The sequence below is a fragment of the Eretmochelys imbricata genome, chromosome 10 (genome assembly GCF_965152235.1).
Source record: "Eretmochelys imbricata isolate rEreImb1 chromosome 10, rEreImb1.hap1, whole genome shotgun sequence".
Classification (NCBI taxonomy): domain Eukaryota; kingdom Metazoa; phylum Chordata; order Testudines; family Cheloniidae; genus Eretmochelys; species Eretmochelys imbricata.
In genome coordinates this window covers 30176728-30318561 of record NC_135581.1, presented here as the reverse complement: position 1 = coordinate 30318561, position 141834 = coordinate 30176728, and the positions used below count along the sequence as shown (strand labels likewise).

Here is a 141834-nt window from a genome sequence, read left to right as displayed (position 1 = left end):
TTCTGTTACTCTCCTATAGCCATCTGGCCCGACCCTGTCACAGCACTTGCATCTCTCTCTTTGTAGTTAATAAACATGTTTTACTGTTTTATCTAATCCAGTTTGTTTAAACTGAAGTGTCTGAGCAACTCCATTTGGAATGGCAAGTTATGTGCATATTATTTCTATTCAAGCTACAATGGACTTTACGTAAGCTTGTATTGTCCAGGAGAGGGCTGAGCAGTACAGGACAAACATTTCTGGGGGAAGATCCGAGATGAGGGGGTGTGTTGGGGTCACCCTGCAGTATAATCAAGGAGTGGCTGGCTGGGTGCAGCACACACAGGTATAGCTGGGGGTGACTTGCATGCTGGAGGCAGTTTGTGAGCAGTCCTGGCTGGAAGCTACAGCAGCAAGGCAGTGTAAAAGGCACCTCTGCTACTGGGCAGAGGTGACACAGATGCTTATTAGATCATACCCAGTATGTCACAACCTGTGTTCCCTGTAAGCTGCGCGCTTGGGCAGCTGCCCAGGAGAGATTCAAGTGCTTCCCAGCTCATTAGCAGAGTGCGCACAGCCGGCAGCCTGTGTTCAGGTCCCTCGCCCCAGCTGCTTTGCAGCCACCTTGCACTGTCCTGCAGCTGCTCCTGGGACCCTCCCGCTGGCTGTGCAGAGCCGGGGGAGGGAGGATGCTGATGTCAGGGTGTCCCCCTCCCCTGTACACCAGCTCTGAAGAGCAGGGGAGAGGGGACATGGCCCAGCTCAGGAGGACTTGGAGCTGCTGCGGTCTGAGGTCTGAACCGTGAATGACTGAGTGTCTTTCTTAAAGAGACGCACACTGTTTCTGAAATTTCCACAACAGCCAGCTCACACAGTCTCTGTCACACTCACACACACACCCTCTCCCCATGCCTATGTACCCCATCTCTGCACAGCGGGGAAGGAGAGACAACAGGGCTCAGGACCGAGCAGGAGAGCTTTCACTGTGTACATTAGCTTTTTCCACATCCTCTGTCACTAGGTTGCCGACCTCATTCAGTAAGGGGCCCACACTTTCCTTGGCTTTCTTCTTGTTGCCAACATACCTGAAGAAACCCTTCTTGTTACTCTTAACATCTCTTGCTAGCTGCAACTCCAGGATTGATTTGGCCCTCCTGATTTCATTCCTACATGCCCGAGCAATATTTTTATACTCTTCCCTGGTCATCTGTCCAATCTTCCACTTCTTGTAAGCTTCTCTTTTATGTTTAAGATCCGCAAGGATTTCACCGTTAAGCCAAGCTGGTCTCCTGCCATATTTACTATTCTTTTGACACATCGGGATGGTTTGTCCCTGTAACCTCGATAGGGATTCCTTGAAATACAGCCAGCTCTCCTGGACTCCTTTCCCCCTCATGTACTTCTCGGTACTTCCTGCAATGCACGTATATTCTCTGTAATTCTATTCTTTCAAGGTGAGTTATTTTAGTGTTTTGACTGGTTGATGCTGTAAGGGACTGCGGAAAACTCTGTGACGGCCTAGCTAGGGAAGAACGCTTTCTTGCGCCGACGGTCATTGTAGGACACAAAGAACCGGCTGTAACCAGCCTGAGGCCAGTTTCAACCGCCGCACATGGCCCTTTGCCAGTTAAAGGAAACCCCCTTAGGAAAGCACCTAATTATATATTTATCATATGTTAATGTGTAGTGTTTTATATTGCTTGTTGTCCACCCCTTCGTCAGACTCCGTCCCAGGCATTGTTCCTGTGCGCTGGGCTCTCTGCCTCCATGACAGCAACGCTTGGAGTCCCCGTTGCGGGTGTGTCACTTACCTTTAATAAAGCCAATAACTCACTACTTTGCTGCGTGTAGGCCTGGTTCTTCCAGAGCATTCCTGCTAGGCCTTGAGTGCCCAAAACAGATGCATTTCATAATTTTTATTTCTCTTACACTTAAATTTAATTCTGAGTGGTGAGTTCTAAAATGCCTAACCTGTCCTGGCTGGAGTAATTATCCCTGTGGTAACTTTTTAAAAATATATATTATATCTAGGTTTGTTGTTTCTACTGGTGGCGCACATCTGCACATACCTCGTTGTACATAAAATTTATTCCGCACATGGATGGAAAAAATTAGAGGGAACATTGGTCACAATGATTACACACACAAACATGCACATTAGAGCTAGGAGGGAAATGGTTTCCTTATCTGATGAGTTTTTGAGATTTCAGACTCTTTTCCTGTCCCAAATCAGGTCAAAAAGTCAAAATTTCAGAAATTTGTACAAACCAAAAATTTGAACATCTTCAGTTCAGGTCATTCGACAAGTTTCATTTTGATTTTAATTTTTTTTTTTAAATGTTGTCCTATAATTACATTTCAAAAAGAAAAGTCATTTCAAGCCAGAACACTGATTATTTTTGTTTGCTTGTTTTGAAAATGTAAAAACAGGGCACTTTGAAACTTTTTTTCTCAAAATTTTTTCAAGTTGAGAAATTCATCGCAAGCAACCCTGTGACGAGTTTTGGTTTCAACAAGCTGGAATTTTTGACAAGAAAATTAGTTAAAAGCTTCGCAGCTAGCTCTGCTATTCATTCATGCAACAGGATCCATCCATCAGCCTACCCACATGCTTCCTGTGCACGAGTAGCACAGTTCTAAATGCAGTTCACATTGTGGAGACACAGGTTGCAACTCCGTAATTAAGGTCAGGGCCAGCCTTAGGGGTGGGCTACCTGGGCGACCGCTCAGGGGCGCCACGGTCAAGGGGGCGCCGGTGTAGTGTCAGAAACTGCTCCCAGCTGGCAGGGGAGCGCTGTGTTGGGGGGTGGGGGGTGAACGGTGACACACAGATACTCCTCCTCCACCAAGATTCCTCTGTGCCCCCGCTAGGGGGCTCTGGGGGGTGGGGGGAATCGAGGAGCAACACCAAGCACTCCGTGCATCCAGGTCACTTTCCCCACCTGGGCTGTGCTGGGAGGTGAACGTCAGGAGCTGCTGCTCTCCTGCCCACCCCTTACACAGCCCAGGTGGGGAAAGAGACCTGTGTAAAGGGAGCCCTGCTGCTGCTCCTCACTCCCCTCCTCACAGCCCCCTCAGGGTGCAGGGAGGAGCAGGGTTTCAGGGGGGGAGTGAGCAGCAGCGCCAGCTGCACTGTGCATCCAGGTCAGTTTCCTCACGTGGGTGCAGGAGGAGGGTAGAGAGGTTAGGGGTGAAGGTGGGGAGTGCAGGGGTAAAGGGAGTAGGAGGGGGTACCTGCAATAGAGAAGCAGGGGTTAAGGGGACACAGGGTAGAGGTTAGGATGCAGGGGTTGGGGTGAAGAGGGGAGTGTAGAGATTAGGGGCAAAGGGGTCACAGGGTTGGGGTTAGAGGTGCAGAAGGATGGAGAGCCTGGGGAGCCCCATGGGGGTGAGGGGGGGCCAAAATACAAGTTTGCCTAGGGCGCCAATTTCCCTAAGGCCGGCCCGGAATACAGTTGAACTGAATTTTGCACTTAAAGTATGTTTGTATTATAGTTTGATCCGAGAGGATAGGTGTTTGTGCTGCCTTGTGAGTGACAGGTACTTGGCAGAAGCCTGGGTCAGATTGGCTGCTGTGATTGACAGGTGGCTCTGGACAGGTAGCCCGGTTGGGTAGGATTGCATCGGGAGCATCAGAGTGATCAGAATGATCATCCCTAGTAATCTAAGAACTTTTCATTTGCATCTCCTTCTCCGTCACAGGGAAGGAGGGGGAGACATGTCTTTAGGGGCTGGGCTTTCTATTTTGCACTCTGGCTGTGGCGGGAGGGAAGAACATTGGTGCCATTTCCCAGCGTTATCTGGAGGCCAGTCCTACTGTTACATTTGCTAGAGGATTGTGGGTTCTTGGTTGGTTCATAGGAGGAGTGAGTTGAACACCTGATCACTTGGAGGGTTAGCTGATCACTCCTTTCACTCACTGAGGCCAATTGAAGCAAATTCTCTAGAATCCTCACAGCATTCAGATTGTGCATCTCCCCGTCCACCGCTTGGCAGAGACCAGTAAATAGTTGAGCCCCAATGCAAGGCTGGAGCAAGCTACCTACTCCACATGCACAAGGCCTCGGTAGTCAGCTCAAGATGATTGGGGAAGAGTTTTCCTTAAGTCCATAGAAGCTGGTGGGGCCAACCCATCAATTCTCCTTTGCCATGAGGCCTACAAAAAACTTGGCAATGGCTCATCTGCTGGTGGGTTGAGACCACGGCCTGTCATGCTGACCAAGATGGTCTCTTTGTACTCCCCTATCTGTATCCACCTATCACCACCTGTCTTATTTAGACTGTAAGCTCTTCGGGGGCAGGGACCACCTTTTGGTTCTGTGTTTGTACAGCACCTAGCACAATGGGGGCCTGCTCCATGACTAGGGGTCCTAGGTGCCAGCACAATACAAATAATAATCCAGTGCAGCAAATAAAGCTCCCACCAGCAGCACAATGTCAGCCCCTATCTTCAGGGGTGGCTTTATTTCTCAAAATAAAAGCAGTCTGATTGAAATCCAAAGACCCTGCTGCCGATCCTGCTCCCAGCTCCTTTTGCTTGACCCAGGGTCACCTGCAGGAGTGAGCCAGCCAGCCCTGCCCCCCATGGAATGTTTCTTGGCCTTTTATTTAAGCCTGCAGATCATCTGGTCCTATCACCTGGCAGGCAGCTAATTCAGCACAGGGGGGCTAACCCCACTTCTCAAAGGCCCTTGAGCCCCCACTGGGACTGTTGTCCTGCTTTTTAGCCGACCCTGACCCTCCTCCTACTTCTCCACTCATTTCTGCAGAGTCCTGGCACATCGTGGGCGCTGCTGGAATGCAGCTAATAACAATGCTAAAAGCTTTGCATGACCGTCATTGTGCGGTACCTGTGCATGAACAGTAACTACTGGAGATGATGCAGGCAGCAGCAGGCCAATTTGGTCCCATGCTGTCCATTCCTGCCATGAACTGCCCAGCTATTGAAACAGAGCATTCAGAGCTCTTGCCTCAGTACAAGGCACTTTGCATCCAACTGTCACTCAGCCGGCCGTACGAGGAGTTTGGTGGATTACCGCAGCCAGAGGGAATCCATGGACAGCTGTGTGCAGTGGTGCTTGGAGAGTCTGGCTGAGGAGATTGAGGGCCAAGACTCCTCTACTCAAGGGGGTAAGTGAACAAAGCACAGCAGCAATGCGGAATGTGGCAATTGGAAACAGTGGTGGGACAAATACAGGGGCCAGAGAAAAGAGCTCCATTCCTTTATGGATGGAAGTGGGTGGAGCTCACCCATGCACTGGCAGACCCCCCGACCCCGCAACCACCTCCCATGCAGGGCTGAATTTTGCTCTCATGACACAGGGTTCCTCCCCATTTGGGGAGGCACACTGACCTGAATCTCACAGGCTTCAAGCGTCTGTGTACCAGACATGCCTCAGGCTTTGATGGCTAGAGCCAGCAGTGACCTTGCATTACGCTAACGGCCATGTCTGTGTTGCCCATTTACTCCTGGTCTGCTGGATTATTTATAGACACTTATTTTTGCTCCATTAAATAAAAATGACATTTGCAAATGTAAATGCTGCATAGTAACACCTCTGGGGCCAAAATGGCTGTTTGCTCAGACACTCAACCCACGTAATCCCTCTCCCGCCCATTCATATTGATGGCACATTATAGCCCATCCTCAGAGCAGGGCCGGATTAACCTTTTGTGGGCCTGGTGCCAAACATATCTGTGGGCCCCATGGAGGCGATGGAGCATGGCGCGGGGAGCGAGGGGCCAGCCAGGGGCAATGGGACATGGAGGGGCGGCCTCGCTCTGCGCAACGTGAGGGCACTATTTACAAACTGGCAGTTGCCAGACGCACAGTGGCCCACCTGGCCCTGTGCTGCCAGCATGCCTCTTCCCCTCATGGGTGGGCCTATGCCACGCCACACAGCACCCCACGCCCAACACCCCCCAACTCCCTATTGCCAGAGCCCCTCCAAACCCACTATGCCCAGTGCCCTCCCAGACCCACTCACAAATGCACAGCGCCCTGCACAACACCACTCCTGCCCATAGCCCCACCACAACTGCCCAGCACCCCCAACAGAACCCCCACTTCCTAATGCCCCAACACACACACATCCTCCCCACCATGTCACAGCCCAGCACCCACCCCCAGACTCCCCACAGACCTACTCCCCCAAGCCCTGCCTCCCAGCCGCACTCACCGGCCCTGCTGGGAGGGGACTGTGTCTGCCGGGCTGAGTCAGCCGCGCAGCCAGGGCTGGTCCCAGGGCCAGGAATCGCTCCATCCCCTTGGGAGTGGTGCGATCAGCCAGGCCAGGGCCTGTTCCAGTCAGGGTCCCTCAAGACGCACTTGCCTGGAGGGGCCCAGCCAAGCCCCCCACACTGGTCTCCCACACACACACCTGGCTGAGGCTGGCCGACTTCTGCACCAGTGCCAGGCAGCTCAGCTCCGAGAAGACAGGCGGGGCCCCACAGGCGGTGGGAAGCAGAGACTGCCCAGAGCCAGAGGTGCCTGGGGTCTGGCCAGGGTGCAGAGAGGAGCAGAGGGTGGGCGGGGGGAGCCAGCAGGGTCTCAGGGCACAGTGCAAGCAGAGCAGGCCGGGGCCCCTTTTGAGCATGGGCCCGGCTCCATGGAGCCACTGGAGCCATTGTAAACCCAGTACTGCCTCCAACCAGATTCAGCCCAGCCCTGGCAAGGAGGCAGAACAAGAGAAAAAATTGAAATTAGCATCTCGTAGGTGGAGTGCTTTGATCACCGGGCTACAGACCATTCTCAGTCTCTCTTTGGTCCAATTAATATTTAAGTATCTATACAAAGCAGAACAGCATCCACAGGAGAGACTGAGCAGAATAACCTAGAGCCAGGTGGGGAGGGTGCTCACCTGGGAGGTGGATGTCTGAGTTCAAGCCTAGAGTACAGATTTAAACGTGGGCGTCCCACAGCCCACCCAAGTGCCCTGCCCACTGTGCTAAAGGTTATAGGGGGGATGTTCGTTTTCATTCTCTCCCTCTCTCCCCCTGGGGAAAAGGTCCCAAACAGTTGTGGTTGACCAAAACGGCAGTTCTTTGGCAAATAACACTCTGTGTGGGAGTAAGGAGGACAAGATCAGGCCCTGAGCGCCCTACAGGGGAAGGCTGGGGGAGGTGGGGGAAACAGCTGACATCACCTGCAGCGCAATCACAAATTGCCTGCATTAACATATTGAAAAACCCACGCCTGCCTCCAGCACGTGCAATAGAGCAAACCCGCTCTGTCCTTCCTTCCTCCCGCCATACAAAAGCGGAGAGACGCTTGCTCCGGCAGGGTCCGAAGTTGCCCGTGTGGAACGGGGGCGTGCAGCGCTGCAGCAGGATGAATTTCTGAGCGTTTGAGGCTGCAGCAAGCACGCTCGTCATGCAGAAGAGGCCAGTTGTTGCCTCCTCTTGCCCAGGGAGCATAAGTTTACAGGAGAGAGTGACACCAGAGTGCACGTGAGGGCCTGTGCCGAGCAGCCCCATGCAGGAGCCAGGATGAAGGATGGAGGGGAATCACAAAGTACAATTAACTGTTCAGTCAACTCTTGCTCCAGCGTTTCCTGGTGGAAAGGCTCCAAGTGCTCTCTGTTGAAAGGTCTTAATTGATCTCCACTGTGCTGCAGGCTTCAGACTAATCAAAACACAGCTGCTATCGACAGCCTCGGAGCAAAGCACAGCAACCTCATTAGCAGCACTCCCAGTTAGCAGCATCTAAGGGCCTGGGAGCCCACAGAGCAATAAATCGGTGCTTCGGGATGGGATGCTGACTCAGCCTCCCTCAATGCAGTAGGGCCCACACGAAGTGCACTAGTGCCAGGAGTAGGGGGACCAGATGTCCCGATATTATTGGTACTGTCCTGATATTAGGGGCTTTGTCTTGATTTTCACATTTGCTCACTGGTCACCCTAGCCAGTAGTTGCAGACCCAAGCTGCTGAGGTCACAGGGGTTGCTATCGCTAGGGTCAGGATTTACATTCCCTGCCCCCGAGTTACGGCTGAAGCCACACCAGTGCCAGAAGCCCCCCACCCTGGATCTGTGTGTATGTGCAGACCTGCCTAGGGGTTGAGGGGCAAAATTAAACTCAAGTGCCAGTTGCATTCATTTGGCTGCCCAATCTCCCTGCTCACAAACCTCCCAAGGCGCAGATAGCCTGAAGCAGTGAGAGGCACAGGGATCGGCATAGGATGGGCATTGCTGAAGAACTGCTGATGGCTTGGTTTCCCCCTCCCAGCAGCCTCATCTTTTGGCCCCATTTCTCCATTTCCTGTGCAGTAGTGATAACTTGTGACAGGTTGTACGACTGTCAGCAAGCAGACAGTTAACAGGCCATTACCAGCATGGGCAGCTCACTGGACACAGGTGGGATCTAGACCCAAAGGTCTGAGCCTTTCTGACAGCACCTCTCTCCCCCTCCAAGGACACATCACTTTGCCTCAGTTTCCCCATCCATCAAATAGGGACAATAACATCCTACCTACCTCACAGAAGGATTCATAAATATTTGTAAAGCGTTTTGGAAATGGAAAGTGCCACTTATTCTCCTCCGAGCTCTGGCTTGTTCCTGAAACTGGCGTGCTTTATTTAATAGGAAAGAAGATGCCCATTTGGAAGCCATCATGCCAAAGCATTAATTTTGGGGCAATCCTACTTGTTTATGATAACATCATGCTGAAATTGCGGAGGAGCTTTCCTCCCACAATGTGATATACTGTACTTTTAGAGTCCAATCCCACATTCATTACTCAGCCCCGAACTCCTACTGACTCCAAGTACAAGATCAAGTCTTTAAGCAACTAACTTTAGAATGTCGCATCAGCTGACAGTTATTTGGGCAACACAGCACCAACTTCTGGAGTCACGTGGAGGCCTGCGTCCATTCCCTCAAGGGCAGGGGTGGAATCCCAGGGCTGTCACTCTTGCCCTAGGTCTCCAGGCAGAACAGGATGCACAGCTACTAACCCAGCTGCATCCAGTGCAAGGGAATCCTCCTGCAAAGCTCACACCCTTGTTTGAATTCCGGACTCCGGTGTCCCTCGCCGATTGGCCAGTCATGCCATGATGCCACCACCCAGCTGAGCAATCTGAAAGCAGTGTTGCAGCAGGGAAAAAAAAGAGAAAAAAAATCGGAGGACTGGAGTGCTTCCTGGAATATTACAGCAAAACTTTCGTGTGACCAGGTGATGAGACCCAGGCTACGAGGCCAGGAGGGCTGGCAGGAATGTAAGACCATGTGAAGAAAACAAATGGGCAAGTGGCCATTCTGTTCTGCCGAGGGCTTTACTTCATTCTAGCCGCTGTCCCAGCCATACTGCAGTGTGACTAGGTGCCTGGTACGCAGCAGTGATATGGTAGGGGCAGGGCTATGTTCTGGGGGCTGGCTGCAGACTTGAACGTGGGCAATGGGCTGGGCTGCACATTTCAAGCAGAAGCCAACAAAGCCTTTATCCACGTGTTTCTTTCTCATCCAGGGAGCTCCATCGTGCTGGTGCCAAGCATCATTTAGATACAGGACCCTAGGAAGGAGTCGCTCCCCATGGGACGTTGTTTGTGCATGGAATTTGAGATTGCCCTGCCACATTTGGACACAGTTTGTAGGCTTACATGAATGGAGGAAGCTGGAGTGACATCAAGCTAGCTCAGCACAATCCTGTGTTGTAGTAGCCTCAAAGAGACAGCCCCACCCTGCTGCGCACTAGCCCTGGCTTTTCACCCTCCCCCTTTCCCATGGCTCCTGCCTGTGCCAACAGGACACTCTCAGCCTTGTAGAGGGAAGGGAAGAGAAAGCAGCATAGTGGGGACATTCCAGCCTCGCCCACTTTGAGATGCAAGAATGCAAGGCCTTGAGAAAGTCCCCTTCTAACCAGAGGCCTCTCTTCAGGTCACTGTGTAAATGCTCTGCCATCTGGGGCATTGCCTCCCTCCTGCTGATCAGCTTTGGGAGATGGGATCAGACAGGTGTGAAACGCCACTCAGATGAGACAATAAACAGCCTGTCAGAGCCTCTTAGCTGCTGTCAGATCAGATAATCCCGGCACTGGCAGCTCTGAGATACATGCAAACAGAAAGCTCATCTCCAAGATCACATCCTTAGAGGGAAAAGCCCTTTGGTCTGGTCCCAACACCAGCCCATCAGGACACACTACATCTTTGGAGAGAAAAGGAGTACTTGTGGCACCTTAGAGACTAACCAATTTATTTGAGCATGAGCTTTCGTGAGCTACAGCTCACTTCATCAGATGAAGTGAGCTGTAGCTCACGAAAGCTCATGCTCAAATAAATTGGTTAGTCTCTAAGGTGCCACAAGTACTCCTTTTCTTTTTGCGAATACAGACTAACACGGCTGTTACTCTGAAACCTGTCATCTTTAGAGAGGTGGCCCGTGTGTAATGACTGCTTATGTTCTGATCTGCAGCACACAGAAAGAGGCGCTAAGGTGAGTCTCTTCTAAGGAACAGATTTAATTCGAGAAACCTCGCATCAGACAGCATTCAGTGCAGGGCACAGAGAGTCAGAGCCCACTCTCAGCGACAGCGCTGCAAGCCCATTGACACGAATGGAACTTTCTGATCCTGAACGAACGCGGAATTTAGCCCGAAGCGTTCCCTGTGTGCCCGATCCAAAGCCCAGTGATATCGAGGGCTTTGGATCAGATCTAAAGACTCCAGCACTATTACTCCAGTCACCACCCTGTATTACTTGGTCAAGAACGCCTGGGCTATGAAGATGGAGTAGCTGTCTCATCGGTGCCAGTGATCATTTGCCTATTTGGGGTCACACACTTGGGTCACAAGATTTCCGTACTATTGAATCAGAACCCAAACCCTAACCCGAATGAAGCCTCGAATCTTGAGCTAGGCCCACTCAAACTAGCGCTGAAATGCCACGCTGTGTCCCATCTCTGCATTAGCTACGTTCCGTATGGTACACAGAAGTGAAACCATGCTATATTCTCCTTCCAGCAGCTGGGGTGCTTTAGAAACAGTTCTTACTGTGGTTATCTTTTTTTGCCCCACCCCCACCCCTGCTGTGCAATAATAAAAATTGCCACTCGGTATTTTGTTTCTCTGTTTATGTAGTGGAGTCCCCTTGGGAACACAGCTTTTCAGAGTGACACACACCTGAAAAGACAAGGAGAGATTCTTTACGTGGGTGTGAGATTCAATTACCAGGGCCTGAATTTTCAACTTGCTTTTACAGCTTTAAATCTAAAGCGACGTGGAAGGCAGAAGCCATTGTCAAGAGTGGGAGGACAAAAAAATAGAACAGCACTTGCAGCTTCGAGCCCTCTAAATGCAGGCCAGGCCTTGACCATAGGTCTCCGTACAGAACGTACAAACAGGCTGCGTGAGAGGGGGTAGTCTAAAGCCAGCCACAGGTACAAAAGACCAGGCTATCTATGGGTAGCTCGTTTAATGAAAGTTTCTGCATTGGAAAGCTGGAGACCTGGGCCCAGAGAAGAATCACTTCATTTGTAGCACCCCTCGCACCCCAAAGCGCTTTAGAGACATAGAGGAATTGCTTTAACCACCACAGGGGTGAAACACCCAGCAACACAACACAACCACTTGGGCTGGAAGAGAAACAGTCCTGCATCTGTGTGAGGGGGTTGTAGGCAGGTAGGTGACATGACCCATATGGAAGCTGTCCAGCACTTAAGGCCTCCCACTGCTGCTCCTGCCAACAAGTCTCAAGAGTTTTAGTGACCTTAAAGACGGAGGAGTTTCCATTTAGTCCCACTGGAGCCATGATACCTCCAGCAGCACAGACACATATTTAGCATTAACTCAGAGGGAAGAGAAGTGCCACCTCTTAGAGGGCTCCGGTACAAGCTCTGACCTAGCCCAGCCCTGTTTAGGGCACCTGAACTAGTGAGAATTACAGCCCCCAGTGCAAATGCTACAGGGCAGCCACCCTTCCTTACCACTGGCCAGGAAATCCACACAAAGAGACGTTTCTTTGAAGCATGGTTCTGCCCTGAATTGTGACTCCAGAACAAAGCCATGATGGGGCCCTATGGCTATTGCCCTTCAGTGATTTCACATCAAATGGGATCCGTTTATAGACGAAAAAATATCTCCCTTTTAACTACAAACCAAGCCCAGGATGTGGGAGACATACTGAGCCCTACAGATCTCATGCAGCATCACCAATAAGAAAGACACTGCAGGCCAATTCCTGTCCTCAGAACACCTGCGCAGCCTGATCAGCCCTGGGGGGTGGGTTTGCACAGTTGTAACCGATTGGAGTTTAATAAACCATTCTGATTCAGGATACTACCCAGCTGACCCCCTTAGCAGGGTCACCAGGAAAGAAAAAGGATGCACTTAGTTTTGTCCCCGCAGCCTTCACTCTGACACACCCAGGGAGCAGAGCTGCCAAGTGAGAAGGTGCCATTATTACAAAGCTACTTCCCAGAGCAGAGCCAGGTTCTTCTGCTGCTGCTGTCTCTGTGAACTCATCTGCATTCAGCATGCATCTCCAATGCCCGCCATTGCTCTCCAAGCAGACCTTCTCTTCCTGCTCCTGGGCCAGATCCACAGCTGGCAAAGCACCACTGGCTTCAATGGAGCTAACTGATTTACATCAGCTGAGGATCTGGCCTGTTGTTCGTAGGGCTTGTCTTCACTGCAGTGTTAGCTTGACCTATAATGTGAGTGCTGCCCTCAATGCAACTTTCATCCACACACACGAGTCTCTAGCTTAAGTGAAGTGGTGCCGTAAACTCCAGCTAGCTGGCCTGGCAGGGGTGTGTGTTGATGATGACTGAGAACCGCCGACACTGGGGTGGGAAAGTCCCAGAGATGAGCTCTAGCCCAAGCTCAGAAGTCTACCCAGCAGTGAAACAGCCCCGCAAGCCCAAGTCAGCTGGCATGGGCCCGTGTGGGTTTTTCTTTGCTGTGCAGACAAACCCACTGTGCTCCTAATCCATTCATCCAGTGTTGTTTGGCAGTGACCGCTCTCACTTGAACTGGGATTGCTCAAAAGGAGAGAACTTGACCTAACACTGCAGTGAAGACTGTGGCTCAGCGGCCTGAGAATTGGCTTCTTGGAAGGGCTGTTTTCCAGCCAGCAGCTTGTCTGTTGTGTCACACGCGGCAATAAAAGACCCATGGGGCTGAGTCTCAGAGCCTGGGTCACTTGACTTGGGCTCACGGGGCTGCAAAGAGCAATGTAGACATTTGGTCTTGGGATGAAGCCCAGGCTCTGCACCCCGACAAGGGGGGACAGCCTCAGAGCCTGGGCTCCAGGCCAAGCAGGATCATCTACACTGCTATTTTCAGCCCAGCAGCCCGACCCATGTGAGCCCAAGTCAATTGACGGGGGCTCTGAGACTCAGTGCTGTGGTAGACGTCCCCATACTCCTCTTGACTGGAGACCTGACGGAGAAGGAACTGGTTGCTGGGGCTTGAATTGCTTTCTCAGAGCCGTGAAGAGGCAGCACAGACTTCACAGCTGCACACAGCCCTCTTCCCCACTCACCTTCCTCAGCAGAGACCAGCGTGACTTAGTTTCCCTTTTGATGCTGCTAATTGCAACACGCTCTCACTACTTCCCAGTGCATCGCTCCAGTCCCCCCTGCTTCACCATCTGTGGCTGCTGAGACACAGTGACAGTGAATCACTCTCCCGCCGTACACGAGCTATAAAGAAAGTGCCTTGTCCTTCCCACCTTTCTCTGGAGACAGGGAATCAGCCTGCCTCAGGCTGCTGTAATAAAGCTGTTTAAATACGTCAGGATGTTTCACTCAACACACAAAGTCTGAGGTTTCCAGTAGGGCCGGTGTATACGGAGCCCAACAGGGGTTTACATTAAGGCCTCTCGCTGTAAGTATTGTAGATGGAACATCTCCAACCAACAATGGCTTTTTGAACAACCCTTTAAATCTAAGAGATGAAACCGTGCAATGGATAGATTTCAAGCTGACACCTCCCAGGCAGAGCAAACGCGGGTTGCTACCCATTTCCCTGGCCTCACACTGATTGAGGGCGGTGCAGCAAACTATTATAATCTTGCACAGGCCACCTGAGGATCCAAATGATCTTTCCTCTAAAGACTTTATTAGGAACTGTTTTCTTTGTTCTGTCTAGCAGCCAAAGGAGGAAATGGCTCAGGTGACTTTTCAGGAAAGCAGGATGTCTTAAAGCAGGGGACTTGCAGTCAGGAGACCTGGGGTTTTATTCCCGGCTCGGTTGCTAACTCACTCTGTGACTTTAGGCAAGGTACTGTCTGTGCTTTGGTGTCCACATCTGTCAAATGGGAGAAACGTTACCTGCCTCCCAGGGTGTGGTGAGGCTGAATTCTCTAATGTCTGCGCAGCGCTTTGAGATCCTTACACAGAAGGCACTGGAGGGGCGCTATCTAGTTCCTGAGGGACTAGGAAGAGGGAGAGATTCAGTGAGATGAAGGAGCAGAGTCAGAGAGTGAGTGGCCAGCAGCAGCCTCCAGAGAAGATCAGCTGCAGCCAGCACATCCATTCGTGGTTTACTCTAGCTGGGGGACTTGGAGTCACACAAATGAATCAGCCATTCACTGTATTCAGATAGCAGCATTGTACCGGGGGACAAGCTGCAATGCCCAATGGGAAATGCTGGGCAAAAGCATGGCCGGCCCCCCCAAAGACCCAGACTCTCTCTGCTGGTTTCAAGAAGGAGGCTACAGCAGTGAGACGCGGACAAACTATCTGCAGAGGTAGGAGCCCCTTCGACTTTCTATGCCTTGTGTCTGTAAGCCGTCTGGTCCAGCAGGCCAGAGGAGGAACACACCCACTTCTGCATCATTGTTCTCTCCTGGGAATTTAAAGCACTGATCCATTGACCAGCTCTGGATGTCCCAGCATCAGCCCCAATCTCTACTTTTCATGTTCCCCACATTGAATGGACCCAGGTGACATGGGCTTGGAAATCTGTGGGATGGCAGGTTTTTCTGAATCATTTCTGTGATTAGTGTGTCCAAGGCTGCTTTCTCTGCAGACATGGTCACCGGGACAGAAGCATCTCCAAATACCAGGATGAACCATACAGCAGAAAGAATTCGCTGGGGAGAGGACGAGAGAACACACAACATGGGACAGATGTGTAGGCATGTTATTTAATGCACTACTGGAAGACGTTCAGATTCTACTGTGATGAGCACAGTATAAGGCCCTATATAGCAGGGATGGGCAACTGGCGGCCTGGGGGCCACATCCAGGCTGCCAGGTTATTTTATTTGACCTGCCCCAGACCAGCTCAGAGCTGGCGATCCAGCAGTGCCTCCTGCCCACCGGAGGGCAGAACCTGACACTCTCCCCTCCCCCGTCACACCCCTACATCACACCTCCTGGCCCACCAGCGGGTTTTAATGAACTTGTGGCCCTCTGCTACCTTAAAGGTGCCCATCCCTGTTATATAGACTAGACTTCGTGTCTCCCCACCTCCTGTGCGGTCTAATCAGGCTTGTATCAGTGCATTGTGGGGAAATCTGAGCAGCTCTCCCATAGTGCCCCAACATGAGATAGAGTCCAGAAGCACCGCTAGCAGCAGTGCATTGTGGGATGCCCTACTGCGCCATGAACTGAGCTGGAGCACGACCAGCTGAACTGGTTACGCCAAGCAGATTAGAATGGAATTAGAGTGGCCAGAGTGGAAATCAACGTGTTAAACTGGTTACAGGGATACGGCCTGGCGCCAGGCTAGCCCTCTGTTCGGAGGTAAAGACCGTCAGCTGCTTTGGTTGCTAACCGCATTCGAACCCTGCTGCTGATGCTCCACACAGTCAATTCGAGTCCCCCCAGCTGGGTTGTGCCCCGACACTCACAGTCCCAAGTATCAGACTCACACACAGGCCCTGCTCCAGGTAGACTTTGTTAAATCACAGCGACACCTAGCAGGCCTCAATCAAGAGCAGGGCCCCTACGTGCTGGGGCTGAACACACACATAGCAAGAGCCAGTCCCTGCCCTGGAGAGCTTCCCCCTTTTGTCTGTTTAGCGAGCGAAGGGAAAACAGGGACCCAGTGGGGAAGGCACTTGCCTGAGGGTGCAGCAGAGCCAGGAGCCAAGTTTCCTGAGGCCCAGCTGAGGGCTGTGTCCCCTGGGACACACTGACTCTCCAAACGTACCATGGGACTCAGCATGCTTCACAGGTGCTAGATCCACGTGTCCCACGGGCCTGCCCTAGCCCCAGCTGGCCACAAGCTTCGCCATCCCACACAGGCTCAGCGCGCCACAGCCAAGATGAACACAGCAAGAAGGGGACATGGTTCCGGCTCGGAAGAAGGGCAAGGAGGGAGGAATTAGGGTCTGCCAACAGGGGCGAGGTGAGATGAGAGGGGGAAGGTGGCAGGGCAACACTGACGGGGCGCCTTCCAAAGCGCGATGGCAAAGCCATTTAGCCAGAGCAGAGCACGCATACAGTGCTGTGCACGCTGCCCAGCTTGCCAGGGTTGGTAAGTGTGGTGCAATGGGGCCATCTGCTGGAGACCAAGCTCTGGGATCCCACTTGTTATGGAGAACGTCAGACAGCTCTGCACAGCTGCAGGGTTACATCTCTCCCCTTTACTACTGCGCCGGAGGGAGCCAGGCCACCAGGACACCTTAGTGCAGTTACAAGGTGAGCAATTAGAACAGGGTTTCTTTGAGCTGGGTGCCAAGGCAGATCACTTACCTACCAGTCCCTGAGACATCACGGACACATCCCAACAGTTTAGCTAAGCTGAGGATACCTGGGTGTGCTTGCACCGGCAGCACACAAAGCATTCTCATGGTCAGCATGAATGTTCAGGAGCTAGCATCCCATCTGGTCTGCACTGGGAGGGCGCTACTGTGGGGATGCTCACCCTGCTGGCGTCCCAGCTGGCAGATGGGGTGCTGTCATGAGGAGGCTGCTAAGCAGTGCTTCTAATAAACCTCTGTGTATAAAGCGCGGCCCGCAAGAGGGCGGAGCCCCAATCTCTGTAGTTCAGGAGCTAATTTCTGTGTACGCATTAGGAAGGGCATGGGTCTATGTGTGGTTAATTAGCAGCTGGACGCAAGGACATACCATCTGTACTGCCTGTTTGTTATGAGAACACAGGACCTGCCAGATGGGAGTAGACCTGGGGGGAGGGATAGCTCAGTGGTTTGAGCATTGGCCTGCTAAACCCAGGGTTGTGAGTTCAATCCTTGAGGGGGCCATTTAGGGATCTGGGGAAAAAATTGGTGATTGGCCCTGCTTTGAGCAGGGGGTTGGACTAGATGACCTCCTGAGGTCCCTTCCAACCCGGATATTCTATGGTTCTATCTAGCCCAGTATCCTGGCTCTGCTGTGGCCATCACCAGATGATTCAGGGGAACGTGCAATAAACCCTGCAGTAGCAGCTAATCCCTAATTTCTAGAGTGTGGCTCATGCCCTGAAACTGGAGGGTTTGTATCCTGTCCAGAACTCCTTTGTGTTCAGTTTACTCTGGATATCCACAGAAACATCCAATCCTTTTCTGAATCCTGCTAATCTCTTGGTCTCACTGAGATCCTGTGACAGTGAGTTCCACAGGCTAACTGTACCTTTGTTACACATCAGAATTCACTTTGCTCTTTGCATTCAAAAATCCTTATAAAAATCCCTGGCCATGCTGTCCTCGTCATCAAGGCTTTGCCTCTCTCCTCCCACTCCAGGCCATTTCCTTTCCATCTGTTGCTTCTCTCATTCATTTTCTCTCGCACCGGGAAGCCTATGATACAGTAATAATCTCATTTAGCTTTTTCCAGCCAGCGTGACATCCATACAGCTGCTTAGCTGATCTCCCCAGCAGCCAGTGTACCTGAGAAATGACTTCCCGAGGCTGCCTGCCCCACTGCAGCCAATTCCATTTCCTCACGGCCTGCCTTCTGGCCTCATGTCTGCAGGGTCATCTGAGCTCCCTTGAGCTGTCTGGGGCAGGAGTAGGGCTGAGCCATGTGCCCATCAGCCCTGTGAAAATGGGTCGTCACACTGGACTTCACTGCCGTGTGCACCTGCTTTCCAATTTGGCAGGATTAATCCTCAGATCCGTGCAGCAATGACTGGGCAATTGAGAACGGAGAAGAATTTCCTGTTGCCAGCAAAGTTAATGTAATCTCCCCTGCAGGCTGGCCTTAGGTGCCCACGGGGACTGCACCATCAGTCACCTCCCCACAGTCCGCCTGTTGCCAAATGTGCTTCCTTTACAACAGCTTTCAAATCCTCTCCAGCCACTGGCATTGCACCTCCTTAGCTGCCTGGCTTCAGTTCCCAGCTCCACCTCAGCTAGCTCCCTTACCTGCGCTGTGCCTCAGTTTTTGCAAAAGAGGGAGGGGTTAATAGGAAGCTCCCTCACAAGGATTTGAGAATCAACTCATTAACATATGTGAGGGGCTCTGCTTCTTGTACGGATCTGGCCATCACCATAGCATCAGTCATGATTTTTAATGTATTTATCCTCACACCACCACTGTGAGGTAGGACACTGCTGTTATCCCCATTGTACAGAGGGGGAAACTGAGGCACAGAGCAACCGAGGGACTTGGCCAAGGTCACCCTGTTTCAGAGTCTGTGGCAAAGCAGGAACTGACCATTGGTTTCCTATGACCTAACCACTGGCCCACCCAGCACCCTACTTTAGGTGACAAATAGAGCAACATATTTCTGGGATGATTTTTTTTTCCTGGAAGAATTTTAAAACGCAGTGAAATGTAGGCAATTCAGAAACATTTTCTCAACTGCCTCGTGGCCACCTGGCCACCCACAAATAACACGCCCCTGCAAGCAGCAGCACGGAGAAACCAACTGTTTAGTTGCATCTCTGGGTTAATCTGTGTTTTCGTTATTCAGCTGAGTCCGCTGGAGACTCAGGACAACCCCTTCTGGCTGGAAGTTATGCTGCTAAACCCATAAACCCTGAAGAAGCAGCCTGGTTGCCTGGAGTGATGGACGCCCTGCGCTTCCATGTGCCTCGTTTGATTAGCTCTCTGCCGCATCCCCAAAGCTCAGCCCACACCCATCAGCTGCCTTGGCCTGCCCAGCATCTATTTGACTGTGGGCCAGGTCCACTCGGCTCTAGCGCCTCTCCAGTCTCATCAGCTGTTCTCTTGGGGAACCACGACCTGTGCAGGCCTCCAGGGAGCCTGCGAGTCAGGGCATCAGGAGCACCCAGGGGGAGGGGCAGAGAGATGCTCAGTGGGGCAGTTTGTGTTAAGGGGGGCAAGGGATGTGTAAGAGCCAGTCATTGCTCCATCCTGGCTTTGCATCACTGCTTCCTTCCTCCTGTGCCCAGGATGACGAGGGGGGTCAGCTCTGTGGCTCCCTTTCCTTCCTGTCTAGTAAGAGGAGAGCCAAGGTGCAGCTCCCACGCAAGCTGTTTTCCTTCCCTTTAATGGGCTTCTTAAGTGATGTTGATGCTGGTGATACGTCCCTCTGGGACCCTCCAGTCTGGCTTCCGCTCTCTCCACCCCACTCAGACTGCTCCCCAAGTCCACAGCGACCTCTTCAGGGTGGGGCCTGGGGCCCAGACTCTGTCCACATCTCCCTCGCTCGCTCTGCAGCCTGTTGATTGTTCCCTCCCTTTAGTTTGGTTGCCTCTCCCTCCCTGGCTTCTCTTCTAGCCTCTCCTTTTGTCTCTTCTCCTCTCCCAGGTTTCTCTCTGTTGGTGTCTCTCAGGGCTCTCTGTCGCTGGCCTCTCACCTTCACCCCTGTGGTGGGCTTGGTGCCTACACCACGCTCTGCGAGCAGCATTTCAGATGTCCCGGGCTGGGTGCTGTGCTCCAGGGCAAGGGAAGAGAGTGACTGAGAAATAAGTGGCGTTATGAGTTTTCTGTGAGCCAGCCTAGCTGTGGGAGGCCTCCATCCTGCAGCCTCGTTAACCCTGGGCCACAACGTCCCACTTCTGCAACGCTGCTTCAGCAGTGGAACAATCTCAGGAAATCTTCCCCCCTTTGCCTGGCTGGGGCCATGGGACACTAATGCGAGAAGCCATTGATTGGAGCTCTGTGAGCCTGCAGTGCCCATACATCATCTTTTGTCCTCAGACACCAGCTGTCACATGCACCCTACAAGCATCGGCTGTAACGGTTGGTCACACGAGGACTTTAGCTCAGCTGAACCAGGGCAATCTACAACGGATGGGAAGCTACACGTCCGGTACTGCCCCAGTCTGACAGAACAGAGCCTGGTGTTTTCAAACAACCCACAAGCCACTGCTCCCAGCACCATGGCATAAGGGTTTCTGAAGCCCCGGGCCAACGGGATCTCCATGAGAGCTCTGCCAACAGCAGCCCTCAGCAGGTGGATGCTGCCAGGACAAAGCAAAACAAGCAGCCTACGCTATCCCCTCCCCCGCAAGCCTTTCCTTCCCCAAACGGGGAGGACACTGGAGGTGTGTCTGCCGCTCCTTGGACTCAGGTGGATGCCAATCAACATCCTTGTGCAGCAGGCACCAGAAGGAACCAGGAAGTGGAGGCCAGGGAGCGCAGCCTACTGCAGAGGGGAGATCGGCTGGAAGAAGCACTCGGAAAGGGTCCCAAGGTAAACACTCCTTTCAGGAAGCTGCCCCTTCTGGGGGGTGGGGAGGTATTTGCCCCGGGGGGTCATGCTGCTCAGCTAGGGCTACAGTTCTGGGTCTGTCTCAGAGGCGAGTTTGGGGAACTGAAGTTAATTCCTCATTCTGGGAGCTCTCTGCTCACCAGGAGCCAGCTGCTGCAGCCAGCTCTGGGGTTACAGATCCTCAGGAATTAAGGGCCAGGGCCAGCCAAGAGGCCGCGGAGGTGAGCCCAGGGATAGGGTGAAGACTGGTCTGAGGGCGGCCGCTGAGAGGGCTGGGGCTGCTAAAGGGAAATCCTGACGCTGCAAAGAAAAGGAAATGAGGGAACCTCTTCAAGGGTGGGAGCCACTGCAGGGCCCAGTGGGGAGGAAGTGCCAGGGGGATTGCAGTAGCCAGGGCCTCAGAGCGTGGTGGGATTGCGGGGTGCTCCATAGCTGTACGGTGCTCTGTCCCTGGGGAATTAGGAACCCCGGGCAGGATCTCACTGTTCCAAGGAGCTTCTGCTGCCACAGGCCTTTGGGTCAGGAGTAGCGTTACCATATTTGAACATTCAAAAAAGAGGACACTCCAAGGGGGGGGGGGTATTTGCTTGCGCACCCCTCCACCCCAACTCCACCCCTTCCCTGCCCCTATTCCAATCCCTTCCCCAAAGTCCCCACCCCAACTCCACCCCCTCCCTGCCCCATTGGACCCCTTCCCCAAATCCCGGCCCCAGCCCCGCTTCCTCCCCTGAGTGTGCTGCATTCCCTCTCCTCCCCCCTCCCTCCCAGCCGCACGAAACAGCTGTCTCATGGTGCAAGCGCTGGGAGGAAAACTGCTGGAAATGCTGCTAAGCAGGGCTAGCCGGGGGTCTTTGGCTGGGCCTGAGAACCAACTACCCCCTGCCTGCAAACCTGATTGCTGCCCTCCACCCCCTGCTGCAGACAGGGCTGGGCTGAGGGGAGGGCCGGTGAAATGGTTCGGGGCGGGGACCACCCCAAACTGTGTGCGTATATGGGGGATCTTTAGATTCCCCCACTCCTCTCTGCTCAGCTGCTGGCTGCGGAAGCAGAACCCAGCGACTGTTTCCTTTCTGCCATCACAGTCAGCCACGTTTTCAAGGATCTTTCCAAGGAAAAAGGGCTAGAGACTGAATTATTTGTACCTGCAAGCTGAGATTATCTTTCATGGAACCAAAGGCTGGGCTTCCTAACAGAGGGCTCGTGCAGCTCCCCCAGGCTCATCAGCATACAGAAAGAGCATTCACTTCCCCTGTGCTGAAATGCAGCCTCCTCTGGAGTGGAGCTCTGGCTCTCTCTCACGGCAGCACCATGCAACCATGCTAGAAGGGGAAGCAAGTGCTACCCTGCAAGCTTTCAGCAGGGAGGATAGAACCACACTCTGCTTGTACTTTGAGCCTCACAGCAGCTGGGCAATGCCAGAAGCAGTTTCACTTGGCACAGACGTATGTATTTGTCACCAACATGTAGGGCCTCTGGCTTTCAGCAGCTGCACGTGATCTGGAATGCACTTTGTGCTAGGTTTATTTCTGGTGCCTCTTAGCACTCATTACCATCTGAAAGTGACTAGGGCAGTGACTTCAAACACACAGGCCAGAGCTGGCCTCTCCGACATGTTCATGGGGCAGCAGGGCATAGTCCAGATTCAGCGCCCATTTATAGATGTATAAAAAATATTCTAGCCCCCCTGGTTGTAACATTCACCGTGCAGACAATGAGGCAGCGGTGAACTGATGCAGTGCTGTCTTCCTGAGTCTGCAAGCAGCCTGAAGCAATGTCTCAGTTTCACCTACAGCAGGAGTGTGTTTTTGCCATCAGCATGTATGGCGTTCGCTCTAGAGCGTAATGACGACACTTTACATGTCAACATTTGCTAATTCACTGCTGATCATTGTAGCAGCTGGAAAAGGGGAAGGAGTGGGAGGGGAGCTCAGGGGGAATTGGATGTTGTGGCTAGAAGAGGAGTGCAGAGGGGGACAGACACAAAGACAGGGCAGGGGGAGAGGGAGAGAAAGGGGAAAGGAAGAGATACAAAGGGCAGAAATAACAGTGATCCTGATGGCGGCCATATTCCCCCACTGAGTGATGCTGACTATCCTGGGAAGTCTTTGTGGCACCCTCCCTCCGTTATAGGTGGTGCTCTGCTGTGGATTGAGGCACGCTATGGAATCCTAGATTAGTACCTCTGCCCTCTCCAATTAATCAACATGACAAGCCTGGACGAGGGGTGCCAAAACCTGTGAGCCTGTTTTCAATCGAGACTAGCTTTGCAAGAGAAAGGGCTAGGCGTGGAGAGCCCCTGGCCAGCAGCTCCCAGGAGCTGTGGGAAATTGGCCACTGCTGCTGGTGTGGAGGAAAGTCCGCAGTCAGGTCCTGTCCCTACATTCAGCAGGGGGTTCAGTCTGAATTGGAAGCAGAGAGCCAGGCTGCACGGGCTTTGCTGCCATAGGCAAACTAGGAACTAACCCTCCTACTCCCGTCACTGACATTCTGCTACCTTAAGGCATTGCCCTGGGATGGGAGAGCTGCCATTTTCCTCAGCCACGTCCATGCACTTAAAGCGCATGGCTTTAACACAGTGTCTGACAAACCAACGTAAGAGAGGAAACATTCACAGTAACTACATATTTGCACGTATCTATATACACATCCACATCACCCTAGTATCTGAACACCTCGAATCATCCGTGGGCGATAGGTCAGCATTGACCTCTTTTTACAAGTGGGAAAACTAAGGCACAGACCGATCTAGGACTTGCCCAAGGTCACACAGGGAGGCTGTGGCAGAGCCTCAGTTCAGTGTTTAATCACTAGCCCAGCGCTGTTCTTCTGCTCTCCAGACTTCCCCTCTACTATCGATAGTTTCCAGCGGGCACCATACCCCTTTAAGCTTTGTTATCTCTGGATTCCCCCTCTGGCTCAGGACAGATCCCTGATAAAGGACAGAGCAGCAGACTTTCACGAGTTGGAATCGGTGTGAAAATGGTTTCTTTCCCCGCAGTACATTGTAGGTCAGTAACTAAACGGAACAGGGACTGGCCTGGCCCACAAAGGGTGGTTTGCTATTTGGTTTGAGTGTTTCTAGCAGGTCATGCCTCCCACTAGAGAGAATGCAGATCTGGTGTCAGGCTGCAGCCTTGGGAACTACAAGGGCTTGTTTGAGACTCGCTGGGCATATCCCTAAGAAATCCGGGCAGGTTTCCCAAACTGCACCACATGGCTTTCCCTGCATGACATTGGCAGAGCAGAGAAGGATTCCTTGTTTCTATCCCTCACACTTCCACACCCCCTTAGAGTGAGAACACAGGTACTGCAGAGGATCAGCCCAGCGCTGTGGAATCAATAGTATTTCCGTTTAGCAATGGGGCAGCTTCCAGGATGCAAAATAGCCAGCTTTTTGGTTCAGATTGGGAAATATGAATGACTGCATCTTTGTTTCTCATGCTGCAGGCTGCCTGGGTCTCTAGCACACTGCTCCCATGCTGCTGCAAACATAACGGAGTGTGTGTGAGAAATTCCTTCCAGGCTCCTTAGCCTACGCACCGCCAAAGGAGCCACTATCCTGTGAGCTCCGGCTGGGCTCAGCTTTACTCAGGCCTTGCGAAGTTAGAAGAGTTTGTTTGCTTTCACAGAGCTGCTCCTGCATCTTTAACTGGCCTGACTGGCATTGTTTGAAATGTTGTGTTGTGCTCCCAGCTCTGGCTGGCTGGAGGGAACCAGCAGGCATTTGGTAAACAGTGCTGAGGTTTCTACAGGCTGGTCTGTGCAGGTTCTTAGAACATGTCTGTCACTGCGGCATCTGAGTGTCTTTCAGAGCAAGCTGGTTTACAGACGGGGAAACCGAGGCACAAAAAGACAAGTGACTTGTGTAAGGTCACACAGTAAGTTCATAGCAGAGCTGGGACTAGAACCCAGCTCTCCTGACTCCTCCTGGGACATTCTAACCCACATATGATAAAGGGATGGCTAGATATTGTTAAACTGCAACAGGAGTGTCTTCTGTGGGGAGGGGTGTCACACCAGCATGACAGTCTGCTTCTAGGCAGGTTATGGTGCAACTTCCTTGTGTGGCCAAGGCCTCAGACATTCCGCAGCTTCTGCTGTGATCTGTTACTTGTTAACCCTCTGTGCCCACCCAGCACCACTTCACCCTGGTTAGTCCCCCCTCCCCACTCCAGGGGCTGGAACTCCACAAGCAGAACACACAAGCCCCTTCCCGCCCTGGAGCAGTAGGATCAGTGGCCTGTGGGATGGGGAAGCAAACCCGAACTGCGGCAGTCATCTTGTATGCAGCACCTATGGCCCCCTGTATCAAAGGGAACCAGCAGCCAATATGGGTAAAGCCCAGTGCAGCCAGAGCTAGGGACAAGGTGATCGTGTCTCTCAATGATATTCCAGCATCTGGGGACGGGGAGGCCATACAGTTGGGGTGAAAAGGTTATTAGTGGCACCAATCCACCCTCTCTCCCTTTGTCGATCAGACCACAGGGGAAACTCTGAAAGAAACCAAAAATGGGATCTGAAAGGCAAAACTTGGGAGAGGAGTTCAGCAACCAGATCAATGACGTCCTGAGCAGACTCGCAACCAAACAGATGTTCCAGTCAGACTGGGACATTGCTGCCTTCGCCATCTTCTTCATCTTCATTGGTAAGTGTGGGGCCAAGCAACGGGCATAGGATTAGCAGCCCTCGGCCTGGGGCTGCTCTCTATTCCCAGACAGGGCAGATGAGAAACATGTGGGTGTGCTGCAAACCCGGCCACACCATCCAATGCTTATCTGTGCAGGGTCTGTAGGGCTGTTCTAAACTCGTCTGGAGACGCTGGGCACAAGCATCTGGAACTACTGCAGTGGGCGCCTCCAGCAAATTCCAAAGTCTTTGGGGGCAAAGATGGTCTGTAATGTGTGCAGCTTCTAGCCCAACTGGACTAGGGGCCCGTAGGTGCTACCACTGTACAAACAGTAAGACAATCCATCCACTTGAAGGTCAGAGGGAACCATCAGATCATCCAATTTGATCTCCTGTAGATCACAGCCAGAGACCTCTACTTCTGTTTGAGCTAGGGAGATCTGTTAGAAAGACCTGCACTGTTCATTTAAAGACTTACATGATGGAGAATCCACCACATCCCTAGGTAAGTTGGCCCACTGGCTCATCACCCTTACGGTTAAAAATCTGCACCTTATTTCTAGTCTGAATTTGTCTCACTTTAGCTTCCAGCCATTGGGTCGTCATCTGCCTATGACATTAAAAAGTTCCTACCTCCACCAAAGGAAGCGCTGTGTCTGGAGATCCGGCCACCAGACTGATTTAAAACATGGTCTGTGCTGGGGAGTAGATAGAAGGGAACCAGTTTTTAAAACACTGGCCAAACTGTGCTGCTGTAACCCCCGGTGAGTGTTTGTCACAGGTCCCCAGTCAGCAGAGGAAGTGAGTCTGTTACAGCACAGTTAGGAACCTTTAACTCAAGGTGCAGCAGCTTGTACGTTTAGTGCTGCAGGTCTCCAGTTCAGTCCCTGGTATGTTGGCCAAGATAGCAGCCAGCAGACTACAGTTCAGGCAAGTCCATCTGCGTAGCATCATTGAGGAACGCAGTTAGAACAAGTGTTGATCCCAAGTCCAAGCTGTATTTTAGCCCCGAGAGGACCAACATGATGCCAAAGCCTCAGCACGTGTGTGACCGTATAGCAATGCGTACAAGTACGTACCCTCTGCTGACACCTGCGTTACTCCTAGGTGCTGATGAACCATTCAGGGCTAGAAAGGGGAGGAGTGACAGGAGGGAGATGCTCCAGCTCATCACTTGGCTGGCCACAGCTGTGTTTAAACTTACTCCTCCTAGTTTTTTCTCTGTCCAGTGTAGACAGAAATTCCCCCTCCCCCACCTCATAGCGCCATGGTGTGAAGCTATCACAGGGATGGTTTATTGCATGATTCTCAGCAAAACTAAAAGGCCTGTGAGTATGGCCAGAGAAACCGTGCTAGGGATTATCCTGCTTATGGCTGTTGCTAGCATGGTAACACAGAGGACAAGGCTGTGGGGCAGGGCTCACAGAGGGACAGTGCTGTTATTAAGAATGAGTTAAATCTCCAGGCATCATTTCCTTATGCTGTTCCCCTCTGAGGAATAATGCTTGGAAATATGGCCCATGAGATTCACCTGAAAGCCATGACAGATGTCATTAGCAGAGCCGGGGAACCCAGTGCATGCCGTGCACCCACACCTTCAATCATGCAGGCTGTGCATTGTGCAGATGGACAGATGAATGAGTCTGAAGGACGTGGAACCCAGGCAAACACAATCAAGACCTGGGGTCTCAGTGATCAAAACCCTGAAACAGGTCGACACAAACCTGGGGGAGAGGTGAGAGAGAGGTATGCAGGGAGCTGCATTCAGCCAGCACCAGAGCAGATCATGGGTTTGCAAAGGGCTCCCCAAAGGGAGGAATGGGTGGGAATTATGGCCTGAGGGCCTAACCTCACAGCACTTGTTTATATCATCAGTTTCAACTTTTAGGTGCCAGTTTAAACTGGTTTAATTAAAGAGGTGTAAAAGGCCGGATGGACACTCTGAATCTGGTTTAAACCGGGCTTAGTTCACGTTAGTTTACATCAGTTAGGAACTGGTTTAAGGTAAACCGAAACAAGCCATCTCTTGAACCCCAATAAGAGTGTCCACACAGGAGCTTAACTAAACTGGTGTAGCTGTGTGTGTAGGCCAGGCTGTACCTGGCTCCCGGAGATGTTGGATTCACGCCTGGCCCTCTCTGCCAATGGCTGTTTTCCTGGTCCTCCATCACTTACTGCGGGGGGTTGAGGAACCCTGGAGATGACGACTGCCTTGGTTAGTGATCTAGAGTCCAAGGATTCCACATCTCCTGTCTCTAGCAATGCGCAGTGGCTTTAACTATGCTTAGGGCTCACAATTCAGCAGCTGCTGTGCACAGGGCATGCTGCCAGCTGGGTGACTCAGCAGCACTAGGGAGCATGCAAGGGTCAGTGAGGTGACACGGTAAGGAGGAGGCATTCGTGCTGCTGCTCAGAGTATTGCACCAGTCCCAGAAAGGCACCTGAAATGGACACGTAGATTTGATCCTGCCAGAGGCTTGGAGAGAGGCTATGAGACACAGGTCCGATTGACTCTCTAGAAGGTGCAGTCACTGCTGGTGCCCTGACAGATGTGCTAACAGCATGGGAAGGGACCTTAAGTGGACATGATTGCTTGATTCTCCCCCAGGTACTGTGCTGTTGATGGTTCTCCTGGCTCTGATCCATTGCTGCTGCTGCTGCGACTGTGACTCCCGGGGATCACACAAGAAGGTAAAAAAAAAAAAAAAAAAGTTTGTCTCTCGCGGAGTCCGCTCCTGTGCCTGGCGTTCTGGCACTGGACTCAGACAGACAGCTGTCCCACTGCTTATGGCAGAGAGGCAGGGCTCGGCTCTCCTGGATTGGAAATGTTGCATATTCAATTAGCCTTCCCCCCAGCAAACCCCAGCCAGGCTGGGGAGGAGCAGGCCCCCCCAAGGTTAAAGCACAGCTCAGTCTTGAGGCACAAACAGGACTGAGTCACGCTACAGCCTCGGCATGTCACCTGGCCCTGTCCCATCTGTGCTACGTGGTGGACTTGGGTGGTAAAGGGGCACCTGGGGGTTCTTCACCTTTTGGCTGGGGGAAAGCTGTCTAACCACGGCAGTTGCTGGGGTGGTTCCTGCAGCTTTCTCTGACTGGGGTGGGAAGGAATTTCTTTCCGTGACCTGCGCTTTTCACAGTGCTGTGTGGACAGAAGGGTGGGTGGCCTTATGTTTAAGGGGTTGATCTGGGATGCAAGTTCCATTCCTGGACAAGTCGCTTAGTTGCTGTGTGCCTCAGTTCCCCACCTGCAAAATGGAGACACTTCCCAACCCTGCAGGGGAGCTGTAATGCATTAAGGACTAGGAAATGTGCAGACGCAATATGGTGATGGGGGGCCATAAAGGACTGAACAGACACCACTTCCCATCAAATGGTTCTCAGACAAGAAACCCCTGTCCCTGATCATAGTTTCTAGGCCCAACCAAGCTAAACTGGATTCAAACTGTAGCGTGGGCAGAGGCTGGGAGATGAACCCTGCTCCCGTCATGTGTTAACTAGAACGTAGACATGTTCTTCCTTTTCACTTTTTTTTTTTTAAACCACAATTAGGTCCCCAGAAAGAAAGTGGGCATTGATAACAAGGCCATGGAGCCATAGCCCCGCCTCCTCCCTTGGACAGACAGATTCTGGCGCCAATGGGAAAAAGACTCTTCTTTGCTTGCTTCTTTCCGCTACACAGCAATCAACTGCAGATCGGACTGTTTGTGTTAATATTGAGTGCTGGCCTGGTGGGGCCCTGGCCTCACAGCACTGCACTGCACTGGCTCCAGCACTTGTTCTTCCTTCTCTGTGCACAAAGGATAAAGATTAAAAGGAACTCCTACGATGATGAATAAGGATAGCATCTACAGCAATCTCACATTGTACAATTAGAGCCACTGGTCCTCAAACTACAGGGCAGAAGTTGCTCATCAGCCTAGGGTCAGCGGAGGAAGTCTACCTCCTTGTGGTAGAGTACTGTACATAACAGGGAGTTTATACCTTCCAAGGTCACTACTGGCATCAGAGATTGCAACTAGATAGGCCATTGGGCCGGTCCTGAAAGGCAGCTCCTGTGTGTGTAGTCACTAATTAAAACAGTGCCTCCAGGGACTCTTCCAGGTGCCTGAAAACATCCCTTGCTGGCACCCATCATCTGACACTTCCAGAGTCTGGAAAGGAACATGCCCCAGACCAGAACTGACCATATGGGAAGGAACAGCTCCCCAGAAAGCCCATCCTGGCTTAGCTGAACACAGAGGAGGCGAATGTCTTAGCAGCACTTTCCTATAGAGCCCCCGTTCACACAGGCTCTTGGGTCCTTTTGGCAGCAGCCAAGGAGTTAAATTGCTACCTGCACAGTCCCTGATGGGCAAGAGAACCGTCCACAGAACCAGCTGAAGGAGAACAGGCTCGGGGAGGAAGCACGTCTTGTGCACTGACACGCTGCTGTCTCCATTGATTCAGGAGAAGGAAGACAGAGCTCTGCAGAACCACTGAACTAGGGTAGTGCTGGTGCAGGCCTGATGCTCGGAGAGCCCGGTGTCTGTGTCTGTAACGGACAGGCCAGGCCCCAGCCAGGGGCACTGGGCTCTAGATCAGGGGGCTCAAGAAAGCCCAAAGAGTCATTTCTTTCCTGCGTAGCTGGTTTTATACAGAACTCAGTGGATGTAATGCACGGTCAGTAGCCTTCTGCTGAGTCCTACGGAGCCAGCAAGCACAACCCATTAGCCAATGACCCTGTCCAGCTCCCTGAGACACCACTTTGTTCAGCAGCTAGGGGAAGGGTTAGAACTCATCACCGTCTCCCTCTGGGAAGAGTACCTCAGGGCTGGGTTAAGTCAGCCTCTCTGCTGTCTGAGACACTGACTCCCCGCAGCAGGCCAAGGCAAATAAGAGAGTAACGCGGGCAGTGGCTTGGAAGCCATGGAAAGTGAGGGGGCCTGAGCACTCCAGCTCTGAACAAAGTGCCTGTCAGGGCCTGGCCTCTGCCACTCCCACCCCTCTCTGGTGCTCAGGAACATCCTGAGCATGGCATTCAGAAACAGGCCTCACTTACCCATTGGACTAAGTTTAGACAGGAGCTTGCCTGGCACTGCAAAGGGAAGCCAGAGTCACAGACAGCCTTGCTCTTCTGACTCCTCCATGAAGCCCTCTAAATAAGAAGTGTTCAGAGAGCACATGGGACTTCAAAGGGACCTGTGCTTCTATTCAGTCCGGACATGTTCTCCTTCATCACAGTACAGTCTGTATGTACGCACGCATTGGCCTCTGCACACCCCTGCAGAGCCTTATTCCATATGGCATAATCTCTGCATTGCAGTAGTATTACACTCTGCCTAGGGAGTGCGTCTAAAAGTGAAGGCCCACAAGGTACATGGCTTCATCTTCCCCAGCCCCTTTCATACTCACTTTGGCTCAGAGGTGAGCGACACACACAGAAGAAAGGCCTCTTCTCTTTGTGGGCTCGATCCTGTGGTCAGTGAGACCACTGACTTCAGTGGCAGCTGGAGCAGACCCCCCTTCTGCCCAGCAGGTTTGCTCTCAGACCCATCTAGCAGCAGGGCACGCTGGAAATACAGGCGTCCCTTTGGTTGGAACATTTATCCATTTCAGCAGCTCTTCTGGCTGAGTGGCTCCACTCCCTGGCCACTGACTGGTACATTATAACCCTGTGCTTTGTGCGCTAATTAGAGTCAAGCAGAGGGAGTGTCACACCCTTCCTGCTGGTCAGCTGTTCCAGGGCTTGTGACTGTCTTCTCCCACCCAGCTCTCCGTTTATTCTATGCTCATAGGGTTCACAGGGCTAGTGGATCAGGGAACCTGAAGGGAGAGTGTTGGGGTCAGTTCAATTAACATTCCAAACAACGTCCTTTGGGGTTTCCCACTGACTTGTATGTTCATAAAACTTTCTAATTTCATCTCTGAATCCAGGAAGAAAGACTCATGATTATAAATAAAAAGCACATGATGGAGATCAGCTAGCCAGGCGTTTTTGTACATTAAACCTTTTGGATACTGTATGTGAGCAGGTACATATGTATACACATAGCATGGGCCCTGGGGTATTCATTTGGCTGGCAGTCTGTCCCTGTTCTATGGGTAATGCTTGACTAACTGCTGACTCTGAGATGCACACAACATGCATCAAATAAACACCTGTCACTGCTTTACATTCCTCTGCTTGGTGATCGTCATTCTAAGACCAATTCATAGCGCTGCTCTAGGCCCTCCTGCTAGCCCAACTGTGTCACTGGTGCATGATTCTAGTGCCAGCTAGAATGCCACTGCTGAGAACTTCCTCCTTAACTTTCCCCACCAGCTAAGGCTGCTGACTTCCCCCACCAGCAGTCTTCCCAAGGTCAATTAGAAAGGTAGCAGGCTGGGTTCTAGTGCTCAGTGCCCATGGAGACTGTAACCTTGCCAGTTTCCATGCAGCAAGGACCCAGCTGCTAGGACTACATTGTGAACTATCTAGGAGCAGTGAAGCAGAACTGCAGCCCACCGTGGTTCAGAGACCCCTCCCTGCACACACAATGAGGAAGAACTGGAGGTGCCCTACTAAGGGAAAGAATGAGCTTGCTGGGTGGGAGCACTGATGGAAGATGTTTTACATGTGACACAGACAACCTCCTGCAGGGCCTGGTAATCAAAAGGAGCAAACACAGATAGGAGAGGGCAACTTACATTTAATGCTAATCACGTAACTGGGTTCTTTAATCACATGCTCTGCCTGAAAGGAAATTCAAAAGTAAGACAGTCAAAGTTCCGTAGCACTAGGCATTCATCCAGTCAGAACACCTGTTCTCCTTGCACTTGGGGCAGCAAAGAAGGGGATGCTTTCCTACAGCCCGGCAGAGATCTAGCAGCCAGAAAGGTTCCAGCATTTCCCACTGCTGAGGGTTTATACATATCAGTGCATGTGTACAAGTGAACGGCTTTGAGCAGGCACGCAGAATGCTTTTATCTGCACTTCCAGCTTAAACTGAAGATGAGGAGCTAGGAGATTGGGTCTATTTATCCTCACTGTGGACAGCTGGTGAGACATTTATCGTCTCTCTCTCAAACCAAAGAATTTTGGAGGCCATCAAGGGCTTAGTAGGAAGTGTCTCACGTTATGCAGTACTCTCCATTTAGACCAGGGGTGGACAAACATTTTGGCCTGAGGGCCACATCAGGGTTGTAAAACTGTATGGAGGGCCGGGTAGGGAAGGCTGTTCTGCCCCAAACAGCCTGGCCCCTGCCCCCTATCCGCCCCCTCCCACTTCCCACCCCCGACTGCCCCACCCATCCAACCCCCCCACCCTCCGTCCCCTGACCGCCCTCCCGGGACCCCACTCCCTATCCAATCCCCCATGCTCCCTGTCCCAATCCCTATCCACACCCCTGCCCCCTGACAGGCCCCCCGGGACTCCCACACCTATCCAGACCCCCTCCCCCGAACTGCTCCCTGTCCCGACTGCCCCCTGGGACCTCCTGCCCCTTATCCAACCCCCGCCCCCAGCCCGCCTACTATGCCGCTTAGAGCAGCATGTCTGGCAGCTGCACTGCCCAGAGCGCTGCCCGGATGGTGGCATGACTGCAGGGGAGGGTCTGGGGGCTAGCCTCCCTGGCTGGGAGCTCAAGGGCTGGGCAGGACTGTCCCGCAGGCTGGATGTGGCCAGCAGGCCACAGTTTGCCCACCTCTGATTTAGACAGTGCTACAGATCCAGCCACATTACAGACCACCCTAGTCCAGGAGCCAGCCTACAGCTCCTGTTACCGCTCTCCATAAAGGTCTTCCTAACATACGTGTCTGGTCAGTAGGGAATGGCAGGATGGCTATTTCCCTTAGCCCATGTCTCTAGAACTAAAGGAGGCTATTTCCACCCACAGGAAATAACACATCCTTGGTTGCATGCTACAGGCAAAACTTCCCTGACAAGCTGGCAGCCCACAGCTGGGTTTGACAGCGCTTGGCAATCGCTCTTAGATTATACGCATTAGCTTGACTCTAAAGGGGAGTCACTCACCCACACAGCGTTAAAGATCAGGGATCATCCAAAGATGGAGAAGAAACTTCATTAACTATACACATCCTTTACTGTCCTTGGAGACGTGAGAACTGATGCATATGCATAGTCTAATTCTCAGCAGGCTGGTAACAGACGCGTGGAGCAGGGCTCTGGTATCGCATACCCAGAGTCAAGAGCACTGCTGGCCATAAAGTTTATTGATGGGAGCAGGTAATGCGTTTGCTATTGTATTGTCACTTCTATGGCGGTGTGGATGCTTAGCAAATCTTTGCTGAACCATTCCCCCTCCACCCACACACAGTCTAAAGCATGAAGGCCTCCAGCTTTCACCACCCACTAATAAACCAGTATTTATTTACCCAACACGACAGTATTTATTTATCCAACCTCCTGGGGGGAGGGATAGCTCAGTGGTTTGAGCATTGGCCTGCTAAACCCAGAGTTGTGAGTTCAATCTTTGAGGGGGCCATTTAGGGATCTGGGGCAAAAACTGGGGATTGGTCCTGCTTTGAGCAGGGGGTTGGACTAGATGACCTCCTGAGGTCCCTTCCAACCCTGATATTCTATGACACCCATTGCACGCAAAGGCGAAACCAACTGTCTATCCCTCACCACTCCTGAGGCATATATGCATTAGATGTGGAGGAAGCACAGAGCTAGCCTTTGATTCCTCAAACAAGGAGGCTGGGCAATTATGGGGCTGCTGCTGTTACTATCCCCCTTTCGGTTTTGGGGAGCCTCACGAGAGGATGGCATGGAAGGCCTCTGCATCCCATTGAGATATCTGCAGAGCTCCCAGTCCAGTGCAGGCAGAGCAGCAGTGGCTGAGAGCAGCAGACACTTCAGCTTCTCCCTCCCAAGAACAGAAGACCCTAGATGCCAGTTTTCAGTTTCCCTGAGAAGAATCACTGCTAAGAGTCCCCACCGTATGTGGATTGTGTCAGGGGATTTCAGGCTGGCAACAATTCCAGAGACCTTTAACCCTGGAGCGTGTGATGTTGCGGGAGAAAGGAAGCACAGAGGCTACATAGCCATTCTTAGCACATAAGATGAAGGAAAACTCCTGCATCCTGACTCTGACTTAAGGCTGGACCACCTGGGAGGAATCCTCAGTGAGTGCATATGGAGAGGGAGTGCCGCTTTAACTTGGGGAAGGGGCCTACCGAAGCTGAGCACTGGGAAAAGGAGAAGCCATTCTCACCACCACAACCTCGCACCCAGCACCAACCCCTTAGCCCCAGTATAATCCACTCACAGCATCCAAAACTAGCTCTGCATTTTTGCCCTGGCCCCAACTCTTTATGATGGTCCAAGGCGGTTAGGTTACGGAGTGGCACTGGGTAGCTTTTGGGTCCTGGGGGGAAAGAGGTTGAGTGCCCCTGCCCTACAGCACTTGACTTACAACTATTTCCAGACTCTTGCCATGGTCTAGGGTTACCTTCCTCATCATGATCTTCTAGCACCTGCCTGAGTCTATCCCCACCTCAATTTCTGCTTATTTCATACTGCACTGTACCCCATATATCCCGCTCTGCTCTGCCCAAGCCTCCCTTTAGCTGTTATTTTGCAGCCATCCTCCCTCCACCCTACCCTGCTGAGCAGTAAGCCAGGCTATTCTAGCTGAGTCACACTAAGCACCTCCAGGAGATATCCTGGCTTACAGAGGTAGTAAATCACTTGTGACCACTAATAATTCTCAGCATGTCCTAGCATTGAACAATGCCTGTAACAGCCACGCAGCACAGCGCTTGGTCTGAGGAACTTTATTTCACAAATATTGACTGGTTATGGGGGTGATTCATATACTGTAGCATCAATAGGTTAGGCAGCTAACAACCACCATCCTTCCACAGGAACAACATAGTCTTGTCTGCAGATCTGTGTTTAGTGTCACCCTGTGGTAGATCATAGAGACTGTACAACAGAAGGCCTGGCACAGATGGCGGACAGAGGCTCCGCTCATTCCTGTGCTAGGGAGAGAGAGGTTTATGTGCAAATGGCAAACAGAAGCTACATTCTAACAGACAGAAATGACTGGCTCACCTGGGGCTCAGAAACAAGGAGTAACACACAGTCACATTGGTGCCAGGGAGAAGGAAGTAACAGCTGCAAATAAGAACATCTCAAAATGAATGACAAGAAACATTTGGACAGATGCTGGGGAGGGTTTGGGACAGGAAGGAATGAGTCTTGGGGCCATTCAAAAACCCTGATGGACCATCCTAGGTCACTGCATGAAACAGCATCCTCTTGATCCATGATGTGCTGCACATTAACAAGCACTCAGCCTGCCCCAGGTAGTGTTTGTCTGTCTCGGTCTCTCCCCAGCTCTGTTCGTGGTCCAGCAATCCCGATGGTATGTGCAAATTAGATTAGCTTTACTGGCTCATGGTCTTCCCCTCACCCCAACCCCTCGGACATGGTCCACATAACTCATTATGGGCTTGCAAGGTGCAAATAAGTAACACTCCACATGTGACTACGCAGACATGAGCAAGCTCACGGTCCACATCACAGCACTGCGAGGGGCCCTGCTCAGTGCTGCCATGTGTTGAACCCTGAGGTCTGAAGCACAAGCAGCTCCTACAGGTAATGTCTCTGGAAAGCACTGACCCTGGCGTATGGCAGGACACAGGCCAGTGCGACATGGCACTCCTCTCAGGTTGGTACACAGGGGTTTCCTCCTAAGAGGGGCAGGGCAGTAGTGGTCGGGGTCGTGTAGGGTCAAACTCTTGTGGAAGGATTAGTATGGCCTGTAGTTCCAGTAGCTGGAAAACACAGAGATCTGGAAAACAAGGGATAAAACAGGTAGGCCCTTGGGTTCCCTAGATCCTTGTTAAATAACAGTCTCACGTTAAAGCTGCTTCTTTCTGTTAAAGGGACAGCTTCCTCCCCAACCCCACCTCACAGGCCAGAACTGGAAGCAGCTCTAGGGATGAGAGAAGCTGGAAGGAGTCCATGATTGTCTTAGATCTGGGCCCTCACTTGGAGTCAGTAATTCTCCGATCTCTCTCTGGCCAGACCCCTTCCAAATCCCAGGAGCCCTCTCTATTTTCTTTCACATCCCTCCCTTTAACTCAGAACAATGGCTGCTCCCAGCTCAAGGGGGCTGGGCAGAGCTCCTTTCAGCCAGTGGGATTTCTGGAGAGTGACATTCCCTTCATACCTCCCCCAGAGCGTACACAGCCCAAGCCAGGAGCAACGGGCCACGCTTGAATCCTAGGGACCACAGGCGTATGCCTCAGCAGTGATCCAGAACCAGTGCTACCAACAGTCTACTGGTTCTTGACAGGTTTACACGGATCCTGCCAGAGTGTTCTAGCCCTGGTTATATAAGGAGTGGTTCCTGGTTCCAAGTTCAAGAGCCGTTACAATGGGCCAATTATTATTTGTTCCATTTGTCTATGGAGCCATAGTTGTGCATAGTGTTTTACACAGAGAGTGTCACTGCCACAGGCTTCATCTAATGTACAGCAGATACACACCAGACCACCGAGCTCTTACATGGCACTTCTCAACCAAGGAGCTCAACGCACCCTGCAAAGGAGGGAAAATATTATCCCCATCGCCTAAGGTCACGCACCAGATAAGTGGAAGAGCTAGGAACAGGTCTCAGATCCTCCCGAGTCCTTGTCTGACCACACTGCCTCTCCAGCAGCTCTGAACCTCTGGCCCCTCATCTCAGTTTCTCAATGTATGGCCACGGTCCTTAGCCCAGGAATACGTATTTCTGAAACAGCATGACTAGTCCCTCATATGACCTTGTGAACGAGTTCCCCCTTCTGCTCCTGGAAACCCTGACTGTTAAGCCCTCCTGATGAGCTACACAGCACATACAGTCCACACCGGGGTACCTTCGCCAAGTGTCTTTATTATTGTTTTTTCCCTTGTGCTCCAAGTACAACATAAACATAGCAGCAGTTAAAGGGAGCCCCCATCCCCAGCCCAGCATTTCGTACCGTTTGCCTTCTCCCTGGCATTCAGCTGGTGAGCTAATTACCTCATCCGGTTCTCTACAGGTGCAAGTGACACTTCTAACCTTGCAAACCACCTCCAAAGTGACCAGGCTGCTGGATTCTAAGGGGCTCTCTCTGCAGCTGCTAACAACACCCTGTTACTAAATCTCACCCAGTTATTCGGAATTTTAACTAGCCTCCTGCTGCGTAGCACCTACCATTCGTCAGCTCCATAGCAACAATTTTTCATTATTTCCCTGAACATCCTGTGCCATCAATACACAGAACAAATTATCTCGTACTGCATACTGATCTCTGTGCCAAGCGCTCATGGTCAAAACCATTCCAGCTCACGAGAGCACCTAGGTAACTAATTTGAACAGATTTGAAACCCTTTAAAAGCAAAGGGAGCCCGCTACTAACAGAACTCCTGCCCACATCCCTACCTTGTCCTTCAGCTGCTGGCAGAGCTGCAGAGAGACCGTGAAGAAGACAAGGGCGTCATTTAGCCAAGGTACCACACACTCCACTTTATGGACGTGGCTGACTTCATATCTTTGGCTGCCACACTCACTGCAAAGAGAACACACCACAGCTGCTCACAGACAGGGCTCCATGGACTCTGATAAATCCAGGGGCCACACTAGCTAAGTCAGGGTTGGACTGTAAATTATAGGTGCATGTAGTGCTCATGAGAGTGAGGCTTAGTGTGCTAGTTAGCAGACAAATGCTACACAGCTTCCCCTCCACTGTTCTGCCAAAGCACCTTCCCCCAACAGTCCAGTCCTAGATTAAGCAATAGAGATGACAGACTGGGAAACCTATCCACTGTAGGCAGCCACATCCAGTAGACATTTAACTCCGTTTTACCTGTAGTCAAATTAAGTGGAACCCAGGTTTGTAAATGGAGAGGCTGATGCATCTAGCTCACTGCACCACCACTTAGTTTCAGTTACACCGCTGCCCCCCCCAGGTGCAGAGAATCAGTATGAATCACTTAGAACTCTTCCCCTCCCTCCCCCCCTTATGAAAGAAACCACAAGGATTTCTGTCAGAAGCACATGGCTACACGAGACACCTGCCAGACATGCTGAATATGAAACTGCTTCGGCCCCGCTTAAATAAGGTGCAGGGTCAAGCCTTGGCTAACCAGGGAACATGCAGGGGCAGCAGCACAGGGAATGAAACACTGACTGTAGTGGTGGGAGGTTAATGTTCTCTTTTGTGCAGGGCCTGAGCTCCCTGCCAGCCCCTTCCTCTCTCAGTGAGGACTGTATTTTGAACAGCCATGTTTGTCTGGGCCAGGGAAGGAGTCATTGAAGGGATCTTGCTATTGCACCAGTACTCAGCAGGTACAGCCCCAGCTCTGGCTCACTGGAGCTGCCCTACCTAAGGGCTTGTCTACACTTACAGCGCTGCCTTAGATCATGTCTGCACTTACACGTTTACAGCAGCCCAGCTGTGCCGCTAGAAGAGTGCTCGTGTAGCCAAGTTAGGCCGAAGGGTGAGAGCTCTCCTGTCGACATAATAAAACCAACTCAACGAGCGGCAGTAGCTATGTCGGCAAGAGAGCATCTTTTGCCGACATAGCCCTATGCACACGAGCACTTATGCTGGTAAAATTTATGTCGCTCAGGGGGATGTTTTTTCATTCCCCTTAGCAACAAACATTTTGCTGACGTAAGTGCTAGTGTAGACATGGCCTTAGTGAAAATATTACCTATACCAACAGGAGAGCTTCTCCCATTGGCGAAGCTACTCCACCTCCCCGAGAGGCTGGCTACCCCCTGAGTGACCTTGTTATACCAACGTAAGACGGTAGTGTAGACCTGGCCTAACAGATGCTCTCCTTGGCCAAAAGTTCAAAGCTATTCATAAACAGGGCTAATGCCAATGACTATGTTCTTGTCATGAGTCAGTGTCGGACATCACCCTCTCCTACACACGCTATACAACCCTTCAGAAGACAGTACTTACAACATGGCTCCAGGGTTATGCAGAATGGACCCTCCAGTAGGTCTGAAGTTCTACACAACGGATGCAAGAGAGAAATTAAGTCACTTAAAATCTGACATAAGGAAAAAAAATACAATCAAAGATTTGTCAGGATGTTCTGACAAACTGCAGCTGAGACTCATGTTTACTGCAGTATACAGGGAGACAGTGGTTTGATATCAAGAAACATGGGCAGGTGCATGCATAGAAGTTAAGAGTAAACAAAAGGCAGAGCCAAAAGAGCCTCTAGCATCCGGTCTCTCCCTGCCCCTTACGAGGACATGAATTCTCTAAGTTTGTTGGGTCCAGTCTGGCCCAGTTTCAGTTTACCTAAATCAGCTCACACAGAAGATCCAGAGTAATAGTCCCAGAAAAGAATCCATTGCTATGCAGGGTTTGCATCCAAAAACACAGCACCAGGGAGAACCTCAGAGTGAAACTCACTAGAAACTACTTATAAACCAAATGAAACTGACTAGCCTTATTTCCACTGTCCAAGCTGAGAAATCCAAGTGACCAAGCAACTTCATGAAAATGAAATTAACTCTTTACAATTCCTTTGGTTTAAATAATCTAAGATGTATTTGTAACACAGATAAGGGATTTTTATTAGAAAAATATTCATTAACTTGACTGTGTCCCTTTAACACTATAAAGGAATTGACCCAAATATATTTTTTAAAATAAAATATCATGCGGGTAAATTTAGTGATGACTCCCTCTGGGGCTCACTCAAATAGCTCCATCTTTGCTAAATCATTATTCCCAAACCTAGGTTTGCATTTCCAGGAAGACCAGGTGTTCTGGTTGCATCCTGACCTAATTCCAGGTACCTAACACTAAACACACTCATCCCATGCTCTGGAAATCTCACCACATCACGTCATGAGGTGTCAGCATCATCCAAGGAACTGAGAACTCGTCTTTTTAGCCCATATCTCCCCTGACTGGGAAAGGTGAATAAAGGAGACTACCTTGGTGGAATTGGGCTGCAGTGCATGGAGCTGGTAGACAGTCAAACACAGCTTATTTAGGTTGATGTAGAAATTCACAAGGATGTCCGAGGGCAGAGCGGGGGTGAACATTTTCTGTGAGAAAATGGAAATGATTTCTGCATCAGTGACAGGACCCTCTGTTTCTATAGCTAGGGGAATACTACCGTAGAGTCTCTCTCTTTTTTTTTTTTAAATGGAAGAGAGAGACAGAGAGACGTTAAGAGTTTTAGGTAAAGGAGAAAAGCTATGTTTTACAGGGAGACTGGAATAGGGACGTGACCATACATGATGGCTATTTCTCTTGTTGCACCTGACCTCTAGACAGCTCTTGCACCAACACTGTGTAAGGGAACAGAAGAGACAAGGGTTAGACTCCATAGTTAGTCCCTCTTTAGAGTTTTGCTCTGGAGAAGCCCAGTTGACAAAGCCAAAACTCTTTCTCCTGGCTGAGGGCTCTTTAAGCCCAGGTCTGCTGCTCCCTGCAGCAGAGAAAGGTAGACCAACCACCAATACTGAGCACAGGGTCTACATCTGCTTCCAGACAATGGAAGTTATACAAGACTAAAAAGGAGATTCTCTTATACTGTGTCTGACAAGGATAGATTAGAAACAGCAAACCATGTCCCCATCATGGAGGGGCATGATAGCCCTCACTAGTGGGTAGAGAGAGGGAGCGGGCAGTATAGGCCAAGACTGATATAAGGTTACCGTAAGGCCACTGGAGGCAATTTCTGGTAGGGTCAAGGAGGCTGGAGTAGTGAGCCGGTTCCGAGCTCGTGTCAGCTGTAACATCACCGCATCCATCAGCTAGGAAAGAAAACACATATTCCTGTCTGAAGGCCATGATGCAGCTTTGGAGGGCGAGCTGAAGAGCCTGCGTAACACGCATGAGTTGTTACAGGGGAAACTGCATCAAGACATGGTGTCAACTCTACACACATGCTCCCACCCGAGGCTCAAACAGAAGCAAGCAGCTCTCGCTCAGACCCCTAGAGAGCAAAGCCCTCTTCACGTTACTCATGGGCAGGCATGTTCTGTCAACTGCATATCCCTGCTGATGTTCCCAACAAAACCACAACAGCCTAATTGGCATCACTCTAATGCTCTGTCAATGACTTACTGTCACTGGAAGAAGGTTCCAGATCAGAAAGTGCTGATGTTTCATATAAGAGCATCTGCTTTTCTACAGGATCTGCCATTGGAAGAGCTTGGAGCTCCTGGATATTCTGTTACTCTGAATTCTAACCAAGTAGCTTGCTTTAAAGAAAGTCACTCATGCTACAGACCTCTCCTGGCATCTTTACAATGAGACCAAGCATGATTTGCTCTGCAAATTCTTCTAAACAGCAGAAGGTATTTGCATCCGAGTCACCTCCCTCCCAGGTTGTCTCCCTCCCCACCCCCCCGACCTACATGATCCCACTGTGAAATCTTCACTCTAAATTTACACCCTACTTGGCAACAGGGTTAGAAACAAAATGAACCTGCTCAAGCTGGGCAGGGAGAGAGACTGTATTGCTATAAGAAAAGAGGAGCAGGAATTCAGAGACTTAAACTGGGAAAGAAAATTGCTGTTTATAAGTGTAATTTGGCTGGCGAAAATGTACCACTGTCATGCAGCCTTACATAAAAAGCACAAGAATGTTTTCAGAAGTGTCAGCCCACATTCCTTCACCCCACTTTACCCCTCTTCAGGGTAAGTCACCTCCAACTCCAGCTAAAAAAACAAAAAAAAAAAAGCCCATTGTGCCTTATGTAAGAAACAGCAGAGAAAACAATTTAAAGATTTTAAGTGCTGACAGTCATAGAGGGATCTAAAGACACTGAAAGCTCTTCTAGAAGCTTTACATACAAAAGAAGATAAAAATGTTGCCTAATTGCTCTGATGGGCTCCAATCTTGCATGTGCAGAACTTTAGTCATGTGAGTCATCGCATGAATGTCAATGAAACTACTCACGTGAATGAAGTTATGCACACTCTTGAGTATTTGTGGACTGGGGCCGTAAATGAGCAAGCTCTTTCCTATAAGTCTGTGACAGTAGTGGCTTTTTCACCTGGCAGGAATACTGCATCTTGAAGGAGAATTTCCTCAGATATAGTCCCTATTTTGGGAAGAATGCCCAACCCAGAATTCTGGGGGAGCTGTGTTCATCTGCTACAGAGCTCATGTTTCAGAGTAGCAGCCGTGTTAGTCTGTATTCGCAAAAAGAAAAGGAGTACTTGTGGCACCTTAGAGACTAACCAATTTATTTGAGCATAAGCTTTCGGAGTGAGCCGTAGCTCACGAAAGCTTATGCTCAAATAAATTGGTTAGTCTCTAAGGTGCCACAAGTACTCCTTTTCTTTTTACAGAGCTCATGACTACTAGAACGTTAAGGCACTCTGAACTATGACTCATCTTCTTCCCAGGGTGAAGAAAAAGGGGGGTGGTCTTATTTGCTGATCTTTTCCTGTTTGATTGCCTTTGCCCAAGTAAAAACGGAACAGGCTTTTCTTTCTCACACTTGATGTGGTGAGAAGTTACAGTCAACTTGTCCAGTGGCTCGGACGGTAGCCAGGGACCTGGGTTTGAGTCCCTGCACTACCAAAGACTCCTTGTGTGACCAGTCTCTGCAGAGATTTCAACTCAGTACAAAAAAACCCAACACCGAGCAGCTGCATTAAAAAGAGGGGAGAAATGTGGAATTGGAGTCTATCCTCTTACCCCACCTCCCAGAGAGCGTTCTGCTCACCTTGAGGACCTCAGAGCCTGTTTTGAACTGGTAGTTTACATCTCGGTTTGTGAGCAGGTAAATTGCTTGGTTAACGTGGTTTCTAGCATCCTGGATCTGCAAAGGTACAAAATACAGCCCTGTCAAATCAGCTCCTCCTGAACTAATGCTAAAAAGTAGACTATCCCACTGTTGTCTCCCAGGATCCATCCCTTACCACTGCACAGACAGGAAAGAAAATGTTGATCATCCCATAACACTAAAGGCATTTTCTTCTGGGCACTCGGCACTCACCACTAAAGCAAGCTGTTACCTCTGCCATTAAGATCATAAAATGATTGATCTACCAGACCAGGCATTTTAAGAAACAATGATCTGAAGTCTGGGGCCTGCTATTTTATGTCCTGGACCATCAAACTAGCACTGATGGTTTGAAGGAGCAGTGATGTCAGGTAGTAAGATCTCGTGAGCAATCAGGGCCAGAAACAAAAGTGATACATTGCTATCCAGCTAGGCATTCCCACTGTCCAGGATATAGGGCATTCAGAGCACATTCTGGTTACTGTCTTTGTCCAGTCTCCCCATCTTCAGCTGTGATCTGATTACAGTGGCTGCTCTTAAGAATCATTGCCATAGAGCTAAAATCAATACAACATCTGAATACTTTAAAAGAACATGAAGCACTGATTTCTAACTTTAAGGTTCATTGGAACAGTGGATTACCAACACTCTAGAGTAGCTGCTGCAGCATTTGGGTGCAGGGGAACATATCACTGGGGCTGGCCTCTTGAGCAACCTTTCATAGAATAGACCTGAGGCACATCTAGCATGAACCCCTGTGAACCAAGAGAGACTGCAGCATATGGTCCGTTAACAGAGCAATCCTGCCAGAGCTGCCCATAATAGGAGTGAGGAAAAACTCCAAAGGCAAAGAAAGGGTTCACTGGCAGAGGGAGAAGAGCAGAGGAGCATCTCCAAGTGGGGGTGAGACTCAGACACTCAGCACCAGAGGCTGGTGTGGGAGCTGGAACAGAGGAAGGCATTAATGAACGCGGAGGATGAACACAGAAAAGGCAGGCACAACTTAGGGTAAGAGGCAGTCGGTGTGCACAAAAAAGCACTTGAACGAGTTTAGAGCAGGATGCTGTGAAGGGCATGTTTCGCTAGGGTTTTCAAACAAGTTCTAGGTGCCAGTTGCAAATGTAACAGTGAAACAGATAGACACAGCTTTGGACACTTTGTTCATGGGAAGCTTGTAGTCTGACGCTTCCTTTCTCCCCCATATCTCGGCACAAGTCTCCCGAGTGCTGAACTGAACCTTACCTAGTGCGGGCCCTGGATAGATATATGAGAAAAGCTCCTGTATGACTTGCACTTGCTTCCCCAGAGCACGCAGCTCAGAAGTCTCAGTAGGAGTCTTGTGACTCAGAGGAGGGTGTCTTTAGATGGAGGAAACCTGTCCAGTGCAAAACCACCATTATGCTGCAAGCAGCTGGCAGCTCAGATACCGCTGGCACTCGTGACATGGCATCACAGGACACTCCCCTGCAGATCCCCCACCTCCAGGAACATTCCAGAACAACAGACTTGGGAGCAGCTTATGCCACTAGCCGCTGCAGTGACACGCACCATCCACCTGGTCAATACAAGGACTCCGCTCATCCCTGCCTCCTCTGTCAGACCTGTTTTCCTTCTCTATTCCACTTCCCCGAAGGCTTCCCAGCCCTTTCCCTGTTCAAGTAACAACTACCTTCCCCTCCACAACCAGCTCCCGCTTCTGGTTCCTTTCCACGCAGACTCACAGCACTTCCTCTGATTGGCAAGACCCACTCCCTCATGGAAGAGACTCATGATATTTCACTATGGGAGGCTTATTCTGAGAGAAACAGGACAAGGGTGTCCTCATAATCTCATGAAATACTATTATTCTGCCTCCTTTAGGCTCTCGCATTCCTCATCTAAATAACATTAAGAGACCAAGTCCTTCCAAAGTAAATGAAGGCAGGAGCTGTGCTTAAGAGACGGTGGAAGAATATCAATAGAGCAGCAATACAAAAAAGAGTCACTATATGTCGGAAACACTGCTGAGCGCATCACAAAAGCTCACTTGTCTGCAAAGCACAAACTCCTCAACATAGCCATAAGTTTCAGTGACTCAAAGCCCAAATCAACAGAGGGTTTGATTCACCTACCACAGAGTCTAAACATGGCAATTGGCTAACATGTTTAAAATGCCAGTAAATCAGAGCTCTCAATCTGTTGTAGACCGATGTGTCCAACAAACTACCAAAATCCAAATATGCTTATAAAAAAAAAAATCCAAGACAATGTATAAGGATCTACATAGCATAGAACCCCAGAGTCAGTTTTTAAACTTCAATGGTGGAAAACTTTACTTCTATGAGACTGAACACTAGATTTCCAGAAGCCAGATCTCCGACTGAAGAATTCAGATATAGCTAGAGTCTGAGGCACTGGCATATGCTGTTAGTGAGGAGAAGGGAGAAGACATGATTTCATACAGGGAATAAGAGCAGACTTGTGAGCCAGCTCAGGGCCAGATGAACTGTTCTCTGTTCAGCCAGCCAAGATTCAACAGGCATTGAGAGAGAGAGCTACAGCCCAGGTGCTCTGAGCACTCCTTTCACAGGCTCAGCACTCCAACCCAGAGAGCTTTTAGCTCACTGATGTCTCAGGAACTAGAAGCACCCACCCTTTTTCTTCTAACGCCCTAATCCCAACTAGTTCACACCTCTGCCCCCTCCTCTATCACACTCCAACTGATAAGGAAAGGAAGGTGGGTACTGGGGTCTGGAGAACCCCAATGAAGACCAGTCCTTTTCTCTTTTAAAGAGAGGGCCTTTGCAGGCTGCTCAGACTCGGACCAGCTCAACACAGGGAAGACTCCTGATAACCATACCTGCTGCAATTTCCACTGCTTGTCTTCGCGGAATGTGAAGTGCAGGAGCTGGTTATTTCTGGGCATTTTCAAATTAATATCCTTTAAGAGAGAGAGAGAGAGAGACAGAGAGAGAAATAAGAGGAACTCCCCCACAAAACGCAGAGCAGGGCACCCCCTGAACAAAAGGTGCTGTGCATACCCCTTCAAACCCATCCATCCCATCTCCGACAGATCCATCCACACTGACTGCTGAGTGGGGGCATTTTGAGCAGTACTGGTTCAACCAGTTTTTCACCTTCATCTTATTTCTACAGGAGGGAGACGCAAGGCATAAATGACAACGCCGTTACTGAACTGGGCCCAGAGAGGAGACTGCCAGTTCATCTGAGGAGGTGGTGAGGGAACTCTGATAGTACAGATAAGGGGCAACGTAGGTGAGACGCCCGTCAGCTAAGATGGGTCTATCGCAGTACACGTGATAGTTAAGCCCTCTACCTACCTACCATCAGGTTACAATATTGCAAACACGAATGATATTTCACTCAGTCATCATAAATAATGAACTGTCCCAGGTGAGTAAGTGACAGTTTTGGAAGGCTGAGTTAAAACAGATCTAAGACTATACACCATGCATATTAAGACTGGACTGCAGCTAACCAAGGTGCCACTCCCTAACTGGGAGAGAAAACACACCCCAGCAGGATAGCACACGCATGTACGGACAGAATCTTCCTCCTCCTCATCCCTGCACTCAGATTTTTTTAGATACAGATTTCAACCCTTGGTATCATGTCCCAGCAGCATGTCAGCTATGCAAGAAGTGCCTTGTACAGCCACAGACTTGGCTGCATCCTCATTCAGTTGCATGGCAGTGTTCGGCTGGCCCCAGAGCCTATTGTAAAACCAACCAAAGCAATGGCGAGATGCAATCACTGTGGTACCGAGGTGCCATCACTAGACAGCAACCAGCCAATCACCACCACAGAGGGCAGCTCCATTCCCAATGGGCTTGACACACCTCCCCGCTTGTTGACATCTGAAGGGACAAGGTCTAGCAGGGAAAGAAAGGCAAGGAGTACGCTTCAGTGCTAGCACAAAGTGATTGGTGTGGATTGGTACTCACAGCTTGGCATAGAGCATCTCCCTGCAGCATCAATACTCCTTTCACCTGGTCTGCGCTGGAATGACAAAACAGTTCCAACCAGTGAGAGTCACAGGAGACAGCCTACCAAGACCGGTACAGAAGCAGCCAGCCTCTCACCCCCAGCAAGAACAGGGGACCAGCCTCCACCCTTACCAACCAAAATGCAACACAGCAGAGGGCAGAAAGGACCTTCCCCACTCCCAGGTGGGTACACAGGAGCTCCCCAGTGCTGGTCCTAGTATGTCCTGTGGACAGCTCAGCTAGGGAGATGCATTCTCACCACCTACTCTTAGGTCAAGCCTCCTGCCAGCAACTGTAATATTGCTTGAGAGATGCTCCCTTGTGTAACTGACTTGTTAGAGCACTAAGGTCCCATCCTAAACTATTTTCCTCCCTGTATTAACAATCCACACACTGTTCACCATTTAAACATTAGAGTTCTGGCACTAACAGCATGGATGCAAATCACAAACTAGGTTATAATCTGACATTGTGTACGCTTTCTGCTTATGCCATAGAGGAAGTTGAAGAGTGGTGCTGGGCAACTGGTCACCTTCAGCAAAGGTCCCACCTTTTCAACAATCCTGTTACATGTTTATATGAAACAATGACTGGAAACTAAAGTATCTGGGCTTTGAGGACTCCAGTTTATGAGCCCATCTCATTTAACACAGACACCATGATCTCACTGACCTCCCACCATCTGACAAAGACAAACCTGTTGCAGTTCAACTCAAAGTAGATTGAAGTGATAGAAGAGAGAAACATCAGGAGGAATGGACAGAGACAATCTCTGCACACACAGATTTTCCCCCTTGGATACCAGAATCCCTTGCTCCACAGCTGCTCAGAACTTTTGTGGAAGCATGTTTCACTGTCTACTGTGTAACTCTACAGAAGTAGAGCTGGACTGGAGGCTCAGAAACAGTGACTATTTCAGATGCAGTTTAGTAGTAACCGCATTTATATAGCGCCTTTCATCCAGATCTCACACTGCTTTGTGAGGTGGGTAAACGTTATTCCTATTTTACATTTTGGGAGACTAACACACAGAGGTTAAGGAACTTGCCCAAGGCCACACACAGAGTCAGCAGCAGAGCCAAGAACAGACTTCAGATTCCTTGAGCCCAGGTCTCCAGCTGTAAGCACTAGACAGAGACTCCTCATTATTCACACATTGAGCATGGTCAGAACTGATCTAACTATTCAGCAGTGATGTAATGAATCAGAATATGACCAGGAAAACCACCTGGTGATTCCACTAAAGAATCAAACAGGAAATTCGTAAAGTCTAAAATGTGATCCATTTAAAAAGTACTTTCATCTGATGGGAAGCATCTAATTTTACTTAAGCCTACCACAGGAGTGATTTTTTTGAGAGCACTATTCTTATGGGATCAAAGAAATGAACTTCCCATCCTGTATGTACATTACCAAAGATGCTAATGCATATAGAGTAAACAAGGACAGGTATGTGTATTTTAACAGGCAAATACAATTAATGTTTGATAAAATGGCAAGAAAGCAGAACAGATGGGAAAGTCGAGTGTTCTTTCTTTAGAAGGTTATTAAACAATGATTAAATGAGCATTGGCTAACTGCCTTTTACAACACAAACAGCAAAATATCAGGCTTTCCTCAGAGCGACAGTCTCTTTTTTAAAGGGCTGGAAATTTACAGCAGTAAAGGTTCAAATAATGAAATTATGGCTGAACATTTCAACATCTATTTAGAAGCAGATATTCAGCTATCGACCCAACCACTCAACTGTGGGAGTAACACAGTACAACAGTTAAATTGGGATTTACAGAGCAGAGAGTGGGTAGCTCCCAGCTACAGCTGTCCGATAGGGGCTCTTATCTTAGCCTTGAACTGCTGCTTTTCTAAATACCACTGCATTCAGATCTCCACGTTTGTTATCTAACAAAGCAGATGAAATGGGGGAGGGAGGAAGATGTGACATGCAAACGATTAAAGTAAGCTAGGAGAGCAGCAAGCGAGAAGAGACAAATAATGCCAAACTGTCACAGACGTTGTAGGAAACGAGTTAAAATTGTGCACCAAAGTAAATCAGCTTCTGCGCTCTGCAAGCCAGGCACCTGGGCCACTACAAGGTGGATGTGCTCAACTATGGCAGTGTTCTAGTGTCTCCAGATGTTAAATGGGTGATAGCAACAACAGGAGAATCTGTGTAAAATGGGAGCGAATTGCCTCAGTCCTCCACATCCTTCCCCCTCCTTTCCTACGCAAGGAGGATCCCAAGACCAAACGTGCACAGGGAGAACACACACTTACCTTGAAGTGCCCAGCATGAAGTTCTCCTGTTTGACTGGTCCTTCTGTGCTACCAACAGGCAAAGCAAACCTGTGAGAAGCCTCCTGCACAAGAGCAAAGGGAACTGACACTGTGACAGAGTGACATAATTCTGCAATATCCTGGACAAACCTTATGGGATTAAGATTAACTTTATTGAATTAGGTTTAAACCTTTAAGGTCCCTTGTATTAAAAATGCAATTGTGTAGGTGTTATTGTGGCATTGTATGCAACTCCTCTAGGAGGAGAGGGATGCTGATGGAAAGCCACTTCTAGAGAGGTGCAAATATGCTCGTTCAAACTGGATTCTCCAGGGACCACCAGACCAAGAAATGATTTTTGGATAAACAGCCTTGTTTTAAACCGGCTCAGTGCCTTCTTCCTGATCAAATAAACAGACAAGTCCCTTGGTCCAAGAAGGGACCCAATCCTTAGGGAAGGGTTGGAAGGACTGGGTCCCATAAGACTGTGGTCTTGTTCTGAGCTGAAGCTGTGATGAACTTGAAACCACAAGGAAACCCCTTGAGTGGGGTTTTAAAGGACTGCTCCTGCCAGAGCTCATGTTAGGGTTGGGGGGTCCTCTAGTTAGCTTATTAGTATGCGTGTAGGGGTGGTGGTGTTTTTTGTTTTTGTTTTTGTTTTTAATACATTTTCTCTGGGGATAAAGAGAGGTCTCTGCTCTCCAGGGCTGTCACCCCAGCATTGTGTTCACACAGAACAAAACAGCAACCAGAAAAAAGCAACTGAAAAGGCAAATTCCCCATGCATGGCTGGAACTGGTTCGTTACCTTCAGAATATCCTGCAGCTGTCTCAGGACACCATGAACCTCCTCTTGCAAAAGCCATTTAAACTCTTCTTCCTATAGCCATAGAAAGACAAAACAGGAATCATCTACGAGAGAGTCTCTTGGGGCTTTCACAGGATCCTTGATCTTAATTTCTTTCCAAGGCACAGAAGCACATACACCATGGAGAACAAGTTTACTGGTATGTGCAGGTGGAAATATAACAAGAGGAAAGGTAGGCAGTTTTTGACTGAATTGTTCAAAGGAGTTCTTTTCTCTACCTCTCCATGCTGCCTATATCCCCTTTCAAAATATCTTGCCTTGACTCCACTGAGCAAATGTTTATTTATTTAGAACATTATATGAATAATAGTGGTGGTAGGTGGCCCTGTGCTGCTGGAGGTATCCATTTCAGATGAAGCATAAAGCCCAGATCCTGCCTCCTTGAAAACTCTGGGGCTGTTCGAGCCTGGTTCTTATACTGGTCTCATCCACATAGTTTACCAAACAGCAGCTTAATTAGGAAAGAACCCAAAATAAATTCAGCTGAGGGGATGTGACTGTTTGCACAAATTCAGTAATAAACAAGTTCAGATCTGATGGGACAACTTCTCAGCTGACCTCAACTAGCTGTCTGCTATGGAGAAAGCCTGTGAAAACCAGATCCTGAAGCTGCAAACCTGAAGTATTAGTATAAGAACACCCTTGGTCAAAAGAACACCAAAGGCAGTAGGTGTGCGTGCGTTGTGGGGAGGATTACTTTCAACACAGCGAAGTAGGGAAGGACAACCCCATTTTTCAGATGGGAACAGTGTCACAGGGTAAATAAGTGTCTTGCCCAAGGTGTCACAGGCAAAGTGTGGCTGGGAGTCAGGAACTGAATCAGGTCTCTCAAATCCCAGTCTAGTCCAGTGGCCTAACCACTATACCATTCCTACCAATGTGTACTAGGAGAAGTGTTAGCAAATATGTGGATTTTCGCCTAGCTCTTTTCACATGAGATGGAAATGTCCTGCTGGCAAACCCCTTTTGAATGAGGGCTAGGACAAAGATGTTGGTTATAACACTCGTTAACCTGCCAGATGTGCCTATTGGATGCACATCTGGATAAGATTCCATTTCATAAAATACCTGTTAACCACTAAGTGCCGACGAAAGCTTGAGATATGTTATAGCAGGAATCTGGCGGGAACCAATGAGAGGTTTGATCCTTTGGTGGAATCAGGTTTGGGAGTTTGCTAGAATGAGGGCGCTCACAGCAAGTCAAACATGATATGGATCCAATCCAGAGAATCAGACAATTCCTCTCTGAGTACATCTCCTTAGAAAGAGTCTTCATAAAACCACTGAACACATTAAATGTTTAAAAGAAAAACCTTTCAGCTCTTAAGAACAGTCAATTCTGTGGTGGTAAAAGGTTCCATTTGTGGGGAGAGCAGGCAAAGAGATTCACTGCAACATGAAGGACTTTCCCCAAAGACTAGAGGATGGCAGCTTTGCCCTCCTTTCATTTGGTGCCCGCACACTCCCTCTCCCCAATACCATCAGCTATAAAAAAAAATAGCTGTTACTAAACTTTCGTAACTGTTGTTCTTTGAAATTGTGTTGCATGTTTCCATTCCACTCTAGGTGTGTGTGAGCCCTGCGCACAGTCACTGAATTTTTTCCCCCTCATTGGATGCATTGGGGCAGCTTAAGCACCCTCTGCTGTGTGTGCCATTAGCACCAGCATAAAGCGCCCAGCAGACCCCGCGCCCCCTCCTCAGTTCCTTCTTTCTGGAAAACTCCAATGTAGAGGGGTAGAAAGTCGGGTCAAGCAATGGATGTTCAAAACATCTTGAAGAACAACAGTTACGAAAGGTTACTAACTGTTTTTTCTTTGAGTGACTGCACATGTGATTCCAACCAAGGTGACTCCCAAGCAGTTAAGTAGGAGGAGGGATTTGGGTTCATGTACACAGGCTGCAGTACAGCTTGACCAAGTTTGGCATCATCTCCTGAATGCGAAGTCATGGTGTAATTGGAGGAGAACGTGTGCTCCACTGACCAGGTTGCTGCTTTACAATCTGTACTAAAAATGCTGTTGAGGATGCTTGCGATCTTGTGGAATGAGCAGTCAGGTTAGTTGGTGGCAAAACACCTGCCTGAGCTTAACATTTGCGAATACATGACAACATCCAGGGCAAAGCTGTCTGAAGAAACTGGGAGACCTTTCATCCTGTCCGCTACAGCCACAAACAGTTAGTTGGGTGGACCACCAGAATGGTTTAGTTCTTTCTATGTAGAAAGTTAGAGCTCATCTAACATCCAGTAAGTGAAGACGTTGTTCACTCTTATTTGCATGAGGTTTCAGGTAAAAGACAGGTAGGTAAATTGCCTAATTGCTATGAAATTGTGAAACCACTTTCGGGAGGAAACTGGGGTGAGGATGTAAATACACCTTACCTATAAAGAAGACTGTGTGTACAGTGGCTTCAACGTGAGGGCATGGAGTTCAGAGACTCTTTGGGCCGAAGTGATGGCAATTAAGAAAACCACCTCCCAGGAGAGGTATAACAAAGAGCACGTTGCTAAAGGCTCAAAACAATGGACCCATAAGTTTTGACAAGACCAGGATCAGGTCCCAAGGGGGAACGGGCTCCCTTACTTGAGGCCTTTGAGGAATCTGACTGACATGTCATTTGAAACGCAGACTGGTTATCCACCCTCAGGAGGAAAGTTAATATTGCTGCCAAGTGAACCTTGATAGAAGATGTTGCTAAACCTTACTGTTTCAAGTGCGATAATGTTTTGGATGGATGAACGCGTGGGTGAGACTCTGGATTGGGATGCCCAGACTTAGAACAACTTTAATTTTGAGAGGTAAGTAGCCCTGATGGAGGGCTCTCTATTTTCTAGTAGGACTGGGCGAACTTGCTCTGAGCAGCCTGCTCTCTGGGATTTAGCCATAGAGCTTCCAGGCCATTAAATGAAAAGAACTCAGGTTTGGGTGGAGCAGCCGACCATGCTCCTGAGAGATCACGTCCAGGTACAATGAGAGTGGGACTGGAGTCGCCATTGAGAGGTCTAGCAGAGTAGAGAACCAGTGTTGGCAGGGCCATGCTGGGGCTATCAGAATAATCTGGACCTGGTCCCGCTTGATCTTTAGCAGCGCTCTGTGTAAGAGTGGGATTGGGGGGGAAAGTATAATAAAGCTGTCCTGTCCAAGGTAGCAGGAAGGCGTCTGTGATGGAACCTGGACTGTGACCACATTGGGAGCAGAGTTCGGAACAACAGAAGGAGTCACAAAAAGAGCAAGGCTCCTTGAAAGGGTACATCCTGAACAGTCTGTTGGACCTCCTGCGGGAGCTCAGAGGACTGTAACCGTGAACTCTTGTGCAAGGCAACTGCCGAAGCCATGGACCTGGCAGCTGAGTCAGCCGCATCCAGAACAGCCTGTAAAGAGGTCCTTGCCAACGATTTTTCCCTCGTCCACTAGCAAGGAGAACTCTTGCGGGAGTCCCACATGTTAAAATCAGACCTGCCCAGCAGCACCTGCTGGTTTGCAATTCTGAGTTGTAACCTCCCCGGTAGAATAAAGTTTCCTACTGAACAGGTCTAATTTCTTTGAGTCCTGAATTGATCCTGTCTCTCTCTCTTACTGGCACCAGATACTCCCAGGGATTACAGGGGGACAGGTTTAAAGGAACTCATAACCTTGGGTGGGAACATAATATTTTCTTTCACCCCTTTTTGAAGTAGGCAGGAAGGGATGTGGGGGTCTGCCACAGAGTCTTAACTGGTCCATAATGGCCTCATTGAGAGGCAGAACTATTTTAGAAGGGCTAAAATGTCAACCAGGCTGTGGGAAAACTCTTTTACTACCTCCATTTGTACGCTCAGAATCAAGGCCACCATCTTTAACAACTCTTGGTGAGTTTTATAATCACCCAGGGGAGGCGACATGCCCCTTCTTGGGACTGTTTTATCAGGGGAGGAGGCCACCACTGGCTGTGGGTGCTCTTCTTCCCTTTCTGCATCAGCAGGATCCCGCTGAACTGGCTCTTTGAGTTTGATACTGGGCTTGGTACCGGAGTCCAGACTGGGTGCCACCCAATAGGACAATGCTACCCATCTTTCAGAGGCCACTGAATAGCAGCACCTGGAATATGCCTGGGAAACTGGGGGAAAACCCCCATAGGTTCCAAAAGGGCCACTGGACTGGTGTAGGTCCCGAGTGATCTCCTGGCCAACCACTCAATGGTACTCCTGTGCCCAGATCCATGGAAGGGTGGAAATGTCTAGAGGATTAACAAGAACGGCTTCAAGGAGGGGAAGAGTAAGACCTGATCTCCGATTCTGAAGAGGATGAGACTCTCTGGGTACCACAGAGGTGCAGTTCCCAACCATTCCAGAGATCAGTGACAGGGTGGAGAGGTCTGCACTGAGGCAAGCACTGCAGGTTTCCCTTCTGACGGTACTGTGCCCTTCACATTGAAATGACCCAGCTGGTTCACTCCTGTTCACCAATACCAATAATAGCAGTACACCAGTACCAGTAACAGCGCACAGTCAATCTGTGGAACTCCTTGCCTGAGGGGGTTGTGAAGGCAAGGACTATAACAGGGTTTAAAAGAGAACTAGATAAATTCATGGAGGTTAAGTCCATTCATGTCTATTAGCCAGGATGGGTAAGGAATGGTATCCCTAGCCTCTGTCTGTCAGAGGGTGGAGATGGATGGCAGGAGAGAGATCACTTGATCATTACCTGTTAGGATCACTCCCTCTGGAGCACCTGGGATTGGCCACTGTCAACAGACAGGATACTGGGCTGGATGGACCTTTGGTCTGACCCAGCATGGCCATTCTTATGTTCTTATGACTCTTGTACTGCCGACGATATCGGTACCGACAGCGAGAGAAGGTCCCTGACAGCTACAAATGCTTCCGGTGTGGTCGGGACCAAAATAGTGTCGGTACTGCACAGTGCCACCAATACAGAAGCTCTTCTGGTAACAGACTCAATGGTGCCTACATAGGTGCCAGAATCAACGGTGCCAGCTTCTATGGATCTGAGGTAGAGGAGTGCTTTGGTTTAGATTGCACTCTACCCTGATTCCCATGCCTGGCAGCCTTCGGTGCCAGGAATGCCCCCCCTTTCGGCACGCTGTTTCTTTTGTCTTTTTCTGGGCCCTGGAGATGGTGATTGGTGCCGGGACTCTGGTAAGGTAGGAGGAGCACTCCTTACTGATGCTGACGCACTCGGCCTGGCTCAGATGAAGGTCTCAGTGCCACTTCCATGAGCAGGATCTTCTGCCTGGCCTCACGATCCTTCTCCGAGCGAGTCCTTGCAGATCTAGCAATGGTCCCCAGTATGAGCATCTCTCAGGCACTTCAAGTAGCTTGAATGCCTGTCGCTCAAGGGCATAACCTTGTTGCAGGAGACGCAGGGCTTGAAGCCTGGTGACCGAGGCCTCCCTCGGTACTGTGGATTGGAAGAAAACTCCAATAAACACGATTTACTAAAACTAACTATGTACAATAAAAAGAGAAAGTCCACTGAGAGAACTTGTGAATGGAAGGAGAGCAGTTCCAGCAACCACCACAGGCGGTAAGAAGGAACTGAGGGGTCACAGGGCCCGCTGGGTGCTTTATACTTGCACAGTGTGCTGCAGCAAAGGGTGCTCGAGCCACCATGACGGGTACCACTGAGGGAAAAAGTTCTGGTGACTGTGCGCAGGGTGCATGCACATCTAGAGTGGAATGCACATGTGCAGTCATTTAAAGACTCTTTAAACCACTTTTAAGCTTCCAAACTTCTTCCATTTTCAGGGCACACACAAACTGGCTTGGTTCTCATCGTTTGTTGATCAGTCCAGATTAGACAGTTTATTGACCTTCATGCTACCCATGCTACGTTTTTGCAGATGTTTGAGAACAGCTGAGAGACTTGGAATGCTTGGGATTCTTCGAGAGGGTGAGGCATATTTATATTCACACAAGGGTGGGTTGGTTATTTTGTCACCTAAAACACAGTTCCAGCCTAACTGTGTTTGGAATACTTCTACGAATTTGTTAAAAATCTACAGCTCAGAATAGGCACCTTTGTTTAGAAGTCTCAAATCTCAATATGTAGAATTTGGGGCAATTTGCTCATCCACGCATGAATTTACACTAAGTGGCATATGGCACCTGCAGTGTCACAGACTGACACATCCAAAGGGACTTACACAGCAGCAGTTTGTTTTGCTCAGTTTCCTAGAGTACCCTGGACCTTTTTCTGAAACAGTTAAAACCACATCATAAACACATCCCTCTGTCCAAGGCCATTTTCCATGATGGTACAACCCTTTATTAAGGAGGAGGTGGGAGAAAAAGACCAGGATGTGTACAGGATGCTCTAGTATTTCCTTTGTTTTTTTTCTTGAGCTTTTCAAATACTTCTGGGGAGCTACTTATGGCACCCACATAAGTTCTAGTCTTTCTTGAATTCCTGGACATCAGATCTCAGATATTATACATGTCATATGAGACGATAAGAAATAAAACACACAAAAAAACACACATCCGAAGTTCTCTGGCTTTGTTTGATATAACCCAAGTGCTACTATTTGGGGGTTTCCTGTGAGTCCTGCAGAACCTGATTCACTGCCCTAACCAAAATTAATATGAAGAATTATGATTGGGGATTGACAGAAGGGAGTATAAATCAAACAAGCCTGATCAGAGAAGAAAAGCTGAGGGGCTGGGGATGGCTGGGATTCTCAGACAGGGTGGGATATGTTTATATTCCTGCAGGTCTTGGTTGGTTGGTTATTTTGTTACATCGGCCTGATCTACACTACACAGTTAGGTCACTTTAAGGCAGCTTACATTGACCTAATTATGTCAGCTTACACACTACTGCAGTGGTTCTCAACCCGCAGCTCACATGAGGACCAATTAGCACACAGCTGCGGCCCAGCTCAGCTGTGTGCTAAAGGTCATGGGCTCCCGGCTGCTCCCTGGCTCTGCACGGCGGGGGTCGGGGTCCTGGCTGCTCCCTGGCTCTGCACGGCGGCGGTCGGGGTCCTGGCTGCTCCCTGGCTCTGCACGGCGGGGGTCGGGGTCCTGGCTGCTCCCTGGCTCTGCACGGCGGGGGTCGGGGTCCCTGCCCCACACCCAGCTCTCCGCTCTGTGGAGGGGTCTCTGGGTGAAAAGCGCTGAACATAGGGGTTTGGGGGGGGGAACTGTGGTTCTCAACTTTTGGCCCAACTAACACTTTACGGCCCATAATGATAAATAAGTTGAGAACCACTGCACTACAGCCTTGTCCCACCAATGTAAGTGCCTTACTACACTGACATAACTTCATCTCCATGAGAGGCATAGGGCTTATGTTGGTGTAGTTAGGGTGACACAATGTCTGTGCAGACACTGCATTACTTACATTGACTGTTGGCTGTCTTATCAATTTCAGGGATCCATGCTGGAGCTATGAAACTGACAAGAAAGCTGGGCAGCTAGTGCCCCGCTGCCCCCTGCTGGGAACAGGGAGGCAAGAAGCCTGGGTGGCTACAAGGCTCTTGGAGGGGAGGTGTGTGGAGCTGAGAGCCCGGGCTCTCAGCCCCTGCCTACTGCCCCTCTTCAGTGGGTGACAGCGCTCCTGGTGAGGACATACACCACCGACAGAAGGAGGGCAGTGTGGACATCAGCAGTAATTCCTGCAGTGATCGTAAGTCGACCTAATGTAGGTCGACTTAAGTCTATAGTGTAGACATGCCTTTAGCCTAGGGTTGTTTTAACTGCTATTCCACCTACTGATTACAGTAGGGTCTCAATTAGAACACAATTTCAGGCACATTTGTTAATTAAGTTCTTGATGGACAAACCCATGCATATCTTGGTCATAAAAATGTCCTTTAGTACCGATGTTTAATTTCAGTTATCCAAGGCCAAAGGCCTTTTAGGTACCTTAGAAATCGCTAAAAATTATCAGAGATGGCATCTGTAAAATTTCCTCCAGCCAGCGAGTTACAATCCTGACCCGAAAACAACACAAGTAAAATGCTAGAGAGTCACAAACCTTGATTTACAGAGGATGTACTAGTGAGTAAGGACATTCCAGGGCTGAAAGCCTGACAAGAATCCGCTTCCTACCCTCAAGATCCTACCTTGGGGAAGGACCAGTAGCTCCAATTTACTGATCTTAATGGTCTTCACAGGACACATGGCAGCAGACAATTCCTAAGGGGCACTGACCCTATATCAATTAAGGCTTTCAATACTAAGAACAAGAGACTAATACACTGGACAAGTGGGCAGTGCCCCGCAAGCAGTAGGAGGACCAAGGAAAGCGTGCCCTGAAAGAAGAGGTCAGGGATGAGAAATGCCTGTTGGCTGTTAGGCATACTTCGGCTTCCCTGCTTAGTTCACAGTCAGCAATGACCCTATGCCATGAACCTCATTAATACAACCTAAATAGAACTATTATAAGGTGGGGGTATAACTGGTTGGAAAATCATTCCCAGAGAGTAATCATCAGTGGTTCACAGTCATGCTGGAAGGGCATAACAAGTGTGGTCCTGAAGGGATTGGTTTTGGGTCCGGTTCTGTTCAATATCTTCATCAATGATTTAAATAATGGCATAGAGAGTACACTTACAAAGTTTGTGGATGATACCAAGCTGGGAGGGGTTGCAAGTGCTTTGGAGGATAGGATTAAAATTCAAAATGATCTGGACAAACTGGAGAAATGGTTTGAAGTAAACAGGATGAAATTCAATAAGGACAAATGCAAAGTACTCCACTTAGGAAGCAACAATCAGTTGCACACATACAAAATAGGAAATGACTGTCTTGGAAGGAGTACTGCAGAAAGAGATCTGGGGGTCATAATGGATCACAAGCTAAATATGAGTCAACAGTGTAATGCTGTTGCAAAAAAAGCAAACATCATACTGGGATATATTAGCAGGAGTGTTGTAAGCAAGACATGAGAAGTCATTCTTCTGCTCTACTCAGCGCTGATTAGGCCCCTCAACTGGAGTATTGTGTCCAGTTCTGGGCGCCACATTTCAGGAAGGATGTGGACAAATTGGAGAAAGTCCATAGAAGAGCGACAAAAATGATTAAAGGTCACCTATGAGAGAAGATTGAAAAAACTGGGTTTGTTTCATCTGGAGAAAAGAAGATTGAGAAGGGGACATAACAGTTTTCAAGTACATAAAAGGTTGTTACAAGGAGGAGGGAGAAAAACTGTTCTTCTTAACCTCTGAGGATAGGACAAGAAGCAATGGGTTTATATTGCAGCAAGGGCGGTTTAGGTTGGACATTAGGAAAAACTTCCAGGGCTTAACCTCCCTGACAGTTAGGAAGAAATTGCCTAGGGAGGCTGTGGAATCTCCATCATTGGGGATTTTTAAGAGCAGGTTGGACAGGGATGGTCTAGATCAGGGGTCTCAAACACACGGCCCACGGGGTTATTTTCTACGGCCTACCAACTCCCCGCGGTCCCCCCAGCATTTACCTAGAGCAGCTCCGGCCTGGTGCACACCGGGGACAGGGCAGGCTCCCTCCCTGCCTGCCTTGCCCCAGCACCGCTCCGGGAAGCGGCCAGGACCTGGGGGGAGGCACAGGGGTCTGTGTGTTGCCCTGGCCACCCCTCCAGGTACCTCCCCCAAAGCTCCCAGGCCAATGGGAGCTTCAGGGGAGGTACCTGGAGGAGAGGCCAGGGCAACACACAAACCCCTGTGCACCTCCCCCACCAGGTCCCGGCCTCCACCCTAGAGGGCGCAGGGGCAGGGCAGGCAGGCAGGGAGCCTGCCCCGCCCCTGGTGCGCCACCCCCCGAACCCCTCCTGCAGCCGAACCCCCTGCCCTGAGCCCCCTGCCTCACCCTGCACCCCAAGCCCCTGAGCCCCCGCCGCACCACGCACACCTCCTGAATGCCAACCCCCTGTCCTGAGCCCCCTGCTGCACCATGCACCCCACCTGTACCCTCTGGGGGCAGGGAGGGGGCGGAGCTGGGGTGGGGATTTCGGGGAAGGGTTTGGAATGGGGGCAGGGAAGGGTTGGGAAGAGGTGGGGCAGGGGTGGGGCCTCACAGAAAGGGTGGAGTAGGGGCGGGGCCAGGGCAGCGGGGGCGGCGGGTGGTCAGTGGTGCAGCCCTCAGGCCAATGTACTAGTCCTCATGCGGCCCCCGTGGTCATTTGAGTTTGAGACCCCGGGTCTAGATAATACCTAGTCCTGCCGTGAGTGCAGGGGACGGGACTAGATGACCTCTGGAGTCCCTTCCAGGCCTATGGGTCACCTGGCCAGGGCAGGGGCAGCCACCACCCAGGCGAGACGCTCCATCTCCAATCGGCCGGGCTGATGCTGTCTGCGATGGCGGAGAGGGGCGGGGTGCTTGCTGGGGGCACTGCCCGGCAGGGGAGAACCGGCCCCGGGCAGCCCGGCCCCGGGCAGCCCTTCGCCCTCCCCCACGCCGGGCAGCGCCTCTCTCCGGGACACCTGGGGGAAGGATCCCCACCCCCAGAGGAGGGCCTCGGGGCTGGACCCAACCCCCGGCTGGCGAGATGCAGGGGCGGGCCCAGGCCCTTGGCAGGGGGGCAGAGGAGGGGGAGGGTCCCGGACTCACCAGCACTGCCCGCTCCGCCGCGCTCGCCATCGCGGCCGCCATGCCCCCGCTCTCCACTCCTCCTCAGCACAGGCCGGGGCCGCCGGCTCCGCTTCGTGCCCGCCCCCTTACTCCTGACTGGCTAGGCTCCGGCACCACCAGCCTTGGGATTGGTTACTGTCCTCCCCAGGCCCCGCCCAACTCCGACCCCTCCCACCGCGGCTCGGCCTCTACTCTGCCTAGCAACGCGGCCCAGGGAGCTGGCGAGTGGCTGGAATTATCTCCGTCCTCCCAGAGCTGAGGGCAAAGATGCACGGGACTTGGGATGACGCCACAAGGCCTGGCGTGACATCACAATGTATGGGCAGATGGGGCGGGGCCTAAGACTGAATGGTGGTGGAGAGGCCGGGATCCAGCACAGGAGGCTGGCTGCAGGGATGTGCACCCGAGCCATGCAGTGACTGAGAGCCCATCACATAATGAACCAACAAGCAGCTGGTAATTTACCTGTATTGGAGCAAGTCTAACCCAGCTCTCACCGCCGCATGAAAATGGGACCACGACCCACAGTTTGAGAACCACTGCTTTAGAACAGTGGTCTCCAAACTTTTTTGATCGCGCATCCCTATCAGTGAAAAATTTTTGAGCACGCCTGGGGCCGGTTCTCAATATATGTATATGTATCAGTTATATACATGTACTACTGTACTAACATTTGTAAGTTATAAAACATACACAAAAATAGAAATTAAAAAACAATGAGATAAAGATAAAAAAACAATATTTTAAAAATAATTTATTTTATTTGCTCACTAAAAAGTTAATATTTTTAGTGAGAGCAATGTGATCGAATGTGCTTTATTATTTTTGAAAATCTTGGTTTAACACTTTGATACAGCCGGCGCTCAGGGTGGGGTGCGGGGTCTGGGAAGGAGTTAGGGTGTGGGAGGGCGCTCAGGGTGAGGATGCGGGAAGAGGCTCAGGGCTGGGGCAGGCAGGAGGCGCAGAGCACTTAGCTGGGGCAGCTCCTGTTTGGTGCAGGGGGTGTGCAGGTGGCTCTGCGCAGCGCAGCACCACCCTCCTGGCCACGATTCTGGGAGCAGCTTCCCCCCCCGGCAGGCAGGGCCACCCGGAACGCAGGGGCTTTAGGGGCTTCAGGGCCTTGGGCTAAGGGGGCCCCGGGCCCTGGCCTGCAGCTCTAAAGCCCCTCTCGGAATGCGGCCCTGCGCGCATAGGCCAGAGGACTCAGGGGGAGCAGGGGCGGCCAGCGAGAAGCGGCGCTTTCCCCTTCAAAGCGCCGCTTCTCTCCGGCTGGCTTTGAAGGGGAAAGCGCCGCTTCTTTCCGGCCGCTGGCTGCGCAGCTGCCCCTGCTTCTCCATGGGCCAGAGGACTCAGGGCCGCCCCCCCCCGCCTCCGGCGGTGCTCCTCCTGCCGTGCTGCCCTTTTGCTCCGGCTGCGCTCCTCCTGCTGCGCCCCCCAATCGATCATCTTCCCCCCGTGCGCGCACCCCACTTTGGAGACCACTGCTTTAGAGCAACCTTTCCCGATGAGCGTACCCATTTCAGGAGTCTGATTTATCTTGCCTGCCATATCCTCCCAGTTTCACCTCACTTAAAACCTACTTGCTTACAAAATCAGACATAAAAATACAAAAGCGTCACAACACACTATTCCTGAAAAATTGCTTACTTTCTCATTTTTACCATATTATAAAATACATCAAATGAAGATAGCTATTGTACTTACATTTCAGTGTATAGTATATAGAGCTGTATAAACAAGTTGTATGTAACAAATGTTAGTTTGTACCGACATCGGTAGTGCTTTTTATGTAGACAGTTGTAAAACTAGGCAAATATCTAGATGTGTTGATGTAGCCCCTGAAAGAACTCTGTCCCTCTTGGGGTATGCGTACCCCTGGTTGAAAACCACTTGCTTTAGAGCATTTATTTTGTTCTTTAAAATCAGAGAGGTAAACAAGGGCTATTACCGGAGCAATCCTGCAACAGCTTCTGGTTACAACTGACCCTGGCCAGATTCAAACCCATAATGTACAAATGAAAAGGGCTGCTTGTCACATTATCAATCTCCTAAGCCATGCTGTTAGCTACTGTACATTTTCTTAAGAGGGGCAGGGCAAATCTAATTCCCTCAAATAGCACAGCTCTTACCCCGCTTCCAGGATGTGTTATTGTTTTCTTCTTGCACTGGCTTTTGTTCCAGCTGCAACAGGGGATAACCTCATCCTGCAGAGCTGATCTCCCCTGCTTCGGGACTGGGAAAGGGGGTGAAGAGATTTGTTCAAAAGAGATTTCTTCCAGCAGGCCTAGATACATATTAATTTAGAAGCAAAGTGGAATGCCTGGAGTGAGTGTTTACATGCCAATACTCAGAGCTGGCCATCTACAGAAAAGAATATCAAATAAGTTATTCAATGACTATCGTTATGGAGCTAATCTAATTCCACAAAATGTAGTTTAAATGAATTATTCAGTGAAAACAAGCATAACATTCAGAAAACACGTTCAGAACAGATTATTTGGCCAAGTTTGTTTAGAATACTCTCTCAGCCTCTTGCATAACATTCCTGGTGTCAGCTTCCGAAACAACTGAAAAGTTTTGGGGTGAGTTTACAGAAGCAGTCAGTTCTCTGCTGCATGCTATTAAAAAAAAAAAAAGTTGGCCTAGCTTTATTTTGGATGCCACCTCTAGCTATTAGTACATCACTGGAAAGGAGAGGGAAAAAAAGCTCACGTTTGAAGATATGAAATGGGCCAGGTTGTTACTGCTTGAGTGTTTTGGAAGGGACTCATTGCAACTGCTTGCTCAGTTTTGTGGATTAATTTCCTCTCCATTAGATACTAGCAAAGAAGTTTGCTTTCATTACCCTGTTTTGTCTTGGACTTTCACTAAGAAGTTGAGGATACATCTGCAAAGAAAGAGATTCCAAGAGGCTGAGAGAGGTTTTCTTTAGTTAGTGAAATGGTGACTGTGTTTGACACTGTAACAAGACCAGGACACACCAACTCTAAGCGGCACTAGACCCTGCCAAAATAACATGCAAAATCTGCAGACATAAGTCCATTGCTACGCACAACACACATTTCAAGATCCGTGGATCCTACACATGCCTATCACAACATGTGGTGTACCTCATCCAGTGCACTTAATGCCTCAACAACAACTATGTGGATGAAACCAGATAATCACAAGGCTCATACAGGAAAACGATAAAAGACAAAAACACGCTGTCACCTGTGAGTGAACACTTTTCACAAAGAGATCGCTCTATATCTGACCTATCAGTCCTCATCCTCAAAGGAAATCTGCATAACACTTTCAAAAGACGAGTCTGGGAGCTTAAATTCATAACTTTTCTAGACACTAAAGCCACGTCTATACTAGCAAGCTTACAGTGGCACAGCTGTACTGATGTAGCTGTGCCTCTGTAAGATTGCTCATGTAGCCCCTTGACGCTGACGGGAGAGATCTCTCTTGTCGACATAATTAAACCACCTCCACCAAGTGGTGGTAGCTATGTCGGCGGGAGAGCATCTCCCAGCGACATTGGGCTGTCCACATCAGTGCTTCTGTCGGTGTAACTTATGTCGGTTAGGGGTGTATTTTTTTTACACCCTTGACAGACAACAGTTTTGCCAGCAAAAGTGCTAGTGTAGAGAAAGCCTAAGTACCTTTCCCAGACCTGAGGAAGAGCTCTGTGTAGCTCAGAAGCGTGTCTCTCTCACCAGCAGAAGTGGTCCAGTAAAAGATATTACCGACCCACCTTGTCTCATTATATTGATATTTAACATGCCAGATATTTGGGCATTTAAAGGAGGAGTATAATAATACATTGGGCTGCACAATATGTGCTAGAAGAGTGCATTAGTACCCCTCCCACAGCTCCACCTTCTTCTGGGCTTAATATCCCTTGTCTTGTTCTGTGGAGGAGGGGGACTTCATAGTTTTTCCTCAGGCAGCCTCTCCCCTCCAATCTCAGGTCCTTAGTTCTCACCTTATATAGACACCATTACATTTAAAAAGAGCCTTGTGTGAATGCAGAAGTGTAATGAACTAGTTACAGGCAGAACATCTTCCAGGCATGAGCAAGATTTGTTAGAATGAACCTTCCTCTACCATCTTCTATATCCTGAACTCTCCAGTTAAGAACTTTGATCCTTGAAACTGTTTTCTTTCTGAATTTACAAAACCAATAAATAAGATTGAACCCATCAGCCTTGATTGACCTAAGATGCACACCCATCCCTGCAGAGAACTAATATCCTTTCTAACTTCATCACTGAAGCTTTTACAGTCAGAATTAGTGTTGCTGCAGAGCTCCATCATACGGCGTCTGCACTTTCTTGGGATTCCTACCAGGCAGAGAGAAGTTTTAAAGCTTAATTCAGGCTAGTGTTTGAACTGCGGTATGAGTACGTGAAGGGCAGGGTGTGCGTGTTGGGGATAAGTTCCTAATGTGCATGGATACCAAACTGCATTATCTTCCCTTGGGAAAGTTTCTAAAACTGAACTGAAAAGCAGTTTCTTAGAGATGATTAAAAGTGAAGGAATTTTAAGAGGCCTGGATTGTCTTGTCACTAGCTGCCATTTACCATTTTTCATTTCTCCCAGCTTCCATGGTAACAGAAGTGAAATCCATTTCACCTGATTTGCAGCCACTTGCACATTCTGGCTCTCATTGTTGCACTGTTTAGGTTTCAAACATTGCAGGAGAACATTGTTTAAAAGCAACTGTTGGCACTGGACTGTTTTTTATTAGTATTGGCAGCACTGTTGCTTGGGCAGCACAGGACATGGCTTGCTAAGTCTGCCTGTTTATTGGTCTTACAACCAAGCAAGGCTGAACGTTCTGAGAAATGCCATCACACAACTATTTTGTCTGACTTGCTGCCATCACTACTAGCTAAAAGGTAACATCTCAGAAGTGTAAGTAGCTCCTGTTTTATAGTACAGTTAAGTACAGGACTATAAAACCCTATAGAAATCTTACTGCCCGGTTGCTGTAGGACATACCATAGAACTAATAAGAATCCTCAAGCATGGACAGTACTAGAAGCTCCTAAGGAAGTTGAGTCCGTTTGATCTCATGAATCAAGTTTGAAAATTTAAATTAACTCACGCTTACGGAGGGCTTTCTACTCTTGAAACGCTACAGCGGCGTCACTGTAGCGCTTCATTGTAGACATTACCTACGCCCATAGAAGGGGTTCTCCCATCAGCAAAGGTAATCCACCTCCCCGAGAGGCCGTAGCTAGGTTGATAGAAGAATTCTTCCATTGATCTAGCACTGTCTACCCAGGGACTTAGGTTGGCTTAACTACGCTGCTCAGGGGTGTGCATTTTTCACAACCCACAACCTAGTTAAGTAGACCTAATTTTCTAATGTAGACCAGGCCTGAGACTTGGATTTACATGGCAACAAAAGTGTTCTAACATGGGACACACTCACTGCTCATGCAGATGGTCAGAGACAGGATGTGAAATGCTGCTCCATCCATTCCCCCTGCGCCTCCGACAGTATTATAATGGTGATAAAGCCTCCTAATCGAATTAGATATTGTCAGAAGCTCTCTAGAGATCTTGTAAGTTTAGAAGAGTGTTGATTGTGTTTCTGTGAGCTGCTTTAGTACTGGCCTCAGGGACTTCAGCACACAAACCACAGTGGCTGCTGTTTCAGCAGGGGCCATTTCACCAGAGTGGTAAACACACAGCAGTTTGAGAGCAGAGAACTTAATGCATTAGGGTTGCTTTCAAGGTTGGCTGCTTCTCTGCCCTGAAGAAGCTCATGTTGTCTGATGTCAGGAACATTAAGCAAACAGGAGCATGACAAGGCTGTGAAGTCTTTAAAGTAAACTTATCAAATAAATTTTTGGTGCGAGATTTAGTGCTGGTGAGAGGGACCAGACGGACAGCTCTTTCTCTTCCCTACCATCCAAGCAACTTGGGACCCTGAATTAACTACAGCCTTATTTAGCCAAAGAACAGGTACAACATGGTCATCAGCAATACAAGATTCTCCATACTGCCAATCTCAACCCTGAGCTGGGGGCATCGTCTCCGGGCAAAAAAGAAAGAAAAAAAAAAAAAAAAGAAAAGTAGTTCTGACTCCAAGAGCCATTCAATCTTTGGCTTCACTGCCAAGCCTGCTATCAAGGATCCCAGCTAGTGTCACGTCTGGTGGTAGTTTTAAGATGTTGGGTCTCATCCATCAGAAACTGCAATTCATTTTGATGAGCCACCCATTGCAGTCATCAGCCTGCATTTGAGGTGAAAGGCTCAGCATGTGCCATTACCAATTCCTTAAGTGATCTATGTAAGCCCTGGTCTACACTAGGACTTTAGGTCAAATTTAGCAGCATTAAATTGATGTAAACCTGCACCCGTCCACACGATGAAGCCCTTTATTTCGACTTAAAGGGCTCTTAAAATCGATTTCCTTACTCCACCCCGACAAGTGGATTAGCGCTTAAATCGGCCTTGCTGGCTCGAATTTGGGGTACTGTGGACACAATTCGACGGTATTGGCCTCCGGGAGCTATCCCAGAGCGCTCCATTGTGACCGCTCTGGACAGCACTCTCAACTCAGATGCACTGGCCAGGTAGACAGGAAAAGAACCGCGAACTTTTGAATCTCATTTCCTGTTTGGCCAGCATGGCAAGCTGCAGGTGACCATGCAGAACTCATCAGCAGAGGTAACCATGATGGAGTCCCAGAATCGCAAAAGAGCTCCAGCATGGACCGAACGGGAGGTACGGGATCTGATCGCTGTATGGGGAGAGGAATCCATGCTATCAGAACTCCGTTCCAGTTTTCGAAATGCCAAAACCTTTGTCAAAATCTCCCAGGGCATGAAGGACAGAGGCCATAACAGGGACCCGAAGCAGTGCCGCGTGAAACTGAAGGAGCTGAGGCAAGCCTACCAGAAAACCAGAGAGGCGAACGGCCGCTCCGGGTCAGAGCCCCAAACATGCCGCTTCTATGATGAGCTGCATGCCATTTTAGGGGGTTCAGCCACCACTACCCCAGCTGTGTTGTTTGACTCCTTCAATGGAGATGGAGGCAACATGGAAGCAGGTTTTGGGGACGAAGAAGATGATGATGATGAGGAGGAGGAGGTTGTAGATAGCTCACAGCAAGCAAGCGGAGAAACCGGTTTTCCCGACAGCCAGGAACTGTTTCTCACCCTGGACCTGGAGCCAGTACCCCCTGAACCCACCCAAGGCTGCCTCCTGGACCCAGCAGGCAGAGAAGGGACCTCCGGTGAGTGTACCTTTTAAAATACTATACATGGTTTAAAAGCAAGCATGTGAAAGGATTACTTTGCCCTGGCATTCGCGGCTCTCCTGGATGTACTCCCAAAGCCTTTGCAAAAGGTTTCTGGGGAGGGCAGTCTTATTGCGTCCTTCATGGTAGGACACTTTACCACTCCAGGCCAGTAACACGTACTCGGGAATCATTGTAGAACAAAGCATTGCAGTGTATGTTTGCTGGCGTTCAAACAACATCCGTTCTTTATCTCTCTGTGTTATCCTCAGGAGAGTGAGATATAATTCATGGTCACCTGGTTGAAATAGAGTGCTTTTCTTCAGGGGACACTCAGAGGAGCCCATTCCTACTGGGCTGTTTGCCTGTGGCTAAACAGAAATGTTCCCCGCTGTTAGCCACAGGGGGGCGGAAGGTTGAGGGGGTAGCCACGCGGTGGGGGGAGGCAAAATGCGACCTTGTAACAAAATCACATGTGCTATGTATGTAATGTTAACAGCAAGGTTTACCCTGAAAGAGTGTAGCCACTGTTTTATAAAATGTGTCTTTTTAAATACCACTGTCCCTTTTTTTTCTCCACCAGCTGCATGTGTTTCAATGATCACAGGATCTTCTCCTTCCCAGAGGCTAGTGAAGCTTAGAAAGAAAAAAAAATGCACTCGAGATGAAATGTTCTCCGAGCTCATGCTGTCCTCCCACACTGACAGAGCAGACGAATGCGTGGAGGCAAATAATGTCAGAGTGCAGGAAAGCACAAAATGACCGGGAGGAGAGGTGGCGGGCTGAAGAGAGTAAGTGGCGGGCTGAAGACAGGGCTGAAGCTCAAATGTGGCGGCAGCGTGATGAGAGGAGGCAGGATTCAATGCTGAGGCTGCTGGAGGACCAAACCGGTATGCTCCAGTGTATGGTTGACCTGCAGCAAAGGCAGCTGGAGCACAGACTGCCACTACAGCCCCTGTGTAACCAACCGCCCTCCTCCCCAAGTTCCATAGCCTCCACACCCAGATGCCCAAGAACGCGGAGGGGGGGCCACCGGCCAACCAGCCACTCCTCCACGGAGGACTGCCCAAAAAAAAGAAGGCTGGCATTCAATAAATTTTAAAGTTGTAAACTTTTATATGCTGTGTGGCATTTTCCTTCCCTCCTCCACCACCCCTCCTGGGCTACCTTGGTAGTCATCCCCCTATTTGTGTGATGAATGAATAAAGAATGCATGAATGTGAAGCAACAATGACTTTATTGCCTCTGCAAGCGGTGATCGAAGGGAGGAGGGGAGGGTGGTTAGCTTACAGGGAAGTAGAGTGAACCAAGGGGCGGGGGGTTTCATCAAGGAGAAACAAACAGAACTTTCACACCGTAGCCTGGCCAGTCATGAAACTGGTTTTCAAAGCTTCTCTGATGCATACCGCGCCCTCCTGTGCTCTTCTAACCGCCCTGGTGTCTGGCTGCGCGTAACCAGCAGCCAGGCGATTTGCCTCAACCTCCCACCCAGCCATAAACGTCTCCCCCTTACTCTCAGAGATATTGTGGAGCACACAGCAAGCAGTAATAACAGTGGGAATATTGGTTTCGCTGAGGTCTAAGCGAGTCAGTAAACTGCGCCAGCGCGCCTTTAAACGTCCAAATGCACATTCTACCACCTTTCTGCACTTGCCCAGCCTGTAGCTGAACAGCTCCTGACTACTGTCCAGGCTGCCTGTGTATGGCTTCATGAGCCATGGCATTAAGGGGTAGGCTGGGTCCCCAAGGATAACTATAGGCATTTCAACATCCCCAACAGTTATTTTCTGGTCTGGGAATAAAGTCCCTTCCTGCAGCTTTTGAAACAGACCAGAGTTCCTGAAGATGCGAGCGTCATGTACCTTTCCCGGCCATCCCATGTTGATGTTGGTGAAACGTCCCTTGTGATCCACCAGAGCTTGCAGCACTATTGAAAAGTACCCCTTGCAGTTTATGTACTCGGCGGCTTGGTGCTCCGGTGCCAAGATAGGGATATGGGTTCCGTCTATGGCCCCACCACAGTTAGGGAATCCCATTGCAGCAAAGCCATCCACTATGACCTGCACATTTCCCAGGGTCACTACCCTTGATATCAGCAGATCTTTCATTGCGTGGGCTACTTGCATCACAGCAGCCCCAACAGTAGATTTGCCCACTCCAAATTGATTCCCAACTGACCGGTAGCTGTCTGGCGTTGCAAGCTTCCACAGGGCTATTGCCACTCACTTCTCAACTGTGAGGGCTGCTCTCATCTTGGTATTCATGCGCCTCAGGGCAGGGGAAAGCAAGTCACAAAGTTCCATGAAAGTGCCCTTATGCATGCGAAAGTTTCGCAGCCACTGGGAATCGTCCCAGACGTGCAACACTATGCGGTCCCACCAGTCTGTGCTTGTTTCCTGAGCCCAGAATCAGCATTCCACAGCATGAACCTGCCCCATTAGCACCATGATGCATGCATTGGCAGGGCCCATGCTTTCAGAGAAATCTGTGTCCATATCCTGATCACTCACGTGACCGCGCTGACGTCGCCTCCTCGCCCGGTATCGCTTTGCCAGGTTCTGGTGCTGCATATACTGCTGGATAATGCGTGTGGTGTTGAATGTGCTCCTAATTGCCAAAGTGAGCTGAGCGGCCTCCATGCTTGCCTTGGTATGGCGTCCGCACAGAAAAAAGGCGCGGAACGATTGTCTGACGTTGCTCTGACGGAGGGAGGAGCGACTGACGACATGGCTTACAGGGTTGGCTTCAGGGAGCTAAAATCAACAAAGGGGGTGGCTTTACATCAAGGAGTATTTCAGGCAGGACTTCACGGAGGGTTCCAATAAGAAATGGTGCACCTAAGTTATTGTTCCTATTGGAACAAGGAGGTTAGCCTGCCCTCTGATTGATACATGGCTAGATTTACCTCACTGCACCTTCTCTGTGAGCGACTGCAGTGTGACCTAGAGGAATGAGTCCCCTAGACAGGGGAGGGGGGGAAGCAAATGAGTACAAAACAAATCTGGTCTATTTCTTGTTTTGATCCACTCCATCTATCTTTTACATCTTTGGCTGGCAGCAGACGGTGCAGAAGGACTGCATGCCATCCACATCTCTTGCCTGCCCGGCAGATGGTACAGTACGACTGCTAGCAAGCCATATCGCCTGCCTGCTCACCTTAAGACGGTTCAATAGGACTGACTGCAGGACTAAAGAGAATGACCTGGTCAAGTCACTCCAAATTTAGACCCTGCGCCCATGTCTGCCCAGGCGCTCCCAGCCGACGTGGCCAGGAGCACCTCGGACACGACGAGGACGGCTACCAGTCATACTGCACCGTCTGCTGCCAGAAGGCAATGGGTTGCTGCTACTGTGTAGCAATGCCGTACCGCGTCTGCCAGCACCCAGGAGACATACGGTGATGGTTACCTGAGCGGGCTCCATGCTTGCCGTGGTATGGCGTCTGCACAGGTAACTCAGGAAAAAAGGCGCGAAACGATTGTCTGCCCTTGCTTTCACGGAGGGAGGGAGGGAAGGGGGGCCTGACGAGATGTACCCAGAACCACCCGCGACAATGTTTTAGCCCCATCAGGCATTGGGATCTCAACCCAGAATTCCAATGGGCAGCGGAGACTGCAGGAACTGTGGGATAGCTATCCACAGTGCAACGCTCCGGAAGTCGACTCTAGCCTCGGAACTGTGGAAGCACTCCGCCGAGTTAATACACTTTATGCACTTAGAGCATTTTCTGTGGGGACACACACACTCGAATATATAAAACAGATTTCTAAAAAACCGACTTCTATAAATTCGACCTTATTCCGTAGTGTAGACATACCTTAAGACTGAAACAATGTAACTGGATGTAACTCCGAAGCCTATGTCAGCACAGTCAGCTTGCAGCAACATTAGCAGCTACAGGTAGGGTGGAGGGTTCTTTTTGTTCAGAACCTCACTAGGTTGAGTCATCACTGGGATTCACAGTCTGTTACCGGATAATTGTTACGTGTTCAGCCATGTTGACTTTACAAATTTCACCTCTGCAGTGTACAGCTATGGTAAGGCATGTAGCTATGCCATGCCAAGAAACCCAGACCATCATATCATCAGAGATAACTCAACCAAACACCACCCTTACTCTAGAGCAGCGGTTCTCAAACGATGGGGCAGGCCTCCCAAGGGAGGCCTGGGAATGTGTCAGTGGAGGTGTGAGCTGTGCACCTTTTTTTCAAAATTTTTTTTGAAGAGCTCTGGCTGTCAGCCCCAGGTGGCTGGGGCTCATGCAGAAGGGCCATGCACACCCAGGAGGCAGGGATAAAGAGGACAGTTGAACCCCTGCTACCCTGTGGCTGACAGCTGGAACCCCACCATGTGGCCTCGGGCTCTTCTCCGCCCCGCCCCCACTTCAGTCCTTCACTGGGAGGGGAATAAACTACAGACACAAAGAAAGAGGGCCTGATCAAATAAGTTTGAGAACGACTGCTCTAGGGCTACATTTTCATGCAACAATTTCATTGGTTATATGGGGGAGATTGCACAGAAGGTGCATTACCTCATCCAACTGCCAGTCACACAAATCAATACAAATCTCCCAGCACAGCCTCCAGGCACAAATCACCATAACCAGCATACACAATAACTCCAAATACACACAGCCCCTCATCACAATACACACCCTCATTTGGCACCCACCTGAATCAACACAAATCTCCCAGCACAATACCACCCCCACGAAAAACAATTATCCGAAACGTATATTTTCTCTGCAGCACACCCCCCTCATTCATCACCTGCACAAATCCACACAACTCTCCCTAGCACAAAACTCACAAATCAGCACAATAACCCCAAACATCATTCTTAAGCCTAGAACGTCTGCTGAGTCAGTGTGAAGTGATGAAAGCAGCTACCAGCATGGTTGAAAGCCCTTTTTGTTTAGAATACCATCGTGTTCAGACATCACTGGGATTCAGTCTTGTTACCATCACATTTTTAAAGTTCTCTTTTTTAAGCACATGAATTTACAAATGACACTCATGCAATAGCAAAGGCTTTCAGCTACTACCTTAGCAATAAGGAACGGTGACAATGTCAGAATTCAAATTGTCAGAGCACTTTGCAGCTTCCTCTCTAGATTGTAAGCTCTTCAGTTAAAAGATCTTATCTTCATAGCTTGCCTGGAAAACCCCTCACCATTTATGCCACATAAATAATAAATGTGACTTAAAAAAAAAAGCATATTCTGGATGAAGGAAATTCTAGATGGCTGGGAACAGTTGCAGTGCCAGCCTCCCATGGGTCTGCAGAAGCTCTGTATTTAGGAGCCACTAGAGAAATAATTGCTGCACCAGGACAGTTTTGTATTTATTATTCCTATTCAAGGCCTCAGTCCCACAATTAACTCCATGTGAGCAGACCTTTGCACTTGCAGGGCCCGAGTGACTTCACTGGGATTCCACAAAGGCGCAGGGGTCAGCTCATGGCAGGATCAGGGTTCTACATGACAGTTGTGCCAGCTGAGCTAGGTGAGGTATAGGACAGCTTGTTACAATCTGCGTATGGAATGGAGAGTGACAGAGGATGGACTTGAGATGGCCTTAGAAACAGCTATGAGAACACTGTTACCAAGAAGGGTTTTATTTTCTTTCGCCAGTAGCTTTGTTAATTGCACAAAAAAATTTTGTTTTGCCATTTAAACATTATCACACATCCTATTCTGAATGACAAACGTTAATTAAAAACAAGGCAAAAAAATAAAAATTCACAATCTTAATTACCTATAGGATCTGTCATTGAGGAAACAAAAGGAAACTGCTTTTCTTTACAAGCTGTTCACAAGTGTCACATTTTCTTCTTAAAAAGGAGGGAGTCAAAAAATAAAGCAAATTGCTAAAACAGAAATCCGCATAAAAAGGAACTTTACAGAATTGCCAACAATATTAAGACAACATTGACTAGCCAGTTTCATTATAGCATCTCTCAATCCACAGCTTCCCCCCTTCCCACCCGTGGATGTCTCAGGCCTGCAAACAGAATGGGATTCGTGTTCAGAGACTAGACATAGATAAATACAAGAATCCAAGTGAAACCAACTCCTGGGCCAGAACCTGAAATGGCATCTGAAACAGTCCACTTTTTGCCATTTCCTTCCCTCCCCCATGCTTCATATCTATTTCAGAGTGCTCTCTCTGCTCCCTTGTGTATTAATAATGGTACAGTCCTGCCGGAAACACCACACCCTCCAGCAGATCTGTATCCATCTAGCTAGAGAGCTGCAGTTAGACTTTTACAGGATAAATTACAGTGTTTTGCTGTTCTGCCCTGCCACTCCCATGTACATTCTGATCCTGTTTGAGAACATGACTGTTTCTGACAAAACAAACATGCAGCAGTGCAGTGACCCGGGAACTATTTTCCTCTGTATAATTCTTTGAATTCACTATAGAACACGGATCACAAGACTTAAGAGCTCCCTTCTCCCCAGCTGGTTCCAGAGTATAATGCAGGGAGATCCTTGACTACACTGGCTCAGATCCATTCATCCTATATTCCAAGAGGTTTCTGCAGGGACGTTATAAAAGCCTTCCATTGTACCAGCTCAGATACCAAGTGTCCCTAACAGACACACCTTGGAGTATAAATTCTAAGATCCATCTCCTGCACACTGAAGAGGTGAGTAACTTTCCCCACATAAGCTGTGCACCATTTTACAACTGTGATGCGTTTAACCAAGGATTTTGAATGCTGACTGTGGATTTATTGTGGTTGTAAAGTGAGCATACAAGATGTCAAAAGCAGACTGATAGGTAATAGCAGGTAAGGTTACATGTACATTTAACGTAGGATACTAGGTGAAGGATGACTGGTTTTCATGAGTAGATGTATATAAGATTGTTCACAAACACAATAATGGGTAATCAGGCCAAGTGATGTCTAACAGGATCTCTTGCTACAGGGAGATGCTTACTATAGGAGGGGATGTGTAATACAGTGTTCGCTCACAAACAGTAATGGGTCATCAGAAGAGGTGAAGTATTTAAAACATAAGTCACATCTACAGCTTGAGGGAGGAGTTGGATGTTATATTCCATAAAGGATACCTGATACATTCCCATTTCTTAATGAACTAGACCCACAACTTTATAGATCCCATTGCAGGCAAGGCATCTGCTTCAACTAAAGCAATCCCGAGCCACAGGATCATCAGAGGGTTTTCCTAAATAACACTGCCGCCCCTAAACAGCCCTTAATAAAGAAGGGGGCAACAATGCCAAGGTGGACTCCAAGGCTATTTGTTCTTAGCCAATGCAACGAAAAGGATCTGATGGTAAAGGACAAGCAGCCCTTAAGGACCTAACAGAACACAGCCTGCTCTGCATTTGCTTTCTTTTCCACTTCAGAATTCCAGCATAAAGGGAGTCAAGAGTGTTACCCAACCTAAGGAGGTGGGGGAGTGATCTCAGCCAAGAAAGCTGGTTCCTGGTGTTTTACTAACCTTTTCATTCTCTGAGTCCAAAATGCAAGAACCCTCCTTAAAGGCTAATACTGAGAAAATTAAAATGACAAAGTTCTGTGTTTTTACATACTCAGGCATTGTTTGGACTCTGGCTTTCTCCACCTTCGGCACTAAAAATTTTTCTGTGTTTTTGTGAGTTCACTTCTGCAGTTCAGCTCCAACACTTCTAGGCTCAAGTTCAGCAGCACTTTAGGCTCCCATTATATTTACTAGGCCTTCCTTAAACTTGGGATCGTGCCAAGCAGTCACAACTGCAGCAAAAGAGATATGCTATGCTAGTGTGGTGCCCATAACAGCAACACTCAGCATTTGTATGTGAAATTTTACATTTTCAAAGTTCACTAATCAATCCTCACAACATCCCTGTGAGGTAGGTTAATATCAAGCTCATTTTTACAGATGTGGAAACGGAGGCAAAGAGCTAAAATGACTACCTGAAGGCCACAGATGAAGAGCATGGACTGGAACTGTGGGACTTCCTACCTCTTGGCCCTATGATCATTCCTCTAAGCCCATTCTGTCAGATTAATGACTCTACTTGGGATATTGCCGGAACCCAAGAAGCATTTGTAAATAACTGTTAGGAAAAAGTGGAGGTTGCAGATGATTTTAAAAAATCCACATAAAATAAGGGCAGGAAAGACCTTGAGGTTTGTTCCTTCACCAAGAGAAAAAATTCTGGCTCAATTTTAATCTTTGAATTTTTACTTATGATTTTTTTAAGCAAACCCCTATAAATCTTTTAACACTGTTTATAGGGATGTGCAGCTGTGATTAGCCTTTTAGGAGGCTGTGTTTATATCATGGTCTCTCATCCACCATGGCCTGTGGTTCCTAAGCTAGAGTTATCTGTAGAGGAGAAGCCATGAATAATACAGCTTGCTCTTCCCATCAGTATGAGGTGCTCATTCATCAAGGTGCTGGGGGACCAGACAGTTTTGCATGCAGCCTACATACAGCCCCATCAACTTACAGAACTGCCCTTGGGAGGTGCTTTGTTCTATAGCAGTGGGTGATGAGCAGGAGCAATTCTCACACCTTCCCCCCCCACTGGGATTTAGGGTTGTACTGATATTCACAGGTAGATGGGATGTATTACAACTGTCCCTCGATGCAGAGAGGCCAATGCATATGTTACCCATGGGAAAGGAGAGAAGCAATTGTTAGAAACAGCATCTCGGACAAGCATACAGAGGAGAAATAAAAAGCCAAGCAGCAGATTTCTGGCTGAATTGCCTCAGAGCTTCTGAACCAGCCGCCACCATTCTGTTCCGTGACTGTCAGTGCATGGCATGGATGTTCTAATCAGATTGCAATAATCCGAGCCCCCTCCTCCCCCTTGTGCCACCAGGGGAAGGCTCACTGCAGCAGCTGCCCTTGTGGCAGATCTCAACAAAGTTTGTGTATAAAAGGAAATGGAGAGACAGAGATGGACTGGTCCAGAGTTAAAACCCAGTATCATCATAATATTAATTAATAATCATGGTATTAACAGTAAGAATGGTGCAGCCTAGTGGATGTAGGCCCTGTACACAGCAGACATATCGTTGTCTGATTGGTCCAATGCTTTTGCTCGTTTGTATACCTGGAGGAGAGAAAGGGGCAAAGGATCAGTTACACTTTTCCCTGGAAGTCTGCATCTAGCAGAACTACTAAGTAGCCATCACTAACCAGAGCACTGCACACATTGAACTGGGTAATTAGTACAACACAGAATAGAACACACAGATCTTGCAGAAGCACTTTAAGTGTCACTTTCTCTGGGCACATATGATCTGTAAAATTCCCATCAAACCTATCTCCCCAAGTCTCCATCTCATCCATCATACTATAAGATATACACCAATCCCTGCTACCTTGTCTCAAGGCAGCCTTCCCTCCTAGATTTTCCCCCTTGTTGAGAAGCAGCCCCTCCCTACCCACCACAAGACTCCAGTTCTGTCTTGCAGGAGACAGGTCCACGCACTAAGTTGAAATGCTGAGTGTCTTACCTCATTGGCTGCAGCTGCCATGGGAGTTGGGTGGTTGACGGAATCACCTAGTGCAATGGCTAATCTAAGATCCTTCTGGATGTATTTCAGGTAGAAGTCAGGTTTAAAGTTTCCTTGTAGGATATCTGTAAAGAGAGGCCAAAAATCAGACTATAAATCAACCCTAAAAATACCTCAGTGGCATGCAATTCAACATAAATCTTCACTTCCCCATCCCCAACTTCCAAGATGCTCCTTCCCTATTCCCCACCCTGTCCCTTCTTCCAGTCACATACAACACAACAAACAATTTCACTACCACAACTGTCGAACTGAACCCAGACTTCCAACAGTTCCTAGGGCAGATTTCCATCCATTTCATTTGTCACCTTGCCCAGTGAACTCCTTAATACCAGTCCTAAGGAGACACTGGCTGCAGGTGAAAGAATTGGTGCTGTGTCTCTGAAGCCCTTACCATGCTGGGATACAGAATTCAACCTTTCACATCAAGTGTGACAAAGAGGACAGCAAGAGAAAGTTCCCAGCACCATAGGCTGATAGCAAAAGGGACGTTTACTTTTCCCCCTTCATCTCTGCCTACAGCTGCTAGGTTAAAGCAATAACCATGGCTTATGACAAAACAAGAGGGAAATTTACTTTGGCACTTCTGATCCAGGAAGATGCTGGCAAGTTGTCCCTGATTGAGGATATCCAGAAGAGTTTGCTGGGACTGACCAGTCACTTGAGCCAGGGTCAGTCCTTCTGCTATCGTAGCCATGAAGCTACCTTGGACCATGTTCACAATCAGCATCATCTTGGCAGCATTGCCTACTTCACCTGTGAAAGAGACATACTATTGGACGTTCCTCTGTAGCAAGGCAGGCTCCCTGTATACATGACATTAGCAATCCTAGACACTCCACAAGACCCACCCAGCCCTAGTAGCTCTCCCTTCCCCCAGTCTTACAGATTGCTGACCCTTAGGGCCACTGTCTTGAGGGAGAAGGAAGAAACTTACCGTGATGAAAAGTATGGTTTGAACTAAAAACCTTCATGCAGCCCTAGTTATAAACCTCACCCTAAACATGGTTCCGATTCCAGTGTTTCAAATAGGAGCTTCAGCCAACTTCAGAACCCCCAACCCAATTCTAGACAGACATGTACCTGTCCAGTTTCTTGTACTACCTCATGAGAGAGAGAGAGGAGACAACCAGCTGATATGCTCAACCTCTTACCAGTGGTCTGCAAAGAGGATATATGTCCCCCTCAGACTCCTTGCTGGAAATCCTGCTCCTTGCATTGACTGAGAAACTGCAAGGCCCCTGGTGTTTCAATTACCTAGAAAAAAAGAGGTCTTCCCCATTGCTTGGAAACAGCTACTGCAGTCCTCATATAAACCCCTATCTCCAGCTGCTAAGATCACCAGCATCCCATCATTAGACAGCTGTTGATTTCCTGAGACTGGTGCTTCCAAGAAGCGACCACCCCTGGATACTATCACCTGGAAACAAAGAGAACATACTCTGTTTAGCTATGCACAAACAGAACAGACACACGCTGTGTACGCAGCAGGGCAAACAAAAACACCATGCAGGGTGCTTCTAGCACTAGGTACAGAAGCATAAAGCAAAGTAAATTGTCTATACATACAGATAAGAAGAAGAACAGAAATGCTGCAGAATACAAAATAGCATACAACACAGAGTACCTGCAAAAGGTACCCTAGCCCAGGAACTTGCCTTAGCCATGTACTCGTACCTCTGTTCACGTTTCCCCATCCCACAAAGGTGGACTAGAGGACTATACATTTCAGTATCTGAAAACTATGTGACTGTGTCACATGCCGCTGGAAAAGTCTAAGGAATTTGGGACAACACTGAAAGTGTATATTATCTAGGGGTGGGAGTGAAGAAGAGGTGCTAGAAAGGAGTTGGTTGAATAGAAAATGACTCCATGGACTCTGCCCTTGTTCATGACAACTATTATTTGCAGATGTGTTTATTTCACCAGCACCATCCTAAATTAGGAGAGGCACAAGGACGGGGGCTTGGAAGTCAAGAGGATGGAAATATCCTGGCATTTAAGTCCATAGAACAGTTTCTTTTAAATTTTACTTTGGCTGCCCATGAAAGTGAGAGTGCAAGCCCAGGACCACAGGCCTCTGACAGATCTTCTAGTGACTTTCTGGACTTTTGTTCCTGACAGGAGCATGTTAGTTCATAGCACATCCACAGTCTGAATTTACCAATTCACCAACAGACATGACCTTACATTTCACCAATTTAAATTTTGTGCGCTATTGTACTGCCCAGTCCTCCTGCTTTTAGGCCTGGACCAAAGCCAGTTTCAGGACAAAGGCATATGGACTTGAGAGGTCAAGGTAGGAAACCAAAGTTTCTGCTGGAAGTGGTTGAAACCTTGCTTCCCTCAGATACAAATATCTGGGTCTCCCTTGATGTAAATATTTTTAAGACCAGGCACATGAAGGAGCTTCCTTCCCATGCCCTGGAGTATTTAACAACAAACCAAGGAATAGCCAGATTATGTATATTGAACAAATAGAGGAAAACTTACTAGCCACCAATAAGACTCCCAAACCTCTTCTCTCCCCCTCCACCAAAGCTGCTACTGTGAAAGTTACTATGGAGGATAGGAACTCTCTCAGGAACTGGAGTTTGGTCACTTGACAGCACAGAACTGAAATTATACAGTTTGTTGTACATAATCATTTGAGCAAACCGCTTCTGATTTTGTTAACTGGATATCACTTGACAAGTTACTTTATTTCATTCTTTCTGAGCTTGCACTTTCCCTAGAAGAGTCCTGGATATCTCCCAGTACTGCAACAAACAAGAGTTAACCTCCTGACACAATAAAAATTCCACAGCAGTAAATGTCAGATGTTTAGTCCAAGGCAATTACCTGTGCCAGTTCTGTGACAGTATCGGCGTCCACTGTCGACATATCCACATAGCACTTCCCTGGGCGGATACCCTGCAATACCCCACTTGGGCCAAGTACCAGCTGTGGGAATAGACAAGGGGTAAAGCAATAGAGTGTCTGCAAAGAAACTCAAATCCTTCAATGTCAGCAGTTAAAACAAACCTGACTCTACAGTGCCAGTCTTCTGGAAGGGTTCCAGAAATGTTCATGCTCTCAGTGTAATTTTAAATAAATATGTGTACAGGATACAGCAATGTTTTTGTTCGAAAAATTACTACTGTGCTGTCTGGCAACTGGAATGACCCTGACTAATGTGTTCAGTGGAACCAGGAACCTGTATTCCGTGACTGTCCAAAGGGTTTGGGTAGGGCAGGACAAGTCAGGACTCTAACATGCAGTCCGGTTAGGAAAGAGAGATAATCCTTACATCCTTTGCCGCCTTTGGATCTGATACGCAGGCGAAGGTGATGTCACAGGTCGAGACCACCTCAGCGGGGGTTCTTCCCAGCCGTGCCCCCTCCTGGATGAACAAATCACACTGCAAAAGTCACAGATCCAAACGTAAGGAGCAGGAAGCACAAAGCAACAGGTCCTCTAAGCCAATGGTCTCCAAAGTGGGGTGCACGCACCCCAGGGGGTGCACAAGACGATCGATTGGGGGGCGCAGCAAGAGGAGCACCGCCGGAGCAAAAGGGCAGAGTGGCAGGAGGAGCACCGCCAGAGGAAAAAAAGAAAAAGGGGGCGGCCCTGAGACCCCGGCCCATGGAGAAGCAGGGGCAGCTGCGCAGCCAGCGGCCGGAAAGAAGCAGCACTTTCCCCTTCAAAGCTGGCCAGAGAGAAGCGGCGCTTTGAAGGGGAAAGCGCAGCTGCCCCTGCTCCTCCTGAGTCCTCTGGCCTGTGCTCTCAGGGCCGCATTCCGAGAGGGGCTTTAGAGCTGCAGGCCAGGGCCCCGCGGTCCCCTTAGCCCAGGGCCCTGAAGCCCCTAAAGCCCCTGTGTTCCAGGTGGCCCTGCCTGCCAGGGGCGGGGCAGCTCCCAGAATCGTGGCCAGGAGGGTGGTGCTGCGCTGCACAGAGCCACCTGCACACCCCCTACACCAAACAGGAGCTGCCCCAGCTAAGTGCTCTGCGCCTCCTGCCTGCCCCAGCCCTGAGCCTCTTCCCGCACCCCCACCCGAGTGCCCTCCCACACCCTAACTCCCTCCCAGACCCCGCACCCCACCCTGAGCGCCGGCTGTATCAAAGTGTTAAACCAAGATTTTCAAAAATAATAAAGCACATTCGATCACATTGCTCTCACTAAAAATTATTAATAATTCTTTTTAAAGAGAGCAAAAAGGTTTTTTGTACCGTTAATAAAATAAAAAAAATTAAAAATATTGTTTATTTCATCTTTATCTCGTTTTTTAATTTCTATTTTTTGTGTTTTATAATTTACACAATATAGTAGTACATGTATATAATTTATACATAAATAAATATACATATATTGGGGGTGCAGGCTCAAAAATGTTTTACTGATAGGGGTGCGCGATCAAAAAAGTTTGGCGACCACTGCTCTAAGCCACTGCCGTAACACACACTCTAACCATTGTGCCCAGACTGATGTGAGACAGACCTGGCGTCTTAGCAGAAGGACAGACCACTATGGAGACTCTGACTTCACAATTCCTGAACCCCAGGAGGCAGGGACAGAGTACAAGAGAAGGAAAATATTCTGAGAATATGTAAAGGGGGTGGGCGGAGTGCATCCTGTGAGAAGTCATAGAAGATTTGGATACTCCAAAGTTTGAGGGAAGGGGAGAAAATGCTGGAAGATGACTGTCAAATGGCACCTCCTGTTTTGTCAGCAGGAATATCCACAGTACTGAGAACAATGTGGGGTTTAATTTATTAGACTGTCTGCTTCTCCAGCTGGTCAGCCTTCTGCCACTGTCTGTGTTTGGGGGGAAGAGGGGGGGCGTGTTGTCTCATCATCCATACGAAAAATGGCCACACTATTTTGTGCGCATGTGTGTGTGTGTGTATATCACTCTATGCCATGATCTAATGAAAAAAGTACATTACACACCCCCCCCTCAGTATTCATAAACACTTTAAAGAATCTAAATCCTAGCCTGGAACTCCTCTGCCACCTTGCTAGAGCATTATGAATTGTGCTGAACATCAAATGACTCCTGTTGCCAAAGACAGTAATTTCTCTCCACACTCAGACACCAGTGTCACACTGATGCAGTTCTTTTGGGATCAAAATATTGTGTAGTGTTTTCTTCCCCACTGGCCACCAAAAGAGGAGGAGAGAAGGGAAATAGTACATTGGATACTATGAACTAACATTATATGGCCAATCAGCTGTTCTTGAATTAGTTTCTGATGATGAAACCTGGAAAACTACCTCAGCCTCATCGTAGCAGTTCAGGTTCTCAAGATGAAGCTGTTATTCCACCTTAGCACAACAGGGTGCCAGGGTGGAGTCTCTCATCCGAATAGCACATCTCTCACAGAGTGAACTTGCTTAAACCTTTCTTGGCTGTCCAGCTCCACACCACGACCAGTGTGGCTGTTCTAGCTGAATACAATAACCCAATGACATTATGCATTCCACTCCTCCAAGCATGTGCACACATTTCTGGAAGTTAAGGCACTTAAACAGGTCCCACTGTGAAAGACTCCATCCCACACCTTCTCATGGACACACTTACCTTCTCAGCAGTCCGGTTCCATACAGTGACCGTGTGCCCCATTTTTAGTAAGTTCGAGACAATGCCACTTCCCATCAGGCCGAGACCCAGAAATCCTATCCTGGGGAAAAGAGACACACATCAGTGAAGAAAAGGGAACACACAGAGACAATAGATGTCAGATTGATGCCACTGAAAATACTGTAGAGCACATGACAGAGGTCCAACCCACGAGGAACTTGTGCCACCGCACTCACAGGTAGAAGAAGAACATTTTTAAGAAGCCACCTGTTTCCAAAGGCAGAGTTCAGGCTGATATGAAGAGCAACCCTGGTACTCAAGGGAGCACAAGGAAACAATGAGACCATATTGGCAGTGATCTCAGCATACCAGCTGCCTAATGGTTGTCAAGATTTTTATCGTCATCATGCAAAAGTTCCTTCCCTATTACTCCACACTAGGAACTTCTTTGCAGCTATGGCTCCAGGGATCCTGTATATATCATGCCAGTTTGCTGCAAAATGACAGATGGTAGTAGGAGACCCTGAAATACTAAGTAAGAGTGGATCTAAATTACACTTCAGAGTTTACCATCCCCCATGATGTAGCATTTCTGAATGCTAATTTGAACAAAGCCATTTCAGATGCATTTCAGTTTCAGCTTTACATCTGCCCTTTGGTTCACAGCTGGTTGTATGTGCTGCTTTTGAAGCAAACCAACATATAAGGGTTGGAATGAGTCACTCTAGTTCCTTCAGCAACAGGACTTGCCCATTTCCATTCCTCACAGCTGAAGAGACGTTCCCCCCACCCCTTCAGGGAAAGGGTTTTACCTGAATAATTTCATCTTTACTTTGGGTCCCCTTGAGTAAGGCTGAAAACTGACATCCCCAGAGAAAGAACCGATCTAACGGCAAACAGACCAGAGCCTGATCTGCATTTGAACAGGACAGAAGTCACAGAGTGAAACAGGAAGCCCCGCTCTGGCTCCTGTCACTCTAGAAAGGAGAAGGGGAACATTAGAAGAAACCAGAAGGCTCACGTGCTCCTGTGAGGTGGGAGAAAGCGCCGCCCTCTTCCTCTTGCATTCTAGCTGCTTGAGCTAGTGAGCAAACAAACCTGGTTTTCTGCCAGACATTACTGGAGACATTTTATCTTTGCGGCCCACACTGCATTCAGAAGCGCTGATCTGTGTAATATTCTGTCATGTCACGTCACACACTGCAAATGTGTGTCAGGGTCAGACAAAACCCAATCCCCTATGAGCATCCTGAAGACCTCTTGCTGAGCTATTCCATGGTGCAGCATCCCCACTCTCATGTGTGGCTGTTTCCCATGAATAGGAGTCTCACACAGGGACAGTATATGGTTCAGAAACAGGGGGGGAGGGATGGGAAGGTTTAGTTATTCTAAATGACGGGATGGTCAATTGCTGTTTGCAGTGTTGTAGCCATGCTGGTCTCAGGATATCAGAGAGACAAGGTGGGTGAAGTAGTATCTTTTACTGGACCAACTTTATTGGTGGAAAGGACAAGCTCTCGAGCTCACAGAGCTCTTCTTCAGGTCCGGGGAAGGTAACTCTGAAGCCTGAAAGCTTGTTCCTTCCACCAACACAAGTTGGTCCAATAAACGATATTACCTCACCCACCTTGTCTCTCTCAGCAGAGCCAATGGCTGCTTCCCCAGATCCACCTGAAAGAGGAAGGGGGTGGAGGAAGAGAAAGAGAGCTGAGTGGCAAAAAGGGAGAGAAGGCAGTTCTTGGAACACATGGGGGCCTTACTTTTTGTCAGTAGGAGTGATGCTGCCATTAACTGCTGTGCTGTCTGCTGCCTGGATGGAGGTGGATCCTGTTTCCTGTGAAGACAAGCCACAAGATATTCTTACTTTAGCAGAACTGCCAGACCTCAACACAGTAAGAGTAAGACAACGGGACAGTTTGCCTTACCTCTTCACACACCTTCAGCTTCTTAGTGATTGCCTGATAGCAGACAGTTGGCTATATGAAGAGGAGAAAAACACATTTAGGGAAAGGGCTGGGTGCTCTCGTGCTTTATTCTGCCCTGTACAGAAGAAACTGACCATATGCTTGGTACAAAGAAAAAGAGGCAACTCATCCCCACGCTATCATCTGCGATGCAGGAAAAGACGGCCACCCTCCTCCCCATGAGAGAAAATAAAGCCCAGAACTTTCCTGCAATGCAGGGTACCAAAATCCCTAAAGTTCTTACTCAGGCTGTTCACCCTCTCTTCTAGGTACTACACGCTCCTATGCGACAATCCACACCAATGGAAGGTGGAGGCCCTGAGTCTAGGGGACTTACCTGTTCACACATTTGACACTGCAGAAGATGGAGACCCCTAAACCCTTTTCCCCCAGAGGATGCAGACTAGTATCTTGCAGAACACCCTGCTTCACACCTACACTCAGTGTGTCACTGATGGCTGGAAAAGCAGAATCCTTATTAGTAAGGGAGAAGGTATGGGGGATTTAACAAATAGATTGTGATAAAGGCTTCAGACTCATTTAGATTAAAGATAAGAACCTGTTAGAATCTGCAGCTATCTGCTCTTAATCCAGCTGTCTCTGCCCAGATCCCTACCTGGATACAAACCCACTTCATTTATTTGACCTTCTCTTTAATCTCGATCTTCACTGCCTGATGATAAAAATCCCACATAACAACCTGTCTTTCTTGGCATTAGTTGACTGCATTTCCCAGGGACAAGAAGGTTCAATGTAATGCTCTCCTTCCTATTCCACTCATTATTCAGGACCTGAATCACCAAGCTCTACCCAGATGAAAGAACTAGTAGATCAATCATCCCAGAAGACAAGAACAATGGATTACTTGACACAGAAAATACCATCTCTTACGTGATAGTATCAACATGGGGAATTCATTGCAGCTGATGGTCAGAGTCAAATCATGTGGCTAGATAACTTTTTATTGCCTGTAAAATTTGTAGTTATAAATGCTAAAATAAAGTTCACCTAAGTCCAAAGGTTAGGGAGTGAGAGGACCACTATAGGGGTGTGATAGAGTTTCATAGCTGTAGCTCCAAATGCACAGCACTGGACAACTGGCTATTGTGCATTCTGTCTGAAGCATCAGACATTAGACCCTGCAGAAGGCAGGAGGCTTAGCTAGATGGACCAGCTGTTTGAGCCAGTCTGCCAAAACCTATGTTACTATGGCTCACCTTCTCTGTCTGGCTGAGCAAGAAGTGATGGAAATGTGGGTCACCATCATTCACAGGCTGCAATCAGAAAAGCACAGGCTGAGAAACATCACCAGAGATTTACTGAGCAACCTCAGCATTGATTCCCCTGTTCTCCCAGACGGACGGCAGCATTTCCCAGTTTAAGAAACCTGATAAATTGCTTCCCTTTCTCTGCCTGCCTACTTTAGGACCTCTGACAGAGTAATTCCCAACTCAGGGAACATGTGGGAAACAGGAAATCATGGGAGGGGAATGAAAGATTGAGAATATGGCTGAATTATATTAAGAATGAGGTGGCATACCAGCCAGTCTAGAATCCTGGTCAGAAGAGATACTCAAATGCTATTTGTTTAAAGCACGTCAAATTAGAAAGACTAGGAAGATTAAATTTGAGACTACACTCAGCAGATGATCTTCCATACTATATGTTCTACAACATCTAAGCCCCATGGGGCACAATCATGCGACTTCCTAGCACTTCCCAGTTTAAACTGGGATTTTATCAAGAACAGTTTTGGTGGTTTAAAGGAAGACAGGAAAAAATCATTTAAAAGGTAACTGCTTACCTGCGCTGCTAATGATAGCAGAGTTAAAACTAAAAGGATGTTAAACTGGAAGTGTTGGCATACTGTGTGACTGCTGACAAATAACCATGTAGAAAATATACAGACAAGATACACAGACCCAGAGGAAGGGAACTGGCTAACTAAGGAACAAAGCTTGCTCATTTATACATCAGCTCCCCTGAACACTGACTGGCTGACTCAGTTACATTTCAGTATCATAAAAAAAGCTAGCTGTCTTTTCCACCTCATATAGGAGCAAGAAAGATCTATGAATATTATTAGAGCCTAGGAAAATGTGAGACTCAAATGCACTGTCCCCAGCATATCCACTCCTATAAGGGTCACTCTAGCTCCTAAATCACTTCTGATGCAAAGAAAGCTAAGAGTTTAATTACCTCACTTACACCTGGTGGCCACTTAAATCCTGCCACTGTTCCAGTCATCACTCTCTTCACTGTACTGGACTCAGGGATCGTGAGGTCCTGAGGAGAGACAAGGAGGGTGATAAAGACTGTGACTGATGGAGTCCCAAGGGTTGACCATGTAGTGTTGGCTTTTATGACATACAAACAAGACAATTTTTGAAGAGCATCATGAAACACTTTTCATTTCACAGGCCTTTGGGAAATCCCTCCCCAAAGAAGGTCACACTGCACCATGCATTGCATTGTCAGTGTAAGACTAGTCCAGTAGTGGGCAAGATGAAGGAGAGTAGGAATCACTGACACGGGGAGTTTCACAGAGTTATGATTTCAGGAGAAATCCCACTGTACCTAGGAGGAATGCATATATTTACACAAATGGAAAACAAAGTTGGAAAGAACTGAACACCCCCTACTCCAGCATTTCCCCAAATGTGAGGCCCATCCCTCAGAGTGGGGGGGGGGGGCATGAGAGAGAGAGAGCTAATCAGGGCACGGGGATGTTGTCACAGACTTCTTAATTGTTCTCCAGATTCTCAGCTTTCATTTCTTTAAAAATTAGTCTCTGCTATAGATAGTGAGGAAACCTTCACAACATAAAGCAAGCATAACCAAAGCACCAATGTCTGCCTCAGTTTGCAGAGTACCCAATACAGTAGCTCAGGTGTTTGTTTCATTTCAATAGATGCTAACTCCAATAACAATCATACTTAACATGTCAATATTTCAACTACTTCACTACTCAGCAAAGCATGTAAGAAAGAGGAAGTATATTATGAAGTTCTATAGCAGCATTTTGCAAATGTGGTGTACAGAAGATGTACAAATTAAGCTGCGCAGGCCCCTATGACAGCACATACCAGGATTCAGGAGGGAGATGGGGCATGATTGGTTTCATTTTCCTGGAGGATTTTTTTTTTCCAGCTGTCAAGAAATGGACAAACATGACCCTCTCCCTCCCCAGATCTACTTCCTGAAAGAGCACATTACTGTCCAAACACTGGCAGTTTCACTTGGGGAACAAAGCAGCAGCTCACGTTACTTGGAACAAAGATGGCTAAAGTATGGTTCCTGGACCTAATCTGGCTTGTTGCTGCTGTCTTTTTGAAACAGACCACTACTCTGGACATTTCAGACCCCAGCATGTAAAGTTCCATCTAGATCTAGGAGACCTTCCACTCAGACCAAGGTGAAGCACTGCCTGCTGGGATTTGTAATTAGTGGGAAAGGCACGGCCGTTTGGACAGTCGAGGGTGGCTACAATCTGCTTTGTTTAATTCAGGTTAGTGGCCCTTAGGATCTTGACAAGTTATGGATGTCCAGATTTTGCCTAACTTAAAAATATTCATCGCTTTAGTTTAAAATTGAGCATATTTTAAAGAAGAGTACAGCTGTGGTTGTGAGCTTCTTGGCAGCTCAGCAATGTCACCTCTCATCATTAAGTAGTGTAGCTATCTCCCTCCTCCCCTCGCCCGCCCCCAACAATAAGGATAAAGAAAGAGATTCTCTGTCTGTTATGAAACAGAACTGACACTGTCATAGAAGCCAACATTTCACGCCACTCAACCTATGCAGGTAGAAAATGTGTGTTCAGTATTTCTTCTTTTGGCCAGAAAAGTAAAATATTAGATTTGTAATTATTATTTTCACAATACGGATAACAGAATTTATGCCTGGGCTTGTACATTTCCATGATGGCATTAATAGACAGCATATTATTCTCTGGAGGCACATACCGTTATCAACTTCACATCTTAGTTAGCCTGTTGTCTCTGACCAGACATTTGCTAGCCAGTTGATCAGCTCAATGTCATAAGAACAGCTTTCCACAGCCTCTGCTGAGGTTTGCCAATAAAATACTTACTTTATAAATCCCTCCAACTCATTTCTGGCAGCTGGCATGACTCCTGCAGCTGCATTCTCTGCATGTGACAAATGCCACATGCCAACATGACTGACAAGTCTTCAGGCCAATGAGGATCAAACTCATGACTGGCAACTGATCTCATATATACAACCTTCAGCAACATGCATCCTCCAAGATTGGAATCATGCTCTGATCCAAGAAAGCATCTTTCATCCCCAGAAGATTCTGAAGGTGCATTTTAATCCATGTATTTATACCTGAACTTTTAACATTTGCCTATCCAGAAGCACAAGGAACATGTACAATAAGTTAGTCAATAAAAAGTTATTCTGCATTAACCAATTATAGCCCCCAGGAGCATCAATACTGCTCAGAACCCACAATACCCACCCACCTTTTCCTCTTCTCAGAAGAAAGGAGAAACAGATAGGCCTTAACAGACACTGGAATTCTCTTCCTGACCACTCTCTTCAGTTTGACAAAGAGAGAGTCAATAGCTCATCACTAAACCTACTTTGCCAGCAGTACCCTCACATCTACTACCTGGTGTTAGCTGGAACTTAACTGCAGAGTTATCAAGGAGAAAGGCTGCTCCTCAGACAACTAGGGCCCAATCCCATTAGAGCTTTACAGATCAAGACTGACATCTTGAATTGTACTCCAAAGTGAACTGGAAGTCAGCAAAGAACATGAGCCACAGGTACAAAGTGATCCCTTTGAAGAATCAGTGAGCAAGCAGACTGCCATGCTGTGCACGGACTAAAGTTTCTCAATGGTTTTCAGCAGCAGTCCCTTGTAGAGCATGTGCATTATAGTAATCCATTTTGGAGGTGACAAAGACATGGATCACTGCAGCGAGGGCGACAATCAAAATAAAAAATTGCAATCTTCTAGCTGAGGACAGATACAAAAATACATTTGGTTGCTGCCGCAGAGACACAGAAACAACTGAGAATACAAAACCTGGGGTTACATTGTATCTCAGTAACAGAGGGACTACATCCACAATCACGGAAGCTAAAATAAGCCTCACTAATGCTTCTGATAGCTTTCCTCAACCCACAAGCATTTCTTCAGTGACTCTCAATCAGATGTCCTGACCCAAGCCCCCAATCTCTGTTAGCACTGGGAGTAAGGGAAGGAAGAGTATCAGTCATTCAACCACACAAACCAGATGAGATGGGAGGGGAAATGTACACCAGGATATCATTTCAAGGCACTAAAGCTCACATCTCCTCACTAATCTTCAAATCGGACCTCATGCATACACTGAGCAGGTAGGGTGGCAAGACGGAACCATGTGCAACCGCACAAGACAGCCCTCTAAGATCTCTCGGAAAAAAATGAATGGAGACATTCAAGAAAGACTATCTAATCCTGCTAGGAATCCACAGAAGACAGTCAACGATAACCTGGTCATGGGTATCGGTCAGCTAATAGATTCAGAAGAATTGACACGAACAGCTTTACAAATGGTACAAAACTGAGCCCTTCCTTTTGGCCTGTAAGCCTAAGTGCCATCCCTAGAGTCAATCAGTAAAGTCCACAGGTCATGGCAGGACGTGCACAACACAAACCTTCTCATCTTTGGGGGGCCGTCCCCGCTTCCGGGGGCTCTGATCTAGTGCTCTTTTCAGAGGTGATTTTGAGCCTCGCTCTGAGGAGACAGAAGATGCTCGCTTCTTTCCTTCTCCTGTACTCTTCTTCAACTTCCCTTCAGACAAACCAGCTTTGCGCTTCTCATCACCAGCAGACTGCTTGCCTCTCTCCTCACTGGAATTACGCCGATTCTTCTCTTCACTGGAGTTATGGGAAGACGCCTGAGAGATTATAGAACAGAAGATTGCGAGGAAGGAAGAGAGAAACTCGAGTGATTTTCATAAAAAACCCAGGGATACCAAGAATCCAGTGCTGATTATCAGGAAACGGATGGTTCAAAGTCACATTACAGCACCGGGTCCAAGAAAAATTAGCTCTTTGAAGCTGTTGAGTTTGAAATTATTGAAGTTAGCATTTAAGTCAAATGTATCAGTTTCAAAAACTTGTTCATAGAACATGCCACGTGAAGGATCGCTGGGGAATCATGTAGTCTAAAACAAAGGTTTAGGAGAAAGTAAGTTTTAACCCCAGATTTAGCACTGATTTACTGTGTTGTCAATTAGCCTCTCTGCTTCAGTTTCCCCATTACTAAAAAAGGGATAATGCTTACCTACTTCACAATGGGGTTGGGGAAATTCATGTTTGGTTAAGTGCTTTGCAGATGGAAAGTACTATGTGAGTGCTAACTAGTATCATGGCCATCATGACCACTCTTCTATGGAAAGTTTAAAGCTAGAGGCCACCAGCTTTAATAAAGGTAATACAGAAGCTTGGTTATTGATCACATCAAGCTCTACTTTGGCAAACAAAGCAAAGTTAAAACCACTCACCTGGTCTTTGCCTTTGGCTTTCTTAAGGAACTCCTCCACAGCATCCACAGCCTGCTGGAAGCGCTTACCCTTGTTAATCTTGATCATTTCCTCTTTGTGGGCGTGATAAGGCTTCAGCTGTTCCACTTTGATCCAAGCACTGATAATAAATGTCAGAAAATGTTAACTACTGATACATTTTCCAATCAAAACACACATCAACTTCCTCACCCAACCCCACCATGTAGAGGTAAAACTGACATATACAATAGTATGGCCACATTGGACTGACCATACCAGCAAACTCACTTCTGTTCCCTCTTCCCTGACGGCTCCAACTCCCACATTCACTGAAGTCTTTCTTCAGCCTCCCCAACAAGTAGCATACCCAACTGTGCAAATGAAACTCGCCTCTGGGCACCATTCATGTGCTCTGCCAATGCGCCCACATGTGAGCACACACATTTATAAGTGCACAACTGATTGCTCTTGTACTGGTGTGGGGAACACCGACACACCCAATGTGGGATTTTATTCCTAGGACTGTTGCAACAGGAGGCCACTTAACAGTTCTGACAAAACAACTTTTGGTCAGAGACAAGATTATTCTTGTCTAGTACTGTGTATGTATGTATAAATCCCCATGAGGGCTGGAAGAATAGACAATATTTTTCAAAATTAGATTTTATAACACTTGAGTGACCACCACAAACAAAAGGAGCATACACACCATAGCTCACTGCACACCACACTTTCAACACACACAGGATCAAATGACTTGTAATAAACTGAAATTTTTCACTTTTGATGAAAAAAGCATTTATCCTCAATTGCTGGCAGTGTGTTTAAGAGTGGCTCGCACCACTGTGTTTTATAACGTAGTAACATCAAAGCAGAGCTCTCTTCTGCTTTGTGAAGAAACTCCTACATTTTCTCCCTGTAACAACTGGTTTTCCTTGACACTTCTGAAATGTGTAGGCTCTCGCACGGAATGATCGCCTTCTTTCACGTTGTCCACCTCTTCAAAATTTTCATTCCGGACTGCTCCTCATCAGTTAAGTGGCTGCAGTGCTATTTCTCCTTTACTATTGGGAAGAGTAGAGTTCTGTGCACTACTTATTGGAAACGTTGCTGAATAGGAACATCCATCAGCATTTTCATCAGGGAGCAGCTCAGTGTACAGCATTAGGCAGGGAAATGAATTTTAAAAATGGGCACCATTGAAAAACAAAAGATGCTAAATGTCAGTGGTAGAAGATTTAAACATTTTGATCACCCCCAGCAATGGTTATCTCCTGCAGACAGGTGCTGCTGTTCACAGGAAGCCTTTTCAGTTTCATATTTTCAAGAATCATATCTACATAGCTATAAACCGAACACAAATTTTGAGACATGATGCCTCAGTAGCTCATTTTTCAAGGAATGGAAATTAGAAATCCACCCATTATGGCATGAATCCTCTATTTTTAAATCGGATCTCCTCCACATAACTGGTACATTCGGTATTGAAGAGTTTCATAATGCTTAAAAAGTTGCAGAACTTTCCCAATTAACAGCAGCTTTTCTCTTTCACCTTCCAGTTGTGCTATCATATCAGAATATCTAGGAGCTTTTTGGCTCAGCTTTTCTGCCCTTTTCTAGTTTGTTTTTCCATGGCTTGTCCATATACTCAACAGACAAGCAATCTTATCCCAGTTCCATATATTATCAGCGTGATGGAATCAGACTGCCAGAGAGCTGTTCTCATTTACTACAGTCTCTGAGAGAATCAGCTTCAAAAACAACCTGTGGTGTGAGGCAGCTTTCTCCATCCACCTGCCTTAAAATCATAATTCCCCACTGCTTTTTAGAATGTTCATCTGTGCAGTTTTAAAGCCCGGAGTATTCCACTGATCTCATCATTCGTTGCTTTTTATTTTAAAGTCCCTGGTCTCTGCATCAAGGTTTTCTGATCAGCCATAACAAATAGCCTGTGTCTCCTGGATCTGTTTAGGACAGCAGGAAAATAGCAGAGTTTCCAGTCTCATGCTCATAGATGAATTTTCTTTTCTTTTCACTTCACATTTGGGTCTTACCCCTTTGCCTGTTCCTATTTGCTCTTTTTTCATGATGCAATGACCAGTTTACCATCTTAAGGCCTGGGTGGAGCAGCTTCCTTTCCACTAGCATGGGCCATTGTGTACAATGAGCCACTGAATCAGTCAGTGTGGTACTGCAAACGTTTCACAGATAGATGCTTTTCACATAGGACTTAATATAGAAGAGATCAGAAACTTCATGGCTGTTAGAGCAGGTAACTGTTGCTTAGAGGTTGCGGTTAGCACAGGTTTCACTGTGCAGGAAGCATGCTTACACACTTTCCACTTACTGCAAGCAGGTTCTTGCTCTAGAGTTTCCACCGTAGCCCTGAAGGGTGGAAGATCCCACAATGCTTTCCATTCTGGGCACCCTACAGAATCCTTTCCCTGGTCCTACATCCCCCTTCATACCCACCTTTGAGTTAGCACAATATAACGAGTGAAATCAGTGATTCTCAGACAACAGTCTACAGCCTAGAAATTGTCCAGGGAATCTTTCTTGGGAAGCATGAAACCCTTCACCCTATGAATCACTAGGGAGCTGGGCAGTGTTGGTCTATGAAAGCTAGCTAGCTCACTCTCTCACACATGTACACATGCAACAAGAATGTTGGGAAACAAGTCAATGAAGTCATTTAAGAAGCATTTCCCCCAGCTTCCTTCCAGATTTGAGCCCCTCAATTAAATCACTATTTCCACTAGTCTGTTCCTCAAAAACTTATTGGAGGGGGAACAAAACAAGGGGGCAAGGGGAGAGGAATCCACTGCACTTTCTCCTCCGAATTGCCTCTGATGTGTGTACCTACCCACTCTCCCCACCTCCTTCCCCATGCATACGTACACCAACTCTCTGCTCACTATTCTTTTGGTAGTGGAGGAGCAAGGTTTATACATCAGGGGAGACAGACACTGGGGACTGTTGGAGGCAAGGATTAAAGATCTATATAAAAGACTAAGGGATAAGGGCAAGCAGGCAAGGACTTAGAAAAGTCACAGACACACAATAAGAAAAAAAAGTCTGCATTCCTCTCCCTAGTTTGTCCCTTGTCTACATGCCATAGATTTATCTAATCTCTCCAAGGCAGGGACTAGTCCTCTTAAATGTCTGTAAAGCACCCAATGCTGTAGGGTACTATAAAAATAAAGCTACACCACAGAACAAAGGCATTCATAGCTACACATGCATGCCTCAAAAAACAATGACCTAGCATAAGTCCTCTCAAATGAGATATTAGGCTGTGATCTCATAGCTAAGGAAGGTCAAGTATCCAGATAAGAGTTTTCTGAGGCATAACATAAAATAAAATAAGTGCTAACCTTACTGAACGCTAGGTTCAAGCAACCTACCCACAGGAACCCTAACCCTAGGTCCAAGCACGCTACCCAAAGGAACTCTACAAGTACCCTAGGCATTATAACACTAACACTAGGGTGGGGAGCCCAACATATAGGAACCCTAAGACTAGCTCCACGGATCCTATCGACAGGAACCATACCCCAGCTCCTTGCACCCTGCTAATAGGAACCCTAACCCTAGCTCCAAGCACCCTAAACATGGGAACCCTAACTCTACCTACAAGTACCCTTCATATAGGAAAGCTAATGCTAGGGTTGGAAGCCCTACCAATAGGAACCCTAACCCTAGCTCAAAGTGCCCTACCCACAAACCGTAACCCTAAATCCACATCACCTACCCAAAGGAACGATAATCCTATTTCCAAGTCACAGAAACACAGGAACCCTATCCCTAGTTCCAAATAGCTTATCCAAAAGACCCTAATCTTAGAGTAGAGAGACGTAAAAGAACCCTATTCCTAGCTCCAAGTATCCTACCATAGAAACCATAACCCTAGCTTCAAGTGCCCTACTTGTAGGAACACTAAACCTATTTCTAAGTACTCTACCAATTGGAACCCTACCCATAGCTGGAAGTACCCTATGAACTGTAATGCTAATTCTAGCTTCAGGTACACTACAGATAGGAACCCTGGCCCTAACTCCAAGTACCATACCCACAGAAACCCTAACTCAAGCTCCAAGTACTCTACCCATTGTAACTTTATCCTTAGCTCAATGTACTCTACCCACAGGAAACCTAACTCAAGCTCCAAGGACCCTACCTGTAGGAACACTAATTCAAGGCAGAGAGCCTTACCCATAGAAACCCTAACCCTAGTGCCAAGTACACACCACCCCCAAGAACCCTAACCCTAGCACCAAGTACCCTACCCACAGGAACCCTAGCCTTAGGATGGGGATCCCTAACTATAGGAACCCCACCCTACCTGCAAGTACTGTACCTATAGGAACACCAACCCTACCCCCTGGGAACCCTAACCCTAGCTCCAAATACATGACTCATAGGAACCATATCCTTAGGTCCAAGTACTCTAGCTCACAAGAACCCTAATCCTAGTTCCAAGTACCTTATACACAGGACCCTAACCCTGGTGCCAAATACCCCCCCATAGGAACCCTAATGCTAGTGCAAAGTACCCCCATAGGAACCCTAACTCTAGCACCAAGTACCTTACCCATATGAACCCTAACGTTGGATCACGGAGACCTACTCATAAGAACCCTAATGCTAGCTCAAAGTACCCTATTCAAAGGAACCCTAACCTGAGCTCCAAGTACCCTACCCATAGGAAACATAACCCTAGCTCCAACTACCTGATCGGACCTTCAAAAGCCCAACCTTCACCACCAAGCCAACTCCAAATTAGTGTTTTCTGAATGCAAGATCACTGGTGAACATTCCAACCAGCTGCAGCAGAAAGCTCTACTATCCCAAGAACCCCCCTCGGGTCCAGGAAAGAGCAGTGGCAGAATTTAAGCTTTGGCATTACAGAAGGATATGGGGGTTGGTGAAATTACTAACACAGTTTTGCTAAGGCCATCATTTTTGTATCTTTCAAACAGTCTACATATTATACTTTTATCTTGGATTGCAAAATTTGTCTTTGATTTTTCTTTGGGTAACTCAGGTCAGGCAGTAAGCCCAGATGACCCTATACCTGATAAGGTTATTTAGTTTGTACATTGGTGCTTCAGAAAGATACTATGGGGTGCTCCAGCACGTTAACAATAAAATTTTGATAATACACTAATACCTAAGAATTTTTTTCCCAAGCTGTGAGGCTTGTGAGTTAAGTGAAAGAGCATAGTATTTATCAGGTAGTGGAGGTTGCAGTGTACTTTCCAGTATTTCACTGAAATGACTCCATGTCTATAGGGCAGTGGTTCCCAAACTTGTTCTGCCGCTTGTGCAGGGAAAGCCCCTGGCGGGCCGGGCCGGTTTGTTTACCTGCTGCGTCTGCAGGTTCGACCGATCGCGGCTCCCACTGGTCGCGGTTCACTGCTCCAGGCCAATGGGAGCTGCAGGAAGCGGCAGCCAGTACATCCCTCGGCCCGCGCCGCTTCCAGCAGCTCCCATTGGCCTGGAGCAGCGAACCGTGGCCAGCGGGAGCCGCGATCGGCCGAACCTGCAGACGCAGCAGGTAAACAAACCGGCCCGGTCCACCAGGGGCTTTCCCTGCACAAGTGGCGGAACAAGTTTGGGAACCAATGCTATAGGGAACAACACTGTTATAGCACATAGCTAATGTCTGTTTGCCAATGCTAATTGCAGACAGGCCAAGTTCCTCTTGTTGAGCAGCAGATCACGGCATACAAGACTATTTTGAATTGGATGAAGCACACCTTGGGTCTCTCACAGAGTTTGATTTTTATGGGATTCAGTCATGTCATTTGTCTGAGAAAGATGTTAGGGTTCTCCTTGCTTGCCTTACTTTGTGTTATTATTGTGGGGGTGCACTAAGCCTTCCTATGACAAATCTGTAGGCTTGGGAAATAAGATAGGCTGTGATTGTATGCCTATGAACACCGTTATATATCAGATGGATGAGGGAGCTTATCTATAACAATATTTTGAGAGAGAACTGCTTAATATTTTCCAGCAGAGCTTAGAGACCCCAGTCTACTTACAAGGTTTCCATTGCTGAGAAAAGGGTATATGGGACTTCACTTGGGATTTGGGGGATAGAAAGGAAAGACGTTTCAGAGTGTTATTTCTCTGCAGAATTAGAGCAATAGCTAATAATCTCCCAACTTCCAAAATGAACTCTAAGGTAGCCTGAAACATCTCACTCTCTTTCATGGAGCCAGTGAATGAGCTATATAATCAACAATGTGTGTATCTTAACTATTGAAACTACTTCAGAGCAAGGTGAAAGTACTAGATTACTACTGTAGACACTGATAAAGCCCCCATTGCTATGGTGTATGGGTTACTCGGGGGGAATATACCATCACTGTGCATGTGCAGAATTCATGTCCCCTGCAGATTTCTTTGTTTCTCCACAGAAAAATGACTTCTGATGGGGAAGCAAAGGGAAACTGCAAGAGCAGTCACGTGCCCCTCCCTGGCAGCACAGACAGGTCGGTTCGGGTGCCTAGAGCAGTCTGTAGAGAGGTAAATCACCGCCATAGGGGGAGGATGTGCAGTCATGCATGAGGGAGACAGACAGACACACACTCTGTTCCCCTCACTCGCTATTGCGGTATGCTCGTAGTGGAGGAGCAGGGCTTCAGGGTGTTTCTGAGGAGATAAGCATGGGGCAGGCTCTGTCCCCTCAGGCAGAGCAGAATGTAGCAGCCTGTCTGCTTAGTGACTTGTTCTCATTGTCTTTATGAATTCACCCAGGAGTATAAAACAGGTGTAAAAGTTTTAAGGCTTCTCTACATTGCCAGAGTGGTAATAAATGCTTATTGTCCTTTATTGATTAGAACTGGTCTAAGTTTTTGAACTGAAAAAATTTCCTATCAAAATGTGCTCCATGAACTGTTTGCTACTGATCTTTCTGGAGATGGTAAGTAGCCAATATAAATTGTGAGTTTGATTCCCCAGCCTTCACTTGCTCCTCAGTTGCCTATGATGTAACATGGATCACATGGCTGCACATATATGTTGACTAATAACTAAAAATAAAGGGTCAAACCTAGCTACATTACTATTAGACAAGGGGGTTTGGGGATTTCTTCCAATGCTCCTCACTCCCATTCTCCATTCACTGTGTTGTAGTCTAAATAAATTACCAAAATAATTGAAACCAGTGTAATTATATTGTTATTTTGACAAATGAAATATGCAAAATTTTAAAATCTTGTGTGCAGAATGCCCCCAGTAGTAGTGGGTGCACTTCACGGGCCTTAAGTTAAAATGCAAAAACATTTTAAAGTTTGGATCACTCCATTACTTGTTCTGTTCATTCCCTCTGAAGCACCTGTCATTGGCCACTGCCAGAAGACAGGATACTGGGCTAGATGGATCATTGGTCTCACCCAGTATGGACGTTCTTATGTTCTAACATTTCCTACATGCTAGAAAGACACCTTCCAGGAGCACTATTACTTTAAGGGCAGAGACAATGGAAACTTTACCAAGAGGCTAAATGCACGGAATAACATAATCAGCAGGAAACCTGTGAAAAGCTGGATGTCTGAATGCGACCAGGCTCAGGTTTATACATCTCTGGCCAAAGACAATTCTGCTATCTTTAACACCCTATCCTTGCTCACTGTAGCCTCGCCCTTGGGACAAGTTAGCGTTATCATTGCACATGAACACAAGCTTTGTGGTGGGCAAAGAATGAAGAGGCAGGCTCTTCTAAATTGGGCCCTAAGCCATTTAGGATCTTGGAGAACCTTGAATTTCACCTGAAAGTTTCACCAACAAGCACTGCAGAAGCAAGTCACAGGTATAACACGTTCCCACTCATCCACTCTGCTCAAAGACTGGGCTGTCATATTTTGCACCAGTGTTCATTTTTGAGTTGAGCAGCCTTCACACTTAATCCTAGGAAGGGCACACCGTGACCTCAAGATGACAAAGGCATGGAGATGACAATACTGCAGTCTTTCAGCTAGCATATGATGGAAAGGTGGCATTTCTGGCCACATTTGCCATCTGGGAATCTTGAGTAGAAAGGAGTCTATCAACAGCCTGAGATTGTAGACACTTTTGCCAACGGATAGGCAAATGTCCTCAACTGAGAGAGCACTGAGACTTCAACAGTTCCTCAAAATACTTTCCCCTGCCAGCCAGCATCTCCTCCATTGTGTATATATACCGAACATAAGCCAGAATGGCTTTTGTCCAGATCTCCATCTCTGCCAAATCAAGACAATATAAGCTGTAGAGCCAAGCGTCATTAGCATATGGATGATACTATAGCCAATCCCATCTCAAAAACTTAACAAGCAGACAAAACTGGGCATTAATTACACTAGAACAGTCCAGTACTAGGTCTTTGTATCCGCACACACAGTTTGATGGAGACTGATCGGGATGGGGGTGGGGTAGGGGAGGAGTTAACAGGAGTTTTGTTTTCAGCTGACTTACTAATATTTTTCAGGTTTATTATCTTCAGTCAGGGACCTATCTCCACCTAGATGCATCACTTTTTACTTTTGTATAGGTCTCACAGGGGTAGCCGTGTTAGTCTGTATCAGCAAAAACAAGGAGGAATCCTTGTGGCACCTTAGAGACTAGCAAATTTATTTGGGCATAAGCTTTCGTGGGCTACAACCCACTTCATCAGATGCATGGAGTGGAAAATACAGTAGGCAGGTATAAAAATACAGCACATGAAAACTGTTGGAAATGGGCTACATCCATCCTAATTGAATTGGCCATGTTAGCACTGACCCCCACTCGGTAAGGCAACTCCCATCTTTTCACAAGGATTCCTTGTTGTTTTTACTTTTGTATACTAATCTAAACAATTAAATAAGATAAAAGCGAACTATGGAGTAAATTACTTTATTTCTGCAACCATGAAATTTCTCCTTCCCAGCTTGCTGGAGTTTAAGGCAACTGGTTTAAGAATCTAATCTCAAATTTGGTTGTAAAATGAGAAAATTTTCCCATTTTTTGGCATAATCAAACAGATCTAAACATATGCATTCTCCACAAGGTCCAGTATGAGATAGAACAGAGCCATAGAAGGCATCCATTTCTTCTCTTGATTAGTGGACTATATAAGAAAATTGAGGTGGAAGGACAGTATTATTTTTGCTCCAACTTCAAGTTGCACACACCCATCAGTTAGGGTAAGCAGGATTTTAAAATCCTGTGATGATCCACCAGGAAATGATTACGTTTCACAGACTGTGTTTTTGTCTGTTCCAGTCTGCCACATGATAGGATTTTTCCTAACCTGAACTTCAGAATCATCTGATAAACCACTTTTATTTTGTAGCTTTGGCCTCCTAACTTGCTATCTGTCCACTAATCTTAAGTGGAACATTCCAGATATACGACCAGTTTTTCACAGGCTATCGTTTGGACAAAACAGCCCCCCAAAATCTACAACAAAATATTTTCCTATACTCCCAAAAACATGAGTTAGTTATAACGAAGAATTACAGTGATACAGGGGCAGGAATGAAAATACACACACTGACTACTAACAACTTTATGGCCTGATTAGTCAGGATTACTTGTGAGCTAAAGACACCATCTTCACATTATTTGAAAGCCAGCAGCCCCTATTTTATTGGTATGCAGCTTCATTTCTAGTCCTGGCTGGTTACATGACCTCAGTCCTTAAAGGGACAGTGAAGCTTTGACATTATGCTTTGAAAAAAATGACAATTAAAAAATAAAAGTTCCATTTCCTGATAGAGCATCCTGTTAATACCCATATCCTCACTTTTGTTTAATTCCTTCAAAAAAGTAAAGGGTTTTTCTACTTACTGGCATTCATAACGAGGTTCCCCCCCCAATTATCGTTTTCTCCCTTGCTAAATGATTACACAGGGAAATAGCGAAACTGACTAAAAATGACTTCAAATATAAAAAATAAACAACACATCAGGGTGGTAGTGGTGTTTCCTAACATTTCAGTTCCAGGAATCTTAAGTTATTTGTAGTAACAGCAGTTATGTAATTATCAGACTAGTGTGATTTTTCTCATTTTGGCATGTGCTTTTATCACAAATAGCTACTTCATAGAAAAATGTATACCACCCTATGTTGCACAGTCTTCCCAAATGCACAACAAGCAAATTTTATGCCATCAGACATCATAAAGTGTTCTCTTTATGAGTGACGGGAATAAAACCACTTTATGTTTATGGCAGGAGAAACAAGAGAGACCACAAACTATTCTTGAAAAATGGTGACAGTTACACTAACATTAACCCAGGCACACCTACGCCCATGCAAGTGATCAACTACCCAGAACTCTCTGTCAGAGCAGCACCTAAAATCAAAACATGCTTGAGAAGGTCTCTGCAACCGTCATACACCCACATGAAAAGCTACATCACAGAATAATAATTACATACAGATAATATAAGACAATCTGTCTCAGAGCTACATCTTATTATGCTAGCATAAAACTTTTCCAGGAAAGCCCTGTGATTTAAAGGCCAACATTGTCATCAGATGAAGAGAGCGTGTACATACTGATCTTCTGTCCCAAAAAACTTCACAAAGAAGCACTTCTTTCCACGGGGCTTCTTCAGGTCTTTAGGCGGATTAACGATCTGAGGAGCAAAGAGAGGAGACAAGTGTTGGTTAGAGAGACAGCAATAGAATTCTGTGGCTTTTTAAAGTTTTTGATCTATGCCTGCAAGAAATCTGCTTCAAAGATTCTTTGCTAAAAATATTTTTAAAGCAAAATGATGGTAAGGAGGGGCTTGTACTGGTAGCAAAGGTCTGCCTCCCAAGCACACAATCCATATATTTCTTTGATGCTAACTCCAGGCATAGTGCTGTGAGTAACAATCACCCTATCACATTATAGGCTTAGCCTGCTGTTCAGGAGATAAGATTGGACTTTTGTCACAGCTGTTGTGAATTCCATGATTTTCATGGTTCTTTTGTTTTAAATAATCATGACTTTGGCTGTTGCGAGGCTTTTGGACCTGAGAGAGAGGGCAGATGTGAGTAAAGATGAACAAACTTTACCGTAAGCTACAAAGTTATACCTGTGTTGCATGGGCTCAGGCACATTGCCCAGATGCACCAGTGGAATTTTAGTGAGGTTCCACTGGTCCAAAAGATCAGCAACATGAGGTTCTCCCTATCCCCTAGGAGTAAAGTATCTTTTTAAAATTTGAAAAGCCAGGCTGGGTTTATAGAGCTTTGCTCCCATAAGGCAACTATCGCCCAAGTCTTCAGTACAGAAAAGAGTGTTTTTCTCAGAGTTAAAATGCGAGTGTGGACAAGGTATTGGATATTAGGAAAAACTTTTTCACTAGGAGGGTGGTGAAGAACTGGAATGGGTTACCTAGGGAGGTGGCGGAATCGCTTTCCTTAGAGATTTTTAAGGTCAGGCTTGACAAAGCCCTGGCTGGGATGATTTAGTTCAGGACTGATCCTGCTTTGAGCAGGGGGTTGGACTAGATAACCTCCTGAGGTGCCTTCCAACCCTGAGATTCTATGATTCTAAGGTGGTTGTAGTTTTAATGCAAGTTACCAGAACAAGTTAAACCACAGACTTTCACATGAGTTAGCAGGTTGAGTTAAAATCTACAAATTACTTTGTTTTCTTTTGGATTTTAACTCAAGCTAACAAGTTAGGAATGCACTTTTTTTTCTCATGAAGACAACGCCTATATTGTTAGGTCAGCACATGTACCTACACTAAAAACAGAAAATAGAACACTCTGGGGCGGGGGGGGAGGGGTATATGAACAGTGCCTGCAATCTGACTTTAAACACAAAATCTTCTTTCCCCTATCTTGAACTTTTATCCACAATCACCCAGTGTCTTCCCCCAAAGAACATGACAAAACTGTAACTTTAAGTATTAGTTTGGGAATTTGGACTTTCCTCTCCTGTTTATTACTTAAGACAGTGCATGTAGTCAATTTAGCCAATTTATTGTGAGAGAAGAGAAACCTGTCTTGCAGAAAGCAATAGGGATTAAATTGCTACGACTGGGAAATACAATCAGTTCCAGATTCTGACAATTTGGTTTGTACTGCTTTTCATTCCATCTGAACTAACAGCTGCTACTGACAGACTGAACTTCTGAGTCAAGTAAATCCCTGATGAATAATCTGGTTCACAATTAAGGCCAAAGAGCTTCTTAGCTAAAAATTAAAGAAGAAAACTATAAGAATCTTAAATCTTCACTGGAATTGTTTTCATGAACTGCTCCCTTCAGGACAGAAGCAGACTCACCTTTCCTGGCCAAGGAGGATACCGGCCCAGCTTCCCCCTAAGAAAAAATGAAAAGGTCAGCCACTAGCAACAGAAAGACAGTTGCTCCACTTCTACCTGCTTCTACTGCAATTTATTTTCAAAAGTTAGAGCTTACACAATATAAGCCACAAAGCCTACCAGGACAGAACAAAACTGTTCAGCTTGGAAGAGCACTCACCAATGCTCCCAAGTGCCATGTGAGCAGATGCCTGTGGCCATGCTGACCCCCAGTGAAGTCTGCATGGGTACAGGGGACCACCCACATGGGTAATGTACCTCATTACAGGATCAGGGCCTAAGTCATTAAGAACAGAGGTGGTAAAGCTAGCACCTGGAAGATCAGTACTAAAGCTCTTAGTACTTTGGTAAGACTGAATGACATTTCTTTCCTCCCTTACAAATGACTAGTTTAATTTCCTGCATCAATACGAAATCCAGAGTTTGTATTGATAACTTAAGACTTTTCAGGACAGAAAAAGTCTAATAAGCGTCATATGTTTCCAATTCAGGTAGCTGTGATTCCAAAAATGTACTATTTTATAATTTAAGATAGTAATTCCTATATCAAAGGTTGCAAGGTTACTTCCATTATCACTCTTTTTTCAGCCACTCATCATGCTACTAAGATTTGTGAAAAAAGAAAAGGAGTACTAGTGGCACCTTAGAGACTAAACAATTTATTTCGTATTGATGCAGGCAATTAAACTAGTCATTTGTATGGGAGCAAAGAAATGTCATTCAGTCTTACCAAAGTACTAAGAGCTTTAGTACTGATCTTCCAGGTGCTAGCTTAGTCTCTAAGGTGCCACTAGTACTCCTTTTCTTTTTGCGAATACAGACTAACACAGCTGCTACTCTGAAACCTAAGATTTGTGAAACATACTGCAGGCCCACTAGAAACACAGAAAAGTTTATTTCCTGCCTTTGCAAGTTTCATCACAAAGTCTAAGCCAAACCATTTCCTCACAGAAAGGGGTGGGGGAAAAGAGAGAATTGGTGTCAGCATGAAAGCATAGTCTTCCTACCCCTGTCATTCACACAACTACAAATATTCACAAAACCTTATCTGGCATCAGTCACTGTCTTGCATGAGACTGGCAGAGAATCCTTAGCGCCTGCCAGTTCCTGAACTAAAATTTTCAGCAAGTAGCATGTCAACATCCATGAGGTGAGGATTCCACAGAGAGGGCAAGCTGGTAATGGCAGAAACACTGCTTAGAAGGACACTAACCATGACTTTCTTTTACTGTTGCATCCATCAATTCTCCTTTTATCAAGGTTTTTCTCCTTTCCCATCTCCCTCCAAGTCTTATGGCTATAGTTCTTTTTGGGCAGGCCTAGCAGCTGTGCCTTGTCTACATGGCCACGTATGAAACTCAAGCTGGATGATCTGCATTCAGAAACATCACTAACAGCAGTGCACTCCCAAAACACTCATTTGAAACAAGTTCAGCTAAAGGAATCAACCTTTACTTACTTTGCTATATAAATTAGACAAACTTCACACCACTGTCAATGTTTCGGATGAGAAACTGCAGTTGTCAGCCTGGACCACGCACTTCTTTTTATCTGGGATATAAATATAAATGCATACACTTGCGTGTTGGGGATTAGCTATTTGTTGCAGGCCCTCGTGTGAGGTCTAACCCGCCATTCAATGCAATCTAGAAGCACAGTGAAGCCTGAACACTTTAGGAGCAGTGCTAACAAGCTTTGAAGGAGGCCTCATCAGTCCTCCTGAGCTGGAAGTATAAAGACCATGACTCTTCAATTGCGCTTGGGGATAAAGCATGGGTGACAGGGGAAAGTTGCTCCTGTGAGCTCCAACAGGGATAGCCCAACCTGGAAAAAAAAAATCCCATGCCTATATTGTGTTGCTTATCACATAAATCACTCCCTATAAGCAACACCCAGATCTTAATGATCACCCCTTCCTTGCTCTGCTCACAACCCCCAGGTGACTCCTGTATATCCAGCACCATCCACCAAGCAATCAACCCATTGCCTCATTCCCCTACCTTTTCTGATCTCTAGATGGTTGCCTCACCCGGTCTTCCAGTTCCAAAAATGCTAAGGCAATTATTCTCTATCCCTTTTACTCCTAAAGACTCCCAGGTAACAGCACATTACCCACCGCACAGGCAAAGCCTACCCCACATTTCACTCTGAAATAGAGACCCATTGCTCTGTACCCCACCCTGTCCTCAACCCAATACCTCCTGACCAATTGGGGCTCTGATCCTATTCTGGCCCCCCCGAAGCCCATATAACTCCCTCATCAACTCTCTGCCCCCAGTGATGTGTAGGCAACAGGCCAGTGCCCTGCACCATCTCTGACACCGCTCTAAACTGACACCTCCTGTGCAAGTGCCCCAGCTCTCACCCTGCTTTCTGCCCTGACCTGTCCAGAACAACAGCCCGGGCCCCTTCACATGGGGAAGGCGGGGCTTGCTCCCACCCCTACGACAACGCTTCAGGGTGAGAGAGCCCGGCCTACCCCACCCCGGGCGCCTACCCTCACCGGTCCCACCTATACCCTCCCCTCTAACCCTACGTCTACCCGCTAACGCTACAGACAGCCCGGCAACGCCCCCGCCCCGGTCCCACCCAGCCCCCGGTCTCCTAATCCGGCCCCCGCTCTCAACCTGCGCTCCGGTATCCCCCTGGCCCCCACCCCCTGCAGGGCTAGCTCCCGCCAACCCCCGCGCCCGCTGCCCCAGCCTCCCGGCCCCCACACTCACCACACCAAGTCTCCGAGCCGCAGACTCACAGCCGCCATCTTACCGACTCAACCAGCAGCAGCACGGCGCAGGGGCTGCCGGGACGGGCCGGGGGGGCACCACCCACGCCGCGGCCAGCCTCAGCGGAGGGGGCGGTGCCACCGGGATAGGGCAGGCCGCGTCACGTGATCCGGGCGCGCGGTCACCGCGCCGCTCCTTGCGCGCGTGACTGCCCTTTCCTCTCCCATTGGGCTCGGGAGTGTCACGTGACTCTACCCGGCCACCTCAGCGCGGGGTAGCGCCTCCGGCACGTGATACGGGAGCAGGGAACGGATCCGGCCTGGAGGCCTGCCGAGGCGGCCAAGCTTGGAGCGGGGGTGAGTCCGAGCCCGAGCGGGGCAGAGCCTGGCGCACTGGCACCTCCCCCGGGTCGCGGCGTGACGGGGCCACGCCTCGTCCGCTTCCCGCCGGGGGCGGCGCAGGGTAGCCGGCCCCGGCCCCTCTCCTGGCCGCCCCCGGGCTCACCAGCTGCAGGGGATGCTGGTGCCGCCCCTAGAGCCGCTGTTTCCCTTTCTTTCCGCCCCCCGTTGCCTTTCTCTGGGCTCTATGGGGGTACCTAGCCTGAAGGGCCTCCCTCCCCCGGGCAGTCTGGGGTCTCCTTCCCTTGGGCTTGGATCCGATACAGGCACGGCCTGAAGGGGTGTCCCCGTTCCCTGGGGCTGCAGAGGGCAGCTGGGCCATAGGCTCCCCCATTCCCTGGGGGCTGGGTGGAGCATGTGAGGCGACAGCTGGTATTTCCCCCAGGGGGTTTGTGGCGCGTTGGGTTTGTGGCCCGGACGCTCTCTGGGGATCGGCTTCTGAGCCGGGTACCTGTTGTCACGGAGCTGATTTTTTTGAGGCTTTTTCCTGAGCCGGGGTGTTATTTTAAATCTCGCTTATTTGAGCTGGATTGGGGGTGGGGGAGGGTGTTTTCCCCTCAAAAAAAAAATCCTTTTGGTTTTAAGGTGGATCTTTATTTTCCTTTCCAGTCAGAAATGTGAAGAAGCCTCTTTGGGATGCAGTCTCGTGAGTGCTGATCTTTGGGCATGGACCAGGCATCTGACAGTAGCAAGCATGTGTATGTGCACAGTGCAGAGGAGAAGCGGGTATATTTGGCTCTCCTTGCCTTTTGATATCTGCCATCGAGGGCAAAGCTCTGATGCAACGTGGCACAGTCCAGACCAGTGTTTGTGACAAAGGAGCGTTCAGTCATTAAAACTGTTTTTTCTGGAGGTTGCACTGTGCACCAGATTATTGTTTTCCTTTCTCTCCACCCTGTAGAAATGGAGTTTTGCAGCATTAAAGCGGTAACGTTACAGATGGATAGACATTAAAATGTAGGGAACTGCAAACTTCAGAGGTATTTCTGCTCTGAGAATCAGCCTTTCTCTGATGAATGCAGCAAGCTTTGAGAGGCCAGTCTTTGCCATTCCTTATAGAAACATCTAACTCCAATAATCTTTTCTGCCTCCAATGTGCTCCTGTGTCCTTAAACATCTCTGTGTTTGTCCTTGCAATTGCAGTCCCCATGTATGCACACGTACAAGGTTTCACCAGAACTTCTCTGAACTAATGGAAACCATGCCATGAGACCTGTTAAGACTTGATAATAGCCATGACGGAGCCCCACAGGGTTCAGTTCACCTCTTTGCCAAGTCCACTAAGCAACACTTTCTTGAAGAAGCCTCGTAAAGAGGATGTTGCAGGAGCAGAGCAGCCCCAGGACTCAGCTGCAGCAGCAGTTCGCATCACACTCACCCTATTTGAGCCAGATCACAAACGGTGCCCAGAGTTCTTCTACCCAGAGCTTCTGAAGAATACTCGAGGGAAAGTGAAAGGTGTCTCCTCAGGAGACAAGGTGAGCATCTAATAACGTACTCTTTTCAACTAAAGATTTCAGATTGCTTCATAATATTAATTCTTGGGGCTCTCTTGGGAGTTGGATATGTTTTATCCCTATTTTAAGGATGGGGAAGGAAACTGAGGCACAGAGGTGAAATGACTTGTCCATGATCACACACCAACTTGGTGATAGAACTGGAAATAGAAACCAGGATGACTTACTGTTGGACAGCACTCCCTTTATATTTTTTCCTTATTAGAATTTCCTTTGAAATGGATAAAACGCTGTTTGGAAAGCACAACAGACAATGTCCTATAATGATGATTTGACTTGATCCAGACTGACTGCAGTGCTTTTTTGGTACCTGGATTGCTTGAAACATGAATATCCTTAAAAGAACATTCAAAGTAGATCCTCTCCATACAGCTTGTACAGTGGGAGTCTGCAGAGAGACGGACTCATACTGTACACAGATATTTCAATTTGAGCATTCTCTGATTCCTGCTTTGTGCATAAGTTGCTGTCAGTCAGCACCTGAGAAATTCACTTGCCAATAGTGAGTAGGAAACTTTTTCCATAAGAGGGCTCACCAGTCGGTTTCAGCAGAAACTAAACTTTAATTTTAAAGACTAATTTAAATGCAAAGTGCTTCAAAATTAAAACAGACCTCCTTTGTAAAGCACTTTGAGATCTAAAAGACAAAAAGTGCCCTGCAAGAGCTAGAATTGTTGTTAATTTGATCTGTACAAATATTGATTTCCTCAGTCTGCAATGGATGTGTCCAGTGGTACTGCTGGTAACATCCTGTTGCTTGGGAAAACTAACAAGTTCTAGTCAGTTTCATGTCTGCTGTCCAGAACCATCTGGGCAGTCAACTGATGGTTTCATGTGGCTGCTTGAGAAAGCTCGGAGGACCAGCAGTGGCAGGCACTGGGGCTATTTACATGTTAGGATGACCTGAAGAACAGAAGCCGTGGGGAGGCAGAGTGGGGAGAACATATGCGTCTGTGTGGGTGACAGCCAGGACTCTGTGGGGATGTAACAAGTTGGAGAAGAGAACAAGAGCAAATTCCTTCCTTCTAGCTGCTGGAGGGAGAAAATGAGCATTCAGATTAGTCAGCTGCTAGCCAGCAGTAATACAAAAGATGAAATCCATGAGCAGAGACCTGGAATTAATCCCAGCACCCCCTTTCCCCTTTTTCTCTGTAACTGTCCATGAAGGCTTGGGTTTCTCATGAAACCTCAATGAAAGGTGATAGAAGGCTTACTTCACCTTTTTGGCCTCTCTCTTTTTGGCTAGTAATTTGACATCTTGGCCAATGGGTGTCTGGTTAAATTTTTCAATCCTTGTGTATATTCTCTGTTGCTGGTTATTCCTTGCATCCTGAGAACCCCTAACATGGTTCTCTCATTGTGCAAAGAGCTGCAGTAGTATATCCATTGAAAACAGCTCTTCAGCATGTTGAAGGTGGTTTGTGTAAGCTTCTTTCCAGAGGCTCCGCTCATGGTGGGACTTCTCAGTCAGACAGTGTGATGGAGTCGATTCTTATGTTTGCCTTTGCTCATTTTCACAGAAGAAAGACCTTGGTGATCCCTTCAATGATGAAGAAAAGGAAAGACACAAAGTGGAAGCTCTTGCTAGGAAGTTTGAAGAGAAATACGTATGTGTTTTATCCTCCTACTACACTCTCTTCTACCAGAATGAGTAATTCTGTTAGCTTATTTCCACTCCAACCTCTTGCCTCTCTGCTAAACGTATTTCATTAGGAATAAAGGCCGTTGGTTCTTATGCCCTATTTCTGGTGAGATCCTTTATCCAGCTGGAAAATAACTTTCTCTGATTGTCTCAGTCCGATCATCCATTAGTAAAGACAAATTTTGGCCAATAAGTGAAGGCTTCTTATTTTCACTTGTTAGTTACATGTGCCATCAACTAATGCAGTGTGTAAACTTTTTTTTTAAAGGAAAAATGGCCTTTGTTTGTGAATATAACCTTCCTAAGATGAAATGAGCGTGAAAGAATGTAATGCTATCTATTAAGTCTGTACATATGCATTTCTGGCGCCTCTGCTGCTGTACAGGACTTTGCCAAGTTGCACCAGAGTGTGGAAAAATAACCTGTCTTGTCAGTTTCACCGCTCATTTTATTTTTTTTACACATGATGTCTAGGCCAGGAGGTCCCAACAGTTAAACTGACAAGAATTAGGTTTCAATTTCATTGTGTTATTGCTTGGGAAAGCTTTCAGCATTGTTTGGAGGGTAGATACTTCTACTATTTTCTGGAGAGGGATATTAATAAAATGGAGACTAGGGAGCGGTAGAGTAGCATGGGCTCCCCTGTTTTCCTGCAGTCAGAAGGCTAGGTTAAAATAGCTCTGCTATTCTTAATTAAATAAATTCAGAAATTCTTTGCATTTCTTTAACATGCTATTCACTCAATCATCCAGATGGTGGTAAAATAAGTCATCATCAGAAATAGCCCTGCACCTCTCAATAAACAATTCTCCTGTCTTTTCAGTTGGTGGATATGCCTTAGATGTTAAGGTTAAAGAGGTCCATGACAATAACAAGCAGGGCTCAAACAGTATGTTCACCCAGGGCAAGTGAGAATTCTCCTGGTAGAGTGCTATCAAATTCTTTTGAATCTAAGCTTTCATTTAAAAAGAAAAAAAAAAAAAAAACTTAGCCTTTATGGTGGTAAAAGCCACTTTCCAAATGTTAAACCATGTGTAAAATGATGCTGTGCTGTCATCTTAAATCTTCAGACAGCTTCAGAGCTTCTGTTGCTGCTCAGAACTTTGCCAAACTGCAACCAGAGTGGTGCCAGTCTTCACTGCTGCTCTACTGAATCCTATGGACAACAGTGAAATTGACAAGAATTGGGTCAATTCACTGTGGTGTTGCTTGCGGGGATGCTAATGGTTCTTCTCTTGAGGATTTTTTTGTGGGGGTAAGGCTTCAAATTTATCAGGCACTTACTAGTTAGAGGCTAATGTGAAAGACAAAGGCTCCAGAGTCCAGGGATATCCGCTCAGTAGGGATCCCAGTGCTATCTCCTTTCCTATCACTTGGACTCTCACCTGGGCATTGCCTCTATACAGTAATGCCCTGCTGTGGTCAGAAACTTGAGTCCTCTGGTTATTGGGTGCCTGGTGTGGGTGTCTGTAGGGGTGTGAGTGGCTAGACATGAGGAAGAGATTGATGAGACGTTCCGAAAGAAATATGGTATTAGATTTTTAGGGATTGAGGTGGGAGAAGAAAGGCAGGAGGAAATATGGGAGAGGCAGGGATGGCATGGTATTTACTAGGGATGGCATGGTTTTTACCGGGTAAAATTATGATTTTTACTTGCCTAGGAAAAACTTGTTAGTCCCAGTTTAAGGCCTTTTCTATTTTAAAAACGGTTTTGTTAATGACACCACATTACACTTAGTTTGAGTTACCTATTCCAGCTGTAGTTACATAAGGCAGTAGATTGAGAGGTTAATTTAGGGTTGTACAAATACAAAGTAAAACTGCAGTGGTCATAAGCTGAATATATGTAATTGTAATAATGACCAATATAAAATCTGTATACATTTTGGTATTTTCTCAAGAAAATTACACATCATGACTCATTTGAGTTTTCAATATTTTATGAAGAAAAGTTGAAAACATTTGATTATATGAAAACGACAGTGCAGATTTGTAAGCTTGAAACATTAAGCCATCAAAAGCACACAGAGTTTCAGGCTACCAGTCCAGGTCCATTGGCCACAAAGTGTCCTGTAGCAGAAGACCAGCTTTGATATAGTGGATAGACTGAGCCTATTCCTCAGTTTTGAAAGGATGTATCCAACGCTTGAAAAGATTCATTCTATGCTTGCTGAACACCGATGCAATTATTTTCCCCAGTTTCCTGGTTTAAACTGGGTTTAAGCCCAGTATTTACCAGCTCCCTGTCCTAAAGTAGTTTTTCCTGGGAAATTGCCAGCTCTGGGGAGAGGAGGTAGACACCACAATAACACGGGATGGAAGAGAGGGAGGAAAAAACGATAGGGAAGCGGGAGACACTAAAGACCACACAAGAAAATGTACAGCATGATCTGTCATAAGAAAAGAAGGTTTAAGAAAAGCAAGGGCTGCCGGTAAGTAGGGTTGGCCAGATAGTGTTATAGTTCAGGGCAACTGCACTTATATTTCCCCTCAGTGGTCCAGCAAGGGCACCCACTCTTGGCTTCCAGCACCCCAACCATTTTTTGGAGGAGTCCTGTGTCCCTCTTCCTTCTGACTGGGGTATGTCCAGGTTGCACATTTCCCTACCTCCACTGTGTTTCCCTGAACTGACAGGTTGCCCAGGGTCACCGGTTTGCTTTCTTTTCAGAGACCGTTAACAGGTGTAATTGCTAGTTACAAGGTATCACACAGCACTTCCTATGCAAGCCTACTTTGTTCATAAGATAAAAAGCATTACAGAGAAAGCATATTAAAAGCAATAAAAGAGCCTACCTGTATGCTGATAAGCCAACAGAATTAACTCCAGCCCTAACATGGCTTCTGGCACCAACTGTCCTTCAAACCCCGTTCAAGGGGGATTCCTTGTGGTGACCAGTTCATCACAACGTCAGGTCAGAACAAACATGTTCATAGCGTGTTCGGTTCATCCTTTATACAGTTCAGGGGTCTTTGATCTGTAGTTTCCAATGCATCTGTCTCTCAGTAGATATCTTCAAAAAGTTGGCTTGGAGGGGAGAATTTACATTCCCTCATCCCAGTGGGCTTCCTAGGAAATCCATTTCACACTTTCCAAAAAGACCTTTGAAGTACCTATTACCTTTCAGAGATTGCATTAATCTTGTTTGTTAAAGCAGTTCCATATAATCCCATAATAGTACATAAACATTTTAATTTCTAATACAATGTATTCCAAAGATGTTAAACTTAATTCAATAAAGTTTAACTTACTTTATTGAGGTTTGTCCAGGATACTGTCAGTCTGTCACAGATAGTACCTGGCAAACATCACTCAACAAATGTAATTGAGTATAAAGTGAATAATTTATTCAATTAATAAGTTTTGCGGTATCTGATGAGCTCTGTAGTTGATGAAATACCCTTCAAAGAATGTATTTGATGAATACTGGTAAATATCGTTTTCTGCTGTTCCACCAGCCCTAGTATCAAATTGTATTTTTTTAAATTAGAAATTGAACGGACAATATGTTAAATTAAATACATTGCACGGTAAACATTACATAGATATTCATAGATCTTAAGGCCAGAACAGATCATAATGATCATCTAGGCTGGAGGTTCCCAAATGTTTTTGCTGCGTGCTCCCCCCACCCCCAGGAGATTCATGTCTTGTGTCCTGAGAAATGGTATTTCCACGGATGCCTGGGCTTTGGGAGCCCATCCTGGCTGGGGTGCCCCACTGCTCCCCAGCTGTAAGCATCTGAGCAGGACACAGACACCTGGGCTGTACCTCTACCCTGGGACCCCCACAGAATCACTCACAGGCTACAGGGTCCTCTGGCCCTGGTGCAATCCCCAGCGTGCATGCGCAAGAGCCTGTCTGGGCAGGGAGGAACTACCTCCAGAGGGGGCGCCTGCACATCACCCTCTGTAGAGGCGAGTGAGCTGGAATGGGGACCCTCCTGCCAAGGGAGAGGTCATGCACCCTTGCTGCTCCTCCCTCCCTTTTTCATCTTCCAGCATGGCAGTGAGAGCGGCAGCTGGCGACTCAGCTTGTGAGAGGAATTCTTACTTTATCAACAATACTCTGAAGAAACAAGAAAAGTTCTTAACCAGTTAGGTCCTTGCGCTGCCCCCCTCCGCTCCCTAATAACCTCCTGGGGCGTGCCCCACAGTTTGAAAACTGATCATGCAAGCTGACCCGCATAAAAAGGCTTGAGAATTTCACTCTGGAATTCCTGTGTTGAACTAGAGCAGATCTTTTAGAAAGACACCTAATCTTGGTTTGAAGACATGATGTGGTAGAGAATCCCACCATCTTCTTTGGTAACTTGTTCCAGTGGTTAATCTGTTCTAAGGGGGTGGCTTTAGTGGCATGGCCTAGGGAGGAAGCACGGGTTTTTTATCACTTTGGGTTGGGCTTTTAGGTGTTGAGTGCCTTTTTAAAGACTGGTACTAAGGTCTCTGTCTGCCTTTCTTGTATTGCTGTTTCGTTCATGCCAATGGAGGAGAAATAAATTCAACTCAATGTTACTCTGGTTACATGATTAGAGAGTAGTGCCCCTTCCTGTTGGAGGAGGTCTGTACTAATGTGTGAGAAGCCTGGGATCCAGCCCCGGTGCTCACCCAGCTAGGCCCCTTCCTGGAGATGTGAAGAGTGAAAAGAAGGAGTGCTATCTCAGTCTAGGCTGGGAAGAAGTGCCAGCCTCCTGTGTCAGGACTGGTCCCTGCAATAGACTGAGGAGAGAGGGGGATGTGATCGATCTCTATCATTTCAGGGTGGCAAGAAACGCAGGAAGGACCGTATGCAGGACTTGATTGATATGGGGTATGGGTACGACGAATCTGATTCCTTCATTGATAATTCTGAAGCGGTGAGTAATGAATGACGGGCTATAAATTCAGCTGCTTCTAGGGCTGCAGGTGGGCATGTGGGAGAGTGTTAGTGCAGTGCAGGGAAGGAGCATGCTGGGACAGTGCAATGACAACTCCAGGGGCATCTGCAGGGTGGAAGAATACCAAGTTCTCAGACACGCTGTCCCACAAGGAGACTTGTTAGTGGGGAGTGGGAGCGTGCCACCCTGCTACTATCTAACATGGGAACAGAATAACTTACACCACTAATAGATGGTTCTTTCTTTTGTTCCCAGTACGACGAGCTTGTTCCAGCTTCTCTAACTACAAAGTATGGAGGGTTTTACATCAACTCGGGAACGCTGCAGTTCCGACAGGCATCTGAATCGGAGGATGACTTTATCAAAGAAAAAAAGAAGAAATCTCCCAAGGTCAGAGATTCTGCAATTAGGGAGTATTTTCTGTCATTAAATTTCAGTGGATAGGTTGGATTTGCTGCCGGAGAAATAATGTTTTGTAACTTTGGGTTGGGTTTCTGGCTGGTTTGGGGAGCTTGGTTATGGAGATATTAGGAGCTTTTAGCCCCAGATCACTGGTTCAAATCCTATCCTGTTTGGCTGTAACCCAGGGAAAGCTGTCTTTGTGTAGAACGAGTGGGTGGTCTCCATTCGTTCCTAGAAGAGAAATGGCACCACAATTATCACCCTTAGGAGCTGGTGAATCTTAGCAGGGAAGCTCAGGTGGGAGTGGAAATATCCTCCTCTCTTGCCCCAGGGATGAGCCCTTCACATTGGTGCTGAGGTATGTTGGGAAGGGAGGGCTCTGCTGGGGAAGCTTGCTCTACTGCCCTCTGATACCTGCTGTTTGAAGGGTTTAAACCTCCAGGGCTATCAAACAGGCACATTTCACCAGCACTAAACGGACCTGAATAAAAGGGAGATGGGAAATTCAGTTGTCTTTGTTCATGTGGTGCTGGGCTTAGCTAGAGGGATCCCAGAAGAGCTGAAGATAGTGTGCTAGAGCAGGCAGTAGCTATGTGCTGTGCTATGTGTATGTGGTATGGGTTAGTATCCAGTGGGGGTTGATTTGAGACATTCAAAGGCTGTTAGTGGCAGATCGGAAGTAGGGCTTAGAAGGGCCTCCCAGGGACAAGAGGTCACCATTGTGCAGCCCACCCGCTCTGACTCTGGTTTGTGTTTAATCCCCAGAAGCGGAAGTTGAAAGAAGGAGGTGAAAAGATGAAGAAGAAGAAGAAAGACGACTCCTACGACAAGGAAAAGAAGTCAAAAAAATCCAAGTTCCCCAAAGCTGGGTGAGAAGGAGCCCTATGTATTCAGGGGGCGACGGAAGTTCTTGGGTGCCAGTCTACCCCTGCCTCTCTGAGGCCAGATTGCATTTATCTGTACTGCAGTAGTGCCCAAAAGCTCCAGTCAAGACACGAGCCTATCATGGTGGGGACTGGATAAGCTCTTAGGAAGATGCTTCCCTGCCCCAAAGAATTTACAGTCCAGGTGGGCAAAAAGCCAGATGCAGGTTTAGGGGGAAACGGCCCAGCATCCAAGCAAAGGGGTTGGGGCAGCGAGGGGCACCTGGCTTGTTAGCTGCGTTTCTTTTCATTAGTTGTGTTCTCTCTATTTGTGACGGGCACAGGGATAGATGAGGGGGAATGGCATGAGAGGGTAAGTGTAGAAGAGGGAGTGAAAGGAGGATAATGAATATTGAAATGGGGAGAGCAAGGGAGGGAAGGATGGGAAGGAGCATGAAGTGTTAGGTGTTAGAAAGTTGGGGCAAGTGATCAGAACTGAAATGCAAAGCAGTGTGTTGATGCCACCCCTAGGCAGATGTTTGACCCCTTGCGGAAGGCATTTCTGGTTTTGAGTGCTTGCTCTCTTTAGTCTCTCTCCTTTGAAACTGGCTTGTCATTGTTGGGCTACAAATGTAACCAGTTCCTTTTGACACTATAAGTGTTCTAATGCTTCCTAACAGCTGCAGTTTTTACTTGCTTTGATTTCTGTATCTGCTTTCTTTGCCTTACAGGCTCTTTCCCTTATTCTCTTCCCCCACTCACCCCTCCCCTCTCTGCAGCTGGCTCGATGCGCTTTCCCCTTGGTCTCTTCCCCCTTCGCTTTAATTATTTCCCTGTGTTTTCTTTTCTTTTGTGCTGTTTCATTTCTGGCAACATATTATTGTTCCAGTCCTGTCTCTCTCTCAAAAGCTGTCTGACCTGTCATGTTGAGTGCTTGGAACCTTGAAAGTCAATCAAAAAAGGGAATTTGATGTGGTGGTGCTACTAGAAGGGAAATGTTCAAAAGGCTTCTTTCAAATCAACTCTTCTCATATTTCAGTCTTTAGTACAAATGGTTTCAGTTTCTATTTGTGCACTTCTAGTGCATTCGTTGCTGTGCTATCTGGGCTGCATGCACCTGATTAATTAAAAGCATACCTTGATGGAGCAGGAGATTTAAGCTCCACCATACCAGGTCCCATCACCAAGAGAGGACTTGTGCATGAGATAGGGCATAATGCTATACACGACCTATCATTGGTATAAGGAATTCCACATCTGCCCTGCACCAAGAATCTCCTGCCCTCCCTGCACCTCTAAGACACAGCTCACAAGAGTTTCACCTGGAATGCTTATGGTGAGTGGGCCATAGATGGGGAGGTAGGCTGTAAGAGAGTTACACTGTAGCGCATGAAGAATCTTAACATTAGGGCCAAGACCTCAGAGTGGTGATGGAATCAAATGGGGAGCAAGTGGAGAGCTTAGAGCAGTGTTGTAATGGGCATTCTAAGCTTTTCCTTGCTGAAGGTGGCTGATGTGCATTGGACCATCCGTCATCTCCCATGGTCTGTCAGCTGTTTCCTCTGTGATATAGTAACGCGTTTGAGGGTAGTCATGTTAAACATCTTCACTCCCCACTTAACTGCTGTTCCGTGGGAAACATATTCATGAAGTCTGACATAAGAATGATCAGACAAGTATGTACAAGAAATCTAGTGGATTGTAAAATGGGAGGTGAACTTATTATGTGCTAGAACTAGAAGGGAGGACATTTAATAGTCAGGTAAATCTAAAAAAAATAGTATGTTGAACAGGAATATCCCTGAGTCACTATCAACACTTGGTGTTGTACAAAGTTGTACTTTTCAGTAACACAGTGCCGAATTCCTAGCAGTGGCCTCTAGAGGCAGTAGCTCCATGTTCTGGGGGAACTAGGGATAAGGCAGAGTAGGTCCTGGGTAAGTTTCATCTGGAGATCAGCATGCGTGGTTGATGCTCTGAGCTAGTACAAAGGTATTTCCTCTCTCCTCCCCTCTTCTTGCGAGATTCCCTTCCCTTTATGGGGCTTATTGTCATAAGGATGTTCTTGTTTTTCCCTTGCTTACAGCTTCACAGCACTGAATGCCAGTAAGGAGAAGAAGAAGAAGAAATATTCAGGTGCTTTGAGTGTCAAAGAGATGCTGAAGAAATTCCAGAAGGAGAAGGAAGCTCAGAAGAAGAGAGATGAGGAGCAGAAGATAGTGACACCCTCACCAGCAGAAGCTCCGGCCCCGCGGGAAGTGGAGACTATGTCTGATCCTTTGCTATCTCTCTTTGGTCATGCCAGTGACAGTGACTTGCTTCAGGCCGCCACTGCCATGGACTCCCTGACCGATTTAGACCTGGAGCATCTCTTCAACGAATCTCCAGAAGGGAGTCCTTTCCATGACATGGAAGATGGGAGTGACCCTCTTGGGATGGGCTTGGAACAGGAGTTCAAACAGCCACCCTCCCTCCCAGATGGAGTACCAGCCATACTGGAGAAACGCATCAAAGAGCTGACTCAGGTATTGCAGCTAGATTAGGCATGGGGTTTACTGCTCAGTAGGGGATGGATGGATTGTGCAGCTGATGGAGGAGGACAAGCCTCTTCTGTTTCGTACACAGGCGAGTCTGCAGCTCCACCAGCTGGTGGGCCTCTGTCTGACATAGGATTGGCTTCACTTCACATAGTTCCCCCCGCTTATGGAAGTGAAGGACTGTGTGTAGAGCCAGGTGTAGTCCAGCTAGGGGTCACCCCAGCTTTTGCTGCACTTCTTCTGCACTCAGTGCTTTGAGATGGTGTTAAAATGCTGCTTAGCTCAAGCGTACTACGTTCAGTAGTTGGTAAGCATAACCTTTATCCTTGTCTTGGAGAGACAGGGACTTGGCGATCTAATAAGTCAGTTCCATCTCTAATTTCCATGACTGACTTAACCTGAGTGGGCTTATAATAGGAGGCAGTGAAGCTGGAAGCCAAGTTACAGGATAATATCCTTTAAATCCAGTGGTGGTGAGAAATAGGACTCTGAAGTGGTGCTACATTCAGCTTCCTGTACACTAAAACAAGCAGATGCCAGCAATAAGTTTTGGCTTTTCTTGACATCTTGTAACTTTGTAGAGCCCATATATCCAGGAATGAGGATTCATTAGCATTGTTAACTCAGCTCCAGTTACAGAATCTTCACCTTGAGATGCACAAAGGTGGATGCCTCAGTTAAGGCTTAGCTATATCTTACCACACTTCTGCTGGGTCTCTCTCAGTGGCAGAGAGGTCTGAGATGGAAAGAAAGAACCCAGCTTGACTTTCAGATCCCACCTGTGTGGCACTGACCATTGGGGGAGAAGGGAAAGAGTACTTTTAATTCTAGAAGACTGATATGGAGATTTTGAGAGGCAGTAAACATTGAGCCTCTTGAGGATACTTTAGGGAATTGCATTTTAAAAACCATTTGGTATTTCAGCTTCTGTAAGAGCTGTCGTGTCATTTGTTTATGGACATGTCATGGTGACATTTCTGTCCTGCTACTAACATTTAAATTTAGACTTCAGGTCCTAACCTCTGCTCTTACCCTAATGTAGAACAGTGGGACAGTCACCATCTTAGAGCATGTGCTCTTACATGTCTGTTGAGGTAGTTCCTCTTCATTAGCACGTCCCTCTTCGAAACCTGAACTCTTTGTAGTGGTGGTGAGCTGTCAGCACTGAGGCATCACAGGATAGAAAGTTCGGCAAGGTGTTGCCACAGCAAAGTATGGGTGATAAAATGACATGGAACTTTTCATGGAGGTAGCCATTTGTTACTTTTGCTGTTAATGGATAACTGGAACAGATGTCCCTGGAGTGTATGTTATCTAGTGGTGAGTAATACAATGGCTCCCTTGACACAGAGTTAATTATTACACTGCTGCGAGTTAGTGTGATGGCCAATTACTGTGTGGTTATGGGGGAACATTTCACAGTGTAGTAGAAAAGCAGGGTCGCTGCTGGGTTATGTTTCTAGGGGGCAAGAAACAGTTGCATTTTCAAACTTGTGTTTCCTAAGCCCCCTTGGTCAGTCTGGACTCTGGAGAACAGACCCTGTTAGCAGGTGAAGGTGGACAAAGACCACACTTCTGGATGCACACACCCTAAAAGAGGCCAGTTTTCTGCCCATATCAGCAACTGGGAGCATCCCTCTGTCAAATGGAAGCTTTCACACATTCTTCTCTTCTTTTCCCTCCTTTGAGTTTTTGGTTTTAACCCTCTCCTCCCTGGTAGGATTTTCATAGTGCTGCTTTTCTTTCTAGAAAATAATTTTTATTTTTCGTCTGTCTACTATCTGTGTGGTGGTGTCTTTTGGCCATCTGCCTGCTGCTGCTATCAGAGATGGGGGTCACTTTAGGAATGTAGGATCTCTCCTTACTCATTCATCCCTTACCAGCCTGGAGCTTGAAGCATCAGCATAAGTGATTTCAAAGCCATCTCCCCTTGCTAGGGCTGGCTAACTCAGTGTGTGTAATTTCTGGTTAATCCCAGCCCTTGCTTTCTTGTATAGTTCCACTCACCAGCACAGAAATGGTACTAGGCAACCTCAGCCACAACCTATAATTTCTTGCTATCCCTCCTCCAGTTGTTTGAGTTATTTTTACCATTGTTCCACATTGTTATTGCTCTGATTTTTTTGTGTGCAATTCTTGTTACTTGGGAAACTTCCTGTACAGGATTCCTTGGCTGGAACTGACCCATCTGTATGTGTTGACCAAGCACATTTGGTTGGTCCTCTGTCTTCTGCTAGGAAGTCCTATTGCCTAGTGTCCAGAATGGCCTAGTAGGGACTGGGAGAAACCAAATTAGAGTTAAGTAAGAGGCCCCTCTGCTTCCCAGAGGCAGTCGTTGTCTCATGCTGCGTATGCTACCCGAACTGCAAGTGCGGGTCTGACTGCTGCAGCATGAAATAAAACACTGTGCCCTGGAGCCGTCTTGCGCTGAGGTGCAAGTAGCTGCTCCTTGTTCCCAGGGGAAGGCTGCTGTTGAAACATACCAGGTGTGCTAGTTGCTCAGGAGTCCTCTGCTTGGCCACAAGGGCGGGAGAGTGCTTCTCTCAATTTCACAGGTGCATTGAAGTAAGAACTATCATTGGCTATTGAGCTGGAGGGTTTTCTGGGGCAGGGTTGGGAGGGGGGACAGTCTTGAGAAGTGAGGGCATGGAGGGGATGAACAGAGGGCAGGACTCCTTATATTGTCTGCTTCTGGCTTGATGGGATCATATTTACAGTCCAGCTATCTTGCCCTTCCTCCAGCCCCACATCTATGAATTCACACTGCACCTCACTGAGGCTTGACAGTGGGGAGGGACTCCTCTATCCCGAGGTGTTTCTGTTGACATTATTAGGTACATACGAAAGGAAGGCAAGCTGGGACCTGCTGAGAAGCTGCCAAGAAATGAGAGAGCGCATAGGGTCTGAGTCTCGTCTCCTCTCTCCTCTCCCCTCTCCTCATTCTTGCCTCAACCGAGAAATCGTACAATTGTTTAGAGTAAAATAAAGGAGAATTGTTAAAACTAGAACTGGGCCAGATCTGTGGGATGATAGTCCATCTCATGGCTAATGCAAAGGATCTTGTCTCCAAAAAGGCAGGCCAGCGGATTGAACTCCCCAGACCTCCTGCTCTCCAGTAAGAAACTGGAACTGGGCAGGAAGTAGATTTTCCATTTTGCAGGAAATTCTTTTGATTTTTTCTAAAATATTGTTCCATTCCAAAACAGAATGAAAACAAATAATTTTGAAATTTCCCATATAACAATTTCCACCCCCCTCTTACCCCCCCCCCCCCAGAATTTTGTTTTGGTGCAATTGAAAGATTTCATTCTGATAGAATGTAAAATAAAACAATTGAAATGAAAAGTCAGTTTGAAATGGAAAATTCAAGTGTTGCATTCCAAAGAGGTCAAAATGGAATATTTTGAGCATATCAAAATCGCCTTTGACAAAATTTAATGTAGAACAAATTTGGGAAATCAACACAGTCTCATGAAACATTTTGCTTTTCTATGAATGATTGACTGAAGTCTCTAAGAGGAAATGCTAGAGTGCCCCTGGTTTTCCTGGATGATTATTTAATTATAGACTGTCCGCATTGGATGTGCGGAGTTGTGTGACAAGAACACTACAAATCTGGGGCTTATGCAGCAGAGGAAGTGGTGCCTTACCTGGCACATTGTACAGGCTTGCATTGCTTTCAGTGCTGGTGGGTGCTGTTTATTCACAGCATATCTCCTCTTGTACCCTGGTGCTTCCAGCTGGGTTTGTTAATGAGCAGTACTGGTTCCATTTCTCTTCAGTTTCTATAACCCTCCTCTGCTGGAAGGCCCATGTGCCTTGGCAGACACATTTTCCCCTGCATCCATTCAAATTAAGGCAGTGGCTGGGTGGCCCAGAAATGCAGGGCTGCACTGGAGTAGTGTTTTTTTCAGCTGTTCCTTGGAATGCTGGCCCAGCACACTGGTACTGTACTCTGGAGCACCTCTCAGGAGAGCCACATGCTTTCGGTGTAGAGGTGAGAGCAGGTAGTACGGTATATGCAGGTCAGAGCAAGGGGGTGAGAACACCCCCTTCCTAAAGCAGAGAGGCCCAGGGCAACTTGGGGGAAAGCAGAGCATATCTTACATTGGTGTGCTTTACTTGGAGTATATTCCAGTGAAATAGAGCAAAACTCAGCTGCCATGTGAAGTTAGTGATTGCATCCCCCCTGTAGAGTTAATGGTGAAGCTTCAGCTAGAGGGGCCCTAGCGCAGCTAGCTGATTGGCTGGGGTTTTGGGGCAGGCCTTCCAGTTCCTGACAAGTGGGACACGATCCGAGCTCATTCATGGAAGTGCATGTCATGCAAAGTAGGTGTTACTTCCACTTGGAGTCTCGGTATGTAACCGATGCAGAGTCTCCCTGGAATAAAGTTGCTGATAGAGTTTTATTACAGTATCCCTGAGGCTGCTTTGAAAAACATTTGATTACTTGTGCCTCTTTGTATCTGTCTGTGAGCTAACAGCTCATATTGTCTACTGTGAACCAGGCTGCCAGAGCTGCAGAAGGAGAAGGCAAACAGAGGTTTTTCACCCAGGATATCAATAACATCATACTGGAGTAAGTATCCTCATCTCTTACCTGCCATTAATATAGAGGAAGGGGACACAACTCTGGGGAAGGGAGAAAGTTATATAGAACATGCTCCAGTGGTAAATCTAGGGGGAGAAGATCTCCTGGCTCTAGGGTTGAGGGGCATGGGTGGGGAGCTGCCCTGTGTAAGCTCCTCCTAGGTGTGTTGGGACTAACCCTGATGTACTCCATAATTGGCCTGAAATTGGAGTATACCAAATATTTGGGGTGGGGGTGGGGGTGAGGGTGGGGGAGAATTAAGAGGTGTGTCCAGTCATCCCGTTTCCATCTCCAGCTGGTGTTTAAGATAAACTGTTGAAATGTGCTGTGCTTGGTCAACTGAATCAAATCTATAACTGGAAATAAAGTGGCCTCTTCTAATTACAATAGCCTTTTTCCATGAGGGCTCTTAGTCGTCCTATTCCTTGCTATCCAATCCAGAACGGTATAGGGAGTATCCCCTGGTTAGAAGAGGGGACTAAGAGCTGGAGCTGCTGGGTTCAATTCCTGGCTATGCCACTGATTTTCTCCGTGACTCGAGTGATTCCCTTAGCCACCCTGAATATTAGGTTTACCCATCTGTAAAACGGGGAGAATACCTACATGTCTTATCCAGCGTAATTTTCTCAAAGTACTCTGAGAGCCTTGGATGAAGGGTGAAACGTGAAAAGTATGTTATCTTTGGTTTAGGCTGCAGTGTTTCTGTTGTGATCTGTTTTGACTAGGGTAATGTGCTCCTTGGGGAATATCTTTTTTGTTTCATTGCCTAAAGCTTCATTGGTCATCATGGTCCTGACTGCCTTGAAGGAAGTATGGAAGAAATGACACTCTTGACCTATATTGGCTGTAATATGCTTGTTATGTGCTCCGTTATGATGGTGGTGGGCATGTACTGAGTGGAAAAGCCTAGACTGTGTGATTCCTGGAGTCAGCTCACCACATCCCTAATATTATGTGACTTTCTTCATGTCAGAATATTTGTGTTACTTTGAGGAAACCATGTTGAAATCACAGTCAATAGTCTGTCTATCCTATTCTTCAGCATAGAGCTGCAGACCCGTGAGCTGAATAGCCAGATCCGATCCGGGGTGTATGCTCACCTGGCATCCTTCCTTCCTTGCAGCAAAGACACACTGGTCAAACGTGCCCGCAGGCTTTATCTTTACGAACAGGTGGGTGATCTTAGAAGCAGCACAATATCCTTTAATTTGCACTTTGACCATGCTCTGGAGATCAGGAATTTTCTTCTTTTTATGAGGCACTATTGTCCTCTGCTGAGCATATAGCAGTCACCATGTCTAGTGGTACCGTTACAACACTGCTATTGTCTCTGAACTATGGGATCTCTTGAATGGAAAGTTCTGTGTGAAACCTCACCGTGTCCTGTCACTCTTTGCAGGGTGGCCGACTGAAGGAGCCTCTCCAGAAGCTAAAGGAAGCCATTGGCCGGGCAATGCCAGAGCAGATGGCTAAATATCAGGAGGAGTGTCAAGCGCATACCCAGGCCAAGTTTGCTAAGTAAGCTTTTCCTTTTCTTCTCAATATCAATCTGTATCTCTTTTCAGCAGGTACCCTCCACCTGCAGGTTGCTCTTGTGGCCTTTCACTTCTTTTCAGTCTTTTGTTTATGTGTTTAAGCCTAGATGGAAAATTTCTGAAGGGCACAAGGGTTGTCAAGCTGTGTCCTTGCCCCTCGTGCTGTGGTCTTGCTGTAGCATTCCTGTAGAGTACCAGAGGTTAGGGGATTCTGCTGTAGCAGCACCAGATGCTTCAGAGGAAGGTGCGAGAAACCTCCTAATCTCTGGTTGTTAGAGATTGTTTTAAAATCTGAAGCATGAGGATTAATATCTCTTCCATAGCTTATGTTCCCTTTCTATAACTCCAGATGTTCTTGTTGTCCATATCCATGTCAGTCCTTTTCTGAATCATTCTACATTGTAATATCTGTGGCAGTGAGTTCCACAGTTTACTGATTCCAGTCTCTTCTCAGGATGCTGGAAGAGGAAAAGGACAAGGAGCAGAGAGACCGGGTTTGCTCTGATGAGGAGGATGATGAAGAGAAGGGAGGGAAGCGGATAATGGGACCTCGGAAGAAATTTCAGTGGAACGATGAAATCAGGTTTGGACAGATTGAGTCTTTGACTGAATCTTTTCCATTCGTTCCATTCCAGACCCTTGAGCTTTCCAGACCCTTCATGGAGCTGGGAGTACACAGTGTGACTTTGTTTTATATCTGGCTTTCTGAGTGTGTCTGACCCTAAATACTGAATCCATTCAGGGTCTGCTCAGAGGTTTGGTGTTGCAATCTTTTATGAGGCCAGTGCAACATTTGTTAGTCTCAGATTCTGCGTGTATTCTAAAATGCTCCCGCTTCCAGGCATGGTGCTGGCTCTTCAGGAGACAGTAAGGGGCTTCAATGGGTAGATGCGAAGATAGTGGCTAGATGAGAAGTTTAAAGATATTTGATAATAGGGAGCCTTTCTGGGAAAGAAGGAGCTACACTGAGGACATGAGGTCCTACAGATTCTAAAATGACCAGATTGCTGGTAATTAAAACTGCTGGTAAGAATGCAGCAGCTGGGATTCTAGAGTCTGATAAAGAAGAATATGGGTAGGGTGGCATGGTTGAAGGGGAAAATGATAAAGGGCAAAGAGAAAACTGATCAACCCCTCATTGTCTCTTTGTTCCATAACAAGGGCACAACATTATATTAAGGGCTGGTTCCTTTAGAACATAAAGGAAACTTCACTTCACACAGCATCTAGTTGCCTTCTAGAACAAACTGCTGCAGTTGGTTATCAAGACAAACTGGCTTAATTTCAGGGCCATTAATAACAGCTAAAGTTATGGCAGAGGGCAACCACATCTTCTGCCATAGGGTATTAAGTTGTGGGAGCTAGGAAGTATCTACTCTCACACCTACTCACCCACTCTGCCCAGTTGGCTGGGTGCATTACTGTGGAGGTGTCACTCTTCTCTGAAGAATCACCACTTGGGAACTTCTGGGCTTGTGATCCTCGATCTGGTCCATAGTCTGACCCAGAATGGCAAATCCTAATGTGAGGAGACTGATAAAATATTCACTCAACTCTGGTTAATTGAGTGCACTCTGGGGGAAATTGTTGTGGGTAACCTGGTCTGAATCTGCCCATCTCTCAGGGAGCTGCTTTGCCACGTGGTGAAGATTAAACTGGATGGCTATGAGCTGGAGAAGAACAAGGCTCAGTCTCTGGAGGATTACGTGAAGACCTTTCTAGACGCAGAGGTCAAACCCCTCTGGCCGAAGGGCTGGATGCAGTCCAGGTGAGTCAGAGTGAGGCTGTCAACACTTTGCGCTCTGTTGTTCCTTATCTCAGAGGATCTTGCAGTATGTCAGACATGAGTGAGGTCTCATGTCTCAGTTGTGTCCCCATCTACCAGAAGGGAAGAAGCATCAGAATGATTAAGTGACTCGCCCAAGGTGTGTCAGTGAGTCTGTTCCATAAGTGGGAACTGAACCTGAGCTCTTCACTCTTAATTGCTAGGCTGTGTTTCCTCCTTACACATTCCACTGAGGAAGCCAGCACGTGAGTGGGAAGTGGAGTCACTTTGGTGCTACTATTGGCTGTTCTCTTGCTTGTTTTGCTCAGTAGCTTAAAAGAAAGGCAGTGGTAAACCTCTAATATGGGGATTCTTCATCCCTTTTTCTGAAGTGAGTTGGTCTGAAGGGGAGAAGTAGGTCCCAGCTTTTTATAACCATTGTGTGAATGGTCAGTAATGGGTCTAACTGGACACCTGCATGCCTAGGTACTGCAGTTGTACACAGAAAGGAGGTTCACAAATGTGTGGACATTTGTAATGTGCCATTCAGAGAACGTGAGCTGGGCAGTGGGATTGGAAAATGGGTAAGGAGGATTCCGGAGCTTAGAAGGACGCTGCTGGATTTGAGGTTTGTAAAACATCAGCTTTTATGTGAGAGTAATAGAAATAGTTCCACTGCTGTGTTCTGAATTCCAAATAAATAAACATGGAAAACCGTGAACATTTCAATGTATAAACAAGCATTTCGTGCAGTTTAGGAGTAAAGTATCCATTGCAATTTGCGACTGAGTGCAGGAGAACTTAGACGTGAAATTGACTAGACAGTGACTATGAACAAAAATTGCTTTTCCCGGTTGCTTTTCAAATGCTCAAGCAAAATTCTCTGCTCTTCAGAGCTCACAGGCTAAGCTAAGGGCAGACAAGCAGACAGAAGGCAGGGGAAAATGAATAGGAACATTAGGCAAACTGTGTACAGTTTATATACAAGACAACTCAATTCACTGTACACAAGAAGGCAGAACTTGGTTAGGCTACTGGTGTGCTGAGTCCTCCACTTATCATGTGAACCAATATTGTCTCTTGTTTCCTTGTTTTCCCGAGTTTGTCAGCATCCACCCATTGTCTCCTGTTTAAAATACTTAGATGGTAAGCCCTTTGGGGCAAGGGACTGGCTTTTGCTTCTGTGTTTGTACAGCACCTAGCACAGTGGGGGTCCTAGGTGCTATGAAAATACAAATGATGATGATCTTGAAGAGGAGCTTCCATGTGGACAGAATAGAGATTGTGTGGATGAGTTCAGAGACGTGGTGGTGCGTGCCGAGTGTATTTTAGAGTCTGAGCTGAGAGATTTCAGAGTAACAGCCGTGTTAGTCTGTATTCGCAAAAAGAAAAGGAGTACTTGTGGCACCTTAGAGACTAACCAATTTATTTGAGCATGAGCTTTCATGAGCTACAGCTACAGGGGGGTGGAGGGTGAGAAAACCTGGATTTGTGCTGGAAATGGCCTAACCTGATGATCACTTTAGATAAGCTATTACCAGCAGGACAGTGGGGTGGGAGGAGGTATTGTTTCATATTCTCTGTGTATATATAAAGTCTGCTGCAGTTTCCACGGTATGCATCCGATGAAGTGAGCTGTAGCTCACGAAAGCTCATGCTCAAATAAATTGGTTAGTCTCTAAGGTCCACAAGTACTCCTTTTCTTTTTGAGCTGAGAGAGCGGCAGTTAGTGAAAGTAAGCTGGCATTTGTTTTTTTTAGTTTGTTTTAACAGCCAAATACATTTAATAACAGAGGAGCAGACATATTAAAAACATAAACCCTGACTGCATGTTTGTAATCGTTTTACCCAGACATCTAGAGCAGTGGCTCGCAACCTTTTCTGACTACTGTACCCCTTTCAGGAGTCTGATTTGTCTTGCGTACCCCCACATTACACCTCACTTAAAAACTACTTGCTTACAAAATCAGACCTAAAAATACAAGTGTCCCAGCACACTATTACTGAAAAATTGGTTACATTCTCATTTTTACCATATCATTATAAAATAAATCAATGGGAATATAAATATTGTATATAGAGCAGTACAAACAAGTCATTGTGTGAAATTTTAGTTTGTACTGACTTCGCTAGTGATTTTTATCTTGCCTAGTTTTACAACAGGCTACTATCTAGATGAGTTGATGTGCCCTGTGGAAGACCTCTGTGTACCCTACAGGTGTACACATACCCCTGGTTGAGAACCACTGATCTAGAGGAGCAGCTGCCGTTATCCTTCTGTTAGCTGAATTGGTGTTGGTATTGCCACGCCAGTTGGTTTAGCCAGTAGCAGAGGGCTCGCTGTGAAGTTGTAATAATTAATAGACTTGGAGCCTGTGGAGAGAGTAGCCCCACCCCAGAGAAGGACTTGAATGGGGACATTTTGTTGCAGTAGGAGAGAGGCTTCCTGAGAAGAATTGGGTGCCAAGTTACCAGCTTTTCCTGCCTCTGGCAGTTTGGCTCACCACAGCATGCATCATGGTACAGCAGAGTTCCATTGTCTCCTGTGATCCCTGTCATTCTAATGAGCATGGCTGGATAGAACTGATCACGGCTCTCTCTCCTTTGCAGGACTCTGTTCAAGGAGAGCAGGCGTGTGCATGGACACCTGACATCAATCCTGTGAGTATCTTGCAGCACTTGCCCTCTTCCTTGATTGTTGTTGTACTGTATTGTTGGTTGCTACCAAATAAAGTTCTCCCCGTTCGTTCTTTGCTCCTACGTGAGGCCTGCAGTCTTGCTTGTTCAGCTCTCTCCGGATGCAGCTTGGCTTTGCATGAGCGGAGAGCGTCTCTGGGAAGTAGCGTAGCTATAGTTTGCATATAACTTCACCTCCAACAATAGATTCGCGTGCACCTTGTTCACCTTGAGATTTCCCCCAGATAAGAACTCTAACCTGGGCTGGGCTTTCCTAGAATTTAGTCATTCAACAGAAAGGGCCACTTGTATGCTATACCCTTGGAGGGAGCATGGATACAGCTTGTGCTTGGTTCCATCAGTATGCAGATGGCACCCTGCTCTATTGGTCTTCATTCAACGTGGACTTTTTCTTATTGCCTGGCTGAAGGAGGGTCTGGGATAAGCATGGTAGCTAAGGCTCATTGCAGGCAAGAAGGAGGGATACCAGTTTGCCAGGAGAACCATGTGGAATTCAGCTGAGATGATGCCTGCCCTAATGACTTGGAGGAACCTTCCTGACAGAGTTTTTCTGAGGATGCTTCTGGATCCATGATTTCTCCTGGCATCCCAGGTAGCTGGCCTGAGCACAAACGATTGTGGCAGTTTCTCTCTGCGGGCCTCTTATTATAGTTATCTGTTCCTTTGTGACTTCTGGAATGTGTTGTTGCAGTGTACTCAGTTCAACACTGACTCGATAACTGGTTCAGGACATGCAGGCCAATTGCTTTCAGTGACTAGTGCTCCACCAACACTTCTGCCTCCTCCCTCACTTTCCTTGGGCTCCTGGATGGAAGTCAGGACTTTCTAGAGCAATAGCAAACTTCATGTGGTTTGAGTCTTAGCAACCTGAGAAGCTGCCTCTCTTCCTATGAATCTCAGTGGAGATCAGTTGGTGCGCTCCCGCTAACTGCCCCCAGTGCACTCCTTAATTGGCTTGTTCTCCAGGGAAATTCAATGAGCCCATATATCTTTTGTCTCTCTCCAAACAGGGCGAAGAAGAAAGTTATGGCTCCTCCAAAAGTGAAGGTGAAAGTGAGTTTTGTTGTCTCCCTGCCTCCCGGAGGCTGTACTTACCTGTCTTGAGATGGGGAGGGACAATGTTGCTTATGATGTGCACTGAACTGTCCCCATATCAGGTTGTTATACCAGAGAGGGAGGATCCTTCTTAGTCTCCACAGGTCAGATGCTGTCTGTGAGAATGTATGGGGTGGAGGTAAACTCCAGCTGGTTCCAGGGCATTTGGATACTAACATGATTGTATATGAAGCAGACATAGCAAGCTCTGCAAAGGCTGCATTAATAGAACAGGTGTAAAAGATCTAGCTTTAGAACCACCGTGGAACACAAATCAACTCGCTAAGTTTCCCCAGTAACGTCCTTCTCTGAGGAAGTGAAGTATTCAGTGGTGCTCGTAACATGAGAGCAATTGAGTATGTTTGTTTAGCTGAAACAGGGCAAAGCCTCCACCATCCATCTAGATTCCCCCAAATCTGTAGGCCCCCAAATTCTGTAGACTTGTCTTACATTTTAACAGGACTCCTCAATTCCTTGTCTCCACTGAAATCCAGCGGCCATGAAATCTCTTGCCCGTAGTTACCTCTGTCTATACTTCAAATAGGAGATACCAGCAGTAATGTCTGGCAAACGTTGACTTTCTAAAGGCAGTTTCTTTACCCCATTTGAGAGGCTCCTCAATGGGGTATTTCCAACCCAGCTTAGAGCAGAAAGGAACTGGAAACTGAAAGTCTGTTCTGGCAAAAGTTCCCTTCTAGCTTTGTCTGGTATCTGCATGGGGTGATTGTTCCATGGGTTGGCACTCAGGTGGGTAGTTTGCAGCAGGGCTATGTGAGTAATTTGAATACATTGTGCAAGTGGGGGGGAAAAAAAGCAACCAGCTGCAGCACTGTACAGCTGCAATTGTTGCTCACAGGATCTGTGGGCAAGGCAAGTTCCTGAGCTGTGACTTGCCCAACTTCTGCCACCGGAATGAATGTAATAGGCAGCATTCATTTTCACCAGTAAACTCTGTGTAGCTGCGTGTCTCACTCCTCGTGACTTTCTTGCAGGACTCCTCCAGTAAGCCAGATAAGAAGACGCTAGTGTCTGTTCCACTGACCCACTCAAGTGGCCCGGTTTCTCTGCCTTCTGAGCCCCAGGGAGTGGCCATTGGCATCAGCTCCCAGACCAGAGAGCTCTTGTGTCTCAGCGTTGCCCAAGCATCTAGCAGCACTACCACACCTGCTGCCTTTAGCATGGATGACTCCCTGGACGAGGACTTAATTCGTAACCCAACCTCCTCCCTGGAAGCCGTGTCCAAGGAATTGGCTGTGCTTAACAGCCGAGCCTGTGGGAGCCCTGATTTCACCCTCCCTGGACCCCCAAAGCCTCCTTCAGAGAAGATCATGAGTCTTGCAACTTCAGAGGAGAAGCGGAACTTTTCTAAGTCCAGCTCTTCTCCTACCCCACCGCCTGCTGGCTCTCTACAATCACCTCTCAATTTCCTGGCCGAACAGGCCCTGGCTTTGGGCCAGTCCTCTCAAGACAAAAAGGCAGAGAGTTCTGGTTACAAAGAGCTGCCCTGCCAAGCGTCCCCCAGTAAAATCCTCCCCGATGTGCACCAGTCCAAACAGAAGCATCACAGCCTGCAGCGAACGAGTCACGGGCCCCAGACGTCCACCCCCTTGCCAGTTGCCCAAGTGAAAGTCTTTCACTCGAGCAGCCAGCAGCAGAAAAGCTTCACGTCCCCGGCTCCCCGGCAGAGCCCCAAGTCTGTCTCCCCCGTGCCCCCACGTTCCCTCCTCCAGCCGATCAAGCCATCGACCAAAGCTCAGGGCTTCCATTCCTCGGTCTCATCTGCGGGCAGCACTCCAGCTTCTAGCAGCTCCCACAAGAGCCCTGGCTCCTCAACGGCTTCCCTAAGCTACGCAGGAAAGCACTCCACCAGCTCTTCAGGGCAGTCCTACAAATCTCCCTTCGTTTCCAGCTCCCTCTCCAAGCATGGGGCTTCTTCCAGCAGCTCCACGTCGTCCGCAGTGTCTGCACACCAGAGCTCCTCCTCTGGGGGCTTGCTGTCGGGTGTGCAGACTCCCTCCCCAGGGCAGGCTTCCAGCCGATCCTCCCCAAGCTCCATGGTCAAAAAAACCCCTGTCTCTCAGAAGCTGACTCTAGTAGCGCCACCTGGTGGTCCAAATGGAGATTCTGGTGGAGGAACTCAGGGGGTAGCCAAGTTACTAACCTCCTCCATAAAGCCAGCTGTGGTTAGTAGCACGGCGTCTTCTACCTCTGTGCCAGTAAGTATATTGCTGGGACAGCCCAACCTAACGTCATTGTGTCAAGCAATGTCTTGCTAAGATCTGCCTTAAAGTGAAAGCTTCAAAAGAATTTCAGGTGTTTCTTGAGGTTGGTTATTTGTGTTACTGTAGCATCTAGGAGCCCTTGTTATGGACCCCATTGTGCTAGACGCTGTACAAACTCTGAACAAAGACAGTCCTGCCCCAAGCTGTCTGTTTAGATTCAGGAGAGTGTGTACTCAGATTCCATGGACATGGGATTTGCTGCAGAACATACCCTTTGCCACAGATTTGGTGCTCCAGAATCTAAGCTTTCATTTTTATTTAAAAAGAACCAAAGTTTTTAGCCCATTATGGGTTATGAAGAAAACCTTCTGAACTGCGACTTGAGTGTAATCTGTGCAGTGCTATCTGCCTGAATTTGCAGGCAGCCTGAAACAATAGCTCAAAGAAATGTCTGTGTCTGCTCCCCCATTCAGCTCAATAGGATGTAAACTCTGAAATCCAGCTAGACAAATTTCCACGATGGATAAAAATTGTGATTTAAAAAAAAAAAATCATTATTGTAAGAGAGAGATCAGATTTCTCATTTTCATATTGCTGATTCTTTCCTTTCTTCCCATTTTATAGTTTTAAATCGTCAAAGTGAATTTTTTGTACTTGCTTCTTTAATTAACTTCCTAACTCTCTTAGATTTTCAGGTTTTACAGAGAAGTTTTTTTACTAATTAGTTTCACACTACAGAAGCTTGTCTGTGCCAAAAAAGACAAGTCCAGACCTTCATTAAGATTCTTACTGTGAGAACAAAACCAACTCAGACACAAAATAGATAAGCAAATTGTGCATGCTAGATTTGCAAACATCACCACTTTCCAATAGATTAAACTTGTACGAGTTAAGAAAGCTGTAATGCTTCAAGCAGGCTATAAGTCTTGCACTAGGGTTTGCAGTTTAAAGTCAAGTGGGACTGGTGCTAATAAATCATCCAGTTGCTTTTCAAAACACCACCAAGAGGAGCCTAAATTTGAGCTTAGGAGCCTTACTTTAGGTATCTATTTCTAAAGACGGCCTGTGTGTATATATAAAAAAAACATGAGTTTTTAATGCATTTAAAGTCTGAATAACATTGAGTCAAGCTTTGTTTTGAAGTATCAAAGATTTTATGCCACCAAGGCCAGTTCTATACTACAAATTTCTGCTGGCACAGCTCTATTGGCTGGGAATCACACCCCTTCACACCTGACTGACATAGGTGTGGTGGCAAAAGTCTCCAGTGTGGACAGTTACACAAGTAAAACCATGCTTTTCCTGGTGTAGCTTATTTTGTTCAGGGGGCCTGGAATAAACTGTGCCAGGAGAAGCATAATATTGCCAATATAAACTGCATCCACACTTGTCTGGCAAAGCCCTACTAGTATACTAATATAGTTCTACTGGCAAAACATTAGAGTAGATCAAAGAGAATTTTTAAAATAAAAATGCAATTTTAGCCCTTTAAGCCTGTGCATATGTATTTGCAGCATTAAGTTAAGCATGGAGGTAGTTTCACTGAAATCAGTGGGATTAGTCGTGAGTAAATTTACCTCTGTGCTTAAGTGTTTGCAGGATCAGGGCCTTAATTTTCATGATTTTGCTTTTTGCCCATAGAAGTTTTTATAAAATTCAAACAGGTACCCTCCCCATAGTGGCATTTAAACATGACAGCATTTATAATTGAATTCAGTATCCATTTTAATCTAAAGTTGCAGTGGAACAAATTTAGTTTTCCAGACTTCAACATGATTGATATCCTCCCACCTTAGAGATTTCAGTATTAACACTGGTTTCACTGCTGATCAATAACTGGACACTGAAATGTGTTTGTTTCACAAACTCAAACTGCCTCCACCCCTTCCCAGGGGCTAAAATCCTCTAATTGTCACCTACCCCGCTACCACAATCTCCTGCTTCTCCTTGACCACTTCCAGATCCAGGTCAGCCTGTTCTGTGCAGAATTCTGCAGCATACTGAAAATTCAGGTACTGTGCAAAGTAAACCCAATGTAGGATCTCATTAAATAATCCTGGAGCTACTTCTCATATTTACTTCTTGTGTTTAATGCAATGAACCCCACGGTTTTCACTCCCAGAAGAAAGCTTATCAATTCTAGATGCCTTCATATAACAATCGACTGTCAAGTCAGCCATTCATATCTGCTCTTTTTTCATAACACAAGAAGGGGATGGGCTGAGAGAGAGTTGCCATGCAATTAAAAGGGAGCACATTTTAAATGGACTGAACAATTTGTGTGTTTCCCGTTTCTAATCAAGCTCTAGAGCTCTATGCCGTGCAGATTACTCAGAGCAAGAGCTTAGTAGGATTCATCAGAGAAGTAGGTATGTGACTGAAGAATATTTTCAGTTACACTGGTAGGATAAGGATACAAGTTTATTGGAAATGAGCCCTTGTACTTTGGGACATAAGCCAGAGGTTAGTAAGAAACTTCCCGTGTGGCAATGTTCGTGCATGACAGCCAATCATAGAAGTGTTTACACCTTCTGAAGGATCAATTCACGGCTGCAGACAGGATTCCAGACTAGATGGACTGCTGGTCTGGGCCAGTGTGGTTGTTCTTCTGTCCCTAGAAACAGAACCTCCAGACACTGGGTTGTTTGCATTATGGAGCTGGTCTTCTGGTATCTGGCAGGCAGGCATTCTGTGTATGGGGGAGGAGGCTTTGGGCATGGGCGGGGTGAGGGGGTTGGGTTGGGCAGAGCTCTCCTCATCCAATGGGAAAGCTGATGAGGTACCATTGTGTTTCTATTTTGACTAACTTTTGCTGTTTCATTTCCAGAAAGGAACCAGTGGAGCTGTGCTGCTAACCAGCTCTCCTCCCTTAAGTGTACTGTCTCCATCCTACAAGTCCAGCAGTCCAAAGCTGCCGGGTGCCCTGAGCTCCACCCCGCTGGGGATTATCTCTCCCATCCATTCCTTTCCTCTTCACGTCATCTCCTTCAGCTCGGACTCCTCCCCCAAAGCAGGAGTATCCAAGGATGCAATTGTCACGGGCCCTGCCCCTGGAACTTTCCACCACGGCCTCAGCCACAGTGAGTGTTTTCCCCTGTGTGTGTCTGTCATGCCTGTGCTGTAAGAATTGCATCAGGACTACTGTGTTAGACCATTGCATATGAGCCCATCTCTCATGTTGTTGCTTTGTGCTTGTAGTTCATGCGTTTGTGTCTTAAGCCAGTGGTTTTGGAGGCCCTCAGGCATGTACCTATAGCTAGCCCAGAAGTCCCAGCTATCTCTGTCTTCCACTGTTCAGCAGAACTAGTACTGGAGACAAAGCTACAGGCTCTAGCGGCTGCAGCTACTCTGCTTGTTTCTGTCCTCAATGTGTATTTGTTCTTTTTCCCCCCACCCCTTCCTTTCTTTGTTTTTCTCTCTAGGTCTTCTGGCTGGCTTGCACTCCAGCCCGCACCATGCAGCACCACTCCCACACTCTGCCCTGTCCACCCATTTACCGCAGAGTTTGCCAGGTAACTTGTCAGACAGTCTTGTTTGTCTTGTGCCTTGAGTCATCTTCCGCCTTGATGGATGGCTCATCTTGGGGTGAAAGCACCACCGCCTTCAATGTTGTCTTTACTAGTGTAGTCTTTGCCGATGCTTCATTTCACCAGCCTCATGAGGTTTAGGGTCCTTAATGTCCTGTGCGTTTGCTGACTAGATGGTAGAAATCTCCCATTCCGGAAAGACAGACCTCTTCCCCCAGGTGCATTTTGGGATTTCTGAGTGTCTCAAGTGGTTTGGCTCTGTTCTTGGTGCATGTTAAAGGCCCACTCTACCAGGATTAAGAGCTTTATGTAGTTTTGCATAACTTGCCAGTACTGTCTAGGATTAAATGTGCTAGTTGCATAGAGAATTGTCACCTGTGACCTCGCTAAAGAGCGTTGAGCTATCTCCAGGAGGAAATACTGCTCCCATGCATAATATCACGCTAGTTAGCTGCCTCTTTTTCAGCCACAGCTTTACCTAGCGTTGGTCACATGACCTTTTTGTGAGTACGTTCATTGTGACCCCAGCTGGATACCTTCAGAACCAACACAAACCATGGGAGATCTGTGAGAGGCAGGTGACTTTCCTTCTCTGTCATTTTGTAATTAGAACAATAGCTGCTCTGGCTTGTGTGGCACATGGCAAAGCCACATAAAGGCAGTAGCATTTTATGGGTCTGGGAGCAGGGGGGAAGAGGGATACAGTCAGTGCTTGTAGAATCAAGATCCAAGTGTAGAGTGCTGTGCAAAGACTGAAAGTGCAGCTCAGTCCTGATAGACGGCTGTTCCTGCTTTCTTAATCCTGGACAATGCCCCACATAACTCTATTAATGCAATTCAGTCCTGAAGGACAGTACTTCCTGCTGCTGTGTTTCACACTTGAGCAATGTGCCACATATGGGGGTGAGACAGACAGCTTATTTTTGGTGGGCAAGGCCACTGGGAGTGGATGAACCTCTAGTTAATCTAGCCTTGTAACATAGCTTAGTATCATGTGATCTATCATCAAGGAATGTGTTCCTCTGCTGAGCAAAGGATATGGGCACTGTGCGTTAATGAGAACCCACATCAGTCCTCTTCCCCACTCCATCACCCAAGTCCTGGCTGAGATACAGTTTCTCTCCAATCAATACACAATAGAGTAATCGATGTGGAGGAGCAGAGAACAGGGCCCACCTGTAGTGACTAGGTGGGTGAAATGAGTAAGCTGTATCCGTGATGTAGATAATGGAGGAGACAAAAACCTTTTGCTTTATGTTGTGATGATAAAACCACATCCTCTAGGGACCATTGTTTTTAATTAAGCAAATGTGTACAAAATGTATTCTGTGTGTTGCTAAGAAGAAATCTCCACTCTGTCAAAAGAGAACTGGTGACTTGATCATGGTCTTACAAGTACCTACATGAGGAGAAGATTTCTGATGATAGATAGCTCTTTAATAGAAAGGCCTAATGAGATCCAGTGGCCAGAAGCTGAAACTAGACACTTACAGACTAGCAATAGGTGGCACCCATTTTAACTGTGAGGAGTTAACCACTGGAACAATTTACCTAGGGGTATGGTGGATTTTTTATCACTGTTGTCTTTAAATAAATATATATACTCTAGCTCAACCAGAAGTTATGGTCTTGATGCAGAAATCTTTCAATAAAATTCTATTACCTGTGTTATGCAGGAGGTCAGACTAGATGATTTCATAAGGGTTCCTTCAGGCCTTAAAAATCTACGAATCTGTGTGGTGGAATAAACTATGACAAACTCTATGGAAATAAATCTCCTTTCTGTTAGAGAGGAGCACCTCCTAAGATTGGGTTTCAGGGTAATGTAGCCATTTGAAAACTGTATAGTCTGCAGTGTGTTGGGATGTCTCTGCCTTGCTGGGAATTGATGGAATCCTAAATTAAAGTGTGTGTAACAGCTGTCCAAAAGCATCTGAGTAAATGGCATGCAGTGTGTGTTTGCCATTCTGTCATCAATTTGCATGTTGGTGGAAATGCACGTGTATTTCTCTCCCAGTGGTTGTTCTAACTTTACTTGCCGCGTGTTTTGAAAGAATCCGTGTCATGAGTCCGCTCTAGAATCAGCAAAACCCTCTTTGCCTTGGGGTGGCTAGTACAGGGTAAATTGTTAGTGCCCCATGCCCAATACCACTTCTGCCAAGCTATGCATTTCAAGTACACCAGTTCACGCCTTAGTTTGATGCTAGTGTAATCTCGATTGGAAACTTTCTACTTTCTTCAACTCTCTGTCTCTCTCTTGTCACTTCTCCTCTGTGGAGCCCCTTTTCCTTGCTCTACTTCCTCCTACTGTCCTTCTCCCTTACCTCTGGTGTTCAGACTCTGACTACTGGTGGTGCAGTGAGTTTCTTTGGGGCTATCGGAAGTACAAAAAGGTTCATTATAGTTGCGGAAATCCACTAATTGCCAGGAACTAAAGTCCTATTTGAACTCTCAATAACTACAATTTCCAGATTGTCTGGGTAATCGGTAAAATCATGTATTTGTTAGCAAGTGCCCTTATCCATGGCTAGTTTGGACTGATGAAGAGAAAATAGCTTGCTAGACTAGCTGGCTAACAGCTCCCTCCTCCCAGCTACGTGCGTCTGTGGCCCTTGGTGATGCTTATGCTGGAAGGCCATAGAAGAGGTCTACTGCTTCCAGAGACCTTGTAATATACAAGCACAATGAAGACCACTCCCAGTTACCACGTGTCCATGAAAATCTCTATCTTCCCCCAGCATCTTCTAGTCCAGTGCTTCTCAAGCTATCTGATGTGGGGGACCGGCAATTTTATTTTTCCAATGTGCGCGCAGATTGGCAGCCGATGGCTTGTGGACTGGCACCAGTCCACGGGCCACCACTTTGAATAGCACTGCTCTAGTCTGAATCCTTGGTGACCCAATAGCTTTTACATGCAATGGGATCTTGGCGCCTCCCAGCTGTGAACAGAATCCTGTGAGGAGTTAACCACTGGAACAATTGGCCTAGGGGTATGGTGACACTGAAACTTGTTCCTTTTTTTTTTTTTTTCATTCTCTTTTCAGATGCGTCTCAGCTTCATGGCAAAGGGTCCAATGTGCAGCAGCGAAAATTGTGACGTCTGCAAGAGGGGAAGCTAATGCAAGCCCAGGACAAACCAAGAGGAGTTGGCCGTGAAGACTGGATGCAGATGGCCTGTTTTCCACCTGCTCTTTGTTTTCTTTTCCTGATGGCAGCTGGAGAAACTGAGTTGGCACTTTTGGTCAGTGGCATCCAGAGAGGAGCTCTGCAGGAAGTGAGCCACCTTGCGCCACACCCTGGTGAGAGAAGCGCTTGCGGCACTGTTTCACTGCTGCCAGTCCTCACTGGCAAGCGCTAGAACTTGTGGGGAAACACTGGTGGGGCATCTTTCTTTCAAAAAGTCAAGAGCCTCGGTGGATTTCCCCCCACCTGTGTCTAAATCTGCCAAGTACCTGAGTTCAGTTACTTCCTTGGTTCCCCAGGAGAGTACATGAAAGGTGCTTATTCCTGCTTCGGATTTACTTGGATAACTCAAGCACTGCTAGGGCTTTTCAAAGACATTGACTCTGTCCTAATTTTTCAGTTGTGCTATAAAGCAGTGCTCAAGTTAGTTGGAGGACTTAGCACTTCCTTTGTAGTGACTATCATGAATCGCCTGATATTCCCCTCTGGAAGAGAATGAAGACTCTTAGAGAGACATTTCTAGATGCACTCACGGACATTGAAATGCTTCTACATTTTTATTTCCTCTCAAGGGATTTTTTTTTTGTGTGCTCAGTTTTATCATTACCTTTGAATGCATTGGATTGATTGGAACACTTCTCAGCATGTCACATGTATAGGAAGACATAATTCCAGTGCCTTTTATGGTGGAGCAAGAATGGACTAATAACATCCATTTTGGCCATTTTTTGTGTGTGCACCTCAGTTCTTTTTTAATCACTCTGTATTTAATATGTATTCTGTTTTTATTTAATAGAGCTTTTTATGGTTACACATCAAAAGCTGCACTGTCTGGACTTAAATGGTGACTTGGCTACTTTAAATCCAGTACCAAATCCAGCAAGAGCACCAGTTCTTATCTGAGTTTGTGCAAGTGGGTTCCAGACCCTCCCCTAAAGCCATTCTTTACTAGGGTCTTCAATAATGATCTCTCTGGTGATCTAGATTAACAAAGGTCACTGATAATCAAGTGAATATTGCTCCCCTTGATGACTTCTGCACTAAAATCATTTACTTGTCAGAGCTGCAGCAATGGAGATCTACTCGGATCTGAGTGTATATTTTTAGCTTTAGCCCAGTAAGCTGATTTCAGTCTGTCTGCATGTCCCCTTTGATATGCCTGCATAGATTGAGGGGGCAGTCTGTGGTTCTCAGATCGTAAGCCCCATTGACTTGTAGTTGTGGTGTTGTAATCTCCCTTCTTTCAGGTCACCTTTTAACCAGATCTAATTTATCTGGACTTCAGAGATAGTAGCACTGCTCCATAAGTTATGCATTGGTATTTCAAATAAAAGCTTGCAGAATTCCTTCCTGTGCTTTGGGAGGGGTACTGAAATCAAGTAGGCCAGCCAATAGTAGCTCTAGTTTTCTCTATTTTTCGTAAGACCCAAGACACATGTTTGGAAGTGGAACTGATAAAGGACTTCTCAAGATCACTTCACTGTTCGTATTTTTCTTTAAAAATGCAGCTCAGAATTCAAATTTGTTTACAGAAAAGAAGATATTTCTAAGTTGTAGCAAAAGAGCCAAAGACAGAATTTGAGTTACTAAGATAGAGTACAGCAGTTATCGATGGACTCTGAGCAGTGGATGTCGCATGGTTCCCATTTAGGACCTAATCCTGAAAGGTACCAAGCACTTCAACTTCCACTGAAGCCAGTGGCAGCTGAAAGGGCATTCAAACACCTGGCAGGATCCCAGCCCTTAATGAGCAACCCAAGGTACTGGTTCCACTCCCTCTCTTTGCTTTCACTTTGGTGTTTCTGCTGGGATGCACATGTGTGTGTCGCAGCTGGAGCAGAATGCCCTCGTTTTAGGAATTTAGCAAAGCCTTTGCCTCAGGGAAATGTTTATTCGGTGGAAATTCTGTGGGATTTTTTTCTTTTTTCTTTACATGCTGTAATGAACGAGTGAATGAATTAAACCGCCATGGCAAGGCAGAAATATGGAATGAGATCACAAGCCCTGGGGAGCAGAGCATCTGGGATCTCTGTCTTGACTAGGCAACGTTAGCTGTTTTCTTTACGGTGGGGGGCGAGCCTCCCACCGGCACTTACTTAGTTTGGCAGTTTCTGTTGTGTGTAAGAGCTGCTATTTACTTTATTTTTGTTGTGAGTGTTGGGACTGTCTAGATGACAATGATGGGGGTGGTGTGAAAACTGTCAATCTTGTACAGAGCAACTGAATAAATTGTTTCAAAGTTTCCAAAATGCTCTTTTCAGTCTCGGTTTCTCTTCAAATGTAAATTGACTGGAAGATCATCTTAGTGACTGTATTGCTGCCTCTAACCACTCATTGGGTCACTAATTATTTGTATGCATTTTGGCCAATGCTTTGTAAATGACCAAGTCCTTTTAAAATACGGCTGTAACTCTTAAATTGCCATTGCAGTAGAATGACACCTTCTTACTCAACAAACCTGTTCCTGTGTATGTTACATCTGCTGGGAGGGACCATCCTTTTAGCTTAATAATGGTGACCTAAGGCCCAATCTAGCTCCTGTCATTGTCAATGGTAAAACTCTCTTATTGACTTCAGTGGGAGCAGGGTTGGGTGTAAAATAAAT

The 141834-nt window shown here is 47.4% G+C and overlaps 4 protein-coding genes and 1 long non-coding RNA gene across 18 annotated transcripts; 2 read left to right on the top strand and 3 right to left on the bottom strand.

Moving 5' to 3' along the window:
- Nucleotides 1–20191: 20191 nt before the first annotated feature.
- Nucleotides 20192–31068, top strand: SMIM22 (small integral membrane protein 22). Of its 2 annotated transcripts, none has more exons than XM_077829151.1 (4): nt 20192–20467; nt 24964–25130; nt 27720–27802; nt 28664–31068. In XM_077829151.1, exons 2-4 carry the CDS (start codon nt 24995–24997, stop codon nt 28709–28711), a joined length of 267 nt encoding a protein of 88 aa, XP_077685277.1. In that variant the 5' UTR covers nt 20192–20467; nt 24964–24994; the 3' UTR covers nt 28712–31068. The 2 variants fall into 2 exon arrangements, with proteins under 2 accessions (XP_077685277.1, XP_077685278.1); XM_077829152.1 differs by lacking the exon at nt 20192–20467 and adding an exon at nt 20628–20706.
- LOC144271668 (uncharacterized) lies at nt 28579–32321 on the bottom strand. The gene is made up of 3 exons (XR_013347398.1): nt 31781–32321; nt 30506–30916; nt 28579–28901 (listed from the first exon to the last, which is right to left on the bottom strand). It is a non-coding gene; the product is annotated as an uncharacterized LOC144271668 (long non-coding RNA).
- Nucleotides 32322–34856: 2535 nt separating this feature from the next.
- On the bottom strand, nt 34857–60623 carry ROGDI (rogdi atypical leucine zipper). Of its 6 annotated transcripts, none has more exons than XR_013347396.1 (11): nt 60508–60623; nt 49915–49986; nt 49108–49190; nt 46792–46846; nt 45687–45767; nt 42788–42883; nt 40763–40861; nt 40034–40147; nt 39042–39091; nt 35722–35893; nt 34857–35214 (listed from the first exon to the last, which is right to left on the bottom strand). XR_013347396.1 is itself a non-coding variant. In XM_077829147.1 (11 exons), the coding sequence occupies exons 1-11, from the start codon at nt 60547–60549 to the stop codon at nt 35852–35854; spliced, it is 861 nt and encodes a 286-aa protein (XP_077685273.1). In that variant the 5' UTR covers nt 60550–60623; the 3' UTR covers nt 34857–35851. The 6 variants fall into 6 exon arrangements, 5 of the variants coding, with proteins under 5 accessions (XP_077685273.1, XP_077685272.1, XP_077685276.1 ...); XM_077829147.1 differs by adding an exon at nt 37511–37637 and having other exon boundaries at nt 34857–35893; XM_077829146.1 differs by lacking the exon at nt 35722–35893 and adding an exon at nt 37511–37637.
- A 12748-nt stretch (nt 60624–73371) lies between these two features.
- On the bottom strand, nt 73372–106458 carry GLYR1 (glyoxylate reductase 1 homolog). Of its 5 annotated transcripts, XM_077829177.1 has the most exons (17): nt 106382–106452; nt 105118–105209; nt 103620–103656; nt 101895–101974; nt 91365–91503; nt 90513–90755; nt 87042–87128; nt 86060–86116; nt 84804–84854; nt 84639–84712; nt 82879–82978; nt 80607–80717; nt 80159–80260; nt 78575–78737; nt 77894–78073; nt 77258–77382; nt 73372–76851 (listed from the first exon to the last, which is right to left on the bottom strand). In XM_077829177.1, the coding sequence occupies exons 5-17, from the start codon at nt 91449–91451 to the stop codon at nt 76777–76779; spliced, it is 1455 nt and encodes a 484-aa protein (XP_077685303.1). In that variant the 5' UTR covers nt 91452–91503; nt 101895–101974; nt 103620–103656; nt 105118–105209; nt 106382–106452; the 3' UTR covers nt 73372–76776. The 5 variants fall into 5 exon arrangements, with proteins under 5 accessions (XP_077685303.1, XP_077685305.1, XP_077685300.1 ...); XM_077829179.1 differs by lacking the exon at nt 105118–105209 and having other exon boundaries at nt 106382–106458; XM_077829174.1 differs by lacking the exon at nt 105118–105209 and having other exon boundaries at nt 80159–80257; nt 106382–106454.
- Nucleotides 106459–106650: 192 nt separating this feature from the next.
- UBN1 (ubinuclein 1) lies at nt 106651–141478 on the top strand. Of its 4 annotated transcripts, none has more exons than XM_077827471.1 (18): nt 106651–106737; nt 107393–108257; nt 109817–109903; nt 114696–114791; nt 115068–115202; nt 115980–116083; nt 118164–118602; nt 123123–123193; nt 124248–124377; nt 124605–124723; nt 125195–125323; nt 126365–126508; nt 129116–129166; nt 130213–130255; nt 131290–132513; nt 135347–135599; nt 135942–136031; nt 139091–141478. In XM_077827471.1, exons 2-18 carry the CDS (start codon nt 108015–108017, stop codon nt 139141–139143), a joined length of 3411 nt encoding a protein of 1136 aa, XP_077683597.1. In that variant the 5' UTR covers nt 106651–106737; nt 107393–108014; the 3' UTR covers nt 139144–141478. The 4 variants fall into 4 exon arrangements, with proteins under 4 accessions (XP_077683597.1, XP_077683598.1, XP_077683596.1 ...); XM_077827472.1 differs by having other exon boundaries at nt 106661–106737; nt 107389–108257; nt 130213–130249; XM_077827470.1 differs by having other exon boundaries at nt 106661–106737; nt 107389–108257.
- Nucleotides 141479–141834: the final 356 nt, after the last annotated feature.

Bases quoted from the DNA above. Each gene is read 5' to 3' on its own strand.
- SMIM22 (XM_077829151.1), top strand. From the start codon at position 24,995: ATGGGATCTGAAAGGCAAAACTTGGGAGAGGAGTTCAGCAACCAGATC. The intron at 25,131-27,719 runs GTAAGTGTGGGG...ATTCTCCCCCAG, and splicing joins CATCTTCTTCATCTTCATTG to GTACTGTGCTGTTGATGGTT. The intron at 27,803-28,663 runs GTAAAAAAAAAA...AACCACAATTAG, and splicing joins CCCGGGGATCACACAAGAAG to GTCCCCAGAAAGAAAGTGGG.
- ROGDI (XM_077829146.1), bottom strand. From the start codon at position 60,549: ATGGCGGCCGCGATGGCGAGCGCGGCGGAGCGGGCAGTGCTG. The intron at 46,847-49,107 runs GTAAGTGTGTGT...TTGTCATTCCAG, and splicing joins TTCATGCTGGGCACTTCAAG to CGCAGACCAGGTGAAAGGAG. The intron at 37,638-39,041 runs GTAAGTACTGTC...TTCTCTTTGCAG, and splicing joins CATAACCCTGGAGCCATGTT to TGAGTGTGGCAGCCAAAGAT.
- GLYR1 (XM_077829179.1), bottom strand. From the start codon at position 106,419: ATGGCGGCTGTGAGTCTGCGGCTCGGAGACTTGGTGTG. The intron at 86,117-87,041 runs GTAATTAAACTC...TTCTGATTGCAG, and splicing joins GGCCACCAGGTGTAAGTGAG to CCTGTGAATGATGGTGACCC. The intron at 84,713-84,803 runs GTAAGGCAAACT...TTGTCTTCACAG, and splicing joins AGCTGAAGGTGTGTGAAGAG to GAAACAGGATCCACCTCCAT.
- UBN1 (XM_077827471.1), top strand. From the start codon at position 108,015: ATGACGGAGCCCCACAGGGTTCAGTTCACCTCTTTGCCAAGTCCACTA. The intron at 118,603-123,122 runs GTATTGCAGCTA...ACTGTGAACCAG, and splicing joins GCATCAAAGAGCTGACTCAG to GCTGCCAGAGCTGCAGAAGG. The intron at 136,032-139,090 runs GTAACTTGTCAG...TTCTCTTTTCAG, and splicing joins TTTACCGCAGAGTTTGCCAG to ATGCGTCTCAGCTTCATGGC.